General features: G+C 40.5%; 2 protein-coding genes, 1 non-coding gene and 1 pseudogene across 21 annotated transcripts; 3 read left to right on the top strand and 1 right to left on the bottom strand.

The window, feature by feature from the left end:
* The first annotated feature begins 8,311 nt into the window (after window positions 1-8,311).
* On the top strand, window positions 8,312-51,250 carry ZC3H11A (zinc finger CCCH-type containing 11A). Of its 19 annotated transcripts, none has more exons than XM_047703857.1 (20): window positions 8,318-8,465; window positions 8,954-9,015; window positions 9,110-9,261; window positions 14,275-15,766; window positions 23,991-24,189; window positions 25,311-25,430; window positions 32,361-32,484; window positions 33,569-33,772; window positions 33,894-34,010; window positions 34,476-34,556; window positions 35,359-35,469; window positions 36,286-36,348; window positions 37,693-37,791; window positions 39,425-39,493; window positions 44,212-44,715; window positions 45,057-45,136; window positions 46,693-47,023; window positions 48,245-48,411; window positions 48,784-48,851; window positions 49,259-51,250. In XM_047703857.1, the coding sequence occupies exons 5-20, from the start codon at window positions 24,136-24,138 to the stop codon at window positions 49,515-49,517; spliced, it is 2,451 nt and encodes an 816-aa protein (XP_047559813.1). In that variant the 5' UTR covers window positions 8,318-8,465; window positions 8,954-9,015; window positions 9,110-9,261; window positions 14,275-15,766; window positions 23,991-24,135; the 3' UTR covers window positions 49,518-51,250. The 19 variants fall into 19 exon arrangements, 17 of the variants coding, with proteins under 17 accessions (XP_047559819.1, XP_047559824.1, XP_047559812.1 ...); XM_047703869.1 differs by lacking the exon at window positions 9,110-9,261 and having other exon boundaries at window positions 14,275-14,328; window positions 15,707-15,766; XM_047703861.1 differs by having other exon boundaries at window positions 8,318-8,446.
* On the top strand, window positions 47,411-47,515 carry LOC125086519 (U6 spliceosomal RNA). The gene has a single exon (XR_007123242.1). It is a non-coding gene; the product is annotated as a U6 spliceosomal RNA (small nuclear RNA).
* Window positions 51,251-60,130: 8,880 nt separating the features above from the next.
* On the top strand, window positions 60,131-66,056 carry SNRPE (small nuclear ribonucleoprotein polypeptide E). Its single transcript, XM_047705449.1, has 5 exons — window positions 60,131-60,261; window positions 60,762-60,788; window positions 62,085-62,147; window positions 63,621-63,699; window positions 65,834-66,056. Exons 1-5 carry the CDS (start codon window positions 60,208-60,210, stop codon window positions 65,887-65,889), a joined length of 279 nt encoding a protein of 92 aa, XP_047561405.1. The 5' UTR covers window positions 60,131-60,207; the 3' UTR covers window positions 65,890-66,056.
* A 69,585-nt stretch (window positions 66,057-135,641) lies between these two features.
* On the bottom strand, window positions 135,642-136,111 carry LOC125086145 (40S ribosomal protein S23-like; annotated as a pseudogene).
* Between the last annotated feature and the right edge of the window lie 8,068 nt (window positions 136,112-144,179).

A 144,179-nucleotide genomic window follows, 5' to 3' on the forward strand; every position in this document is an offset into this window, starting at 1 on the left:
TCGAACTCTAGTTTCCTGACTTCTATAGGCCTTAATGTAGGCATCCCTACAGTTCCCCAGATGGTAAAACTTCAGTGTGGTGGGAAGGAACATGCTCCAACCCTACTAAACCCAGTCAGGGCCACACCACAGCAAAGGCTGCCCCGCTTTCCCAGAGGTGAGCTCACTCAGTTCACACACATACACTACTCTAGCGTTGCCTCCCACCACCTCCACCGGAACTCACCTCTGGTGCACACACGACACACCATTAAAGGGGCAGCCCTGTAGGACATTAAGTTGAGTCTGGGTCACTGGCCCCAGATCTATTTTCCCTCATAGGGATTTTTCTCTTGAGAAACTGCCCCTCCTTTCCTGAAGTCCAACTTCAGGGGGTCTTCCCCACCTATCAGTCATGTCTTTGCAGCCTTGAATCTCGGTGATGGGGTTGGGGGGGGCGGTCAGAGTTCCTGGTGCCTCTGTTTTGTGGGATGGGTTCGTTTCTGAATAAATTTGTGGCTGCAGAAAGATACAAGGGATTTCACCACGATTCACTGATGAAGGAAAACAAATCACCAAAGCAAGCAGATACACTGGAGGAAAGTCATTGTCAAACTCCTCTCCACAAGAAGACAAGGTCCGCCCGGGGCCAGTAAAGCATTAACATATACATGGTACAGATGTTCAAGAAATGATAGGCATTACTATTATTGCCTGTTTCTGCCCTACAAATGCATTCTTCTCCCCAACCCAGTTTCTCCTTGGGGTTTCCTGCCCATCCCAGGGCCACAACCCTAATCTCCACTCTCTTTTCTTCCCACCCAACTTGTGCCTAGCGCTTGACTACCTGATCTCTGTCCCTCCAGCATCTCTCTCCCCAAGTCCATTTTGTCCTACCCTTCCCTTAAACAAAAAACAACAGGTCCCTATTTGTAATCATCCAAACTCCTCTCCCTGGCCTTCCAACCCTGCTCCCTTATCTCTCCAATCTTAGCATGTCTTCCCCCAAATCCATCCAAACACACATCAAATGCCTTCAGGCACTGCGACTACAAAGATGAACAAGATGTTGCTGCTCTCAGTGAGCTCACTGTGTACAGAAGGAAGCAAATGAGCAATAAGCCAACTCCTAAGAAGTAAGAAAGCCTAGGCTGCTAGATCCCAGTCAATAGGTTGATTGAGGGGGGAGAAGAGGCATTTGAGGCAGAAGAAAGTAGATGTGCAAAAGCATGGGGGCCTGAGGAGAAGAACACACTGAGGTCACTCCAGGTCATTCAACATGACGGAGCAAAGAGCTAGAGGAGAATGGTCCGACAATTTGGGGGAATGAAGAAGTAGGCAGGAGTAAGATTTTGCATATTAGTAGATATCCACAGAAGCTTAGGATTGATCCTAAGGATAATGGGCCATAGCGGAAGGATTTTCAGTAGGGAAGTAAATTTTAATCCTACTATACAGGTTTGAAATTGCTCTGATTCATGGACAAGTCCAAATTAAGGGACATGTTTAAAATGTGTTTTGGGGGGGGCCTGGGTGGCTCCGTCATCAGTTAAGCATCTGCCTTTGGCTCAGGTCATGATACCCAGATCTTGGGATTGAGTACCAGGTGGGGCTCCCTGTCCAGACGGGAGTCTACTTTTCCTTTTCCCTCCGATGCTCCCTCTGCTTGTCCTTTCTCTCGCTCGCTCTCTCTTCCAAATAAGTAAATAAAACTTTTAAAAAACTAAAATAAAATTGTTTTAAGGATCTTACAATACAGAGAGATTGGTATTTGTGAACATGGAAGGAAAGCTAAGAGGAGTGACTAGTATAGTTTTGATTATACCGCATGAATCAGAGTCTGTCCTATAAAAACAGTAATTAGGCAGTCCATCAGGGAATGCAAAATTAGTCATAACTGGCATAATCGCCCTTCATTTTGCATAATACTGTGTATCTGCCAAGAATCAGTATTAATTCATTCATCACAGTGATAGGCAAGTTTGAAGAAGCAGCTTCCAATTAGTGTAGGACAATACAAGGGAACTCTGCCTCCTCTCATGGGATGGATTAGATTACCTATTCAAATTATATGCATTGAAAAAATGTGAGTAAATTAATACATAAACACTGTGTAAAACTCAAACACCAAAAGCCAGTGAAAAGTAAGCTTCTCCCCATGCCACCTAGCAGGTTCTTCGCCCCCTTGACCTTCCCCAGAGGCAACTACTCTTGTAAATTCTTCTGAAGATCATTCTATAATACACAAATGGTAAAAATTTATAATGGTCCTTTGCGTGTTTATACACATTAATACAGGTGCACAGCGCAAAGCGCATCCTTGCTCTTCATGACAGCATAGAACTTCATTGTGCAGCTGCACTACTTTGAATCTAGTCATTACCATATTTATTGGTTAAGTCACAGCCATGTACGTATGTCATTTCTGCTCGTGTGTGAGTACAAGTACAGGACAAACTTCTAGATGTAGAATTGCTGGGTCAAAGTATAGAGATGTCCATTTTTTTACTAGTTTTAATAACAAAAGTAACATATATAGTAAAACAAGATTCAAACCAGTACCAAAAAGTACAGTGAGAAGTTTCCTTTCTACCTCCCATACCCAACTCCACTTTCCTCCGTTCATCACTTTTAATAGATTCTCCAGAAAGTATTCCTTGCACAAGCGTGTGGGTGTGTGAGTGAGTGTGAGTGTGTGATGTTTAGATTATACCTGCATTTTATTTTTTATTTTTTGAATTTTATTTATTTGAAGAAATCGCTACACCCAGTGTGGGCCTTGAACTCAAGCCCAAGATCAAGAGTTGCGTGCTCTTCCAACCGAGCCCGCCAGGCGCCCTTGTACTTGCATTTTGAAAGAGAAATTCTGTGGTTTTGCAAGATGAGACAGGGCAAGGTGGAGAAGCAGCAAAACCAATGAAGAAGTATGGGAGCAATCCCGAAAAATGAGCAAAGAATTTTATCATTCTACAAGCAGAAGCAATGGGGATGGAAAAGAAAAATGCAGATTCAAGAGATATTTAGGAGGCCAAGTCCATAAGGTTCTTAAGCATTTGGACAGGGGAGGTGAGGAAAAGAGAGGCGTTCTTGTTCATTCCCAGATTTCTAACCTCAGTAACTGGGTGGATGGTGGGTGGTGCCCTCCACTAAGACAAAGACGTCAGGAAGAGGAGGAGATGTGGGAGACATGAGGTGATGATTTCGTTTTGGTAAGCTGAATTTAAAATGACTCTGAAACATGCAAATGAAGATTCCTGTAGGCAGCTGGACGGCGATCTGGGTCAGAGATACAGGTCTGAGTCACCACATAAAATTAATTCATAGTTGAAACCAAGGAAAGGGGTGGATAACCCAGAGACAGAATGCAGTGTGAGAAAAGATGAGGGCTGAGGACTGAATCCTGGAAAACACTAATGATTAAGTGAGAGACAGAGAAAGAGGAACATGCAAAAAGACTAGAGAACAGGCAGCCAGAGAATCTGGAAGGAAACCAAGGTCCCATTTTGTTCTTTAAAACTATGGGAGGGGGAGTTTAAAGAAAGAAAAAAGGGCGGTACCTGGGTGGCACAGTCCATTAAGCATCCGACTCCTGATTTTGGCTCAGGTCATGATCTCAGGGTCTTGAGATCATTTCCACTATCAGTGTGCTTGGGATTCTCTCCCTCTCTCTCCCTCTTCCCCTCCCCTGACCTCCTGGCATGCGCATGCATACACTCTCTCTCTGTCTAAAAAAAAAAAAGAAAGAAAAGAAAAATGCTGAATGAGTGTCAAATGATTGTATAATGATTTGGAGTTGGACAGACGTGGGTGTGAAGCCTGACTTTGCTATTCACTAGCAATGACCCTTGGAGTCATCGCTAGAACTTTGTGTTTGTAAAAGAAGGTTAAGGATAATTACTTATCTAATAGTAATAGATAATAGTAGTCATCTAACAGTAATTTTGAGGATTCAATTGAATGATGTATATAAAGAAACTGTGAGCATAGGGTCTGACACATGATAAACTGTCAGTATAAGCTGGTTACTAAGAAGAAGAAGAAAAATAGGCCCTGAGAAGGAGCCATTCAATATAAAACTTGACCCCACTGTAGTAATTTCAGAGAAGCCATGAGAATGTAAATCTAAATGAGATACACTGAATAGTGTATGTGGAGGTGAAAAAGTAGCCAAGGACGTTGGCAATTAAGATAAGATGAGGGGGGGCCTGGGTGGCTCAGTGGGTTGAGCCTCTGCCTTTGGCTCGGGTAGTGATCTCGGGGTCCTGGGATCGAGCTCTGCGTCGGGCTCTCTGCTCGGCGAGGAGCCTGCTTCCCCCCACCCCCTCTCTGCCTACCTCTTTGCCTACTTGTGATCTCTCTCTCTCTGTCAAATAAATAAATAAAATCTTTAAAAAAAAAGATATGATGAGAAATTAGGTGTGCCAGTGAAATATAAGGAATTGAGCATGAGACTTCCTCACCATCCAATTTCTCTTTTTATTTACTTATTTTTTAAACATTTTATTTATTCATTCATTTGACAGAGAGAGAGAGAGAGAAAGATCATAAGCAGGCAGAGAGCGAGGGGGAAGAAGGCTCACTGATGAGCAGAGAGCCCGATGTGGGGCTCGATCCCAGGACCCTGAGATCATGACCAGAACCAAAGGCAGAGGCTTAACCCACTGAGCCACCTAGGTGCCCCCAATTTTTCCTTTTAAATAGAAGGGGGAGTCTTGTATGTTTCTAGGCTTTGGGGAACAATTATAGAGAAACAAGTTTAAAATACAAGGGACTGAACATCACCACTATTTCAGTCTTCCTGAGACACAACTCTGCACACTTTTTTTTTTTTAAAGATTTTTTTATTTATTTGTCAGAGAGAGAGGAGAGCGAGCGAGCACAGGCAGACAGAATGGCAGGCAGAGGCAGAGGGAGAAGCAGGCTCCCCGCCAAGCAAGGAGCCCGATGTGGGACTCGATCCCAGGACGCTGGGATCATGACCTGAGCCGAAGGCAGCTGCTTAACCAACTGAGCCACCCAGGCGTCCCAGCACACTTTCTACCTTTCTACAAACTTTCTACCATTTTGTTCCTGTTCCAAACCTTTGAGGAACCCCTATTGTCTAAACAATATTATTCAAATGCCTTCCCAACATTCAAGGTCTTCCATATTCTTGCTCCCACCTACTTTTACAACGTTCTGTCTTTCTCTAACCTGGGGACTCCTCCAGTTGAATTTCTTTTTTTTTTAAGATTTTATTTATTTATTTGACAAACAGAGATCACAAGTAGGCAGAAAGGCAGGCAGAGAGAGAGGAAGGGGAGCAGGCTGCCTGTGGAGCAGAGAGCCTGATGCAGAGCTTGATCCCAGGACTCTGGGATCACGACCTGAGCCGAAGGCAGAGGCTTTAACCCACTGAGCCACCCAGGTGCCCCTCCAGTTGAATTTCTTTCCTCACTATTCAAGGGGTTTCCTTACATAGCTTCTTTCCTTGTCTTCACCTACCTCTCACTTCTGATCTATGTTCGGGCAACTCAAGACTTACTCCCTCCAGAAAGCATGTCCTGAAACACTGTACTTTTCCATGGCCACCTTCTCCTTTCTCAGACCAGCCCACAAAGTGATTTCTGTTGTTGCTGTTTTGTTTGGATTAGCTCTCAAGTTGAAGAATCAGAAATTTTCACATAAAAGTCTGAATTCCCAGTTTCTCTTTAAAAGTATGAAGATGTGGTGACAGTGAGTCTGCATCCCCCCCTGGCAAGAATGGGCTGTAGTTCATGGTAACAGCTGGCCCTTTGGCTAGGGCACAGACTCCAAGTTTTATCCTTGCAGCTGCTCACCATACCCATATACACATGTGCCTGGCTCGTCTAAGTATTTGAGTTTACAACACCAAATCTAAACCATGGCTGGACGCTTGGTGTGTGCTACTTGGTGGTTATTTAGCTTTATATTTATCACACCTTCCAGAAACTTCCAGATGGACATTTCCACACCTTAGGCCCATTCGGGATCCCCCACAAAGCCTACCACAGCAACCTAAACATAGGAGTATAGTTAGTGTAAGGAAATTGAGGATGATGAGGATGAATATTGGTCTGTCTTCTCTTAAATAACCCATCACCCAATAAAACCAGTTACCCCATTCCAAAATTAAACACCAAGGAAAAAAAGTTCCATATAAGTAAATAAAACCACCTAAGGACACACTGGGCGTGAAGAGGGGAAGGCAGTTCTAGGAAGGTTGATTTCGGTGAAACCAGTTCTGGTCTTGTAGCTAGAGCAAGATGCTGAAATGTATGTGTTTAAGGTTTCTTGCTAGAAGGCTCTGTTGGTCTCTATTTTCTCCCTCATGACAGACAGCCGAGCCCCAAAGGCAGGAAGGAAAAGAGGAGGAATGATGGATACTGGTAATCTACACTGAGTTGGAGACATGTAGGTGTAGAACTGGCTTTCAAGAATACTCCTATTATCCACTGTGTGGACTCATCTGGCATTATGACCCAAAGTCATAGGGCCAGAGGTCAGATCTTGATGTAAGGGCATATAGATTATGGAGGAGAGACAAGGTTTGAAATGTATGGAGGCAGAAGCTAGTCTGTGGAAAATTCTTTCAATCATCGCACTTATAAAATTGTCAGTGGAAGATTCAGTTATCACTAATACCCGCTATGGTAGCAAGCATCCAAGATAGGCCCCAGTGATCGCTGCCTCACATTATTCATACCCTGCTGAAACAAACTCAAAACAGCCTTACAGTGGAATGAGAACTGTTAAAAAGAATAAGGTAGGCCTCTAACCTCTGCTGACCACTAAAAGATATTCAAGATACACTGTACGGTGGGGGAAAAAGCAAACTGCAAAACAATATGGATAGTATGGATAGTTTAGCTTGTTCATATCTTAAAAATACTGTATTTCTTTCATTCTAAAACATGTAACCTTTCAACTTTTAACATCTCTGATTAATGAATGGCCCATCAGAGTTTAATTGGCTGGGGGTGTTGTTTGTTTTTGTTTTTGTTTGGTCTTAGAGTTCTATAAAATAAGATGTGTCTTACTGCTTTAGATTTGATGAAATATGATGAACTATATATAGTATGTCAATCAGAACAGAACTGCAGCTCCCAAAGCCGTGAGCTGAAAAACCCTTCAGCTGTTTGGCTAGCCTTCTGCTAAACTGAAAAACCCTAGGTGTTGTGGCACAGACAGAAACTGGTTATCAGAAACCTGTTTGTTAGGCCTGGTTGACATGGCAATCACAGAGTATTGTCCTGTAAGGCAGGGACTGGGGCTAGGATTCTAATGTTGTGTCCTCTCACTTTAAAAGGAGGTAAAAGCCCACGTGTGAGGACACCCCAGACTGCTCTGAGTGGTACTGGCTGAGGCTCCCACACCGAGCTGGTATCTGGCAGAACAAGCCTTGGGAGGAAATAAAAGGTGCCTGGAGTCCCATCTGCTTTACTGTCTAATGTATGCTTTCTTAGTGATAGAACTGTATCCTTTATCCAAGTTGGGTACGATGTTGTCACACAAGCAAGTTTTTTTGAGCCACTAACCCAGCAGGGATCTTAGGCTCCTACCCGATCAGAGTAGTAGATTTAGGCATATTTGCATACAAAAACGTTAGAAAGAATATATGCTAAATTAGTGAGAGATCATTTTGCAGGAATGAAATCAATGGAGAGTTAAATGTTCTATGGTTGCGTATTAAAAAATTTAAAAAACACTTATATGTATTACTTTTATAAGCAGAGGAAAAAAAGGTAAACACATTCAAATTGTAAAGTACAGAACAATGTTAATAATGAAGGAGCAGGCGACCACTGGTTTTTTCCCTCTTCCTACTCCAACACCCACGAACCTTGTAATGAGCATGAATTATTTTTTCAATACAAAAATTTGTTTTAAGAAATAAAAGAAATTCCCCCAAGCCCAATTTTGCCTCTTCAAATAAAAAATAAAGGCACAAATCCTTCAACATTGCATGGGAAAAGTAGTTTATCCCTAAATGAAAATTATACATGGTTCAGGTGATTTATTCATGAACCAAATTCTACAGGGGCCTACTGTCTGGTAGACACTGTTCCCGCGGCTTTCTTGCTTATCGCCTCATTTGATTAAAAAGCTTTTTAAATCAAAGACAGTTACAATAAACCCGTAAATTTCTAAAAACGTGTTCTCCCCAAAACGAAGACACCCGACGTCGTAACGCCTCCCCTCTCACGTGACCCTACGACCCAGGGAAGCCATCTTAAGCATCGCCTCATAGAGGAAACTACAACTCCCAGAATCCTCTCGCATTGCGTCGTGCTGGCACTTTTACTGGCCGGGTCTTAGAGCTGAGCCCGTAGCCAGGCGCCATCTTTGACGCTGGCAGTCTTGGATTTCTGCTGGTGTTGCTGCTGTGAGGACGGCGGGCGGCAGCGGCTAAGAAAGAAGAAAGACGTGGCAGCAAGCGGGAGTCGGGGACAGTGTCGGCGGTTCGGTAAAGTTTCTGTTCTCTGGTAACTAGACCCGTTTTTTGATTCCCGGTGGCTCGGGGCAAGGGAGGTGGGGGAGAGGGCGAGGGGAGTGGCCGCGGCCTCCCCTCGCCCCTGGGTTGCGGCCTAGCCCGGGAAGTCTGAGCGGGTCCTTAGGCCCAGCGGTAACGACCCTCCTCCCCCACCTCCCGCTCGCCGCCCTCGCCGGAGCGAGCTGGGAGCCCGGGGCTCCCGCTCCCAGTTCCATCCACCCCACCCCCACCCCCTGCACCCCACCCCTACGGCGCCTGCTCCTTTCCCAACAACCTTCTTCCCCTCCCCCACATCCGGTGTTGGCGAAACCGTAGGAGCCGGGAGCAGCCCCGGAAAGCCGACTTGTTCCCGGTCTCCCGGAGAGAGAACTGACACTAGATTGCTTTCTTCGCGACACTTTCCCTAGTTTAGCGGACCCCCACTGCCTAAATCAAACTGAGTGCCAGGAGCTGAATTTACCTACTCTCATTCCTCTCCAGGGTCCCACTACTTGGGAGATACTCTCAAACTCCACATACTGAAAGCCACCGACCTAAATCCGGTATCCTACACCCCTTCCCTACCTTAATTAACTCCCACCCCAGCCCTCCGCATCGGAGTCAAGAACAACAGGGACACTTCCGTTCTCCTTGTAGGATTGATGAAATCGTAATGAAGAACACCCCCTAAAGTCCCATAATCGGTGCGGATTCCTATGGGGAAGGCCCATGTTGTTGACATCTTGCAGGCCTTGGTTCTGGACCTTGAGAAGGAGGCTGTGGAACTAGTGATAGCGATGCTTTTTAGGGTAAATGTATGTAGGTATTGGGGGAAGGGGAGGGATCAACCGAAAAGGAATGAAAGTGATTTAAAGCTCACATTTCAGTTTTTGCTGTTCATATAGAGTTCAACTCCTGAGTTACTCATTTACAGGCAGTAAAGCTTCTCCAGTCTAAAAATGTCTGAAAACTAAATTTGGATTAACTCTTGATACAAACAGTAAATTGAAAACGCAGCTTGTGACCCAAATTTTTATTCTCAAAACACTTTTTTTAAAGCCATCTACATTTTTAAAAATTGTGCTATTTTTCTTTAGAGCTGAAAGGGCTCAACTAGCATTTGCTGTTAATGACCAGTATGTGGAGTCTGCTTTATATTCCCAGAATTGACTTTTTGGGTTGTATTGTCAAATCACAGTCCTAAATGATGAATGTTGAATGATGCACTATGTTTTTGTTTAAGTGAAATTTCCTGAGAATAATTTCAGAATTAAGGGAAATTGATGTCGCTACCATGATGCATCATTAAAATACATATTTTTAAAGCTGAAGGCATTTCAAGGAGATGTAGTTCTTGATGAAGCAGAAAGAACATGGGCCTGGGATTTGGAAGACCTGGCTTCTAGCTGCTACTAATTCTGACTCTGGGAAAGTGCACCTCAAGTTCTTGTTTTCTATAACATGAAGAGATTGGACTATTTGAAATCAGATTCAGAACTCAGAAGTTGGAAGGGATCATAAAGCCCTCTAAGAAAAGAGTTTGGGAATGTTCTCCATTGCTGTCACTTTTCCTCCAAAAATAACCTGGCTTGGAAGTCATTGTTCCAAGGGGAATTTGATTCCCCATAGAAATTGGAGACAAGGTAATGCAATTAGAGAGGAACAGCTGTATTTCTACTTGAGTAATAAACCCACTAACAGATTCTGGTACGAATTTTGGAGACACAAAGAGAATGAGTGTATGTACCTTAAGTGTACCAGTTTCCTCACTCTCTTCTGGAAGACGATGCAGCACATTTAGTGGTGCTGGGATTCTGGGATGTGTTCCTATTAATTCTAATACAGATGAAGAAGATGTGGTAGAGGGAAAGATGGTGGCAGAAGGAATGGATAAAGAGGCAAAATTGCCTGCTAAAAAGAAAAGAAAGAAGGGCTTACGGATTAAGGGGAAAAGGCGAAGAAAAAAACTGATCCTTGCGAAAAAGTTCAGTAAAGATTTAGGATCTGGGAGGCCTGTTGCAGATGCCCCTGCTTTATTAACTTCCAGTGCCCATGAGCAGGATGAAGAAAGTCTTTTTGAGAGCAATATAGAAAAACAGATTTATCTACCTAGTACCAGAGCCAAGACCTCCATCGTATGGCACTTCTTTCATGTCGACCCCCAGTATACCTGGAGGGCTATTTGTAACCTCTGTGAAAAAAGTGTTAGCAGGGGTAAACCAGGCAGCCATCTGGGGACATCTACGCTACAGCGACATTTGCAGGCAAGGCATTCACCTCACTGGACCAGGGCCAACAAATATGGAGTCACTAGTGGGGAAGAGGATTTTACTTTGGATGTGCCTTTATCTCCCTCTTCTGCTGGAAGCAATGGAAGCTTCGAATATATGTCTACTGATCCATTAGATGAAAAGAGAATGGGTAAGAAACGTGATAAATCAGTGTCTGATGCCCTGAGGGCAGAAAGAGGGAGATTTCTTATCAAAAGTAACATTGTCAAGCATGCCTTAATTCCTGGAACAAGAGCCAAGACATCTGCAGTTTGGAATTTTTTTTATACTGATCCTCAGCACATCTCAAGAGCTGTGTGTAATATATGTAAAAGAAGTGTGAGCCGGGGTAGGCCAGGTTCTCACTTAGGAACTTCAACACTTCAACGTCACCTGCAGGCCACACATCCCATCCATTGGGCTGTTGCCAACAAAGACAGTGGTGCGGTTGGAAATGGATTAGATGAGGGAGAGACTGAGAGAAATGATCTCTTAAGGGATCCCCTGCATGGAGAGAAGTCTACAGGCAGCCACGATTTAACAGCTGAGGACCTTAGTGACTCAGATTCAGATGAACCTCCTGTGTTAGAGGTTGAAAATAGTAGAAGATCTGAGAGTCCTATTCCTGTTGCAGAGCAAGATACTCTGACACATGCACAGGAGAGAGAAACAACATATTCTGAAAATTCAGTCTCAAGTCAAATAAGTCAGGCAATTATTCAGATGATCGTGGAGGATATGCATCCTTACAACTACTTCTCAACCCCAGCCTTTCAGAGGTTCATGCAGATTGTGGCCCCTGACTATAGGTTACCATCTGAGACTTACTTTTTCACAAAGGCTGTACCTCAATTATACGATTGGGTCAGAGAAAAAATTTTCTTAACTTTGGAGAATGTTCAAAGCCAAAAGATCCACCTGACTGTTGACATATGGACCCATGACCCATCCACTGACTATTTCATCGTGACTGTGCACTGGGTCTCTTTGGAAACTGCACCTTCCAGTAATGGCAGGATCCCTAATTTCAGAAAGTGGGCAGTACTTTGTGTAACAGGGTTGGCCAAAGACTGCTTGATAACCAACATTTTACAAGAACTAAATGACCAGATTGGTTTGTGGCTTTCTCCTAATTTCCTCATTCCTAGCTTTATTGTTTCCGATAATTCCTCTAACGTGGTACATGCAATCAAAGATGGAGGTTTTACCCATGTGCCATGCTTCCTGCATTGTTTAAATATAGTCATTCAGGACTTTTTTTGTGAGCACAAAAGCATTGAGAATATGTTAGTAGCTGCCAGGAAAACCTGTCATCATTTTAGTCATTCAGTCAAGGCCCGTCAGATTCTGCAGGAGTTTCAAAATGATCACCAGCTTCCGTGGAAGAATTTGAAGCAGGATGAAACTGGCCATTGGATTTCTACCTTTTATATGTTAAAATGGCTCTTGGAGCATTGCTACTCAGTTCACCATAGTCTGGGTAGAGCTAGTGGGGTTGTGCTCACCTCACTTCAGTGGACTTTAATGACTTATGTTTGTGATATCCTTAAGCCATTTGAGGAAGCCACCCAGAAAGTGAGTGTCAAGACCACAGGATTGAACCAGGTGCTCCCCCTAATCCATCATCTGCTCCTTTCTCTGCAGAAACTCAGAGAAGATTTTCAAATAAGAGGTATTACCCAGGCACTCAATCTGGTGGACAGTTTATCTCTGAAACTTGAAACTGATACCCTACTGAGTGCCATGCTTAAATCCAAGCCCTGTATCTTGGCTGCTTTGTTAGACCCTTGCTTTAAAAACAGTTTGGAAGACTTTTTCCCTCAAGGTGCTGATTTAGAAACTTATAAGCAGATCCTTGCAGAAGAAGTTTGCCATTACATGGAATCTTCAGAGGTGTGCCATATTGCAACGTCAGATGCTTCTGGTCCCCCAGCCATTGTAGGAGCTGATTCGTTTACCTCATCTATAAGAGAAGGCACCTCCAGTTCAGGGTCTTTTGATAGCTCAGCTGTAGATAATGTTGCCATTGGAAGCAAAAGCTTCATGTTTCCTTCTGCCATAGCAGTAGTGGATGAATACTTCAAAGAGAAGTATTCAGATATCTCAGGAGGTGGTGACCCTTTGATTTACTGGCAGAGGAAGGTGAGCATATGGCCAGCTTTGACCCAAGTTGCCATTCAGTATCTAAGCTGCCCCATGTGTAGTTGGCAGTCCGAATGTATCTTTACTGCAAATAGCCAGTTTCATCCAAAACAGATCATGAGCCTGGACTTTGACAATATAGAACAGCTGATGTTTTTGAAAATGAACTTGAAAAATGTTAACTATGATTATTCTACATTGGTTCTGAGCTGGGATCCTGGGAATGAAGTTATTCAAAGCAATGAAAAAGAAATATTACCTTAATTTCTTTTTCCTTTTTCCATTTGAAATGGGCAACTTGTTCCTATGTTACTGTATCTGAATCGCTATAGTTGTTATATATAGTTATACTAATTATTCTTCATACACAAATCTGGGGAAACCTGAAAACACAAAACGTGCTGAAAATTCCTCAGTGGTAATAGTAATGCTGACAAAGTGAAGATTAAAAATTCCACAGTAGTAACTCAATGTACCTGTCTTTTGAAATTTTGTTTATACCAATTAAGAGAGAAAAGATATTTTTTGACCTAAAAAATATAGTGCAGCATTGAAAGGCTTTAGGCTATTTCTGGCTGGTAGATTAAACTTGTAATTGGTTTTAAGTAAAAATTTCTCCCATCATGAGAAGTTTGATTGCTCTGAAACCAAGGAAATTGAGGGAAAAAAGTATCCTAAGCTGTTTATTCCTCCCCCTTGCTCCCATTTTTCTGTTTCTTTAAAATCCCTGATCCATACTTACAGCTTGGCAAAAACAAAGTGAAATTTGGAAATTTCTGATTGCCTCCTCATACTGGTCAGCTTTATCATTTCAACTTACTGAGTGTGATAGAGTTACCCTTTATATTTAGGATTGGATCTGTGCAAAAGGAAAACATAGAAAACAATAAAAAAATTATTTTTAGTTTTTGAATTGCCTTTTTTAACCTTTAGAAAATAGTGTAAAAACAACAAAAGATTGTATGGGAACTTTTTACAAATGTATGGGCAAATGACATTAAAAAGTTTACAAGAATTGAAATTGGAGTAAAAGCCCCAGGAGCATACTTTTGACAAATACTGTGTCCATTTCCCAAAGAATGTTTCTCTAATTTTAAGTGATTTTAAATGTCTTTAAATATATATGCTGAATGATCCATAATGCTGTATTCTTAACTGTGAGATTGTTTTTTGGCTTTTAATCTTAGCTAAACATAAGCACTCAATATTTTCAGATTTTAGGAATCATTACCTCACTGGTAAAATGAGAGAATTGATCTCCGTGATCTTTAAAGTCCCTTTCCACTCTTAAAGTATGTTTCTGTGGTTGAGTGGGAGGCCAGAAAATGATGACTTTTAGTAAAAGTCTATTACAAGTTTCAGACTGAATAACTAATGTGAGATCCCAATTTTTCCTTTTTTTCATTTTAGATTTGGGGATATTCCCTGCCCAAAAATTTCCTGGAAAATTGACTAGTATTAAGTGTGAGTAAAAGGTGTCCACTTTTTTTTAAGTTTCGATTTTAGTTTTGTCTTGGATAGTATTTGGCAAGATTTAGCCTAGAAATTATGTAGTATTTATTACATGAGAATCAAAATTGCTTTGTTACGGGGCTGGTTTCAAAATTTAGAACTCATTTCTATGTATCAAAATCGTTTTTTGTTTTTGTTTTTTTGGGTTTTTTGTTTTTTGGTTTTTTTTTTTTTTTTTTAATTCTTAAATGGTAAATGTACCATTGTGAAATGAAATTTCAACTCCAAAAGTTTACCCTTTTACTAACTGGAGTAATTGAATAATTACAAAGTCTTTAGTTGAGCTATCACTTGTGGGGGGAAAAAAAAAAAAAAGAAACTAGGCTGCGTAAGCAAGCCTTCGCAGGGCCGATATTGAATGTCATGCCAGTGACACTGGAAGAAAAAGTCTTCCCTTAGATAGAAGCTTTCTGTATTTTGACCGCACCAGTTCAGGATGGCTGTAATGCTGCTCTGCCTTCCACAGCTTGCTGTGCCGCTCTGTAGTTACTCGATAACTATACGTTTCTATCTTTTTTGGTTAAACACTCCCTGAAGATGATAAATATGATAATGATGTACGTACATCCGTATTATACACATTGATTCATGTGTAAGGCTTTCCCTTCATGTTTATTCTGTGGGCTGGGCAAAATTTAGTGTGACATACCGATACACGTCATGATACTTTGGTATAAGAGTAAGTTCACTATTTTTATAATGAACCCAAATCTGAAGGCTTTTGTAGTGTGTTTTAAAAGGGAAAACTTACCCAGATGTTTTATTTCTACACATTTGTGTATATGTGTGTGTGTGTGTATAAGCCAGTTAGTATATATGTATATGTATATTATATACATAAAACACTTTATATTTTTTCATACAAGTATGCTTTTATTATACAGATAATAAAGATGGGGGAAGGTTTCTGTTTTTTTCTTAATAGGTGAAGAAATCTTGAAGACCAGAAATTGGATCTTATTGAATTTTGGTGTTCTTTTTCTTTTTTCTTTTTCTTCTTTCTTTTTAAATTCTATTGTTCGGCTATGGAAGATGGATTTTTTTTTTTTTTCCCAATAATCCTTTGACTCTGAAGTTCATCTTTAAATGAACTCTGTTTTTGTTGGTTTTTATTTTTGTTTTTGTTTTTGAGGAGATAACTAAGCCTAGCTGTCTCCAGTCTGACAAAGGTTATTCGAATGGACTTAATCTCCCAGTAGTTGGGAGATGTTTTAAAAACACGTCCTGTGTTTGAATTGTGGCTGAGAGGTTTCCTTGGCAATGTGAGGAGGAAAATTCTTTCTGCCCCATTATTATTAATTCATGGATTGAGTGTTGGTTCGACCTACAGGCGTAATAGATTGGAACTCAGTGAAGACACAGAGGTTCCTGTTGAGAGCAACCAGCTAATGTAAGTGTGGGAATGGGTTTTTCTCATTAAAGGAGTGAATATTTTTGTAATTTTAAGGCATAATTTTCCTGAATCAAGGAAAGAAATCATTGTCAGGCTCTTTTTTTCTTGTAATTACTTACAAGCTTTTGGTTTAGGGATGGAAACATTTCCTTCCCCTCCCCCTTTTTTTTGATAGTACATGCACAAAAAAGGGAAAAGCAGTATACTAAGGTGGAATCTCCCTGTGGTTGCATTTCTTCCTAGGAAAGCACTGTCAGTGTCATGACATAGTTCCATATCCGTGCACAGAGTTGTGCCTCATTTGTTGTTTTTAACGACAAGATGTTACTGCTTTTTATGGAAGTGCTATAGTTTAATATATTTCTCATTGATAGACATTTGGGGTTTTGCCATTAAAAATAAAAATAGCACATATCCAGTAACAGCCCTCTGTGAGCTGTTTCCCTAGAACCAGTTCTCAGATGTAAATTTGTAGAATTACAGTTCTGTAAAGAGGTATACCAGTTTACTAATTGATGATGTCTTTTTTGATTTGTAAAAGTCCTCGATATATCCTTTTTAGTAAAAATATTAATATTTGGTCATGTTGCTAATCCTTTGCTATATAACTGTTTTTCATTTTATGTCAAAATCTATCATTTTTATTATGATTCTTAACTGGTTTCATGCTAGGAAAAGTTTTTTTTCAATCTGAGCTTATTAAAAAAAACCTATATAATGTTTTTTGCAGTACTTAGATGGTTATATTTTTTATATTAAAAATGCAGTCTAGCGTGATCCAGCATTCACGCTACTATCCAAAGAACACACAAATACTAATTCAAAGGGTTACGGGCACCCGATGTTCATTGCAGTATTCTCTACAATAGCTAAATTATGGAAGCAGCCCAAGTGTCCCATCAGTTGATGAATGGATTAAAGAAGATGTGGGATATATATACACACACACACACACACACACAAACAAACAGTATGCAATTACCTGTAAGAAAGAATTAAATCTTGCCATTTGCAATGACATGGATGGAGCTTGAGTATAATGCTAAGCAAAGAGTCAGAGAAAGATACCATATTATTTCACTCATAACGTGGAATTTAAGAAGCAGAACAAGCAAAGGGGATAACGAGAGAGAGAGAGAGAGAAGCAAACCAAGAAACAGACTCAACTATAGAGAACAAGCTGATGGTTACCAGAGGGGAGGTGGGTGGGATGATGAATGAAATAGGTGATGGGGATTAAGGAGTGTGGGAGTGCACTTGTGTTGATCACTGGGTGTGGTATGGAAGTGTGGAATCACTCTTGTACACCTGAAACTTAATACTAAACTGTTTGTTAACTAACTGGAATTTAAATAAAAAATTTTAAATGTAATCTAGGTATTGTAGTTATGGCATTGCCTCTCCTTCCCATGAGTATGGTCAATAAAGGTGTCAAATACTGCTTTCCTTTTTGCTGAGCACAGTTATTCAGAATCTTTTTTTTTTTTTTTTTTTTTTTTTTTTTTGGTGTGTGAGAAAGAGAGAGAGATTGAGAGAGAGAACATGAGTGGGGTGGAGGGGAGGGAGAAGTAGATTCTCCGCTGAGCAGGAAGCCCAGTGCAGGACTTGATTCTAGAACCCTGGGATCATGACCTGAGATGAAGGCAGACGCTTAACCAGCTGAGCCACCTTAAGCACTCCCAGAATCTTAGTATAGTGCTTTGGTTAGTGAGCTAAAAAAGCCTCTTTGCCATCTTTGCTTTTATTCCCTTGGAACCTCTTTGTATGAAGTAGAATTTTTTTTTTTTCAAATGGGAGGCCAGTTTTTTTGTTGTTAATTTCAAATGCTACTTTTTTCACAAATCACATTTGTGGGCTTGCTCAAATTCTGTGGCTCTTACACTCATTTGAAAATACTACACTTAAATGATATATTTCACATCCCTTATAATATCAAGGAGAGGGAGGTCCTTCTAAAATTTTTCTTTTTTTTTTTAAGATTTTGTTTGTTTATTTGACAGATCACAAATAGGCAGAAAGGCAGGTGGAGGGCCAGGAGAGGGGGAGGGAAGCAGGCTCCCTGCTGAGCAGAGAGCCCGATGTGGGGCTTGATCCCAGGACCCTGAGACCATGACCTGAGCTGAAGGCAGAGGCTTAACACACTGAGCCATCCAGGTGCCCCACTTCTAAAATTTTTCCTTGTCTCTCTTGGTTATTCAAGATGATTTTACAGTCCATCAGGTTCCAATAATAAACTGTTATCACCTGATGTGATTATTTGGAGAAGTAAACTGCTTTAAGCCTCTACTCCATTCATTCTTCATTATCCAGATCTTCAGTGCCTTAGTAGTGTCATAGTTTTTCAGTTTTTTTTAGTGTAGGTTTTGTATACTTCATTTTCTTCCTATATATTTTATAGCTTTATTGTGAATGGGACTTTGTTACCAAGCTAGCACATAGGAAATTTACCAATTTTTAAAAATACCTTATTTTATTTTATTTTAAGATTTTATTTATTTACTTGACAGACAGAGATCACAAGTAGGCAGAGAGGCAGGCAGAGAGAGAGAGAAGGAAGCAGGCTCCCGACGGAGCAGAGAGCCCCATGCGGAGCTCAAGCCCCGGGACCATGACCTGAGCCGAAGGCAGAGGTTTTTAACCCACGGAGCCACCCAGGCACCCCCAAAATACCTTATTTTAATTATGTTTTAGTTGATTGCTGGATTTGCTAGTTTGCAAGCATATAATCTGCAGGTACTAAATTTTTTTTTTTGCCGCCGCCTTTCTAGTCTTTATACATTTCCTTAACTCATGTACCAGACTCTGAATGTTGGATAATGGAGACAACAAGGGCTCCTTTTTCGTCCAGAGTGAGGTCACTTCCATTGTTTGCCATATTGCTTGTGCTCATGTTTTCTGATGACTGAGTGCATGTATGCCAAGGAGGTCACTTGTAATTTACTGAGTTTTTATCAGAACTATATGCTGCATTTTTACCTTTTTTAAATACTATTTTTAAATCCTTTTTTAAAACCATGTCTTCTCGGCTCCATAGCTCAGGGGTGAGAGCACTGGTCTTGTAAAACCATGTTTTCTTTTTTGGAACTTTAAGATTAATCTGGGGAATCTTGGTTGCTCAGTTGGTTAACATCTGCCTTCGACTTAGGTCATGATCTTGAGGTCCTGGGATGGAGCCCCATGTCACATTTAACATGGAGGCTGTTTTTCCCTCTCCCTATACCCCTCCCCCTGCTCATGCTTGCTGTCTCTGTCTCTATCACATAAATAAAATCTTAAAAAAAAAAAAGAAGAAATTTTAAGATACCAGAGTTTTTCTTTTTATCCCCCTTTACTCATTACATTTATGAATAATGAATTTTTTTAAATGTTAAGTCACTCTTACTCCTGGAATAAATGTTTTTTGATTATGTGATCTAATTTTTTTAATGTAGTGTGGTTTGATTTGCTTTATTTCGGATTTATCAGCTGTGTCCCAAATAAGATATCCAAAGCAGTTGTTTTAAAACTTTTTAAAAAACAGTGAAATAGTGGAAGTGAAGTTCTTTTTCTCAACCTAGAATACTCCCTTAAGTAATTTTTTCAATATGTGGAATATATAGATGATATACTTTTTGAGACTTTATGTCTAAAACTTTTTCCAAATCCTGAGATACTGAAATGTAATTTGAAAGGCCAAATCTAAGGGCATAATCTTCCCTTTAAATTCTGGTATGTAGCATTTTGTCTTTTGGCATGTAGAGAGTCAGGTGTGTTAGATGTCAAATCCGATTTTCTGTTATTAGTCTACTTTTTCCTAGAAATCTGTATGATTCTATCTTTATGCATTGGAATTCAAAATTCTCAGCATACCTCTGGTATAGTAAAGATGTCTTTATGATTTTTTTTTTTTTAAGCGATCTGTACACCCAACATGGGACTTGAACTGACAACCCTGAAATCACGAGTTGCATGTTCCACTGACTAAGCCAGCCAGGCACCCCAGTAGAGACGTCTTTCAAGAAATTTCCTGCCTGGCATTTAATGAACTCCTTTTTGTTTTTGTTTTTGTTTTGTTTTGTTTTGTTTTTTAAGATTTTATTTATTTGTCTGAGACAACAGGCAGAGGGAGAAAGAGGCTCCCTGCTGATCAAGGAGCCGGATGCAGGACTCAGTCCCAGGACTCTGAGATCATGACCCAAGTCGAAGGCAGGTGCTTAACCCACTGAGCCACCCAAGCGTCCCTGATGAACCCCCTTTTAATTTAATGACTAAAGTTTATTCAGTTTAGGGAAATTGTTATTTTATTATTAGCTCTATCAATTTCATCCCTTTTAGAATTTCCATTGTATAGAAATTAAGTCTCCTGGAATAATTTCCATCTTCTATACCTTTTCTCGTGTTGATATCTTTCAGCATTCTGAGAGAGATCCTGACAGTATCTTAAAATTCAGTTTTAGTGTTTTCCATCAGTTTATTGTGCTCTTACTTGTATTGAAATCTCTCTTGGGCGGCTTAGTCAGTTAAGCGACTGACTCTTGATTTCAGCTCGGGTCATAATCTCAGAACCCTGGGATCCAGCCTTGAGTTGGGCTTACCGCCCAGCAGGGCATCTGCTTTTCTCTCTCCCCATCTTCCTCTGTCCCTCCCACTGCACACACACGAATGCTCTTATCTCTCAAGTAATTTCTTAAAAAAAATCTCTTGGGGGAAGCAAGAAATTTGATTTTTCTTATTTTTTGAACTAACTTTTGTTTCCACTCTTTTTCGTAATGATATATTCCTTTGTATCACCCAGTGTGGTACCCAATATCGGGCTTGATCTCACAACCCTGAGATCCTGACCTGAACTGAAATCAAGTCATAGGCTTAACCAGCTGAACCACTCAGGATCCCCTCAAGCTGTATCCTTTAAAGCTTACTGAGAACGTGACAGTTTTAAAGGAATTTCTCCTTTTTCCTACATTAATTTAGGGGTAGGATTGGAGAGGGCCAGTCACTCATCTTGGCTTCCCTACTTTTGCTATTGAAAAGTATTCATATTTTCTTGGCATCATGAATACTTCTGTTTTAACTTTTAAAGCTTAAGAAATTTATCAGAATGGGGGCTCCTGGCTCAGTCAGTTAAGCAGCTAGCTGCCATTGGCTCAGACTGTGATCTTGGGGTCCTGGGATCAAGCTCTGCATTGGGCTCCCTGCTCAGCTGCGAGCCCGCTTCTCCCTCTTCTCCTCCCTCTCTCTCTGTCTCAAATAAAGCTCTTTAAAAAACATTTATCAGTATGCATCTAGGTTTTGAGTCTTTGCAAACTTAAGGTAGTAGTGATTACTGTCAACTTTTTTTTTTTTTTAATTTCTGGGGAAAGGTATTTTGGCCATTTTCTTGAATAGCAGTTATATTCTCTCCCCCACCCCAAAAGAAAGATAACAGAAGTTCAGTGTTTAAAACAGATACATGAAGTAACTTCTGTTGAAACATTAGTAAGGCCGCATCCATCTGCTCAGCATTCAGTCTTCATGCTCTACTTCGGAGGGATTTTTGCAGAGCCTAATTTTCTTTTTTAAGGCAAAACAACAACAAACCCTAATATGCAATTCATACTGTTTTATTACTGTTTCATAAGTAACATTTTGATTAGTAGGTTGGGGGTTCCTGAAACAGCACTGGTTTGATATTCTTTGGGATATTGTTTTCAAGATTGAAATTGATCAGGCCACCTGAGCGGCTCAATTGGTTATGCAACTGCCTTGGGCCCAGTCTTGATCCCGGGGTCCTGGGATCAAGCCCTACATGGGGCTCCCCGCTAGCAGGGGGCCTGCTTCTCCCTCTCCCTCTGCTGCTCCTGCTTGCTCTCTGGCAAACAAACAAACAAATAAATAAATAAATAAATAAAAGAAATTGATCTTTAACCTTTTTTTTTTTTTGTCTTTTCTAAAATATTTTTCTATTGTAAAACTTTTTCATTCTTCTCTCAATAATACCTTTACTTTTTGTGTATGTGTCATTGTAATTATTTGGATATCCTTTAGAGACTTGAGGCAGTTTTTATGTTTGAGGGGGCATTTTGGGTCCTTTTTTTTTTTTTTTTTTTTTTGAGGCAGTTTTTTTTTTTTTTTTTTTAAGATTTTATTTATTTATTTGTCATAGAGAGAGAAGCGAGAGTGAGCACAGGCAGACAGAGTGGCAGGCAGAGGCAGAGGGAGAAGCAGGCTCCCTGCCAAGCAAGGAGCCCGATGTGGGACTCGATCCCAGGACGCTGGGATCATGACCTGAGCCGAAGGCAGCTGCTTAACCAACTGAGCCACCCAGGCGTCCCTGAGGCAGTTTATTTAATTACCTTTTGGTGTACCCTCCATTACAGAACACATTCCTTGTGTTTGGGGTCAGAGAAATCCTATTAGTGGATCAGTGGGGTGCTATTAAAGGTCCAGTCCTTGTCCCACTCTGTAGTGGATCAGTGACTGGCAAGCCAGTTAAGGCAGACTTAAATTCTTTATTATATATATGTTGCCTTGTATTAGAAAATCAAATGCTTAGCTAAGCATAAAACAAAATAATAAATAGCCACCTACAATCCTACCAACCACTCAAGTAGTAACTGATGCTAACATTTTGGTCTTATTCTTCCAAACCCTCTTGCTTCATTTTTACGAGCATTTAGTGGTGCCAGTGGTCAGGATTTTGGCTATTCTAAAAGGAATTTGCGATTCCCTAATGACAGGATGTTGAGTGTCTTTTCATATGTTCATTTACCATCTGTGTGTCATCTTAGATGAGGTGTCTATGTATATCTTCTGCCTGTTCTTTGAGTTGTTTTCTTGTTGAGTTTTAAGTGTTCTTTGTATATTTTGGATACCAGTCCTTTATGAGTTATGTATTTTACAAAGATTTTCTCCCAGTCTGTGACTTGTCTTTTAATTCTCTTAATAATGCTTCCACAGAAACCTTACCAGAAGCTCCTTTAGTGTCAGATTTTCTGGTAATAGTTTCTTCTAGGCTTTTTCTGTTGAGTGCCTCAAAAGTCTTCAGCCTCTTACTGGTGACCTGATTTCAAAGCTGCTTCCACATTTTTAGATTTTTTTTTCAGCCACACCTCATTTCCTGGTACCAAAATTTGTAATACGCTGCATATTATCACATCGCTTGGGTGTACCATAATTTTTTAAAACAGACCCCAGTTTCTGAACATTTAGATGTCTAGATGTGCTTTCATTATTAGAAGCGAAGTGGTAATGAACTTTTTGTGTATTACTACCTTGCATATTGGTTGAGTATTTACCTCAAAATAAGTTCTAGAAATGAAATTGTAAGTCAGAGGGTATTGCAGATTTTAAAGGTTGTAGTATATGTTTAATGGCAGACTCTTAATTCCTAACCTAGGTTGCTGACTTCCAGGCTGGTTTTTATTGTGGCTGCCTTTTCTTGGATTCGGATTATTAATTCGTGGGAGATATGATTGACTTTGATTTAATTGATTTCAAGTTGTAGATCAGTGTTTCTGAAACCTGGTCTTCTGATGTATGAGTCTGCAGAAACCCTTTCCACATTCTGATATGTGCTCTTATCGTGTGTTTTTACTTTCGTAGAAGCTTTCTGGAACACTTCGGTGTGGGGCCTGGGTGTGGCAAGGGCTGAGGGTGGGGTCAGTTGGGTTTTTTGTAAGCACTGCCTTACTGGAAGAATCCAGTGACCACTTCTCCTTGTTGTGATTGGTGTGCAATTACATTCCTTGGCCATCTTCATTACATAGGCTGATTCTAGGGTAATTGTTTCAGTTATTCTAGTGAGGCAGTTTTTCCCACCTACTTATAATTACATACTTTTGGAATAAAAATGCTTGTGAAAATATTGGGACTTCTGTCAGATGAAAAATACCTAGTTTGTGAGGATTGTAGATTTAGCAAATATCCTTTGTAAAATAATGTTTAAGTCCCATTCATGACCTAAAATGTAGATCGTTTATGGAGTTAGGGCTTATTTAATCTTCTGCTGAAGTAATGTAACGAGTTCCATATAGAATACAAAAGAAGGGCATAGGTGTCCTTAACAAAAGTTTCACATTATAAAGGAGAATGTATAATGTTCACATAAGAATAAAATGTTAATCAGGGTTCATAAAGCTCTAAATAGGCAAGCATAATACAATTAAAATTTGGTTTTAACAATGTGCTCTAAGTTGAGATGATTTAGAGGAAGAAGCTGAAAGAATTTATCTGAAATACTTTAATTCGTGTCTCCTCATTTTAGGATTGCATTTTAAAGACGATTTCTCTGATTGAGTTGTCTTTTGGAAGACTAAACCCATTTCAAGAGGACTTGGAGCTAGCCCTCGCCTTGAGGAAGCAGTGGCTTGCTTTCAAGAAGCCATTTCTGATATAAGGATCTACTCAGCATGCCTAATCAAGGAGAAGACTGCTATTTTTTTTTCTATTCTACATGTACCAAAGTAAGAATTGGCACCTTTAAAATCAGTTCTTTCTGTAATTTCTCTAATAAGATCTGATAAGATTTTCCCAGTATACTAAATGTTCATGTTTTGTTTTGTTCAGCCATTTATTATCTGCTACAGTTTTCTTAGTAGAGAATAGTACTCTTAGGAGAATTCATTATTCATCTTTTTTTTCTCTTCATTTATGTTCTTCATGTTCTACAAAAGTGAGAAAGTCCACAGCATATAGTCATCATTCACTGTTCTCTTACTGGTAATAATCATCTGTTCATAATTAATAGTTACCTATTAATAATTACCCCTGTTCAGGGTGCATTTGATTTGAATTAGGAGTACTTTGGCCTGGCTTGTAAACTTTGGCTTTATTTACTTGTACTAAATGAATGGGTGGGTTGTATTGTACTTCTAGAAACTGTTGTGGGTTGAATTTGACTTTTTTCTTCAGATTTCCTGCTGAATAATGAAGCCATTCTTCTAAATATGCTTTTGTAGCATTTTTGCTTTTTCTGTCAAAACTTCCTGTTTTTCTGCTTGGTTCTTTTGCAGCTCCATTCAGATCTGTCCACTCTTCTGTACCTTTCTGACTAATTCTACAGGTGTATATATTGTTAGAAAAATTTCTGAAATATCTGTGGGCTCTGTTTAAAATGATCAGTTTTGAGCAAAGCTCTGAGCATATACAGCATTGTGTTTCAGATACTGCTTTGTAGAAGTACATAATGAAGCATGGAATTATACTTAAAGCCTCATCTCTTTGTGATTTTCCATCAAAAGCTAGTTACACAAGTCAAGATGCATGAAATGGTTTTGAAGTATAAATACATTTTTTTTAAAGAGTACCACTTAAAATACTCCCACTTATCTTTTTCAGCCCTGTTTCCGCTCATGTCACTTTATATTTTGAAATCAAATGAAGGAAACTGTCAAGGAGTAGGTCATAGGAAATTATAAATTTGTTGACCTCCGATTGTTCTTGTCTTCCATCTCTGTTTTCTACCTTGCCTGTCTTTCCTTACTCCTTTTTGTTTGTCTGGATTCCAGGACACTGTTACGGTGCACACTTTACCTAGGATCTGTTTTGGTACCACAGTTCTTTTCTGTATTCTTTTCATTTACAGGGTGACAGCTGTCCCTTCCGTCACTGTGAAGCTGCGCTAGGAAATGAAACTGTTTGCACATTATGGCAAGAGGGGCGCTGTTTTCGACAGGTGTGCAGGTTCCGGCACATGGAGATTGACGTAAGTTTTCAGTTTGTGTTATAATAAGCAGCCTGGTGTTGTGATGGGCCAATAAAAAATATAGGGAGAAAGGGGCACCTGGGTGGCTCAGTTGGTTAAGATCTGACTCTTGATTTTGGCTTAGGTCATGATCTCAGGGTTCTGAGATCAATCCCCATGTCGTGCTCTGCACTGGGCATGGAGCCTGCTTAAGAAATGACACCTCATATATAATGTACAGATTAAAATTTTTTTAATGATGTAATGAAATTTCTGTTATAATGCTCACTTAATATCTTGATATTTTGGAGTATGAGTTGGTATCATTCTGGGAGCCAGTTCGGTAATGTATCTGAAGTGTAGAAATGATATATGTGTCTTTGGGGAATATTTCTATTTCTCCATTTATTTTATTTTTTTTAAGATTTTATTTATTTATATGACAGAGATCACAAGTAGGCAGAGAGGCAGGCAGAGAGAGAGGGGGAAGCAGGCTTCCTGCTGAGCAGAGAGCCCGATGCAGGGCTTAATCCCAGGACCCTGGGATCATGACCTGAGCCAAAGGCAGAGGCTTTAACCCACTGAGCCACCCAGACACCCCTTTCTATTTATTTTAAACGGTCTCAAACTTAGAGAAAACCCGCAAGTACATTATAAAACATTTTTCTAAGCCACTTGAGAGTAAACTGACATTCCCTGTCACTCCCAAATATGTTCATGAATATTTCCTACAAGCAAGGACATTCTCCTGGATAACTGTAATACAACCATCAAAATTAGGAAGTTAACACGGATAGTTTACCTTCATGTAAACCTCAGAACCCGTTCAAGTTTTGCCACTGTACCAGTTACGTCCTTTATTGCAGATGGAGCAAGTCCGGAATGGAGTGTCGAATATAGTTGGCATTGCTCTCTCATTCTTAAACATTCTTAATTAATTCTTAATTCTTAAACAGTTGCTCAGTGTTTCTTTACTTTTCATTCGTCTTAACACTTCTGGTAGTTCTAGGCTAGTTATTTTGTAGGACATCCTTCAATTTGGGTTTCTCTGGTATTTCCTCATTACTAAGTTCAAGTTATGTACCACTGGAAGGAATATCATAATTCCTCTCAGTGCACACTATTAGGTTGCACAGACATACAATTTTCATTATCCCATTACTGGTAGTGGTAACTTGGATCACTTTTCTAAGGTGGTTTGTACCAAATTAGTTGACTGTAAAGATTTTTTCTTTGTAACTAATATGCATTTTGTGGAGAGGTACTTTGAGACCCTGCTCTCCCATTTCTCACCAAATTTTCAGTTTTTTCCCACTTATTTGTGTTTGTGAACTCATGGTTTCCTCTTTTATTCAGTGTGTTGTACTCCATTACTATCATTTTTAATCCTCAGATTGACCCACATTTGCCCAGTGACAGCTGTTCAAGCTGATTTTTTGTCCTTCTGATGTTTTCTTCATTTCTTGAACACCTTTGTGTGTTCTGGCCTGACAAGATTTTTCAGGCTCATCCTATATTTTTCCTCCTCCTGTCCTGGAATTAGTCATTTCTCTAAGGAGCCCTGGATCCTTTTAGTAAAGAATGATACATATAGAAATAAGATTTGGGCAGCTCCTGGAGTCTCACTGCTTCCAGGCCTGCGGTGGACAGAACAAGAATGTATAAATGGATTTACATACACATATTTCCATCATCATTTATTCTTTATGTCTGTGTGTTGGAAGTCATGAGTTCATATAGATGGCACTGCAGGTTTCAGTCTAAGCTTCTCTTTTTTCCATACTTGTAACTTTCTTCTCCAAAATTGAGAAACTTGTCCTTAAGAACACTGGTTTTATCAGACCCCTTTTTGGGTAAGCCAGTACCATTCCCAGCCTCTTCCTTCCCCTCAGGCTCTGACATCACACACAAGGCTGCTCTCCTACAGGGACATCTTTCTCACCTTGTTTTGGTTCCAGTGACCCTGTACCAGGCCTCTCTCCTTGCTCCACCATAAGCACCTCGTCCTCACCATGCGAGGACCAACATCCTACTCTTGACTCCTCTCCACATGAATGGCCCTTTTCACACCTTTGGACGCCGCTACTCTGTGTGTGGCAGCCCTCCCATGTGAGATGCTTACTTTTCTCACCCTGCTTATGTTCCAGCTCTGTGCCAGGTCCCCACTTGGGAAGACCCTGCCTGCCTTAACGCCGCTTAGTCATTGTTGTCCATTCTAGGCTCACCCTCCATAAATACACTCTCCTCATCCTACACGGGGATTTCTTCTGCACAGAAGCATTCCTTACCCTGCTCAGGCTCTAGCACGCTCCTACACAGATGCCCTGCCAGGCCCTCCTTAATTCTGATGCTCTAGGCCACTTCAACCTTGTCACATGGTGCCTTCCTCATTCAGTCAGGCTCTAACACTCTGGTCTGGGCCATGTGCCCTTCCCTCTCCCAGCAAGAGCCTACCTCTCATTCTCAGCCTCACCTAATGCCCTTGGACTAAATTGAGGGAGGCAGGGAAGGAAGGAAGAGACTGACTCTGCAGTTTTAGGCCTGGGCTCATAGAGCTACTCCATGTGGGCTCCAGATTTATGGCCTTTTAGCTGCATTCTGTGCTGCCTGTCTTCCAAAGAGCAGGGAATTCACTGAATAAATTCAGAGAAATACTATGCAGCTTTTGAAAATGCACACTGTTATATTGCTGGCAAAATCTAAACACAGCTCCCTAAAGGGTATGTCAGGGTCTTTGAGAACATCCACATTGAGAGATTCTTTGGAATCTCTTGGGACTCAGCATATAGTTACATTCATGGCTAAGCTTTATTACAGTGAGGGGCGCCTGGGTGGCACAGTTGGTTGAGCATCTGACTCTTAATTTTGGGTCATGTCGTGATCTCAGGGTCATAAGATTGAGCCCCATGTCTGGCTCAGTAGGGAGTCTGCTTAAGATTCTCTCTCCCTCTCCCACTTGTGCTCTCTCTCTCCCTCTCTCTAAAATAAATAAATCTTCAAAAATTTTATTACAGTGATGGGGAGATAACACTGATCATAAGAGAGAAAAAGACATAGAGTCTGAAGGAATCCATGTGTGCATTGCTTTTGTGATCTCCCTCCCACGAGGGTTCACACAGAGCACATACACTTCCCCCAGGGATGAAAATGCAGCACTATTTGTGAGATGTTTCTGCCTAAGGAAGCCCAGTAGAGACTCAGACATCCAAGGTTTTTAATGGGGCTTGTCACGTAAGCACCCTCTACCTACCACATACTGAAACTAGACTCGCAGAAGGATGGCAGGTGTTCAGCACAAGACATCTTCTTTTTTTTTTTTTTTTTTTTTTTTTAAGGATTTTATTTATTTATTTTGTCAGAGAGAGAGAGGGAGAGAGAGCAAGCACAGGCAGACAGAATGGCAGGCAGAGGCAGAGGGAGAAACAGGCTCCCTGATGAGCAAGGAGCCCGATGTGGGACTCGATCCCAGGATGCTGGGATCATGACCTGAGCTGAAGGCAGCTGCTTAACCAACTGAGCCACCCTGGCGTCCCACAAGACATCTTCTTTGCACAGTCTAGGCACTGTAATCAGCTGACTGACTAGGAACATCTTAAGGGTCAACTTTGCAAGCAAGATATCTAAGGGAGCAGTCTTAGGGCTGCTGGGTTCATTCTTTTTTTGCACAGACTTACTTGGCTACATTTTTCAAAATACTGTATGCTTTCCCTACCTTTGTCTCATCTCCGATCCTGTGTGCAGAAGGAGATATATACAGAATTACTCATTAGAACATAATTTGTAATAATAAAATATGCAAAATACGTTCATTTAAAACAAATTTACTACATTCATAAGGGAAGTGCTGGGCAGCTATTAAACATTTTTTAAATTTTTTTAAAGATTTTTTATTTATTTATTTGAAAGGCAGAGATCACAAGTAGGCAGAGAGGCAGTGAGAGGAGGAAGCAGGATCCCCGCCGAGCAGGGAACCCGATGCGGGGGCTCAATCCCAGGACCCTGGGACCATGACCCGAGCCGAAGGCAGAGGCTTTAACCCACTGAGCCACCCAGGCGCCCCTTATATTAAACATTTTTTAAAGGGAAACTTAATTGGTATGGAAAGATAAAGATATATTGTCAGTGAAAAAGTGAGGGGCAGAATAAGGTGCATAATATGCTGTCATTTGTGTAAAAAGGGAGAAGAATGTGTTTTTGATTCACATGTGTATTTTTAAATCTCTGGGAGCATAAAGGAGAAACTTGACAACAGTAGCTGTCAGGGAGTGGGGACAGGAATGGAAAAGAGCTTTTTTACTGTAACCTGTCCATATGCAGTTGATTTTCATTATTCATGAGTTCCATGTTTGCAAATTTGCCTACTTGCTAAAATTTACTTGTAAACCCCCAAATCAGTACTTGCTGTGCTTTCATGGGCCATCTGCAAACATGTACAGAGCACTGAGAAATTGGAGTCGCCTGACTTTCACACTGCTGGCTGAGATAGATAAATATTCTTTTAAGTGTACATGTAAACATTTAAATCAGTCTTCTTTCCTTCCTTCCTTCCTTCCTTCCTTCCTTTTTCTCTCTTTCTCTTTCAATAGTAAGCTCTATGCCCAATGTGAAGCTTGAACTCATGACCCCGAGATCAAGAGTCACATGCTCTGCCCGTCGAGCCAGCCAGGCGCACCTATAATTTCTTTTTTACGTCTGAGAATTCTATACTCAAGTGGTTCTCTTTGGGTAATAGCATGGCAGGCATTTACTAACTATTTTCCAAGTGGTTTTCATTATTTGTATGTTATTTTTCATTTAGAAACAAAATCCAGTAAGTACATTTTTAAAAGGGAAACTTTATGTATTTATTTATTTATTTTTAAGATTTTATTTATTTATTTGTCAGAGAGAGGGAGAGAGAGCGAGCACAGGCAGACAGAATGGCAGGCAGAGGCAGAGGGAGAAGCAGGCTCCCTGCCGAGCAAGGAGCCCGATGTGGGACTTGATCCCAGGACGCTGGGATCATGACCTGAGCCGAAGGCAGCTGCTTAACCAACTGAGCCACCCAGGCGTCCCAAAAGGGAAACTTTATTGATATGGAAGGATTAGGAGATTTTGTCAGCTGACATACAACAATGACAATAAATGTCAGGTGACTCCTGTATACAGAGGGTACATTACAGAAGTCCTTCAGTAATTGGAAAACTGCTTCCAGGAAAGAAAAACTTAAGCAAAGACAGACCCAGGAGCAAGAAAGATTGGCATTAGGTTCTGCCCTGAGGACGGAGTAATTGAGTAATTGTTATTTCTATTTAAAAAACAGTGGTAGCTGTTGTATTTAACTCTCTGGGTGTGTCAGGAGAATGATAAATCCTATCCAAATTTTTGAAAGGTAAAGGAATTTGCTGTACTTTTTAAAAATGGGCAATCCATACATGTGGCATTAACTTAGGACATAAATCTTATGAATACTTTTTTTTAACCAAACTGCATTTCAGAGATGTTGAGCTAATTTATGTTTGTATCAGCCAGTACCGTTGGACTGTGTGGTTCTGCATCCCCGCTGATGCGGTGTGCTGTCAAATTTTCAGTCTCTCCCTCTTCGCTGGTACATTTGAGGATCTTTTTGTGATGGTCATTATTTCTGTTTCTCTCGTTATATTCCTCTCTCTTCAGCTTCTGAAGTAATGCTGCTGTGCTTTCCTAGAGTTTTAAACTGTAGCTTGCTTATGATGAGAGCTCCATCATAATCCAACAGATCCAAATCTGTCTTCGTCCTTTGTCCCTTGTCACTAACCACTCCCTCTAAGCTTATCACTATCCTGAGTACTCTACCATAGAGAAATTTTGCCTGCTTTGATATCCCCATCAGTGGAACCACACAGTGTGCACTGTTGCGCCAGGCTTCTTCCTTCTGCACTGTTCTGTTAAGTGTAGGGATGGTCTATTCCTTCTCAGTACTGGATAGCATGCTATTGTGCGAATAAACTACAGTGTATTTATCTGTGCTGATAATAATGTACATTTGAGTTTCCATTTTGGAGCTATGATAAATAGTATTATTTTGAACCATTCTTTATACATATCTTTTTTTTTTTAAGATTATTCATTTATTTATTTATTTGACAGAGAGAGAGAGATCACAAGTAGGCAGAGAGGCAGCAGAGAGACGGGGAAGCAGACTCCCCACTGAGCAGAGAGCCTGATGTGGGGCTCGATCCCAGGACCCTGGGATCATGACCTGAGCCGAAGGCAGAGGCTTAACCCACTGAGCCACCCAGGCGCCCCCCTTTGTACACATCTATTGTATATCTGAGAACTAATGTATATATTTTGGCTGGACATACGCCCTGCGATCCAGCAGTTTATTCTAGGTATGAAGGTGCCTTTTTCCTCATTCCCCTTCATAAGAGTGAGGTAACTTAGGAAGGAAAAGTACCATCCTTAGTGTGTTATTTGTGCCTTACTTTGAGAAGTCACGAAAGTGAAAATTTTCCTCAAAGCTGTGAGCTCTCAGTTTTAAATAAACTCCAGTGTATTGAGTCCTTTCTGTGTACTAAGTGTTTCATATACGTTATTTCATTTTATCCTCATAAGTAGATAGCTCCTGTTTACTGCCATTTTTATGGCTGAGGAAACTAAGGCTGAGAGGCATTAAATTATTTGTCCAACATCACATGGCCAGTATGTAGCATAATGTTATCTTTGGTTCCATAATCTTAACTAATATATTGTCCCGCTTCTCTAAATTAAACGTAGGCACCTAGGGGTTCCACCAATAGGAGATGAGCTACTTTCCTACTCCCTTCATCTCTCCCACGAGCATGGAAGGCCCCTTTCAGCAACCCTTCTTCCTGCTCACAATCTGTTCACATGCCTCAGAGTTTTGAAGCCTGAAAGAACTTTATTCAGAAAACAAATGACCAAACACCTCATTTTTTATTTGAAAACAATGTATTTTTCTTCCTATAGAAAAAACGTAGTGAGATTCCTTGTTACTGGGAAAATCAGCCAATGGGATGTCAGAAACTAAACTGCGCTTTCCATCACAACAGAGGACGTTATGTTGATGGCCTTTTCCTACCTCCAAGCAAAAGTAAGATGTGTTTTTAATTTTTAAAAGAATAGTTACTATTTAATGAACACCTGCTGTGTACATTGGACAGAGTATTTTACAACATTGCCTTTTAGTCTTGGGAGAGAGCGGTTTTATTTCCACTTTACAGATGAAGGAACTGAACTTTTAATTGAGGTTAAATGACTTGTATATGGTCATAGTCATAAACTAAGTATCACAGTTAGGATTAAAACTTCATTACCAAAAGTCATGCTGCCTCCCAAATGTTTCTTGGCATGACAGTTTAGGTTACTATACCTTCATTTCCCATTTTCTTATAAGACCCAGTGAGTTTTCCAAAAGAAACCAGATTCTCCAGGCCGGGGTTTGGCAAATCTGGTCCTTCACCCGTTTTATAAAATAAAGGTTTATTAGAAGGAAGCCATGCCTGTTCATTCACATATTTTCTATGGCCAGATTTTGTGCTCCTTCTCCACAGAATTGAGACACAGAGGTCTACAAAGCCTAAAATACTTAATATCTAGCTCTTCACAGGAAAAGTTTACCAGCCCAACTCTAGGCTATAATCTAAAATAAAATTTATATTCCCCCCAAAACTAATTTTTATTTGCCATATCTCCTTTAACATTTCCTACTGGAATGATCAGACATTTAAAAGCCACATCTTACGTGATTAAAATTTGATGGCTACATGTTGTCCCCTCTATTTAAGAGAAAAAAGTGGGCTTGCTTTTCTCTGGTTTAGTTTAGAAATGTTACCTACCATGTCTTTTAACAGCTCCTTTTTTGCTGAGCAGAAAGCTTCGAATTTCAATATTAAAATTAAATGTCTAGAATTTGTAAAGTTTTACGCACCTGGTGTCCAGATTATTCTGTCTTTTGAACACATACTTTGAACGTTGTGTACAGTGAAGAGTTACTAGCTAAAAGCCATTTTTTCCCTCCCTGGGAGTTGAGAACCTAATTGTGAGAATGGAGAAATCAGGTAAAAAGACCTAAGTGGTGGAGGGAAAAGCACCAAACTTAGCATATGTGTTTGGAGATTTTTGATGAATTGGGACTTTATCTTCTATTTAATTTATGACTGATGTTGTATGTTCAGCTGTGTTGCCTACTGTGCCTGAGTCACCCGAAGAGGAAGTGAAGGCTAACCAGCTCACAGTTCAACAGAACAAATTGTCTGTCCAGTCTAATCCCTCCCCTCAGCTGCGAAGTGTTATGAAAGTAGAAAGTTCAGAAAACGTTCCTAGCCCCACCCATCCACCAGTTGTAATCAATGCTGCTGATGATGACGAAGATGATGATGGTAAGTGTTAGCTCTTTCTTTAAGGCAAATAACTGATCAGGGTCACTCAGTGAATTGAAATCAAGATTAAAACTTGAGGCCCTCTGTTAATTGTAAATTTGCCTCACATATCGATACATAGATCAGTTTTCTGAGGAAGGTGATGAAACCAAAACACCCATCCTGCAACCGCCTCCTGAAGCTCATAATGGATTACGGACAGCCTCTGCCCGGAAACCTGGAGTCAATTTGAAACAAGGTAAGAAGAGGCTGCATTGATCTGCTTCCTGCTCATAAATCTAAAAGCACTGTTGAATGTGCCCAAACTACTTTAAATACATTTGAAATTTAGATCACGGGGGCACCTGCCTGGCTTAGTCGGTTAAGCTGCTGCCTTCAGCTCAGGTCATGATCCCAGAGTTCTGGGATGGAGCCCTGCATAGGGCTCGCTCCTCGATGGAGGGCCTGCTTCTTCTCCTCCCTCTGCTGTTCTCCTGCTTGGGTGCTCTTTCTCTCTGTCAAATAAATAAATAAAATCTTAAAAAAAAAAAAAAATTTTAGATCATGATCACTACCACCTCTCTGTCCCTGACTCCACAATACACACACCCATACTGACACTTGCTTTCTCTTACTCATTCAGAAAACATTTGCTTGTGCACAAATAAAATGCAAAGGGCATGAGATGTTAGTTCCTCATGTGATTTCTGTTTGGGTTTCTCAGGTGAATGTTTGAATTTTGGAATAAAAACTCTTGAGGAGATTAAGTCAAAGAAAATGAAGGAAAAATCCAAGAAGCAAGGTGGTAAGTCATCAGTTATGACACAGACAGTTGAATTTTGCTGGAGAAGAGTAACAAGGAGACTTCTGATAACAAGGACACTGGCAGCAGCCAAAATGATCACATAGATTTTGACTTCTGTGGCTTGTTTGAAGTAAAACACAGACATTTAAATCAGGGCTGCTTTTTTTTTTTTTTTTAGTACTTGAAGGAACTGCTTTATCTTCAGAAATACAACTCCAAAGAACTACATATAAAAATCATATTGAGAGGAAAACCTTTATTTTGTAGTAGATGAATTCTTCTTAGGAGCTGCTAGAATTTACTAAGGTTGACTTAGCCTGGTCAGTCTATATTTCCAACCCTAAAAATTACAGATACAGTGTGAAATGTAGCAATTATAAAGGATCACATGGTTGGTTTTAAGTATTTGCTTGCCAAAGCTTGTTCTGTAGGAACCTTGGAGTTGTGTTTTGCAGGTGATTGAATATAGATTTTAAAAGGTTTAATTGGCTTGGTGGCGTTGTGCTCAGGTTAACCTTAGAATGTTAGCCTTTTCGGTAAATAAAAGTAGATTGAGGACCTAAGTCACTGAAAATTTTGTATTTTATTTTTACCTTGTGCCCAGAGTAGATAAGGGATAGGGACTATCTCCTCTCCCCCACCCTACCCCAACTCACTCTAGGCAAATAGGAGCAGAAAAACTGGCTTGTAGTCATCCAGTGGTCGGTATTGAACTTAACTGATCACAGAAGCAAAATTTCTTGGCTTATAATAGCTTTATTTTCCATAAATTATTTGCTCTTCTTTGACTTGCTTTATTCAGAAGGTTCTTCCGGAGTTCCCAGTCTTTTACTCCAACCTCAGCCCATTCCAGGTCCTGAAAAAGAGAATGTCCGGACTGTAGTGAGGACAGTAACTCTTTCCAGCAAACAAGGTGAGGTATAGGTAGGTCTAGGCTGAGAGTTGTCAGGCTGCCACTTTTTAATTGAGCGAGCAAAGTCCTTGAGTGTAGTGTGCCTTTGATAGGTTTGCAGGAAGACCTTAGTTGTGTTGGTCAGATAGAAGGATGAAAAGAAAAATCAGTGCATTTGACTCTTTAAAGGTTGAAATTCTTGCTCAAGCAGCTCTCACATTTAGGTATCTTTAATTTTAAATTTACTCTTTATCTGTATCCGTTCAGCAAATTTATTGACTGCCCATTATGGGTAAAGAACTGTAGTAAACTTTATAAGTTCTAGAAAAATGTAGGACTTTTCCCTTAATAGTTTTAAACCTGGTAAGAAATATGACACAAGTAATTGTAGTATACAGATATATTTAAATATGCTGTTCAAACAACAAAGAATTAGAGGAAAGAGAGCTCACTTTTTCCTGGTTATCAAAGTTCTACATTAGAGTTAGCGAGAGAGTAGTGTGATTTCATTTTAGCATATTGAAGTGCACAAGCAAAAGTATAGCTTGGGTTTTGTAAGCAATTGATTATAACACACCTGTTTTCATATACTTGGCTACTGTTAATAATTAGGACTGTATTACCGATTCCCTTTGGGCTGTGCATTTGGCTATTTAAATTACTATTTAATAGATTAAATCTTTTTTTACCCCATATGACAGTCTTAATACTGAGATCTGACTTTTAAGAGACTTTCTGGGTGGGCTTATGACATCAGAACATATTTTGTACCCATTATTATTACTGAATACAGAAAAATTGGCTAATTTAGAGAAACTCTGTTTTTTGCCATTTCAGGAGAAGAACCCTTGGTAAGATTGAGCCTCACCGAGAGACTGGGAAAACGAAAATTTTCAGTAGGTGAGATGAATTTTGTGCAGATCCTTTGTTTCCTTCTGTTCATGCATTAACATGATAATGTTCCCCCTAACTGCCTTTATACAATGTCCTGTCAATATTAATTTATTTGCTGGTCCCTCTGAATGCTTGGCTGAAAGAACTTAGAAAATTTCTTTGTTTTTCACATGTGCATTATACCTGTTACTGATTTACAGAAATTTAGAGTGTTAGAATTTAAGTAGATTATAACCAGCTTTTTAGAAGGTACTCTGTTGAAAAAACAGTAAAGAAGATACCTCTTTGTCTCTTTGGACAAATGGAAATTTGAGTTTTTTAGAGGGGAAAAAAGTGTCCGGTTAATATAATTTGGTCCCTGAGTTTATTGATGCTATTTTATGTTTAGGGAAGTGTTTTATCATATTATTGAATTGTTATGTATATACCCTGATGTATCTGTCTCAAAAGAATTTTGAAAATTTTGTCTGATTTCAGCTATTTCTTCATATTTTCCTTAGAGTATGGTTACAAATATGAAATATTACATATTTTGTGTTATCTTTGATACCATTTTCACTGCCTAAGAAGTTTTAGGTAAAAAATAACAGCTTTTTAAATTCCACATACATGTAAACTTTGTTATTTTTTGGTCTCACATTTAAATTATAAATAGAGAGAAAATCGTACCCTGTGTAGGGTCTTTCAAATTTTTAATGGGATACCGCAAAGATTATCTTTAGTTGAGCAATGCGAAAAATAATTTTTAACTTGTGACATTTAATCAACTCATATTGAACAGTATAATATAATAAACCATGAGTCAGGAAACTTGGTAAGGTCTTGGCTCTGTCACTAATTGGTGACTTGAGTAAGATAGAGTTTTTCATAACTTTATACGTCTTATCTATAATTGAAGAATGGGGGCTATTTGGTCTTCCCATTTTTCATGTCACGGAAAAATACAAAGATTCCTTTGCTGTCTACCAGGAACATCCCAGGTGCATTTAAGCACAGATACGTCTGGAATTGAGCCAAGTGGCCATTTAAGATGTTTTTTGTATGTGAAGTTTTTCTCGCATATTACTAATGCTGAATTTTGGCCTTAATCAGGGCTTATCATTCTCCATTTGTAGTTTTGGTCCATTATGTGATAGATGTTGATTTGTGCATTATACTCTTTGTCCCTTTCATCATTTCTTCTTTCTAGGACATTTTTATTCTCTAACATTTGAGTTCTCTGAGCACACTAGTGAATGAACACACCATATAAATGCAGAAAACTGACAGACTTATTCTGCATTGTCTATTTTGCTTGTATTTCTTGACCTTGTTGAAGATTGATTTGAACTAAGTTCTCTCCGTTTGTAGGGGGTGACAGCGATCCTCCGTTAAAGCGTAGCCTTGCGCAGAGGTTAGGGAAGAAAGTGGAAGCTACAGAAACGAACACTGACAAAGCACCAAAGAAAGGTACCTTTGTTCTAATACACTGTGTGTGTGTGATCATGACACTTGTCCCTTGTAATGTTAACAGGCATTGTTCATCATTCTTTTTTGTTCAGGTAAATTAGATTATCTTGTGTCTGCATTATTCTACAAATATTTGAGTATTTACTCTCCTGGATTCTAGGGAGATGCCACTGGATAGAATAAATACCATCACAGTCCTCAGGAACTTACAGTATAATGGCAGATAGGAATATTTATATATATGTTGTGATAAATTCCGTGATGGAAAAAGTACACAGTGTTATGGGAGCACACAGGAAGGGCACCTCTTACCATCTGTCAGGAAAGGGTCCCCAGGGCAAATTATATTGAAATCTAGACCAGAAACATGAGTTAGGAATAGGCAGGTAATGTTGAAGGACCAGAGGCTATGCCAAGGCAGAGAGAAAAATATATGCAAAGGCACAGAGCTAAGAAAGCAGGTTGTACTCAGGAGTGTGGTTGAAACATAGAATTGGGGTAAAGAGCATGTTGACTGGAGAGGAGGAAGGACGTAGATCATTTGGAGCCTTTTAAACCATAGTAGAGAGTTTGGGCTTAGTAGCAAACCATGGGGAGGTTATGAACAAAATCAGAAGCTCAGATCGACCTGCCTAAAATATGGAGAAAGGTTAGAAGGACAAAAGTGCTATCCAGGATATGAATTAGCAGCCTGTTATAAAATAATCTAGACAAGAGGAGTTAGTGGCATAGATTTAGTGTTCTTAAAAGTTGGTATGGAGAGATGTGGACTAAATTGAGAGATATTTGGGAGTTAGAATGATTACGTGGTTGAAGTTCTATTTATAGAAAGAAGTCAAGGTTGGAATTTGTTTTCCTTTTATGACTTGGCAGTGAAACATTGGTGTTAATTACTAAAAGAATAGGTGGTGTTTTTCCCTTTTATTGTGTTTAGTTTTAACTTCTCTTGAAGATGAGAAACTTTTTTCCACTGTTCCTGTAGCCCAAGAGGCTTTGATGAGTACGTTTTCATCTAGGGTCTTTCTTTGGATTCTCAGAGCAAACAACTTACTTTTTCTTTGCAGTCATAACCTTTTTCTCCTTGCCTATTGATTATACTAAAAATTTTCATAACCAAAAATTACATTTTAAATAGATTGGGGGAGCCTTTTGATGCCATTAAGAGTATAAAAGTTCGTATAGTAATAAAAAAATTATTTCCCTGCGGGGTGCCTGGGTGGCTCAGTCCTTAAGCATCTGCCTTCTGCTCAGGTCAGGCATTAGGCTTTCTGCTCAGCGGGGAGCCTGCTTCTCCTTCTCCCACTTCCCCTGCTTGTGTTCCCTCTCTCGCTGTGTCTGTCTCTGTCAAATAAATAAGTAAAATCTTTAAAAAAAAAAAATTATATTTCCCTGAATTCAATAGTTTTTGCTTTACAGATCTAAGAAAAAATTATATTTTTTTAAGCCTTCCCAAGTGCTCTAGGGAATCCATGATTCACAGAGGTCTTGTTCTGTGGAAAAGAAAAATTGTAAGACCTTAAGAGATTTTTTTTTTTTTTAAGTATTTGCATTAGAAGACAAACATAAACCCAATTTGTGAACTTTGAAAAAAAAGGTCTCTGTTCAACTTTTTTTTTTTTACATTTTTTTACAGTTCACGTTTCCAAGTCTCTGAAGGAGCGATTAGGCATCTCAGCTGCTCCCAACAGTGAGGAGGCAGTAGGTAAGTAAACCCTAAGACCAGCTTCTGATATTTTTTTCCTTCCTGTAACAATCTTTAATTTTTCTCCAATTTATTTTCTTGTTAGGTTAGGGCTTATGGTTTTTGTGGTTTTATATTTTTTTTTTAAGTAATTGACAACTCACTAGTATGAATTCTTTTTTTAAGATCTTATTTATTAGCGAGAGAGAGAGAGAGAGAGAGAGAGAATGAGTAGTGGTGAGGGGCAGGGGGTGGGGAGGGAGAGAGAGAGAGAAGCAGACTCCCTGCCGAGCAGGAAGTCTGCCCAGGGACTCAATCCCTGGATCTGGAAATCAGGACCTGCACCGAAGGCAGATGTTTGACTGAGCCACTGAGGTGCCCCATGAATCCTCTTCTTAAAAGATGGTGAAATGGAGCGCCTGGGTGGCTCAGTGGGTTAAAGCCTCTGCCTTCGGCTCGGGTCATGATCCCAGGGTCCTGGGATCAAGCCCCACGTCGGGCTCTCTGCTCAGCAGGGAGCCTGCTTCCCCCTCTCTCTGTGCCTGCCTCTCTGCCTACTTGTGATCTCTGTCTGTCAAATAAATAAATAAATCTTAAAAAAAAAAAAGATGGCGAAATGATGACTTCACCACAACATTAGTAGCTAGAAACTAGAAACCACCTAAACATCCAACAAAAATTCAGCTAAGGTGCTATGTACAAAAATAATTATTGTCACAAGTCATATTTTGAAGAATAATGACTTGAAAAACTTCTCACCTCGTATTGAATGAAGAAAGGTTACAAAAAAACACATACTGCTTTTGACCTTTGGATTTAGGGTAAGAATCTTATTTTGTGGGTTATGAAGCGTATTTTCTTATTGTAAAAACTCATTCTCAGAAATAACATCCTTATGTATGAGATGATTCCAGTTTTGTAAAGATAAAAATACATGCCTGGGGAAAACAATGCAAAAAATACACCAAAATAATTTTCTTCCTATGTTCTACACTTTTCCTGTACTCTGATTTTTAACGCTTTTAAATCGTAAGATCTAACCACTTAGTGTTTATATGTATATAGTTTAAAGAACAGTAAAATGAACCTATACCCCAGCCGTCCTGTTCTTTTGTACCTCACTCTTCTGATTGAGCCAGGCTGGCGCCCCTCAGTTTGCTGCTTTTTAATTTTTATGTCTATGTTTATGAATGGTGCTAGCCTATGTTTTTGTTTTTTCATCCTGTCCTTATCTGGTTTGTATATTAAGATTTTTACCAGCATCATAAAAGGAGAGTCTGATGTCAGACATTCCTACCCTTTTGTAAAGAACCTGGGTTTATTCTTCAGAAACTTTTAGAATTTCCTCTTTATTCCTCCCTGCTGTGTTGGCATTTTAGTACAGTAGGTGTAAACGTGGCACTTCCGGTTTATTCAGCCCAGTGTTCAGTGGGCCCTTCAAATCTGAGGACTTAGTTCTAGAAAACATTGCTCTCATTTCTGAGTATGTCTTCCCACACTTCCTTTGGTTTCTCTGTGCATTCTTACCAGACAGAAGCTGAAATGGCAGGACCTAGGCTTCACGTCTCTTTTAACCTTGCCGCCCTGCTCTCCACTCCTTGGCTTTTTGTTTGTCTCTTTGTTTGGTTTTGATTTCTGCCTCACTTTCTCTGTTCTTTGCTTGGCTTTATTATTTAGGTCAGGAATTGACAGACTTTTTCTATGGAAGGTCAGATAGCAGATGTTTTCGGTTTTGGCGCTGCAGTCTCCTCACAGCTACTGCACTGTGCCGTCATCATGCAGAAGCAGTCCTGTGCAGTGCGTCTGTCCATCCGTGTGTCTGCGCGGCTGCGTCCTAATCAAGCTATATTTACACAATAGAGGCTGTGGCCCATCTGCTATTGTCTGCCAGGCCTCTTCTAGATGGCTGATTTTTGACCAGCCTTGTCTCTTTGATCCTTTTCAGTTCCTTTGGTAGGGTTTATTTGTGCATCTGTGTCTTGTTTGTTTTTGAAGACTTATTTATTTGACAGACAGCGAGAGGAAACACAAGCAGGGGGAGTGAGAGAGGGAGGAGCAGGCTCCCTACTGAGCAGGGAGCCCGATGCCAGTATTGATCCCAGGACCCTGGGATCATGACCTGAGCCAAAGGCAGACGCTTAACCACCGAACCACCCAGGTACCGCAAGTGCACCTGTGCGTTTATCTTCCAAAGAGCTTTTTTTTTCTTGTCTCTGTTTTCTCCCGGTTTTATAGCCTGATTTCAGGCTCCCCTAGAGTTTCTACTTGGAATCATTTAAAAAGAGGAAAAAAAAGTGTGTGTTTTATTTTGTCATCTTCATCACTTGTTTGTTTTGATCCACTTTCAATGTTGTTTCATAGCACTTGGGTTTCCTCTGGCGATTCTAAAGGTCTTACTCCCAAGTGGTCCTCTCTCCTGACTGGGAGGCACAAGTGAGGACTGCCTGCGTTGGGGAGGGCATGCTAAAAGGCAGCTTGCGGGGGCACCTGGGTGGCTCATTCGGTTAAGTGTCTGCCCTCGGCTCAGGTCATGATCCCAGAGTTCTGGGATCGAGGCCCGCATCAGGCTCTCTGCTCAGTGGGGAGTCTGCTTCTGCCTCTCCCTCTGCCTGCCTCTCTGCCTATTTGTGCTATGTCTGTCAAATAAATAAAATCTTAAAAAAAATAAAAATAAATAAAAGGCAGCTTGTGTGGGTTGCAGGCTAGAAGTCTGGGGGCCCATACCATTGCCACAGTAAGAAAGATTCTTTCCTTCCCTTGCTTTCCTTTTTCCTCTTCTTCCCTGTTGTTTTTCTGCTTGGCATTTGTTCATCTTCTCCCTTCAGCCCCAACCTCCTCTAACTCGCTCTGCTTCCCAGCAGATTCTCCTCTTTTCGGGGAGCAGTTCCCAGGAGGTGGTCATGACTGGTCCACCTATGCTATATGGCATCCTTATATTTCTACCCACGGTTGCTTTTCTTACTAGTTAGGCAGTTTTCTTTGGCTGCTGGGAAGAACAGATCTCAATCCTGCAGTTTCATTTGTTCTTTTTCTCTTTTTCTGTACATTCATATAGCTGCTGTGTTCTCTCAGAAATCCCTCAAGATTTATGCTCTGTCAATGGCAGCTTATTTTCCACTGCTATTGTGGATTTATTCTACTTTTAATGTCTTCTCTATTGTTTTGATAAAATTTTGGTAGAGTGGGGAAATAAGATCTTCAACCATTCACACAGTTTCTTGGGGTGGTAATTTTGAGATCAATCCACCATCTTTAAGTGGAAAAAAAATTTTTTTAAAGCCTAAGGAAGTAATTCAGTATCTGTTTAAGGGTTTCCTATGGATCGTTCTATACTGAAATATTTCCGATAATTACATTTAGTCAGTTTTCATGAAGTATCTAGTATGGCTGGAAATGCAGGACGTTGCACTTCCTTGGGAGCAGTGCTGTGATCAGAGGAATAAACTAGATTGGTGGGTGTCGGGTTCTAAATCGAACTTAGTTAAAACTAGACAGCAAAAGAATGAGACCAATAGGGCACATTCTCTGTAGAAGGCACAGCATGTTCAAAAGATCAGAAGGGGAAACCAAACATGATGTGTTTAAGGTTGGTAAAGGATATTTTTTGTTTTGGATCTTTCATTAAAAGCTGTTAATCAGGGGCGCCTGGGTGGCTCAGTTGGTTAAGTCTGCCTTTCAGCTCAGGTCACGATCTCATGGTCCTGGGATCAAGCCCTGGGGCAGGCTCCCTGCTAAGTAGGGAGTTTGCTTCTCCCTCTCCCTCTGCCCCTTTCCCCTCCTCAGTGCTCTCTCCCTCTCTCTCTTTCAAAAATAAAAAAAAAATAAAATCTTAAAAAAAAAAGCTGTCCTTGAGTTAACAAATGCGTGTGTACAATCTCCATATTTTTCTGGTTTTTCCCACATCACTTCATTATTTCTTTTAGCCCTCAGTAAAGATGAGCATATCTGTCAAGTGTGAAAGTTGCTCTTTAAACAGATGTAGAATGACTAACATATCATTAAAAATAGCTCTTCAGTAGCATGCCAGTCTCTGGGCCTTCCCCATTTTTCTTCTGTCTTGTTACCTGTTTTACTTCTATTCATCCTTCAAATGTCACTTAAACATTACTTCCTCTGAAAAGATTGCCTCAACCAATTCTTAGACAAAGGCTGGGGTTCTTGCTCCTTTATAGTATTCTACTTCCTGTATGAAAGTTGTCATTATTGGGGTTCCTGGCCGGCTCAGGCCGTAGGGCATGCAGTGCAGGTCTTGATGTCAGGATCATGAGTTCAAGCCCCATTGGGCTTAGAGCTTACTTTAAAAAAAAACCCCACAAAGTTACTATTATCCTGTTGTAAACTACATGTGGTCAGAGACTACGTCTTATCATCATATTTCTAGCACAGTGTCCAGCACATTTTTAATGAATGGAAGAATTAATTTATTGCCATTTTGTTAAGATTTACAATGACAGCCGTCTCCAGCTAATAAATGGCTTTGAGATCTTCAGGGATAAGCTTTTGACTAGAACCCCAACAAATTTTTGCCACCTAAGAGTTTTCTTTGAGGTCCACTAACCTGAAACGTGCAGTATTTTAAAACTGAAATTGAAACTAATATGCTTTGATCATTTTAATTACCTGTCTACAAGATAGCGCTCTATTAGGACTCTGCCCTGATCTAAGAATAGACAGAGCATAAGTTGGTAAGCGGTGAGCTCTAAATACAGTGACTTGTTTCTCCCTCCCCGTGAAAACAGAGCGAGGCGCTAAAGTTGGTGAAATCCATGTGAAGACATTAGAAGAAATTCTTCTTGAAAAAGCTAGTCAGAAACGTGGAGAATTGCAACCTAAACTGAAGACCGAAGGACCTTCCAAAGTTGATGATGCTACTTTAGGAACAAGAAGCCCCTCCACCATCAGAATCAAAACCTTCTCTGAGGTCCTGGCTGAAAAGAAACATCGGCAGCAGGAAGCAGAGAGACAAAAAAACAAAAAGGATGTAACTTGCATCAAGCTAAAGACAGATAGTGAAATTAAAAAAACAGTGGTTTTGCCACCTGTAGTTACCAGCAAAGGACAATCAGAGGAGCCCACAGGTAGAGCAAAGTCTATGCAGGAGGTGCACATCAAGACGCTGGAGGAAATCAAACAGGAGAAGGCACTGCGGGTACAGCAGAGCTCTGAGAGCAGCACCAGCTCCCAGCCTCAGCCTGAGGCCACCCCAGGGGCAAGGCGGCTTCTCCGAATCACAAAAAAAACAGGTAACACCACAGTTGGTCTGTAGTACCATTTCCCCAGATCATATTTCAAAGGGCAGTGTTGCTCAGGATTTTCCTAGGAGTTCTGTGAGAACTTTACTCAGATAACTTTGAAGACCACTGGGTCAAATGCAATTAAGCTCTTTCTTTGCAGCAGCGCTATTATATAGACCTTTGATATTTTAAGGTGTGTTTTGAAACTTTATGAGGATGAATGGGCTTCATCTACAATTTTATTTGTCCTATCTTACCTTTATTTTCATTAAGAAAAGTTTTTGCTTTCATCTGTTCCTGAAGTTGCAGCTTAAATGAAATAATTAATGGTGGGTTTAATGTGAATATAGGTATAAAAGAAGAGAAGAAACTACAAGAAGGGAGTGAAGTTGCTTCCCAGAGCGGGGTTAATAGAACAGAAGCTAAAGAGGTGAGTTTATTTAAGATCATTTCATGGTTTTGTTCGTGGCGGGCAAAGGCCAGATGAATGATAAAATGTGCCTTTTAGTTTTAGCTAATAAATTTTTTTTAATGCTTTAATAATAAATTAGGTAAACAGTTATGCTTATACTTTTTTTAATATAAATTTCATCTTTTTTTTTAAGATTTTATTTATTTGACAGAGAGAGAGCACGCACAAGTAGGGGGAACAGCAGGCAGAGGGAGAGGGAGAAACAGGCTCCCTGCTGAGCAGGGAGCCCAGTGTGGGCTCCATCCCAGGACCGTAGGATCATGACCTGGGCCAAAGGCAGATGCCCAATGATTGAGCCACCCAGGCACCCTATGCTTATACTTTTCTATGAGAATTTTTTGTACTTGTGTTTTTATTTGTTCTCTGCCCCTTAAAGTTGTTGTTGTTGTTTTTAACTAAGCATAATGGCACTCACTGTACAAAAGTTGGGGACATTTATCTTTTAAAAGAATTAAAACCAGGACGCCTGGGTGGCTCAGTTGGTTATGCAGCTGCCTTCAGCTCAGGTCGTGATCCCAGCGTCCTGGGATTGAGTCCCACATCGGGCTCCTTGCTTGGCAGGGAACCTGCTTCTCCCTCTGCCTCTGCCTGCCTCTCTGTCTGCCTGTGCTCGCTCACTCTCTCTCCCTCTGTCTCTGACAAATAAATAAATAAAATATTTAAAAATAAATAAATAGAAGAATTAAAACCCTATAATTCTGCAACCCAGGTACAACAACAATTAGCTTTTTTTTTTTTTCATGTGTTTTTCTCAAGTCTTTCATTTATGTACATATGTATGTGAACTTATTCATTATCTGACTCATGTTTAGAAAGTAATTGATACCTCCATAGTGTAACACTTAGCAGCCTGCTTTGTTTTTGCTGTATTCATAATTCTTTGGGATGTTCATTTTTACTGACCACATAATGTTCTATTATGTCAGTATAGTCTGCTTCTGGACATTTAGATTTTGCTTTACACAAAGTAATATGAACATCATTGTATATAAATCTTGGTGCAAGTGTCTGATTATTTAGGAGGCATTTTTATCTGACTTAGGGTCATGATTATCTATGCCTACAAAATCAGGGTTTTCATTGTTCCATACATCTTTAACTTTCATCTTTAGCTAGGTATTTTCTATTTAATATCAAAGAGCAAAAGCTCTTGTGTTTTAGATCATGTTAAACTTTGCTTGACATGGATGTCAGCCCAGTAAATTATAAACAAGATTTTCTTAATTGAGATAAAATTGACATATTTATTTTTCTTTTAAACAATTTTTTTTGTTTTGTTTTGTTTTGTTTTTAAGATTTTATTTTTTAAGTAACCTCTACACCCAGCATGGCGCTCGAACTCACAGCCTCGAGATCAAGAGTCACTTGCTCTACCGAGTCAGCCAGGGACCCCAAGTTTTTTTTCGGTTGTTGTTTTAATCGAGCTATAAAGCCTGGTAACTTACAAATAATAATTATCATACAGATTGTTAGAGGTATCGAATTTTAAATCTTTCATTTAAATTTACGCTCAGGTTTCAGAAGAGACCACAGGAGTTGGCATTACTAAAATTCAAGTCAAGAGATGTGAGACCATGAGAGAGAAGCACATGCAGAAACAGCTGGAGAGGGGACCCTCACAGAAGGAGAAATCAGTTCTGACACCTCTCCGGGGAGACGTAGACTCTTGCAATACTCAGATAGGAGAGAAGCCTGTGCTCACTCCTGTGCCGGGCCTCACACGGCACCTGGCAAAGCGGCCTTCCACAAAGTCGTCCCCAAAGGCAGAGGTGGAAACCTCAGGCAGTGGGGACTCGATATTGAATGTGAAGTGTGCAGCACAGAGCTTAGAAAAACGGAGTAAAGGTAAGTCGTTTTTCTAGTGTGTCTTGCTTTAGGATTTGAAAATTACCAAGTTTCTAGTAACTCGCTAGCAACAAGTTAAATTCCATTTGTGTTGTATACTTGTCACATAGGTGAAAAGTAGTATTTCTGATAATTGTACTTAAAAGGACAAATCTTCTTTCTCAGAATTTAAAATTGCTGTTTAAAAAGCTTTGTCTAAGGGCACCTGGGTGGCTTAGTCAGTTAAGCCTTGGGCTCATGTCATGATCCCAAGGTCCGGGGATTGAGTCCCGCATCGGGCTCTGTGCTTAGTGGGGAGTCTGTGCCTTCCCCCTCCCCCCTCTTCCCCTGCTCGCCCACTCTCTAAAAATAAAATCTTTAAAAACATAAATAAAAGCTTTGTTTAAAGCTCACTTTGGCAGCACATATACTAAAATTGGAATGTCCCAGAGAAGGTTAGGACGGCCCCTCTGCAAGAATGATACACAAATTCATGAAGCATTCCATATATATATATATTTTTTTAAAGATTTTATTTATTTATTTGACAGAGATCACAAGCAGGCAGAGAGGCAGGCAGAGAGAGAGGAGGAAGCAGGCTCCCTGCTGAGCAGAGAGCCCGATGCGGGGCTCGATCCCAGGACCCTGAGATCATGACCTGAGCCGAAGGCAGCGGCTTAACCCACTGAGCCACCCAGGCGCCCCAGCATTCCATATTTTTAAGTAAATCATGGGGACGTAACATAGCATGGTGACTATAGTTAACAATACTGTATTGCATATTCAAAAGTTGCTAGGAGAGTAGATCTTAAAAGTGCTCACACAAAAAAATTGTAACTGTATGGTAATGGATTAACTAGACACTGTGGCAATCATGTAGTCAGGATATATACAAATATGAAATCATTATGTTGTATACCCAAAACTAATACCATGTTATATGTCAATTATACCTCAGTGGGGGGATAAAAACTCTCTGAGATGCATCTTTCCTCTGGTTTTGAAGAAGAAAAACACCAGGGAACGGAAGAACAGTAGCGAAGTCAAGAGCCAGTGAAAAGAATTATTTGAGTATACACTTTATGGCCACATTGTAGTGCACGTTGTTTATAAGTTATTTTCAGTTTAGGGGTGTGTATGGTATTTCTAGTATTGCGAAGGAATTTAGATATTCTGAAGTTATTCTCCGTGTAAAAGAGAACTTATTCTAGCTATTAATCAGATATTTTCTCTCCCTTGCAGCTAAACCCAAAGTCAATGTGAAGCCATCTGTGGTTAAAGTTGTCTCATCCCCCAAATTGGCCCCCAAACGCAAGGCAGTGGAGGTGCACCCTGCTGTCATTGCAGCTGTGAAGCCGCTCAGCTCCGGCAGCGCCCTGCAGGAAAGCCCCACCAAAAAAGCAGCTGTGGTAAGTAGTAGCTCTGGCTGGGTGGCGTTTCACACAGTGTGGTAGGAAAGCAGGGAGCAGTCGCTCTGCTAGTGCTCTGCCCGTGTGCTACTTCTGCCATTTCCAAAGCATCTTAGTTATTTAGGTTGCTACTGTATTTTACATTCACAGACATTTGTGGAGTGGCAGAAGGGAATTTTTTTTTTTAACTAATTCTTATGGGGGGGGCAAGATACTTGGCTTATTTCTATACTCAACCTTTAGATGACTTATTCTTGGATTTCCGAGCTTACGGAATGACAACCGTGATTCTAAGAAAGTGGCAAAGTAAATGGGTATGCTCAAATAAAAAAAGCCTGACTGCCACTGAATTACCTTCCTTTTACTTTTTAGGCAGTTGTCCCACTCCTTTCGGAGGACAAATCAGTCACTGTGCCTGAAATGGAAAAACCTAGAGACAGGTAATACCTTGCAGTTCTTCTTAACCAAACTTTAGGCCACTATTGATGCGCTCTAGAGAATGACAGTGCTTAAATAAAATCTTCAAACATGTCCAGTTTAGCCACTCACACCAGCTTAATAGCCAACTTAAATAAATCTGCTAAACTTCCAATTAATTACAAGAAAACATGCACGCAGGGTTGCTGTTCTCCCTCGGTGCCGCTGTTTATATATTGACTGCATTATTTTTACAATGTTTTAAATATCTGTTTGAATCGTTCTTTAAAAGGTTGAAAATGCCTTATCTCACATCAGTATCTGTATTTTATTATCAGAGATGACTCTTTGCTAACTGTGCAGGACCATTCAGTCAAACCATCAACAAAGGGCAGGTTTCTAATAATCTTTTGGGTTTTTTCCCTTGCAGTCTTGTGTTGCCTCCAACCCAGTCCTCTTCAGATTCCTCCCCACCAGAAGTATCTGGCCCTTCTTCTTCTCAGATGGCTACGAAAACTCGCCGACTCAGTTCCACCTCGACAGGAAAGCCCCCGCTTTCTGTGGAGGATGATTTTGAGAAACTAATATGGGAGATTTCAGGAGGGAAATTAGAAGCTGAGATCGACTTGGATCCTGGGAAAGATGAAGACGACCTTCTGCTTGAGCTGTCAGAGATGATTGATAGCTGAAGGCGGTAGAACATTTAAAAAAAAAAAAAAACTGGACTTAGTTTCATCTATTACAACATTTACCCAAGATGATCATTTCTTTAGTCTAGCATTTGCCCCAAATCAGAAGTATACCTCTGAATTACCTGTATGTGTCCTGGATTCCTTGGGGTCGGATTTTTAAAGTCCCTCGATAACCATTTTGTCCATTCGATGCCATGGTTTAGCATCTGTGAGAAAAATGTTCTGTCTTACACCTCTCCACAAAAAACTGAGAGGGAGATCCAAGTCGCAGGGTGCAAGAGAACTTAGTGACTCCTTGAGGTGTCTGTCAGTTTGGGCTCCCCCCCCCACCTTTTGCTGTAGTATTTCTTTTATGTCTTGTCTTAATGTACTTATTAATGTAACCTGAGCTCGAAAAGGATGAAGACCAGCTGCTGCCAGTAAGGACCAAATTTCACTCAGTCACTAAACAAAAGATCCACTCCGTCTGCGTTAAATTGTGTGTCATTTTAAAAGTATTTGGAGATTCAACTAAGCTTTAGAGAAGGCTGAGCAACTCTGGAAGCTTATAATCTGGACATAACTTTTTCGACCCGATTTCCATGCTTCTGCTGCTCTGTAAGCCTCTGAAGAGCAATAGCTAATTTATTATTACTGTAATTTTTTTAAGGCTTTAAAGTGCCTCAGGGGTCCTCTGAAACTAATTTTCTATTTCTGGGATTCCCTGGATCCTTAATAAGAGATGGTGACATAATGATTAGAGGAATTCTTTTTTTTTTAGCATGAAAGTTGTCCCTTCTCTTCTTCAATACTTGCCTCCTACTGGTATTGAATTATCACAGGGATTAAAATCGGTTAATTTTTTATTCTAACTCTCCCAGCAAACTCCTCTTGCCCAGTATTTATTTGGTGCCCGTTAACCACCAGAGGGAAAAAAACATGAACTCCTCCAAGCCGCCAGTATTTGTCTCTGGACTGTAGCAGTGCACTGAATTGTACTGTCGCAGGGCTGATTGAGATGCTCTGGGGGTGTATTGTATACCTTCCAGTTTTCTTCATTTCTGAATTGAATTTTCTTTTCTTGATGTCAGTCTCCTTCATACCACCTCAAGGTTTAGACTTGTGAAGGAACAAGTATGATGGGGATAAGAGTCTTGAAAGGAGACATATTGTACATAATCAGAAGGAAGAGGAAAGAAGGACTTGTCCGATTTGCAATTTTGCTGTAGGTGGCCAGTTCTGTTTCTCATAGGGAAATCTGGTCCACCTGTCGCGTTGGCTCCTAAGGAACTGCTGTTGTAAGCAGCTCATCAAGAGTTGCACCTCACGTAGCCTTGTTGGGAACATGGAAACGGAAGAAAGCCACAGGACTGCCCGTTCAGTCTTGGGAAGATCTGGATGATTCTGCACAAGCAAAAATGACTTGAAATTTATGTATAGACACCTCTCCACCAATCCATCTTCAGCTGACTGAATGTTGTATAATAGCCCTTCTCCAAAGCAGGGGTGGAATGTTCTGGTTTCACCACAGATTTTCTACTCATTTCATTTTTGGAATCCACTTAAAGATTCCAGGTCCCTTTTGTATATAACCTTTATCCTTTTGCTTTTTTAAAAATAATTTTGTTTCATATTTAAAGTCCTTGTATTAGTCAATGATTCATGTTCAGCATTATTTGAACCATTTGCCATTACAAGAAAGAGAAATACTTATTTGTGTTTTAAATAAAACTGGTGTAGGAAAGTCTGGACGTTGTGAGTTAAATGGTCATACATCCCTTCAGCCTAGGATCTGCCCCGATGGGGGTCCAGTCAGAATGTTGTTGGTCTCTTGCATAAATGCTCAAATTTCACAGATAACTGTGTGGCTTTAGAAACATCTCACAAGGACGTATTGCCAAACTTACGAATGTGCTATTTTAGCTGCATATACTTCAGGAAAGAATATTATTACATGGGATGATTTTTTTTACCCAGCACTAATACAGAATCAGTATCCTTGTAGCTCAGGTAATGCCATTGATTTTTTTAAAAGATTTATGGGACACCTGGGTGGCTCAGTCGTTAAGCGTCTGCCTTCGGGTCAGGTCATGATCCCAGGGTCCTGGTGGATCGAGCCCTGAGTTGGGCTGCTCCCCAGGAAGCCTGTTCTCCCTCTGCCACGCCCCTGCTTGTGTTCCCTCTCTTGCTGTATCTCTCTGTCAAATAAATAAAATCTTAAAAAAAAAAAAAGATTTTAGAACAAGGGTGTGTGCACGCCAGCAGGGAGTTAGGCAGAGGGAGAGAGAGAATCCCAAGCAGACCCTGATGCAGGGTTTCATCTCACAACCCTGAGATGAAGACCTGTGCCAAAATCAAGAATTGGACATTTAATGATTGAGCCACCCGAGGACCCCAATGCCATTAATTTTTTTTTTTAAAGGAGAGAGGATTTAGAAGTGATCTAAGATGGATTCAATTAAGAGCTTTGAAGCATGAAGTTATATTTTAAAATATTTCAGAAAAGTCCCAAGTGTTAAATAGTGTGCCAATTTTTTAAGGAAATACAATTTTTTTAACTACCAAGGAACACAGATTTTTTTTTAATAGTCTGAACAAGTACAACTTTTAACAAAAGCAAACAGACTGTGGTTCCTGGGCGGCCGGCTCCCCCATTAGCAGGGAATCTTTGAGATTCTTTCCCTCTGACCCTAAGCCCTAGCTTCATGCACAGCCTCTCTAAAATAATCTTTTTGAAAAAATGTATTTTTTTAAGGTTTTTTTTTTTTTAATTTACATGACACAGAGTACAAGTAGGCAGAGCAGCAGGCAGAGGAAGAGGGAGAAGCAGGCTCGCCACTGAGCAGGGAGACTGAACCCTGGGATCCCAGAACCCTGGGATCATGACCTGAGCTGAAGGCAGATGTTTAACCAACTGAGCCACCCAGGTGCCCCAGTATATTGGGTATTAAATGATGGTTTTCAGTTTTAACAGAAGAGGGCCCAAATGGGGGGATGCCTGGGTGGCTCAGTTGGTTAAGCATCTGCCTTCAGCTCAGGTCATGATCCCAGATTCCTGGGATCAAGTCCTACATCCGGCTCCTTGTTCAACAGGAAGCCTGCTTCTCCCTCTCCGGTTTCTCTCTTGCTCTCTGAAAAATAAATAATCTTTAAAAAAAAAAAAAAAAAAGAGAGAAAAGGCCAAATGTTGCAGTCTGGCCCCAGCCAAAAGCCTCAAGATAGTTTGTGACGCATATATTTGTCTTAAGATAAAATGATCCCTGAAGTTCTGACCTTAACTTCAAATTCTGACAGGTCCTCTCAGAACAGAGTTTATTTTCACCTTTCCAATCTTTGAAACCACCACAGAGCTAATAATACAATTTCAGAGATAAAGTTTGAGGGGCACATGGGTGGCTCAGTCACTAAGCGTCTGCCTTTGGCTCAGGTCATGATCCCAGGGTCCTGGGATGGAGCCCCACATGGGGCTCCCTGCTCAATGGGGAGTCTACTTCTCCCTCTCCCTCAGTTGCTGCCCTTGCTTGTGCTCGCTCTCTCTGTCAAATGAAATCTTTAAAAACAAAAAAAAAAAACTTTGATCTATGTTTATCAAAGTACAGTGTTACTTTTTTAGAACTGTGGCCTCGTTTTGCCGGGATATTTCTGCAATTCTTTAAAACGGATTGCTTTTGATCTGTTAGTTTAGCAATAGGAAATGGGGGGTCTCCAGTTGCTACTATTTAAAACTTAACATTTATTGAGTATTTCTCACGCACCTCTTAATTCACATGCCATTGTGATACAACATGCTCTGCGGCCCTGGAAGACCGCTGCTTTGTTTCCCACCATAGTGTCCGTGTGGTCAGGTTTCACGATAGGAAGGTATATTCCTATGTGCAATTGGGTTTGATTCACTGACTTTCAAGAGCTCTTTATCTCTTAGATCTGATTTTAGGAAGCTGCTTGATAAATCTTTGCAAGTTCCCACAACCCATTAATATCTTTATTCTCCAAACTGTGCATCAACTTATTTGAATTTGCAAAATGACGTTAAGGGCGTGAGCATAAAGAAAACACTTGATCCTGACCATTTTCTTAACATTGTACAATAAAATGAGCAAAGAATCAGCAAAAGTTAATTAAGGAGTCACAAGATTTCCTGGGAGCCTAAGGAGAAAGTACTTAGGTTGTATTTAGGTGTTACAGAGGCTGAATCTATGGTGATGAGTAAGAAGTCATGGAGTCAAACTTGGCATTGTCTCTTCCTGGGTTTTCCGGTCCTTGACTCCGTGACTGGTTTGTCTTCAGGAGTAAGACACCAGTCTGTAGAGTTAAGAGTAAGGGTAAGCAGAGCCAGTCAGACTCTGAAAAAAGAGAAGAAAAGATATTCAAACAGCCTCTTGTCTGTTGAATAAATAAGTGAAATAGGCAATTGGCTGGATCAACAACACTCGAAACAAATTTCAAGGGAAGGGTGAAGCAGAATGGAAGGAATTCCTCTACCTGACAGGTGCATATGGTGAAGGAGGTCCCTTCTTTGGGACAGGATCTCAAGGAGGGTGGCCGCGCTTAGGAAAACTGAGGAAATTTGAATTTAATACATCAGCAGAACTCCCGCAGAGTATTTTGGACTCCCATCCCTTGAAGAGGCTCAAAATAGAAGCTAACTTCTAACCATCACTTAGCACTACTGCCGCCAGGGAGAGCAGGAGAATGCGAACCCCTGCCCAAGAAATACTGGCCAAGGAAGTGCAAAAGTATGTCAAAAGGCATCAGGAATGAAGCAGGTGCAAGTGTAAGTAGACGATGCTACAGAGGGAATGACAAGTCAGTCTGAAACTGGTAAGGGAAGGCTTCCTTGAGGTGTTAGAGCCGGAGTTCTGCGTGGCTTGCTCAGCAAAGGAGATGGTGTGAGCTGCTAAGAAGGCCAACACAGCAGGCAAGGTTTGTTTTCACGGACCTCTGACTATCCCATTGGTACTTTCTCAGACTCTGTCTTATTCTGGCTGTTTGCTGTCAACCATTCCTGGCTTTAGTGTAAACTTAACAAAGATTATTTTAACTGAAAATCTGAGTCACTGCTTTGAAAAGTCTTCCAATCCTTCCCTCTCCCTCCACAATTACAGTCCCTCAGCATGGCTGGTACCTCCTGCCTCACCCATGATGCTCTCCACTCCAGCAAAACTACAAGCTTTCCATTTCCCTGGAACCCTGATCTTTCTCCAGCCTTTTGCCTTTGTTAGTGCTGTCTTTCTCCCTAAAAGTCTCTTCTTTTGGCTAACTCTACACATCCTACAGCCTCTAGGCTACTGTCCCAACACCTTGTTCTCCCTCTCCCCAAACTGGGGTTTGGTGCCATCCACCAGGCATACACTGTTTACCTCCACTGTTTTAAAATTGTTTACCTGTCCATCCTCCTCAGCAGACTTGGGACAGATTCTTACTAACCTTTATATTCTCAGTACCTAGTATCATAACAAAATACCACAGACTGGATGGTTTCAACAACAGAAATTTATTTCCTCACAGTTCTGGAGACTAGAAGTCCAAGATCAAGGTGTTTGAAATTTTTTTTTTCTGAGGCTTCTCTCTCTGGTTTGCAGGTGCCACCTTCTCACTAGGTCTCCACATAGTCTTTCCTCTACATGCACTTGTCTATGTTTTAATGAGTCTATAAGGACACCAGTCATCTTGGATTAGGGCCCACCCATATGACTTCATTTAACCTTAATTACCTCTTTAAGGGCCAGTCTCCAACTACAGTCACATTCTGACGTGCTAGGGGGTTAGAGCTTCAACATACACGTTTCAGGGAGCAAGCTTCAGCCCATAACAAAAGGCATTCAATAAACTTTTGCTGAATGAAATGAAAAAGCTCTTGACCCACGTACCCATGTCAGGGGCTGCTGATCTTTGCTCGACTGCCCCTGTCTTTGCAACCCCATTCTTTGGGGTTGCATCCATCACAGCCATTCAGCAAGCTGTGAGATGGACCAGTGATTCTTAGCCTATTTTGCAGACACCTAGTGAATATCATGAAAATCTCAAATTTTGCAAGAACTTTATGATCAGTTGTAATATTTTTAAAAGATTTTATTTATTTATTTGCTAGAGATTACAAGTAGAGAGGCAAGCAGGGAGAGAGGAGGAAGCGGCTCCACGCTGAGCAGAGAGCCCAATGCGGGGGTCAATCCCAGGACACTGAGACCATGACCTGAGCAGAAAGCAGAGGCTTTAACCCACTGAGCCACCCAGCCGCCCCTGATTAGTTGTAATTTAAAAGGGAAACTGGTTTTGTAGTACCTTCCACTACCTAATGAATTTATGGAAATGATGGTACATTTGAACCTTGAATAACACTGGTTTGAACTACACAGATCCACTCATATATGGACTTTTTTTTTTTTTTAAGAATTGACAGCAAAATCCACAAGGCATTTATTTACCAATCCCCGCCCCAGTCTTCATGGGACCCAACAGAAGGCAACTGATGGAGGCGTCAAGGCTGCCGCCCTCTGAGTTTCCTCGGGAGGCCTCTTAGGCCATCAGCAGCCCCTGGAAGCCCCAGGACCGGGCAGAGCAGTAGGTTGCCCCGTGTGCCTATGGGGTGGTCAAGTTGAGTGCAGAGGGCTGGCAAGCAAGAGGGTGGGCTGAGGCAAAAGCGCAAAGGGCAGAGATGGCACTGCCTAGGGAGCCTTGATCCCTGAGTCCTCTGTGCCTTTTCTCCCCAAAAGTTCCCAGAGGTCAGTGAACTCATATGTGGCTGAAGCTGCCGATAGCCACGGGCCTGTGGTACCCCTCCAGGCCACTGGCGCGGATGTACTGGGCATCCTGGCCCTTGTCACAACCCACAGGCCAACCTGGGGGCTGCCCTGCTAAAACAAGGCCTCCACCACTATACCCGGGCCAGGCCTGCCACAACCCTGTCCACTCCTGGCCTGGCCAGCCTATACTCAAGTTTTTTTCAATGAATATATGTACAATACACTGTAAATTTTATTTTCTCTTATGATTTTCTAAGATTTTATTTATTTAAGAGAGAGAGAGAACATGAGCAGGGGGGCGGGACAGAGGGAGAAGCAGACTCCCCGCTGAGCAGGGAGCACAGGACTTTGGGATCATGACCTGAGCCAAAGGCAGAGGCTTAACGACTGAGCCACCCAGGTGCCCCTGTATTTCCTTTTCTATAAACTGAATGTTCACCTCTATTGCCAATTTTTGTTTTGGATCTTTGTGTCAGTTTGTTGCTGCAAATGCTTTCATATTTAACAGGGATGGGCTCTATTTTTCCAGCCCTTGAATCTGGCTTGAGGTATGAACTGTTTAATAGTTCCAAGCCTGGCCTTTAAAAGGTACTGTTGGCTTCAGCATTGGGTTTTGGAGGCCTGGGCCACCATTTAAGAAAGTATTCTAGGGGGGCGCCTGGGTGGCTCAGTGGGTTAAAGCCTCTGCCTTCGGCTCAGGTCATGATCCCAGGTCCTGGGATCGAGCCCCGCATCAGGCTCTCTGCTCAGCAGGGAGCCTGCTTCCCTCTCTCTCTGCCTGCCTCTCTGCCTATCTCTGTGAAATAAATAAATAGAATCTTAAAAAAAAAAAAAAAAAGAAAGCATTCTAGGGGCACCTGGGTGGCTCAGTTGGTTAATCATTCAACTCTTGATCTCTACTCAGGTCATGATCTCAAGGTCATGAGATTGAGGCTCCATGCTGGGTGTGAAGCCTGCTTAAGATTCTCTCTCCCTTTCCCTCTGGCCCTCCCACAACAGGCATGTGCTCATGCTCTCTCTTAAAACGAAAAAAGAAACCAGGGTGCCTGGCTGGCTCAGTGGGTTGAAGCCTCTGCCTTCAGCTCAGGTCATGATCCTGGGGTCCTGGGATCGAGCCCTACATCGGGCTCTCTGCTCATCGGGGAGCCTGCTTCCTCCTCTCTCTCTGCCTGCCTCTCTGCCTGCTTGTGATGTCTGTCAAATAAATAAATAAAATCTTTAAAAACAAAAACAAAAAAAGAAACCATCCCACTCTGCAAGAGAGAGGAGGTGTGAGGCCCTAGGGCTGCACAGACATGGAGATGGACCCCAGTGAGGCCAGCTTTCCATACACACGCCCCAAACCCTTAAATAGGCCTTCTGGAGAAAAAAAAAAAAAAATGCCCATCTAAGCGCTGCCCAAATTCTTGATTCACAAAATCATAAATTATAACAAAGTTATTGTTTTAAGCTACCAAGTTTTGAATTATTTCTTTCACAGCAATAGAGAACCAGAAAAGCGTTTTTAAAAAAGCTCTTTATATACTAGTAAAATTACCCATTTGTCTTTGATGTGGTACAAACATACTTCTCCCTGATCTTCTGACTTTGCTTACTGTGGTGGTGTTTTAGTCACCCAAAACTTTATGTGATTTTTACGTAATTGAATTTGTCACCTTTTCTTCTAAAAACCAGCGAGAGCATGCAACTGAGAAAAAGATAACTAAGAAGAAGAAAGAGGCAATATCTATGATTAAACTAGATAAGCTTGCAAGAGGAAGCTGAAAACTAAAGAAAACTGAAAAATTCCCAAAGATTCAAAGGAAAATTTGAACAAATAGACATCAGGTAGTTAGTTTAAAAAAACTGATTCTAGGGGCGCCTGGGTGGCTCAGTGGGTTAAAGCCTCTGCCTTCGGCTCAGGTCATGATCCCAGGGTCCTGGGATCGAGCCCCACGTCGGGCTCTCTGCTCTGCAGGGAGCCTGCTTCCTCCTCTCTCTCTCTCTCTGCCTGCCTCTCTGCCTACTTGTGATCTCTGTCTGTCAAATAAATAAATAAATAAATCTTTAAAAAAAAAAAAAACTGATTCTAAGTCGTTCTCAAGTTTAATGTAATCACGGTAAAAATACCAAAAGGAGTCTTTTAATTAGATAAGATAATTTTAAAGTTTGTAAGAAAAATAAATAAGAACAGCTAAGAAAGTTCTATCGACTTCTAGTCCTGCCAAATAAGGAAATATTATACAGTACTTGTAACAGTGACACTGGTCCATACACACAAAGATCAATTGAGCAAAATAGAAACTATACATATTTACATACACTTGGTATATTATAAATGTGGCATTTTAAATTAAATAGGGGAACAACAGATTTTTTGTAATGGTAAAAGAAAAACTGGGTAGCCATCTAGATATTATAAAGTTGTATCAGTTCTTGGATATACTGGGATAACATTTTAGATGGATCAAAGATTTAAATGTAAGAAAGCAAAATCACTTCGAAAAAATAGGGGCGCCTCTGTGGCTCAGCCAGTTAAGCATCCCACTCTTGATTTCTGCTCAGGTCATGTTCTCAGCCCAGGTCATGATCTCAGGGTCATGAGACAGACCCCTGCATCAGGCTCTGCGCTCAGCCGGGAGTCTGCTTGAGATTCTCTCTCTCCCTCCTCCTCCTCCTCTCTCTTTCTAAAATAAATAAATCTTTAAAAAATAAAGGATAAAACAAATCTCATGAGTTGTATAATCAGATGACTGGTTTATAGGGATCAATCCCCAAAAGTTTAGGAATCGTGACTTCAGAGACAGGAAAGTGCAAGAGTAGCTAAGCATCTCTGCATCTGAGATGAGAAAAGTCTGAGAGTTTCTTCCAGCCATACCACCTTTGAATTCAACCAATGCCCTGTTTACTCTCTGGACAACACAAACCTCTATTGGGATTGGGGGAGCGGGGGGAGGGCTTTTTTTTTTTTTAAACCAATAATTATCCCATGCGTTTTCTAGCTCAGCCTTAGTATCATCCTCAACAGAAGACCTCAGTTAAGCAACTTAGGATTCTGCCACTTGCCTAAGTGGGGTCCCCTTGGAGAAATCCCTTCAACTCTGATTGTCACTTTCTCCATCTGTAAAATGGGTTTTCCGGTCAAATACCATTTCTGCCAGGCCACAAGTCACTGACAAAACCTAACAGATTTCGGGTCCTCCCCTTCCAGCTGTGTTACCCTGGAAACGATGTGCTCCCACACGGAGGCCCTGCTGAGTCCACACACATGCTACTCCACCGACTCTCCAGCTCCGCGACGAAAGACAGGGTCCTCTCCATCTTGGTGACAACGAAGCCGACACACAGCAAGGATGAGGAACTTACCCTTTGGTCACACACTGTCAGCGATCTTGATCTTGATCTTGATCGGGCCCAGCCATCAGACTTCAGGGCTTCCCCGCTAGCCTTGCCCTGTCGCCACCTTACAGTAACGCCCCACAAAGGAGACGAGAGGGGAATTGATTACACTGCGAACCACAGCGCCTGGCTTTTGAATTAGGATTGTTTGTGGCTGCGAGGACCAGATGTGGAGGCCCCCGGAGCTGGGGCTTCTCGCCGCCATACCCTCTAGACCGCAATGCGGCCCGTTGTGCCTAAATTCCAGGGAAACAGGCCTTGGGAAAAGCACTGGACCAACCCATCTCATCTCACACAAGGAAGTACAACTCTTAATTAAGGCCAACACGGGAAACGGAGCCGCGGGAGCCTCCTCCCGGCTCCCTCCAGGTGGCGCTGTAGGACTGACTCACGTTCCAAAGTGCACAGCCCCCTTCTGGCTTGCCCCAGGGGATATAGAGCACCGAGAAAAGCAACACCCAAGCCTAGAGAGGCATTTCCCAGGAACCGCCCAAGGTCGCCTCGCTGGCGCCATGCACTTCCGCTTCCGTTTCTTTATTCCGGAAGTTGCTTTCTGAGGTAGCGTGCGGTCTTTGTCTGCTTCCACCATGGCGTACCGTGGCCAGGGCCAAAAAGTACAGAAGGTGATGGTTCAGCCCATCGTATCCTACGCAGCATATCAGGACTAGCAGGTTCGGGCCAGAAAGCGGGGGCGAAGGAGCAGCCCGAGAGCGGGCCTGGGGGAGCGGAGTGCGGCCCACATCCCATGAGCCCCCGGGGCGACCGTGACCGGGAGAAAGCGCGGGTAGTTGAAGACCGGGTGGGAGGTGGGCTTGGGCCGACCCCTCTGGTGGGAAGTGCAGGAGTGGCGCGGACGAGCTAAAGGAAGGCAGCTTTAATTAGGAACTGAGTGAAGTGGGAGTCAGCGGTCTCGGAAACGAGGAAGATGCGGGCGCCAAGAAATGGCTGGGGAGTAAGAGAGTGGGCGGGAATTCCTTCAGAGCCTTTCGGGAACCCGTGACCAGTGCCCGGCTGGACGCTGTTCATTTCATGCGCACCAGATCTCGTGTTCAGAAAACAGGCGAGATGAGGGTAGGCTCGACCAGTATCGGGGAGCACCATCTGCTCTGTGCGTGTGTTTTTTCCTTAACCACTGGTGCAGAACCTCATCTTCAGATACTTGCAGAATGTACGTAAGTTATATGTTCTTTGTTGTTTTGTAATTACCTCTTTAAAAGGTGCATTTATTTGGCTGTGTGTGTCATCCTGTCTGCTCAGTGTGTTCTCGAGTTAAAAATCGGTGAAACTGGGGAGCGTGGCTGGCTCAGTCGGTAGAGCACGCGCGACGCGTGATCTTGGGAGTCGTGAGTTCAAGCCCCACGTTGAGTGTAGAGATTACTCTAAAAAATCAGTATCAAGTGAAACTTGAGATTGGAGGGGTGCTTGAGGGGAAGGGGCTCAGGGAAAGCTCTAAATGTGATGAAATGCCAGCCCAAGCGTTGAAAGAATAGTGTCATGGTTACTTTGCAAGACCAAAATCGCTAATTTCAAAAAGTAGTTACTGGCAAACATGACTGGTGTTTGGGTACTGTTGTTGGTAGTCATTATGGCTAGAACACTGGAACCTCTCCCCTTTCTTTCCCCTGGGATGGAACATTGGAAGAAGATTCCTGTGGACTTTAAACCACATAGAAAGGTTGGGGGGTGGTGTAGTATACTTAAATATAGAAAAGACGCCAAAAAAGGAAGAGAGGAGGGATAGGCTTGGAGGATATCGTGACAGCTTCCTTTCCTTGGGGCGAAATTCTAGCATCCCAAACTGCGAGGTGGTAGGGCAAAGTATTGAAATTATTTTGGAAACAAGATGTAATTTCTGTTACTCTTGATAAATTTTAGTATGTGATAACATAGTTGGAAACAGATTAATTTCAAGCTCTTGTATTTTTCAAGTAATCTCTACACCCAACATGGGGCTCCGACCCACAACCCCAAGATCAGGAGTCACGGGCTTCACCAACCAAGCCAGCCAGTTGCCCCAGGCCATTATGTTTAATCACACCAGATCTGAGGGCCCTTCCCCAGGTTGTTAAATGTGAGGGAAGCTAGGAACCTAGAGAAAGCGGTTTTGAAACTGGATTTTGCTAAAGCAGAGAAGAAAGCCCTTGATCGTTGGAAATTACCGCGTTGTGCTACACTGTCAATTTGCACTCTAAATGCATTGAGATGAGAAGCAGTAAGAAATATGACTGAGTCCCAAGATGACAGGAAAATTATTAACTTAGTCCTACTATAGCATTTATTGAGAATGTTTTTTGGCAAGTAATTAGTCTTGGTTATCAGTTCTTGGATATGAATCAAGTAGTTAAAATTCTTGACTTTTACTTTTTAAGGTTTTCTTTAGGAGGCGTATTTCTCTGTTGTTCTACTGGAGTGATTGGGTTTTATGTACTTGTTTTTTTTAACGTACCTATTTTTATTTTTTCAGAGATCTCGAATTCAGGTGTGGCTTTATGAGCAAGTGAACATGCGGATAGAGGGCTGTATCATTGTGAGTACCCAGGGTGTTTTCTCTCAGGGCAGTTTGTTCACAGAAAATGATTTCACAAAAAATGCCCAGCCAGAGCAGGGTACAAAACGTCAAAGATGCAACCCAAGCAGAGTTCTTCAGGGCCACTATTCTTGTCTCATTGTTCTGTTTGATTGCTGTTGAGTTATTCATAAAAGAGGGAAAATTAATTTTTTAAAATTATTTAAATAACGATGTTAGTATTTGAAGGAGGGAACAAAAGAAATAAAATTAGAGTTGGGTGAAAACTAATGGTATATTAGTTCTATATTAGGTGATACCTGAATAGAGCTGGGTGGGGTTAGTTAAATAAGAGTTTCAGGATTACAGAATATCCTAAATAATGTGGGGGGTGATTTATTTTAGAGAGAGAGGTGGGGAGGGGCAGAGGGAGAGGTACAGAGAATCTCAAGCAGTCTTCCTGCTGAGTGCAGAGCCAGACTCTGGGCCTGATCCCCAGACCATGAGATCATGACCAGAGCCGAAACCAAGAATCAGTTGCCAACCAACTGCACCTCCCACAATCCCATCCCTAAATAATGTTTTTTGTTTTTGGGGGGTTTTTTTGTTTTTGTTTTTTAAGATTCTGTATACTACTTTGAGAGAGCCACAGAACACGAGTGCGCAGGTGGGAGGAGGCGCAGAGGGAGAGGAAGAGGTAGACTCTCCTCAGAGCAGGGAGCCTGAAATAGGACTTGATCCCAGGACACCGAGATCATGACCTGAGCCAAAGGCAGACACTTAGCTGACTGAGCCACCTGGGTGCCCCTAAATAATGTTTTAAAGAAAAATAAAATATGTCTGAAAAGTTTTAGGATACTTTGATACCTTTAGATATTGTAGGTTCTATCAGTGATCTCCCCATTTATGGGGAAAAAAACATGGGTAATAGCAAGAGTGTTTTGTAAGGAGTATGGGAAGACTGGTGGCAGTGGAAGTTAATCCGCATGTATACACACATACTCTGTATTAGATAAGTTATGAAAGATAGGGACAGTGGGTCTTAGGCATAGCTAATCAGATCTTAAATCCAAAAGGCTCCAGAGGTAATTTTGGAGTACATTTGGCTTTCTTGTTATTTAAAAGGGCTTTAGGAGGGAGATGGTATTTTAGCTAAAAGATTGGTGGAAGATGAGTTTCTTTTTTTTTTTCCCCAAGATTTTATTTATTTATTTGACAGACAGAAATCACAAGTAGGCAGAGAGGCAGGCGGTGGGGGGGGGAGTCAGGCTCCCCGCTGAGCAGAGAGCCCGAAGCAGGGCTCAATCCCAGGACCCTAAGATCATGACCTGAGCCGAAGGCAGAGGCTTTAACCCACTGAGCCACCCAGGCGCCCCTGGAAGATGAGTTTCTGAAGTTAGTTGGCATTTCTGTATCTAGGTTGGTGTATTCATCTGGAGTGGTTTGGGTAGGATTTTACTTGAAAAATGACATTTAGTTGGCTTATTTTTCTAGGGTTTCGATGAGTACATGAACCTCGTATTAGATGATGCCGAAGAGATTCATTCTAAAACAAAATCAAGAAAACAACTGGGTAAGAGTATAGATGGCCTTTGGGAACTGTGGAAAGTTTTATTCAGTTGCAGAATTGAATGAGTTGCAACTCAGACCATGTTTAAATTTAGTTTGCATTTGGAAATTTACTGTGTGGGAGAGTAGTTCACTCTTGAAATTCTCTGCCACTTACTGCTAACCCCACTCCCATTTCTGCTTTTGTTTTTGCACTCAGCTCTCACCAAGGTCACCGAAGACAAATGATGTTAAATCTACTAACGGTCAATATTAGTCTTCCTCAAACTCTGAACAGCATTTGGCACTGTTGGCCACTCCTACCTTAAAACACTTTGTTCCTTTGCTTCTGTGGTACTGTACTCAAATTTTCACTTTTCATTTCTGTTTATTCCTTTTCAGACTTCTGTATATTTGTTCTCTGGGACCCAGCCATTAAATGTTTGGAGTTGCTCAAGACTTAGTTGTAGGTCCTCTTGTCATTCCGTGTTACTTACCCAAGACTATATTTTCAATTACCATCTATATATTGACCTCAGATTTACCTCTGTAGCCCTAGACCTTTCTGAGCCTATTCAACATTTCTGCCTGAATGTTTCAAAGACTCCTCAAAGTTAGCGTGTCAGATTTCAAACTCACTTCCCTCCCCTTAACACACTCTTGGAGCTATTTTAGTGTTCCCTGTCTTTCTGAATGGTACCAGCCGCCATTCACTTCACTGATTGATTTTTTTATAACTACCTCATCCCCCTCCAGTTCGCTCTTCAAGCTGCAGTTATCTTTTAAAAGCACCAGTCTGACCTGGTCGTCCTTTTACTTGAAATCCTTCAGTGACTTCCTGTTGCTAGAAGGATAAGAAAATCTTTAATGTGTTCTGCAAGGTTCTTCATGATCTGGCCTTTTGCCCCCTGCTCGTTTTGTATCACTCCGCTTCATTTTTCTGAGTTTCATCCAGCTTGTGTTCTTTCAGTTCTCTGAATGTGCACATTTGCCCCACTGTAAATCTTTGTGCTGTTGCCTCTGTCTTTAGATGTTAAATGTCAAATACCAAGAGTTTGGTTTTGTTTAACTGGGGTAGGGATGGGGGAGGCAAGGTGTGTTGTGCTCTCTGAATTTGTAGTAGAACACTCATTAGTCGGGTTATTTTATTAATGTCTCTGTCACTGGGCCAGATGTTCTATAAGTCCTATCTTTTTTGATCCCTAATAAGACTACTGCCTGATTCAGTGCCTGCCATGTAGTAGAAACTCAGAAATATTTAAATAATGAAAGCAGTTTCTTAACCCAGTTAACAAAAGATCTTTAGGATTCATGACTTAAAGACAAACTGAGTCCTTTCTTTTAAAAATCCTATTCATTTGGAGTTTATTTGGATACTTTGTTTTTAATTGTTTAATGCCCCAGTTCACAGCTCACTAGTCCTTTATATCTGTGGTAGGTTTCAGGTGCCTCTTTTTCCCAAACCCTGAGGGTTCTCTTGATCCTAAAGTAGATATGAGGAAAGTAGAATCTTGAGAAGTGGCATGGTGTTTTGCTATGCTTCTTTCTCCTTGGGCTATTTTTGTGAAAGCCTGGATTTTCACAATTAAATTTGTCTTGCCACGAAGGGCAAACTAGCCTTATTGACATCCTATTCTTTATAAATTAATTGGAGAGTTGAATTCCCATGGTAGTATTTATCCTGCAGAATATATTAGTATTACCTGTTACAGAAGTTTTGGAAAGTGAAACCATTTAATCTTGGGGATTGATGAGCATTTTTCAGACTGATTTTACTTAACACCAATGTTCCCTGAAAATTTTTATAGACATTCTTAGGAAAAAACTATTCTTTGGTCAAGTAAGATTAAGAAATGGTGAGTAAAGCTCAAGCAGGTTTATTAATTGCAGGAATATACTAAGAACTCTAAAAATGGTGCTACTTTTCATAAAATAACATTTCTCTACCTTCATTAGGTTATTGCTAGAGAAGTTCATAGGCTGTAATATCCACAGCCTTTCCATATATGGATATTTGAAATTTTTCACATACCTGCTCAAGAGAGAAAGCATTTTCAAAATTGTTTAAATACGATCCAAAATTCTGAGGCTAAATGATGGTGGTTACATGCTTGCTGAGTCACTAGTAATAGCTTTTTTTTTTAAATTTTGTGTTGCAGGTCGGATCATGCTAAAAGGAGATAATATTACCCTGCTCCAAAGTGTCTCCAACTAGAAATGATCAATGAAGTGAGAAATGTTTGAGAAGGCCATGTAGTTTTGGGTTTTTTGAGATGTTCTTTGTTGGGGTGTATTTCTAAAACATTGTTTGTATTGTTTTGATTATCTTTTATGTTATTACCAGAGGACAATAAATGCTGTGGTATTGTTTTTATTTAAAAATTTACATTGTTTTCTTCTGTCCAGTGATAGAGACTTTTCACTCAGTGGGAGCTAAGTTTTCTGGAGGGTGGCCGTTGCCCTGGGCATTTGTTTTTTTCCAGAGCTTGGATGTATAGATTCTTAAGGCAGAGAGTGGGAGTTCTACCTGACAGGTAAGCTCCTGTCACTGGGTGGTGGGGAAGAGGAGGTTACTGCGCTAATGTTTATCTTCATCACATCACAGTCCTCATTCCGGCTGCTGGAACACAAGAGCTCCTGACCACAGTAGGCTGGGCATGCTGGAACAGCTTCCGTATCTGCGTAGCACGCTCATGGTCACTCTGTGAGGTCTCTGTGTCTTCTTGTACCACTAAGATCACAATGTGAGAAGTGTTTGGGTATAAGAAAAGAATAAAGTGCCCTAAAAGTCCATGTAAAATGAGTCTGTTAACAGTTACCAGGACAGAGACTTGGCGAGATCAGTAACCTGAAAAAGACCACAAGCCGTGCTGCTGAGTTGTGAGGCAGAATGATGGTGTGTTAGTTGGAGCAACACCTGCCTCTTACTCTTCTCTCTAAAGATGTTGGTGCCTCCCCCTGGTAATTGCTTATGTCCAAAGTGAATTATGTGGACAAATCTTTTACTCCCCCAGTATCTTAGGATGGTTCAAGTTTGGGGCGCCTGGCTGGCTCAGTCAGTAGAACGTGTGGCTCTTGATCGTGGGGTCATGAGTTTGAGCCCCATGTTGGGTGTAGGGATTACTTAAATAAACTTAAAGATCTCAGGGGATTTCTAGTTGAATTCTGATAAGTGATTATGAAGCTTCTGCTGTTACACAGGTACCAAATCTAATGCAGTGAAACAGACTGCCGAACAAATAGCTTCAGTTCCGTGTGCTAAGTGCTATTTAAATTAGAACTTGGAAGGTGAATAAGCCCTGCCTTAGATTTTGGTGATGGGCATTTTTTTTTTTTTTTTAAGATTTTATTTATTTATTTATTTGTCAGAGAGCGAGCACAGGCAGGCAGAGTGGCAGCAGAGGCAGAGGGAGAAGCAGGCTCCCTGCCGAGCAAGGAGCCTGATGTGGGACTCGATCCCAGGACGCTGGGATCATGACCTGAGCCGAAGGCAGCGGCTTAACCAACTGAGCCACTCAGGCGTCCCAGTGATGGGCATTCTTAAGGGTGGGTGAAGAGGGAACAAGAAGTCTGTTCCTGCTTTTCCAAGAGCCTGTGAAGGAGATGGAGAACTTCCATTTAAACTAAGTAAAAGAAACCCTTCAAGAGCTAGAGCAGGTTTGTAGGTAAGTGTAGAAATTCATGCAGCTCAGAAGTTGGCATTCTAGCGGTTCCTCTACTATTTGAACCTGTGCCGTTTTGGGCGCATTTTGAAATAAAGGGCTACTTTAGCTCTTTTAACATAGTTGAGTTTGAAATGCATTGAACCTGCGACAGCATGCAAAGAAAACCTTGGGCAGCAGAGGGAGTTGCAGCCCTGGGACTGCTTTAGTCTTTCTAGTAAAAGATTTTTCAGAGCCCAGACCTCCCTGCAGTTTTCTTGGCACCAAAATAGCTGGGAAGAAGGATAAAAGCCGGAGCAGTATAATCCCTAAGAAAACCTGCTGGCTGCTTTTCCATTTCCCTGTGTGGCCTTTCTGACCTGGTTGCCCTGTGTAAGCAAAGCTGTGCCTGCTGTGGCTTATTCTGAATGGATCAAGACATGGAAGGTTCTATTTTTGACAGAGCAAACGATGATAGAAATAAGGTACCACTGAACTCTTACAATTGAGCTCTGTATTTAGAAATCTCTGCTTGCTTTCCTGCCTTACTGGAGCCTGTGGTGTTTGCTTTTTAAGTTGTACTTTTCCACAATCTGTAGATCTTTTTTCCAACCAGAATTTGTATTATAGGAGGCGTTGCTCTCTGCTTCATTAAGGTTATTAAAACATGCTGCTGGGAAGCTGCTCTTGTTGGCAGCCCTTGGTATGTGAGCAATTATTTTTCTGGAATGGCTGTTGGTTTCTGAGGGGGTCTTGCTAACCACCCACTAACTCTTGTAACATTCTTGAAGTGGGGGTGGAAGGAGGATAAGGCTCTGAAAAAGTTAAGTACTGTTGCAGGCCTTGTGTTTTATTAGTAGTAGGTAGGGGAGAAGAGGGTAAAAATAGTTTGAAAACCCTGGGATTTTTGTATTTGCAGGCACTAGCTATTGTCATTGTATCAGGTTTGTCAGTTCCAGGATTAGAGAGTGGATCTTTGTCTAATTTGGATTTAGGCATTATTGGCTAGTAAGTATCATGGGCAGTTCCTGGGGTAAGCCTAATGGCAGCATCTTCTGTTAACTGCATGACACCAGGAGTTTCTCCTTAATTAATTACTCTTGGAACTAATCGTAACCTACTCCTGGTGTGCTTTCGTGAGGAGATATGGGTGGTAACTTTTTTTTGAAGTGGCAATAGGGGGCGCCTGGGTGGCTCAGTGGGTTAAGCTGCTGCCTTCGGCTCAGGTCATGATCTCAGGGTCCTGGGATCGAGTCCCACATCGGGCTCTCTGCTCAGCAAGAAGCCTGCTTCCCTCTCTCTCTCTCTCTCTCTCTGCCTTCCTCTCCGTCTACTTGTGATCTCTCTCTGTCAAAAAAAGAAAAAAAAAAATCTTTAAAGTGGCAATAGGACTTAAGTCTATTGTACCTAGAGTTTAATTTAAATTTGATCCACTAAATTTTTTAAAAATTGACTTAAAAAAATCCTAGCTTGGTGTATGCTTTCTTTCCCTTTTCTTTTTTTTTTTTTTTTTTTAAGATTTATTTGAGAGAAAGAATAAAAATGGGAAGAGAGGGGAGGGAGAGAGAATCTCAAACAGACTCCCCACTGAGTGTGGAACCAACCCGTGAGATCCTGACCTGAGCCAAAATCTTGAGTCAGACGCCTTAACTGACTGAGCCACCCAGGCGCCCCCACTTAGAGCATATCTATAATTAAAATGCTAGTAGTACAGAAAGATACGAAGTAAAAAGTCTTTCCCTTTCCCATTAGTATTCTCCATACATAACTACTATTAGGAGTTAGGTGGTTATTTCTAAGCTCTTTACAGGTACATATAATTTGGTTTGTTTATCAATTTGATATTTTTATTTAAAATTTTTAAAATTTCATTTTTTGGTAAAATCGTGCAGCTCAGTAATGTTAAGTACATTCACATTGTTGTGTAAACATTCGTGTTATTGTGCTAGTGTCTCTTGCACTTTTTTATCTTGCAAAATTGAAACTACCCATTCAACAACTTCCATCCCTGCCCCTCCCCAACCCTTTGCAAACATACTCTGTTTTCTGTTCCTGTGAATTGGACTGATCTAGATAGCTCCTAGAAATGGAGTCGGTAGTATTTGTCTTTGTGATGGGCTGTTTTCACTTCGCATAATGTTCTTGTGGTCCATCCATGTAGTAGACTGTGTTATAATTTCCTTCCTCTCTTTTTAAGGCCGAATAATATTTTATTATATGTTTATACCCACATTTTGTTTTAGCATTGAACTGTTAGTAAATATTTGGGTTACTTTCACCTTTTGGCTGTCATGAGTAATGCTACACTTGAAGAGCCTGTTGGCGGTTCTTTTGAGTATATCCCCAAATGGTTTTTGTTTTGTTTTGTTTTGTTTTTAAGAGGTCGGGAACGTGTAGAGGGAGAAAGAGAGAGAATCTGAAGCAGGTTCTAGGCCCAGTGCGGAGCCAGACATGGTGCTTAGTCTCACACCCCTGAGACCACGACCTGAGCAGAAATAACTCAGACGCTTAACTGGAGCCAACAGGCACCAGACCCAAAACGGTTTTTCTTGAGGAACGGTCTTAGCATTACTATTAACCCGACTTTTTTTTTTTTTTGAGAGCCTATACCCGAAGTCTTTTTGAAGAACCATCATAGAGTTTGCACAGCAGCTACACCATTTTACATTCTCATCAGTAGTGCGCAAGGCTTCCAGTTTCTCTATGTCTTTGGCAAAACTTACTTTCTACTTTTGATAGCAGCTATCTCAGTGGTTGTGAGGTGATCCCTCATTGTGGTTTTAATTTGCATTTCCATAATGATTGGTGGTGCTAGCCTCTCGGTGTTTATTGGTCATTTATCTTCTTTGAAGAAATGTCTTTTGTAAGTCCTTTGCCCATTTTTAAACAGGTTACTTTTTGGTTGTTGAGCTGAAGGAGTTCTTTACATAGACTGGATATTAACCCCTTATCAGATAAACAATTCATAAATATCTTCTCCCATTCTGTAGGTTGTTTTTTTTGCTCTGTTGATTGTTTTGATGGACATCCGTTTTTAATTTTGATGTAACCTAGCTTATCTGTTTTTACTTTTGTTGCCTGTGCTTTTGGTGTCATAGGTAAGTTTTACTTATTTTTGTATGTATACTCCCTGAAGCTTGACTCTTACCAACAAAACTTGGACATATTTCTGTGTTAAACAGCTGTGATGTATTCCATTGATGGGCCTCTCAATTTAAGTAATCACCTGTATTAGTGGATATTTTAGGCTGTTCCCAGATTTTTGCTGTTAATAAGAATTTTGTAAGAACATCTTCCTACCTGGTTTTGTCCACTCGTATATTTCTATGAGTTGAATTCTTAGAAGTGTAAGTACAGGATCAAAAGATAACGCACATTAAAAATAATTCTAGGGTGCCTGGGTGGCTCAGTGGGTTAAGCCGCTGCCTTCGGCTCAGGTCATGATCTCAGGGTCCTGGGATCGAGTCCCGCATCGGGCTCTCTGCTCAGCAGGGAGCCTGCTTCCCTCTCTCTCTCTCTCTGCCTGCCTCTCCATCTACTTGTGATCTCTCTCTGTCAAATAAATAAATAAAATCTTTAAAAAAAATAATAATAATTCTATAGGAGGGCACCTGGGTGGCTCAGTGGGTTAAAGCCTCTGCCTTCGGCTCGGGTCGTGATCCCAGAGTCCTGGGATCGAGCCCCGAATGGGGCTCTCTGCTCAGCAGGGAGCCTGCTTCCTCCTCTCTCTCTCTGCCTGCCTCCCTGCCTACTTGTGATTTCTGTCTGTCAAATAAATAAATAAAATCTTTAAAAAATAATAATAATAATTCTATAGGAAAAAAGTAATTCTATACGTACTTCTAAAGTGCCCTCCATAGTAACATATGAGAAAATTGTTTTCCTCATGCCAGCCAACCATCAAGCAGCAGTCTGAATGAAACTCACCAGCTTACTATGAGACTACTATGAAGTCATAACTGCCAGCATCCTAAGGATGTCAAGAGTAGGAAAATGGAAAAAAATTGGTCTTTGATGATTTTTGAGCCACTGAATTAATCACCTGGAACTTGCCTAGTACCAAACTTGTTATGTGAGAGAATAAATTTCCTAGTTGGTTTTCTGTTCATTAAAACAAACAAAAAAAAAACCATTATAAATGAGAAGAATGTCAGAACAGGGCCACCTGTTTTTGGAAGGGGATCAGTTGTTCCAGTGAAGAATTATTAAATGCCATGGTTGAGAAAATTGGCAACTGAAGTGATGATCTTGGACTACATAGGGGAATACAAATGAAGTGATGTGACTGGTTTTATTCTATAAAGCAGTAATCTTTACCTCCCTAGTTATGAAAATAATTCCTGAGAAAGATGATCTTGGATCATCATTCCATGTCCATAGAAACTGCTGTCCCTTGAGCATTAACAGATTAGCCACATCCCCAGGGCCACCCTGAGTTAGCGATGTTTTGCTGGGCTAGGAAATTGCAAAGGAGACTTGGGGAAAATAAATGCATGCCTCTTCCTGTGGACTATGTTGCTTAATCAGAGAGAAGGTAGATGGTGTGAATAGAGAGGGGGAGGGAGTATTTTGCCCAAAAAAGCAGCCTTTAGATCCTGCCTGATAAGATACTCTGTGTTTCTTACCTTCCAAAAGTGTCTGCGTTTATTGAATGTTATATGCTGGGGCGCCTGGGTGGCTCAGTGGGTTAAGCCGCTGCCTTCGGCTCAGGTCATGATCTCAGGGTCCTGGGATCAAGTCCCGCATCAGGCTCTCTGCTCAGCAGGGAGCCTGCTTCCCTCTCTCTCTCTCTGCCTGCCTCTCCGTCTACTTGTGATCTGTCTCTGTCAAATAAATAAAATCTTAAAAAAAAAAAATACTCTATTGAATGTTATATGCTAAACAGTGAAGAATGTAAAATTTAGTCCTTGTCTTTGGAGATTTGGGGAGGCAGTGAAGTATAGAAGGAAAGATGATCTTGAGAGTCCACATACCTGGGTTTAAATCCCAACTTTAGAATTAACCAAACCTCTCAACCTCAGTTTCATAGTGTTGTTGGAGTGATTTAATGAGATAATACATAAAAAGTGCTGTTTCAGGCCTCAGGAATGCACAAGAAGTATTACTTGTCTAGTTCCAAATGAGAATAATTTATAGTTTAAAAGATCTGTTTAGGAATATGTGTGGAGAGATGCCTGGGTGGCCCAGTTAGTTAATCATCTGCATTCGGCTCACATGATGATCCTGGAGTCCTGGGATTGAGTCTGGCATCAGGCTCCCTGCTGCTCATGATGTCTCTCTCATGCTGTCTCACTTGTACTCTCTCTCAAATAAATAAAATCCTTTTTTAATAAAAGGAATATGTGGAGAAGTAAACTCGTTTGACATTAAGCAAAACATTACAAATTTGGGGAATCTCTTTTGCGCTTTTCTAGTCAAGCTTATTGAGGTATAATTTACGGGTATTAAAATTCACACTTTACACCTCTATACTTAGATGACATCCGACAAATATATACAGTCATATAGCCACTAACATAAACTCAATCCACATTTCCATCACAGGTTCTTTCATAGTCAATCCACTTCACTAACCCTAGCTCCTGGCAAGTGCTGATCTGATTTCTGACCTTATAGTTAAGCCTTTTTCAGAATGTCCTGTAAATGGAATCTTACAATATGTACTTACTTGTGCCTGACTTTTTTCATGTAATATGATGCTTTGGGGGCACCTGGGTGGCTCAGTTGGCTAAGCATCTAGCTTTCGAATGATGGTGGTGAGATGGAGCCCTGTGTCGGACGCTGAGTCTACCTAAGATTCTCTTTCTCCCTTCCCCCTGCTGTCTGTCTTGCTCTCTCTTAAAGAAAAAAAAAAAGTGAGATTCATGTTCCATGTTTCAGTATTTTGTTCTTTTTTATTACTGAGTAGTATTCTATTGTATGGATATACCACAGTTTATCTGTGAACTAGTTAATGGACTTTTGGGTTATTTCCAGTTTTTGTCACTTAGGCACTAATATAAAGCTCATGTGCAGGCCCATTTTAAAAATTGGGATTGTCGGGGCACCTGAGTGGCTCAGTTGATTGAGTATCTGCCTTTGGCTCAGGTCATGATCTCAGGGTCCTAGGATCGAGCCTTACATCAGGCTGTCTGCTCAGCAAAGAGTTTGCCTTGCCCTCTCTGTGCTCTCCCTCTTCCTCTCAAATAAATAAAATCTATTTTAAAAAATTGAGTTGTCATTTTTCTTTTTCTTTTTTTTTGGGAGAACTCGTATTCTGCATTTTTAAAAAATCCTTATTAGGGGTTTTGTGAATATTTTCTACCACTCTATGCCTTCTCTACATTGGTTTTTTCACTTCTCTACATTGGTTTTTGGTGGGTTTTTTTTTTTTTTTTGGTTTTTGGGTTTTTTTGCTTTGCAAAAATCTTATATTCTTGGTTTTTTGGTTTTCTTTTTTTTAAAGATTTTATTTATTTGACAGATCACAGGCAGGCAGAGAGAGGAAGGGAAGCAGGCTCCCCGCTGAGCAGAGAGCCCAACTCGGGGCTTGATCCCAGGACCCTGGGATCATGACCTGAGCCGAAGGCAGAGGCTTTAACCCACTGAGCCACCCAGGCGCCCCAATCTTGTATTCTTGTGACATGCTATGTGGGGCCAGATGTTGAGCAAAAATTTAAGTTCCTGGGGGGCGCCTGGGTGGCTCAGTGGGTTAAAGCCTCTGCCTTCGGCTCAGGTCATGATCCCAGGGTCCTGGGATCGAGCCCCACATTGGGTTCTCTGCTCAGCAGGGAGCCTGCTTCCCTCTCTCTCTCTCTACCTGCCTCTCTGCCTACTTGTGATCTCTGTCAAATAAATAAATAAAATCTTAAAAAAAAAAAAAAATTTAAGTTCCTGCCAGTAAAGAACTTAAATTTTCCAGTCAAAAAGATGCTGAAGTAGGAGAAGGGGATTAAGAGGTACAAACTTCCAGTTAAAAATAAGTCATGGGGATGTAATCTCTACGGGTTTTTAAACAAAAATTTCATTTTTTCAAGTTTTTTTTAATTTTTCAAAAAGACTTTATTTAAATTAGGGAGAGAGAGAGTGAGCACACTTGAGTGGCAGAGGTGCAGAAGGGGAGAGGGACAAACTTACTCCGTACTGAGCTCCAAGCCCTGGAGGCTAGCTCCCACAACCCTGAGAACATGACCTGAACCAAAATCGAGAGTTGGATGCCCAACCGACTGCACCACCCAGACGCCCCTCAAAGTTCTCATTTATCACATTTTTCTTTGATGACTCATGCTTTTTGTGTCTTAAGAATTCTTTGTCAAACCAAAGATCACAAAGCTTTTTTTCTGATGCCTCTAGAATTCATAGATAATTACATCCAGAGTTAATTTTATGTATGATGTAAGATACAGATTTTGAGGGGGGGTTTTGTTATTGCTGAGGGATGACCAGTATTTCCAGATAGTTTGAGCACTTGACCATCTGTGTGGGTTGCTTTTTCTGGGATCCTACTTTATTCCATTGTTCATTAGGTCTATCATTTCACTAGTACCACATTGTCTCCGTTACTGTAGCTTTATAGTAAGCTTTGAAATAAGCTGTATTCTTCCTTTTCAAACTAGTTTATATATTTTAGGGCCTTTGTTTTTTCATATAGATTGTATTTTTTTTCCTAAGATTTTTATTTATTTATTTATTTTAAGGTTTTATTTATTTATTTATTTATTTATTTATTTGACAGAGAGAGATCACAAGTAGGCAGAGCAGCAGGCAGAGAGGGGGGAAGCAGGCTCCCCACTGAGCAGAGAGCCTGATACAGGGCTCGATCCCAGGACCCTGAGATCTTGACCTGAGCCGAAGGCAGAGGCCCAACCCACTGAGCCACCCAGGTGCCCTGTATTTATTTATTTTCATACAGATTTTAGGATCAGCTTGTCAACTTCTGCCAAAAAGACGCTGGGGTTTTGGTTGAACTTGCTTGACTCTTGTTTATTGTATGAAGAACTGACATCTCTGTCTTCAATTGATGAACATGGGATACCTATTCATCAGTTATTAGTTTTCCTTTTACTTCTCTCATCAGTGTTTTCAGTTTTTCTTAGCATATAATTTCTAACACATTTTGTTAGATTTATCCCTGAGTGTGTCATTTTTTTTTGATGCTATTGCAAATGATACTGTTTTTTTTCTAATTTGATTTCCAGTTGTTTATATTTAGTATATAGAAATACAGCAGAGTTTTATAAATTGACCCTCTGTCATGTGACCTTGCTAATAAACTCAATTATTCTTGTAGTGTGTTTTGTGGATTGCGTGGAATCTTTTATATAGCTGATCATTTTGTCTGAAAAAAATGAGGAAGCAAGAAATTTTTAAAATGCAAATGAAAGTAGTTTGATTTCTTCCTTTCCAGACTAAGCCTTTTATTTCTTTTTCTTGCCTTATTTTAGTGGGTAAGAACACTCTAGTATGAGTTTTGGGAGACAGTCTGTTGTTCCTGATATTGGGGGATCTTAGGGAGAAAACATACTATTAAGTATGATATAGATATAACGTTTTTGTACATATATCTTTACTGGACTAAGTTCCCTTCAAGTCTAATTTGCTTTGAGTTTTTATCTTGAGTGTATGTTGAACTTTGTTACCCCTTTTTCTCTATTGAGATGATCATACAATTTTTCTGTTCAAGTCTGATAAGATAAATTGCATTAACTGCTTCCACTAAACTGACATTGCATTTCTGAAATAAACACTTTAGTCATAGTTTATTATCTGTTGTATATATTGCTAAATTCACTTGTTTAATGTATTCATTAGGGATGTTGGTCTAGTTTTCTTGCAGTGTTTTTGTCTGGTTTTAATATCAGTGTAGTAGTTTCCTAAGAGTTGAGAAGTCTTCCCACATCTTTTATTTTCTAGAAGAGTTTTATAGGATTGATGTAGTTCCCTCCTTAAATGTTTAGTATGTTTCACCTGTGAAGCCATCTGATCTGGAAGGTTCCTATACTTTCCCCCCCTAGTTTGGAAATCTTTTTCATATGACCCACCTTAAGGAATCTACAGACTTGCTTAGGGCACTGTGTTACAAATAAATACAACAGAGAAAATAATACAGGCATATATAAATACTAATGAATAAGTGTTATAAAAAAATGCAGAGGGTGTGGGGCACTTGGCTGCCTCAGTCAGTAGAACATGCAACTCTTGATCTCAGGTCATGAGTTTGAGCCCCATGTTGGGAGTAGTTTACTTAAAAAATGCAGCAATGCCAGGGTGTCTCAGTCGAGCATCTGACTCTTGATGTCAACCCAGATCTTAGTCTCAGGGTCATAAGTTTGGACCCCACATTGGGCACCATGCTGGGCATGGAGTCTACCTTTAAAAAAATGCAGGGGGGTGACTGGAGCACAATGTGAAAAAGACATTGTATGATAGAAGTTGATGACTTCAGCATTTCAGTGTTTTTTTTAGATCAGACTTTACCTCCCAGGATTCCCTCCTAAGAATACTTCTCTGTATTCAAAACAGTTAGCTCTCCATCCCTTACATCCAACTACCTCTCTATAGCTTGTTTGTGTGGCAGAATGTTTTTATTCCTAACTCCTAATTCAATTACTGAAACAGATCAAGGACTATTCAGGTTAACTACACTTACTGACCTTTGGGAGTTCTGGGTTTTTTTTAAGGAATTTTTCCATTTCATCTAAGCTATCAAATTTGTTGACATAAAGTTGTACATATTTCCTTTTTTTCTAATGCCTATAGGATCCAAGAGATGCCTTCTCTCTCATTCTTAATATTAGTAATTCGCATCTTCTCTATTTTTTCCTTGATCAGTCTGATTAGAAATATATTTATTGAACTTCTCAAAGAACCAGCCTTTTATTTCATTAATCTCTCGTTTTACTATTTTCAATTTCATCAATTTCTGCTTTATTATTTTCTTCTGTCTGCTTGCTTTGAGTTTAGTTTGATCTCTTCATAGTTTTTTAGGGTAGAAGCTTAGATTATTGGTACAAAACATTTATTTGTTAATGTAAGCATCTTACCATGTCTCACAAATTTCAGTAATGTATTTTCATTTAGCTCAAACTATTTTCAGTTTCTTTTTAATTTCTCTTTCATATATGAATTATTTAGAAGTGTGTTAATTTCCAAATATTTCAGGATTGTTCACCTGTCCTCCTGTTACTGCTTTCTGGTATAATTCTGTTGTGTTTAGATAATTTACTGTACCTTATTTCAATTACCCTAAAGTTGTTAGGTTTCTTTGGTAACCCACAACATGATCTATCTTGGTGACTATTCCACATACACTTAAAAAGAATGTGTATTGCTGGGGTGCTTGGCTGGCACAGTCAGTAGGGTGTGCCACTCTTGATCTCAGGGTTGTGAGTTCAAGCCCCATATTAGGCATAGAGCTCACTTAAAAAAAAAACACAAAACTATGTGTACTGCTGTTGGGGAAAATGAAAATATTCTATAAATATTAGGCCATATTGGTTAATAGTATTGTTCACGTCCTCAGTGTCATTATTAATTATCTGTCTAGTCATTCCCTCCATTACTGAGCAAAGCAGGTTTATTATAGATATCATACAGTTGAGGTCAAATCTGACAGTCTCTGCTCTTTAATTTGGGTGTTTAAATCATTTACCTTTATAATAATTATTCATATGGTTGGTTGAAATCTGCCATCGGATGAGAGACAGTTCTTCATAAGTGTCTTGCGTTTCTATATGTGATTCAAGCAGGGTACCGACTATCCTTTGTTTCTATCTTGACACGGATGTTTATTTAGCAAACTGCCTTGGAAGACAGATCATATCTCCCTCCAGAGTAAGGAACAGGCGTGCTTATTGCCCACATTAAAAAGAATTATTTCCCCAGATACCAGGATTTTCTGCAGTAACACAGCGCACTACATGTGTCAGTATCATATGGCCCTAGCTGCATTGCTCTTTGGGAATTGCAGTTTGGGGAATTGGTGCAAAATGCTGGCATTCTGGATACTGCTGTTGCTGTGAGTGCTCACCTGCCCTCTGTGATTCCAATGTCTTTTGTGTCCTACCAAAATCCATGATGTTGTGTCAGTCTAACTTGTTAGCTTGCAAATAGGGTGACATTTCAGATACTTCACAATTCTTAAATCTATCTTGTTTGTTTTCTGTTTGTCCTATCTCTTTTCTCTTTGTCTATGTTTCTATCTTTTGGATTATTTTTATGATTCCATTTTATTTCTACTTTTGGCATATTGGCCATACCCCGTTAAAAAATTTTACATAGGGGTACCTGGGTGGTGCAGTGTAAGTGTCCATCTCCTCGTTTCAGCTCAGATTGTGATCTCAGGGTTGTGAGATTGAACCCACCATCTGGCTTCACACTCAGCGCAGAGTCTGCTTGGGATTCTCTCACCCTTTTCCTCTGCCCCTCCCACTTGAGCATGCATGTGCGCGCACTCTCTTTTTCTCTCTCGCTATAAAAAATAAATCTCCCTTTTTAAAAAAAATTTTATTTATTTATTTATTTCACAGAGAGACCGGAAGAGCAGGAACAGAAGCAGGAGAAGTGGGAGAGAGAGAAGCAGGCTTCCCGCTGAGTAGGGAGCCTGATGTGGGGCTCCATCCCAGGACCATGAGATCATGACCTGAGCTGAAGGCAGATGCTTAATGACTTGAGCTACCCAGGCACCCCCCCTCTATAAAATAAATCTTAAAACATTTTTTTACATTATTTCCTAGGGATTGCAATATACATCTTTAACTTACTATAGTTTATCATCAGTAGTCTTTTATTGTTTCACATATGATGTAAAAACCTTACACCTCCAATTCCTCCCTCTTTGCACTTTTTTCATACTTTTAGATGTGTTATAAATACTGAGAACATTGTTGTTTTTGTTTTTAAAGATTTTATTTATTTTTGTGAGAGAGAGCAGGAGAAGAGGGAGGGCAGAGGGAGAGGAAGAAGCTGATCCTCCACTGAGCAGGGAGCCCATCGAGGAACTCTATTAGGACCTGAGCCCAAGGTAGACGCTTAACCAACTGAGCCACTCAGGCGTCCCCCTGTAGTACATTGTCATTGTCACTTATCAGGGCTCACGTTGTATGACTGTTAGGAAGTTCCATCTTATCTCTCTCAGGAATTTTTAAAAATTTAATGTAAACTATTGGGTTAAAAATAATTTTGGGGGTTATTCTTTTTGAAAGAGGTGTGAGTTTTTTTACTGAATAGAGCCTTTCCTGACTTTTACTTAATATAATTCCATACATAACCTTCCTATGTCCTCTTAGAGGAAACCCGAGTGCTGATTCCATTTCTGTAATAGACTGCCTTTTAAATTGTTGGCTAGGGTTCAATGTCAGGGAATTAGCAGGAAAGGCTGGAGGGAAGGTCAATAAGGGCATTTCCTTTTCTCCTCTTATTGTTAATTTCCTTCAGACAGCTAAAGAAGAAAAAATACTTTTCTGCTGTGGTCTTTATACCTTGATTCAATTCTAGGGTGTTCCTTTTTTCCAGATTCTATTTTAAAAACCATTTATTATGACATTTGGAGGTTTTAAAATATCACCCATAATCTTGCTTCCTATAGTAGCCATTTCTTGCTGTCCTATAGGCTTTGTACATAATATTCCATTGACTTAATAAATATAATTTATGAAATATTTCCTTATATAATTTCAACTTTTTTACTATTATAAGTTATGCCACAGTGAACACCTTTCTTTATCTCTTCTGTCTCTCATAAAGATATATTTCTGGGTGGGCTTCTATGGATTAAAACTATTAGCATTTTTATAGTTCTCATTGTATATTGTAAAAGAAAGAGTAGGAATATATTTGTAAGAGAGTAAAGTAGGTAAGTAAAGTAAGTAAGAGAGGAATATATTTGGAACATACTATTCTTAGGGGAAGAACTTACAACTTCACCTAAGGAAAAGTTGAGTCAATTTGATTATGGACTTGTTGAGAGACCAGCTAATTGAGAGAGAGTGAAAGCGCATGCGCAAGCTCAAGGGTGGGGAATGAGGGTCAGAGGAAGAGGGAGAGGTTTGTTGTTTTTTTTTTAAGATTTTTAAGTATTTGAGAGAGAGTGCGTGAGAGCACAAGCAGGGGTGTGGCAAGAGAGGAAGCAGGCTCCCGCTAAGCTGGGAGCCCTATGCAGGGCTCAATCTCAGAACCCTGGTATCATGAACTGAACCAAAGGCAAACACTTAACCAGCGGAGCCACCCTGGTGCCCCAGAGAGAGAATATTAAGCAGGCTCTGTGCCCAGCATGGAGCCCTGCATGGAACTGCATTTAACGACCCCGAGATCAAGACCTGAGCCAAAATCAAGAGTCGCACACCCAACCAAACTGAGCCACCCAGGTGCCCCCATATTAACCATTTCTAAGTGAGTGGTTTGATGATGTTAAATGCATCCACGATGTACAATCATCCTAATCATATATAACTCTTCATCATATTAAAGTAAAACTATATCCATTAAGCAATAACACCCACAATCCTCTTCCCACGCCCACCCCCACCTCTGGCAGTTCTGCTTTTTGTCTGTATGATTTTGACTAGTTTAAGTACCTCATATAAGTGGTATTCTACAACAGTTGTCTTCTGACTGGCTTATTTCACTTAGCAGAACATCTTCAAGGTTGGTCCATGTTCTCCTGTGTTAAAATTTAATTCCTTTTTGTGGCTGAATATATTGTATGTATATACCACATTTTGCTTATTCAGAAGAGACACTTGGGTGTTTTAGCTGATTTTGAATAATATTCTGAACATGGTTGTACAAATATGTCTTCAAGACCCTAGATTCATGGGGTGCCTGGGTGGCTCAGTGGGTTGGGCTGCTGCCTTCGGCTCAGGTCATGATCCCAGGTCCTGGGTTCGAGCCCCACATCGGGCTTTCTGCTCAGCAGGGAGCCTGCTTCCTCCTCTCTCTCTGCCTGCCTCTCTGCCTACTTGTGATTTCTCTGTCAAATAAATAAATAAAATCTTAAAAAAAAAAAAAAAGACCCTAGATTCAGTTCTTATGAATATATACCCAGAGGTGGAATTGCTGGATCATATGTAATTCTATTTTTGATTTTTTAAGTGGTTTTTTTTTTTTTTTTTTTTTGTACTCTCCATACCCAATGCAGTGCTCAAACTCCTGATGCTAAGATCAAGAGTCACACATCACTTCTTGGCCTTTTGGCTAAAATCAAGTGTAGATCAAGAGTCACATGCTCTTCCAACTGAGCCAGCCAAGTGTCCCTCTATTTTTAATTTTTTGAGGAACCACCATACTGTTTTCCACAGCAGCTGTACCATTTTACATTCTTATAAACAGTGTACAAAGGTTTCACTTTTTCCATGTCCTCACCAATATCTATTATTTTGGTTTTTTGGTAGTAGCCATCCTAATTGGTGTGAGGTAGTATCTCCTTATAGTTTTGATTTGCATTTCCCAGCATCATTTCATGTGCTTGTTGGTCATTTGTGTATCTTCAGAGAAATGTCTGTTCAGGTCCTTTGCCCATTTTTTAATCAAGTTGTTTGGTTTTTATTGTTGACTTCTAGGAGTTCTATGTATATTCTGGATATTATTCCCTTACCAGATACATAATTTGCAAATATTTTCTCCCATTCTGTGAAATAGTGTCTTTCAATGCCTAAAATTTTAAAATTTTCATCAAGTCAGGTTTATCTATTAGTTTCTTTTCTTGCCTATGCCTTTGGTGTCATACCCAAGATAATTTTGCCAAATGCAATGGTACGCAGCTTTTGTCCCATGTTTTCTTTTAGGAGTTTTATAGTTTGGGGTACCTGGGTGGCTCAGTGGGTTAAGCGTCTGCCATCAGCTCAGGCATGGTCCCAGGGTCCTGAGATTGACCCTAGCATCAGGCTCCCTACTCAGTGGAGAGCCTGCTTCTCCCTCTCCTTCTGCCTGCTGTTCCCCCTACTTGTGCTCTCTCTCTGTGTCAAATAAATAAACAAAATCTTTAAAAATAAATAAAAGAGGGACACCTGGGTGGCTCAGTCAGTTAAGCAGCTGCCTTTAGCCCAGGTCATGATCCCAGGGTCCTGGGATCAAGTCCCGAATCGGGCTCCTTCCTCAGCGGGGAGCCTGCTTCTCCCTCTGCTCTGCTTGCTACTCCCCCTGCTTGTGCATCCTCTCTCTCTCTCTCTCTGACAAATAAATAAAATATATAAATAAATAAGTAAATAAATAAGAATTTTATAGTTTTAGGGTCACCTGGGTGGCTCACAGGTTAAGTGTCTCCCTTTGGCTCAGGAATTAAATTGAGTCTTCAAGTTTTGTTTTTCTTTTCAGTACTCTTAGGCCATTCAGAGTCCTTTAAGATTCCATATGAACTTTAGGATAGGTTTTTTTCTATTTCTGTAAAAAAAATCAGGTTATTGCAGGAATTACATTGAATCTGTAGATGACTTTGCATAGTTTTTTTTTTAAGATGTTATTTATTTGACAATGAGCGAGAGAGAGCACAAGCAGGGAGAGTGGCAGAGGGAGAGGGAGAAACAGGCTCCCTGTTGAGCAAGGATCCTGATGTGGAGCTCCATCCCAGCACCCTGGAATCATGACCTGAGCCAGAGGCAGACGCTTAACCAACTGAGCCACCCAGGTACCCTGATCACTTTGCATAGTATTGACACCATAACAATATTGTCTTCCAATCAATGAACATGGGATATGTTTCCATTCATTTAATGTCTTCTTTAATTTCTTTTTTTTTAAAGATTTTATTTATTAATTTGACAGAGAGAGAGAGAGAGTTCACAAGTAGGCAGAGAGGCAGGCAGGGGGGAGGGGGAAGCAGGCTCCCCGCTGAGCAGAGAGCCCAATGTGGGGCTCAATCCTGGACCCTGAGATCATGACCTGGGCCAAAGGCAGAGGCTTAACCCACTGAGCCACCCAGGTGCCCCTTTTTAATTTCTTTAATCAATGATTTGTAGTTTTCTTTTTCTTTTCTTTTCTTTTCTTTTTTTTTTTTTTTAGAGATTTTATTTATTTATTTGACAGACAGAGATCACAAGTAGGCAGAGAGGCAGGCAGAGAGAGAGAGAGGAGGAAGCAGGCTCCCTGCCCAGCAGAGAGCCCGACACAGGGCTCGATCCCAGAACCCTGAGATCATGACCTGAGCTGAAGGCAGAGGCTTAACCCACTGAGCCACCCAGGCGCCCCTGTAGTTTTCATTGTACATAAGTGTTTCACCTCCTTGGCTAGATTGATTTCTAAGTATTTTATACATTTTTTTTAGTATTTTATACTTTTCGATTCTGTTGTAAATGCAATTTTTCTTAAAATTTTCTTCCCCACATTATTATTAGTATATGGAAATACAACTGATTTTTGTGTGTTTACTGTGTATCCTGCTACTTTGCTGAATTAAAGTATTTGTAAAAAAAATTTTGTAGATTCTTTAGGGTTTTCTACATGATATATCTGTAAAGATACATCTCTAAAGTGAGATAATTTTACTTCTTTCCAATTTGGATACCTTTTATACCTTTCTTGCCTAATTTCTCTAATTAGAACTGCCCACTGGGAGTCTGAGTGGCTCAGTTGTTTAAGTGTCTGACTCTTGGGGCACTTGTGTGGCCTAGTGGGTTAAGCCTCTGCCTTCAGCTCAGGCCATGATCTCAGGGTCCTGGGATCAAACCCCTGCTCAGTAGGGAGTCTGCTTCCCCCCGCCCCTTTCTCTCTGCCTCTCTGCCTACTTGTGATCTCTCTCTCTGTTAAATAAATAAATTTTTAAAAAACTCTTTGGGGCGCCTGGGTGGCTCAGTGGGTTAATAAGCCTCTGCCTTCGGCTCAGGTCATGGTCTCAGGGTCCTAGGATTGAGTCCCGCATCGGGCTCTCTGCTTGGCAGGGAGCCTGCTTTCTTCTCTCTCTCTCTCTGTCTGCCCCTCTGCCTACTTGTGATCTCTCTCTGTCAAATAAATAAATAAAATATAAAAAAAAATCTTTAAGTGTCTGATTCTTGATTTTGGCATAGGTAGGATTTCAAGGTTATTAAATCAAGCCCCCCATCAGCTCCATGCTGGGTGTAGAGGCTTCTTTTTTTTTTTTTTCTTTAATATTTATTTATTTGACAGAGAGACACAGCAAGAGAGGAAACACAAGCAGGGGGAGTGAGAGAGGGAGAAGCAGGCTTCCCACCAAGCTGGGAACCCGATGCGGGGCTCGATCCCAGAACCCCGGGATCATGACCTGAGCCGAAGGCAGATGCTTAACGACTGAGCCACCCAGGTGCCCCGCTGTAGAGCCTTCTTAAGATTCTTTCTCTCTCTGCCCCTCCTCACCCCGCAAAAAGAACAGCCTGATACTATGTAGAATAAAAGCGAAGAAGGTGGATGTCATTGCCTTGTACCTGACATTAGACAAAAAATTTTCAGTCTTTCACTGTTGAATATGATGTTCGCTGTGGGTTTTTTTAAAAAAATACGGCTTTTATTGCATTGAGGTTGTTTTCTTCTATTCCTGATTGAGTGTTATAAGGAAAGGGTGTTGTATTTTGTCAAATGCTTATTCTGTATGAATTGAAATGATCATGTGGATGGGGGTTTTTCACTTCATTTTGTTAATGTGATGTATTACGTTGATTAGTTTTTGTATATTGAACCATCCTTGCTTTCCAGGACTAAATCCCACTTGGTGTTAGTGAGTAATGCTTTTAATATGTTGCTGAATTTGGTTTGCTGGTATTTGTTTAGGATTTTTGCATTGGTGTTCATATGGGATTTGGTCTGTAGTCTTTTTCTAGTGTCTTTGTCAGGCTTTGGTATCAGGATAATGCTGGTCTCATAGAATGATATAAGAGATATTATTTATATATATATTATATAATATATTATATGTATATAATATTTTAATTTTTGCTTGGAGGGGGAATGTTTAATTTTTGCTGGAGGGGAATGTTTGCTGGAGGGAAAAGGATTGGTATTAGTTTTCTAAATATCTTATAGAATTTACCAATGAAACCATCAGTTCCAGGAGTTTTCTTTGTTGGGGAGTTTTGATTATTGATTCAATCTCTTTACCAGTTATAGTTCTGTTCAGATTTTCTATTTCTTTATGATTTAGTCTTAGTAGGTTTTGTGTTTCTAAGAGTGTGTCCATTTCATCTGGGTTATCTAATTTGTTGTCATATAGTGATTCATAGTACTCTATTATAATTCTTTTCATTTCTGTTAAATCAGTAGTAATGTCTCCATTTCTCTTTTTAGTAATTTGAGTCTTTTCTTTTTTTCCTAGTCCATCTAACTAAAGGTTTATCAATTTTGTTGATATTTTTTCAAGGAAACAGCTTTCAGTTTTTATTGATTTTTTTCTCTGTTTTTCTGTTCTCTTTTCATTCATCTCTTCTCTAATCTTTATTATTTTCTTCCTTCTGCTAACTCTGGGTTTAGTTTCTTCTTTTCTTGTTCCTTAATTATACAGTTAAGTTGCTGATTGGAGATTTTTTTTTATTGTAAGCCTTTATACCTGTAAATTTCCCTCTTTTTTTTTTTTTAAGATACTTTATTTCTTTACTTGAGGCAGAGGTGGGAGAGCATGAGCCAGGGGGAGAGGGAGACATAGATTCCTCGCTGAGCGAGGAGCCTGATGCAGGGCTCAATCCCAGGACCTCGAGATCATGACCCAAGCCAAAAGCAGATGCTTAACCAACTGAGGCACCCAGGTGCCCCTATAAATTTCCCTCTTAGTACTGCTTTCACTTCATCCTATAGGTTTTATCATGCTTTTGTTTTTTTTTCCATTCATCTCTAAGTATTATCTATTTCCCTTGTCCTTTTGTCTTTCATCCCTTGTTGTTTAGGATTTTGTTGTTTAATTTCTACAGGTTTGTGGATTTTCCAGTTTAACTTCTGTGTTGATTTCTGACTTTATCTTGTGGTGGGAGAAAATACGTTGTGTACCTAAGTAGAATATGTATGCTCTGCTCTTGTTGGGTAGCATGTTCTGTATGTCTGTTAGATTTACTTGGTTTATTGTGTTAAGTCCTGTGTTTTCTTAGTTATCTGCCATCTGGTTGTTCTGTCCATTATTGAGAGTATTAAAGTCTCCAACTAATATTGTAGAGCTCTCTGCTTTTCCCTTCACTTCAGTCTGGTTTTGCTTCATATGTTTTGCTAGTATATTATTAGGTGCCTATATATTTCTAATTGTTATATCTTGCTGTGTAGTACTTTTTATTAATATGTATAATACCCTTTATTGGGACGCCTGGGTGGCTCAGTTGGTTAAGTGACTGCCATTGGCTCAGGTCATGATCCTGGAGTCCCGGGATCGAGTCCCACATCGGGCTCCCAGCTCCACAGGGAGTTTGCTTCTCCCTCTGACCTTCTCCTCACTCATGCTCTCTCTCACTGTCTCTCTCTCAAATAAATAAATAAATAAAATATTAAAAAAAAATAATACCCTTTATTGTCTCTTGTAACCTTTTTGATTTAATGTTTGTCTGATAGTAGTATATCTACCCCTTCTCTTTTTTAATTATTACTTGCATAAGAATATCTTAAATCCTTTTATATTCAGTCTGTTTGTGTTTTGGGATCTAAAGTGAGTCTCTGGTAGACACATATTTTGGGTCATGTGTTTTTATCTGTTCTGCCAATCTTTGTTTTTTAATCTTTTTTTTAAAAGATTTTATTTATTTATTTGACATAGAGAGAGATCACAAGTAGGCGGAGAGGCAGGCAGAGAGAGAGAGAGGAGGAAGCAGGCTCCCCAATGAGCAGAGAGCCCGATATGGGGCTCAATCCCAGGACCCTGGGATCATGACCCCGAGCTGAAGGCAGAGGCTTTAACCCACTGAGCCACCCAGGTGCCCCTCTTTGTTTTTTAAATTGGAGATTTTAATCTGTTTACATTTAATTACTGATAAGAAGGGACTTCTGTCATTTTACTGTTAGTTTTCTGTAGGCATTATAGCTTTTTTGTCCTGCATTGCCCTCATTACTGCCATTTATATTTTGTTGAATTTTTTTGGTAGTGAAATGTTTAAACTCGTTTCTCATTTTCTTTTTTTTTTTTTTTTTAAGATTTTATTTATTTATTTGACAGAGAGAAATCACAAGTAGGCAGAGAGGCAGGCAGAGAGAGAGGAGGAAGCAGGCTCCCTGCTGAGCAGAAAGCCCGAGCGGGGCTTGAACCCAGGACCTGGGATCATGACCTGAGCCGAAGGCAGCGGCCCAACCCACTGAGCCACCCAGGCGCCCCTCGTTTCTCATTTTCTCCTGTATGTTTTGTGTTGGGTTTTCTGTGGTTACTTGGAGATTAAATTGAACATCCTGTTGCAACATTCTAATTTGAATTTATACTAGCTTAATTTCTGTAGCCTACAAAAACTCTGCTCCTTTACAACTTTGTCCCCACCCATTTCAATTGTTAATATCACAAAATTGAATCTTTATACATTGTGTGCCCCCAAATGCAAACTAATAATTATTTTATTTATTTATTTATTTATTTTAAAGATTTTATTTATTTCACAGAGAGAAAGAGATCACCAGTAGGCTGAGAGGCAGGCAGAGAGAGAGGGGGGAGGGGAAGCAGGCTCCCCGCTGAGCAGAGAGCCCAATGTGGGGCTCTATCCTAGGACCCTGAGATCATGACCTGAGCCGAAGGCAGAGGCTTAACCCACTGAGCCACCCAGGCGCCCCCTAATAATTATTTTAAATGTATTAGTCTCTTTAATGTAGAAAACAACATGTGGATTTATAAGCCAAAGTTACAATAGTAGTAGTGTTTAGACTAATAATTTTTAAAATATATTAGTCTCAGATCATGTAGAAAACAAAAAGTGGAGTTACAAACTTGTCAGGATAATACTTGTTTTTTGGTTTTGGTTTTGTTTTTTTAGATTTCTTTATCTATGGGGCATCTTGGGTGGCTCAGGCAGTAAGCTTCTGCCTTTGGCTCAGGTCATGATCCCAGGGGTCCTCAGATCAAGCCCCATGTCAGACTCCCTGCTCAGTGGGGCACCTGCTTCTCCCTCTTCCACTCCTCCTACTTGTGTTCCCTCTCTCACTGTCTCTTGCTCTCTGTCAGATAAATAAAAATTTAAAAAAGATTTATTTACCTGAGAGAGAGTGTGCATGGTGGGGAGGAGTAGGGGGAAGACTCCCTGCTGATCACAGAGACCCAAAGTGGGGTTTAATCTCACTACCCTGAGATCATGACCTGAGCCAAAACCAAGAGTCAAACATTTAGGGGTACCTGGGTGACTCTGTCTTTTAAGCATCTGCCTTTGACTCAGATCATGATCTTGGGGTCCTGGGATCAAGTCCTATGTGGGGCTCCCTGCTCAGTGGGGAGTCTACTTCCCCATCTCCCAATACCCCTACTCCCCACATTCATGCTCTCTCTCTCTCTCTCAAATAAGTAAAATCTTTAAAGAAAAAAAAAGGGGGCACCTAGGTGGCTCAGTCATTAAGCATCTGCCTTCTGCTCAGGTCCTGGTCCCAGAGTCCTGGGATTGAGCCCCATATCGGGCTCCCTTGCTCAGTGGGAAGCCTGCTTCTCCTTCTCCCACTCCCCCTGCTCGTGTTCCCTCTCTCGCTGTGTCTCTCTCTGTCAAATAAAAAAATAAAATCTTAAAAAAAAAAAGTGTCTGACATTTAACCAACTGAGCCACCCAGGCACCCCAATCCTAGCTTTCATAGTTTTCCATGCATTAATTTTTGTCGAGATCTTTATTTCTTCATATGGATTTCAGTTACTGCCTAGTATCCTTTCATATGAACCTTGAGCATATCTTTCAGAGCAAACCTAGTGATAAGAACTCTCTCAGCTTCTTTTCTTTTTTTTTTTTTTTTTTCAGCTTTCCTTTATATTGGAGTGTCTGAATTTCTCCCACACTCTTGAAGGATAGTTTTGTTAGACACAGGAATTTTCATTGATAGTTTTTTCTTCTTTGAACACTGAATATGCCAGCCCACTACCTTCTGACTTCCAAAGTTCCTTAGAAATCTGCTCCTTTCTTATTTCTATATGACAAGTCAATTTCTTCTTGTTCCTTTCAAGATTCTCTTTTTATCTTTGGCTTTCAAACATTTGATTATAATGCATCTCAGGGTTGATCTCTATAAGTTCAACTTTATTGGAGATTGTTGAGTTTCTTAGATGTTTATTTTCATTTCTTTCATCAAATTCGGTGAGCTTTCAGCCATTGTTTTTTTTTTCTTAAAGAATTTTATTTATTTATTTATTTTTCTTAAAGAATGTATATATTTATTTGCCAGAAAGACAGAGTGAGCACAAGCAGTGGGACAAGTGAGCACAAGCCAGAGAGACGGAGAAGCAGGGTCGCTGAGCAGGGAGGCCAACTCGGTGCTTGATCCCTAGGACCCCAGGATCATGACCTGAGCTGAAGGCAGATACTTAAATGACTGAGCCACACGCAGGTGTCCTAACCATCATTTCTTCAGATATTATCTCTGCCCCTTTCTCTCATCTCCTCCCACAGTTTATATGTTGGTTCCCTTGGTACATCCCACGGGTCCATCTGGCTCTGCTTTTATTCATTCTTTTTTCTTGCTATTCCTCAGTAATTTCCATTGTCCTGTCCTCAAATTAGCTAGGTTTTTTTTTTTGTTTGTTTGTTTGTTTTTGTTTTCTGCTGACTCAAATCTGCCTTTGAATCCCTCTGGCAAATTTTTCCTTTCAAGTATACCTTTTAGCTCCATAAGTTCTTTTTTTTTTTTTTTATTTCTTTTTAGGTTTCCTGTTGCTTTGTTCATACTTCATCATTTTCTTGACTTTGTTAAATCTCCCTTTGGTTCTTTGAGCATTAAGAACACTGTTCTAACATCTGGCTAGTAGATCTGTTGTTAGGTCTTTTTCTAGGACTATTTCTATTGACTTATTTTTTTCCTTTGAGTGGGCGATACTTTCTTGTTTCTTTGTGTGCCTCATGATTTTTTGTTGTTTTTGAAAATGACATTTAAATCTAATAATGTTATCTTGAGAAATCAAGTTCTCTCCTTCCCCAGGGTTTGCTGTCTTTAGAAATTATTTGAGTGGTTTGGGAGTTTTTTGGTTGGTTTGGTTTTCATTGTTACGGGCTGTCTCTGTGTCAAGGATCAGCCTGAGGTATAAACTTGAAGTCTACTCAAGTCAAGAAAAAATGACTGAAAATTCCCAAATTTGATAACAACTATAAGCCCACAGATCCAAGAATCTCAATGTGTGCCAAAAACAAAAAACCTGAAGGGCACTAAACCAAAGCACATTTATTCAATTTCCTCAAGCCAGAGATTAAGAGAAAATACTGAAAGTAGTCAATGAAAAGATATATTATTAAAAAAAAAGAAAAAGAAAAAAAGATATATTACATATAGAGAAACAACTATAAGGGTGACAGCATATTTCTCGTCAGATACAATGGAAGTATGAGGACTGTGGAATACATCTTAAAGGGGTGAAAGAGGGGCACCTGGGTGGCTTGTTCTGTTAAGCATCTGACTTGAGCTCAGATCCTGGGATCAAGCCCCACATCCGGCTGCACACTCAGTGGTGATTCAGCTTCTCCCTATCCCTCTGCTTCTCACCACACTTGTGCTCACTGACTCTCTGTCTCTCATGTAAATAGTCTTTTAAAAATAAATAAAGTGCCAAAAGGAAAAAAACAAAGCTCGAATTCTGTATGCAGCAAAAATATCGTTCAAAAACAATGGTGAAACAAAGACTATTTCAGACATGGAAAAGTTCAAAGTATTCCTCACCAGTAGACTCGTGTTATAAGAAGCGTTAAAGAAGGCCCTTCAGGGATAAAGGGAAAGACAGCAAATGGAATTATTCTGGAGCGATACAAAGGAATGAAGAGTAAAAGTTTTCTTTATAAGATAGTTACTGCTTAAAGGAAAAACTAATAAAATTAAGCACTAGGTTTTTAATATATGTAGAATTAAAAACAACAATAGGACAAAGGCCAGGAAGGGAGGTAAAGGGAGTCTTACTAGTGTAAGATTCTCACTCTCTATATATTAGTTGAATATAGAATGTAGTAATTTAAAGATTGGTGTATATGAAAGGCCTAAAGCAGTTACAAAAATTTAAAAACTGCTAAGACAACAGAGAAGGTATAATAGAATCATGAAACATTCTGAGTCTAAAAGAAGAGGAAGAAGGTAACAGAGGAGCTGAGACAAACTGAAGACATAGCAAGATGGTACATTCAAAGCCAATCATATCAATAATTAACACTTCATGAAAATTGTACAAACAGCCCAATTAATGTCAGAGTGGATAAAAAAGCAAGATCCAGCTACATGCTGCTTACAAGAAAACGACTTTAATAAAAGCCACATGGGTTAAGTGTAAAAGGATGAAAAAAGAAGCCCTGTTACCTCTATTATAAAGAAGGCTGGAGAGGCTGTATAAATAAGGTTGATTTTAGAACAAAGCCATTACCAGGGAAAAGATGATCATTCCATGAAGATAACAGGGTCAATTTTTTAAAAATTTTAATATTTAAAACATGGGACTTGATCTCACAACCCTGAAGCCATGACCTAAAATCTAGAGTCAGATGCTTAACCAACTGAGCCACCTAGGCACCCCCAGAGGGTAAATTCTATAAGAGGTCATAACAGGGCACCTGGGGACCTCAGTTGGTTAAGCGACTGCCTTTGGCTCAGGTCATGATCCTGGAGTCCTAGGATCAAGTCCTGCATTGGGCTCCCTGCTCAGTAGGGAGTTTGCTTCTCCCTCTGACCCTCCGACTTCTCATGCTCACTCTCTCTCTCACTCTCTCTCAAGTAAATAAAAATCTTAAGAAAGAAAGAGGTCATAACACTCTTATATGTTTAACAGAGGTTCAAAATATATAAAGCAAAAACTGACAAAACTGAGGAGAAACTGGTAATTTTCACAATTGTAGTTGAAATATCAGTACCTCTCAATAATTGATAAAATGTAGAAAACTGGGCACCTGGGTGGCTCAGTGGGTTAAGCCGCTGCCTTCGGCTCAGGTCATGGTCCCAGAGTCCTGGGATCGAGTCCCGCATCGGGCTCGCTGCTCAGCAGGAAGCCTGCTTCCCTTCCTCTCTCTCTGCCTGCCTCTCTGCCTACTTGTGATCTCTCTCTGTCAAATAAATAAATAAAATCTTAAAAAAAAAATGTAGAAAACTAATACACCTGAAACTAATATGTTATATTTCAATTACATCTCAGCTTATTTTAAAAGGCAATAAAAATTTTGAGCTACACTATCAACCAATTTAATGTAATTGATATTTATATAGTACTTGACAGCAGCAGAAAATATTTTTTCAAGTGCACAAGGGACCTTTATCAAGATAGGTCATATTTTGGTCAATAAGGCAAGTATCAATACATTTAAAAGGATTCAAAATCATACAAAGTATGTTCTTTGACAACAAATTAAATTAGGAATTGTTAACAGGGGTGCCTAGGTGGCTCAGTGGGGTAAGCCTCTTGTTCAGCTCAGGTCATGATCTCAGGGTCCTGGGATTGAGCCCCACATCAGGCTCTCTGCTCACCAGGAAGCCTACTCCCCCTCCCCTCTGCCTGCCTCTCTGCCTACTTGGGATCTCTGTCAAATAAATAAACAAAATCTTAAAAAAAAAAAAAAAAAGGAATTGTTAACAGTTTCTGGGAAATCTCCAAATAATGGGAACTAAATAACACATTTCTACATAGCTAATCAACAAAGAAACCAAAAGGGAAATTAGGACTTATTTTTAAAATGAAAAGTGAAAACAATATATCTGAATTTGGAGGATATACAGCTAAAAGAAACAATTTGTAGTGTAAATGCCTGTATTTGAAAAAAAGAAAGCTCTCAGGCCAATGACCTGAACTTCTACCTTTAACTAGAAAATAAAGAATAAATGAAACTTAAACAGAAAAAAAGGAAATATAGAGAAGCATGGACGTGAATGAAATTGGCAAACCTCTAGCTGGACTGATAGGAAAAAAATAGAGTTGGCAAAATTAATACCAGAGGGGTACCTGGGTGGCTCAGTGGGTTAAAGCCCCTGCCTTCGGCTCAGGTCATGATCCCAGGGTCCTGGGATCGAGCCCCGCATTGATCCCTTCCTCTCTCTCTGGCTGCCTCTCTGCCTACTTGTGATCTCTGTCTGTCAAATAAATAAATAAAATCTTAAAAAAAAATCAATACCAGAAATGACAGGTGATACAACTACAGATATATATATTAAAAAGATACTATTATGAATAAATTTAATAATTTAGATGAAATGGACAAATACCTTTATAGAGAAACCTGCCAAACTCACTCAAGAAGAAATAGGATGGGTTACTTGTTACAGTAATTATTTCCCAGTATATACAAATATCAAATCATGTCGTACTCCTATATCAATTATATCTCAATTTATTGATAAAAAGAGGAAAAAATAGGTAACTTCATTATCTCTATAACTGTTAAAGAGTTTGGAGTTGTAATTAGATAACCCACAAAGAAAATACCAGGCCCAGATGGCATTTCTAGTGCTTTCTACCATATATTTAAGAAAGGAAAAAATTCCAATTCCTTACAAAGTCCTGCAGAAAACCAGAGATTGAAACACTCCCTTACTCTAGGAAGCCAATTAGTATAATTCTCCACATTAACAGACTATAAAAGAAAAAGCATTATCTTCTCAGTATTTGCACACACACACACAAATGACAAAATTGTAATGTCCATTCCTGAATAACTCTCAATGAATTAGCAAACGTCGTTTATGAAAAGCCTACACCAAACATGTTTAATGTTGAAGGACAGCACTTGCCCTGTACCATCAGGAAGAAGGCCATATTCTCAACTCTGTTCTCACCTAAGTTCAACATTATACTGAATGTTCTTCCAGTAGTACAGTGAGGCAAGAAAAAGAAATAACCAGCCAAGACAGAGTAATAGGAAATGGATTTTCCCTCCTACCTGTAACTGAAAAACAAGACTAAATATTTAAAACAATGGTTTTCAAGACATTGGACATCAGACAACTAAGTATAGCAATGCTTGGTTCAGAGGAAACACAAATACAGCCCTACAGTTGGCCTTGCTCACTGCCTGAATATGATTGCCAGGGTGTAGGAAGGTGGAACCCAGGTGTGATCTAGACATCTCCCTGTATTAAAGAGAGGAAGTTGGGGACACCTGGTGACTCAGTCAGTTAAGCATCTGCCTTCGGCTCAGGTCATGATCCCAGGGTCCTGGGATTGAGGCCCACATCAGGCTCTCTGCTCAGCGGGGAGCCTGCTTCTCCTTCTGCCTACTGCTCCCCCTGCTTGGGCACTTGATCTCTCTCTCTCTCTCCCTGGCAAATAAATGAAAGTTTTTTAAAAAAATAGAAAAAGGGGAAATTGGGTTACTGGCAGGCCAAGGCAACTGGATTTCTCAGGGTAAAGTATCCTATAGGAGAAAGATGCATAGAGAGTCCTCAAGTTGGCAGTTTTCCTCAGCCAAGCATATGCATCTAAAGAAAAGAAAAGAAAAAAACTTCTAAGACTTGGAAATAAGCAAAAGAAAGTACAGCTTGTCTTTTTAGTGTCTTCCTGGAGCAGTGTTTTAACAGGCCCATCCAAGGTTTAGAACTTCTTTAGGATTACTGTTCCTGTGTCTAATTTACCATCTGTAGAGTCCAAACTCTGTGAAGTTACACGTTAACTTGTAGATTTCTGTTCAGTAGAAAAAGGTTATAGTTTTATTGTCCTGAAACTCATTTACCAGTTTTGTATCTAGCATTCTTTAAAAAAAAAAAAAATATATATATATATATAAATGCAGAGTTCCTCCAATACTTTTGGAACCAGCTTTATTACCTTTGTATCTTTGGTTCCATCATTAACGAGTTAATATGTTTCTGACATGGCTTTATTCTTTTTTTCTCCCAAAGATTTTATTTGTTAGAGAGAGAGGGAGCAGGAGAGAAGCATAGGCAGAGGGACAAGCAGACTCCATGCTGAGGGTAGAGCCAAACATGGAACTCAGTCTTACAACCCTGAGATCACCCCCGAGCCAAAATCAAGAGTCAGAAGCTTAATGGACAGGGCCACCCAGGTGTCCCGACATGGCTTTATTCTAACATTTGTATGAAAGCCGTATTTTCAACTTTTTGAATATTTTACTATGGTATGATTCCACTGAGATGTCCAAGTGAACACTTCTACCAGAGCCAACTGAAGACTGCTAGAAGTGTACCTTGTGGAATATTTAAGTCCATACATACCTTTTTTCCCCCCCTTTCTTTCCCTTTTTCCTTTTTCATGTGTATATGTGTGTGTCTGTGTGTGTCTATGTGTGTGCCCACAGATGCCCTTGGAGTGAATCCCAAGAGGAAATAAAACTTTATTTTTTGATCTCTGTTTTTATTCCTGGCCTGTATTTTTACTTTTGTTTCTGGTTCTTGGCCAAAGTTGGTTCTAGTTCTGATTTACACATAGTTGATAAATTATTCTCAGTTGGTGATAGCAACCAATGGGGATCTGACTTTTTGGCCTGAACTTTTAGTTACCAATATCAGCTTGATGACGGTTTATACTCTTGTTAGCCAATAGATGACAAAATATGATTTGTCACTCTTTTTGTCTTTTTGAATGTGTTCCTATTAATGAGTTCAAATCAATGAAGAAGATGTTTAGTGTACATTGGAAGATACCTCTTTGAGAACAGGATTGCTGATATTTTGTGTTCTGTGTTTACTTTACCCATAGCTGCAGTTGTAGAACTGAAGCTTCCTGTGTGTCTGTGTGTCTGTATGAGAAAATTCATTGCCTCTCATAATATAAATATGTAACATTATCTTATCTCTGACTACTTTAATAAATTATACTCTTCATTGATACAGTACAAAGCCACCACACCTAATTCCTTTTTATCCTGTCATCTCTTCATTGTTGTTAAAAAGGTTATGTGTGTAGATGGGTGTATGTCTGTATATGAATATATTTGTGTGCATACAGCACTTGGGGGTCGTTTTTAGTGGAAGAGATTGGGGTTGCCAAATAAAGGGCAGCACATTAATTTTGATTTCAGATAAACAATTTTTTTTTCAGTATAAATATATCTGAAATTTAAATTTAACCAAGCATCTTGTTTCTCTGTTTGCTGAATCTGGCAACCCTGGGGGCGTGGGGGAGGGGGTGTCAATCCAAATAATCTAGACTACCGGTACTAGAAACAAACATGATTTCTTTTTTTCAAATTCTCAATCTTTGGCTAGAAATTTCAAAGACATTTAAATAATTACTTTTTAAAAAGATTTTAATTATTATTTATTATTTGACAGATCACAAGTAGGCAGAGAGGCAGGCAGAGAGAGAGGGGGAAGCAGGCTCCCTGCTGAGCAGAGAGCCCGATGCGGGGCTCGATCCCAGGACTCTGAGACCATGACCTGAGCCAAAGGCAGAGGCTTTAACCCACTGAGCCTGCCCTGTGCATTTCTTCTCTTGGCTGATTTTTGATTTGAATCTTTACTCTGTATAGTAACAAACTGTAACTGTGAGTATGAAAGCTTTCAGGGACTTCTCTGAGTCCTTTTGGGAAATTACCAAGCCAGAAGATGGTTTTCCGAACCCCCAAATTTGCAGTTAGTGTGATTAGTGACGTTAGTCTTGTGGGCAGTGTTCCCTCAAACTACAGTTTGATTACACTGGGTAGGAAATAGCTATACTGTTAATGAGAATATTGTTGAATTTTATTATACTGCCTTTTCAAACCTTTATTGAAAAGATTAGTAAGTTTACATTATTTGGAGTGGTTTTGTTTTGTTTTGTTTTTTAATTAAACTCTATGCTCAATGTGGGGCTCAAACTCATGACCTGAGATCGAGAATCAACTGAGCCAGTCTGGTACACCTAGAGTTTTGGAGTTTTTTGTTTTGCTTTGTTTTTTTTTTTAAGATTTATTTATTTATTTGATAGAGAGAGAGTGCAAGTGGAAGCAAGGGCAGAGGGAGAGAATCTTCAAGCAGACTCCCCACCGGGTGGGAAGCCTGATAGCAGGGCTGGATCTCACAACCCATGAGATCATGAGCTGAGCCAAAACTAAGAGTCAGGTGCTTAACTGATTGAACCCCCAGGTGCCCCAACTTTTAAAATTTTTTAAAAATTTTATTTATTTATTTTTTTGTAAAGATTTCATTTCTCTGAGAGAGTGAAAGAGAGAGAGTGAGCACAATCCGGGGAGGAGTAGAGACAGAGGGAGAAGCAGACTCCCCACTGAGCAGGGAAATGGACATGGGACTCATCCCAGGACTCAGGGATAATTACATAAGCTGAAGGCAGACACTTAACCAACTAAGTCACCCAGGTGCCCCCAAACTTCTTTTTAAGTACAGAATTATAAACAGAAATGAGTATTTAGTCTGAGAAAAGAAATCCTTTTTTTCTCTTAAAGATTTTATTTATTTGTCAGGGAGAGAGCCCAAGCAGGGAGAGCAGCAGGCAGAGGGAGAAAGAGGCTCCCTTCTGAGCAAGGATCCCGGTGTGGGACTCAATCCCAGGACCTTGGGATCATGACTTGAGCTAAAGGGAGACACCTAACTGACTGAAATACCAAGGCGTCCCAAGAAAAGAAATCCTAATAAATTACAAATTGTTTCACTTGATGACAGAAAATTATAAAATCCATAAAACAACATAGTATTTTTATTTATAAATGACCTAAATCACTTCTATAATGCTTTTTTTCCTGTAACTTTTTTTAAAAATATTTTATTTGTTTATTTGACAGACAGAGATCACAAGTAGGCAGAGAGGCGGGCAGAGAGAGAGGAGGAAGCAGGCTCCTCTTGGAGCAGAGAGCCCGATGCGGGGCTCGGTCCCAGGACCCACTGAGCCACCCAGGCACCCCTTTCTGTAACTTTTTGATTACTTCTTAATATAACAAGATTTTGTAATAGTTTCTCTCTTTTTTTAAAGATATTATTTATTAATTAGAGAGAGTGTGAGAAGTGGAGGAGGAAGAGGGAGAAGCAGACTCCCTAGCAGGGAGCCTGATGTGGGACTCAGTCCCAGGACCCTGAGATTATGACCTGAGCCAAAGACAGATGCTTAACTGACTGAGCCACCCAGTCACCCCTATAATATTTTCTATTAAATAAAGAGAGAGATAAATCAAAAACCTCTTTCATGATTGTTTACAACTTAATTTTGATTGTTTAGAAAAGTTTTGGGGCGCCTGGGTGGCTCAGTCGTTAAGCATCTGCTTTCAGCTCAGGTTAGGTTCCTGGGATAGAGCAGTACATCAGGCTCCTTGCTCAGCTGGAAACCTGCTTCTCCCTCTGCCTGCCACTGCCCCTGCTTGTGTACACTCTCTCTCTCTGACAAATAAATAAATAAAATCTTTTTAAAAAGGATTTATTTATTTGAGAGGGAGACAGGGAGAGCACAAACTGTTGGGAGGGGGACAGAGAGAGAGGGAAAATCAGGTTCTCTGCTCAGTGGGGAGCCCGACATGGGGCTCCATCCCAGGACCCTGGGATCATGACCTGAGCCAAAGGCAGATGCTTAACCGGCTGAGCCATTCAGGTGCCCCTATAATTCACTTTTTAATTAAAAAAATATAATTTTGCTGATTTCATAGCTCTTCTCTATTGCTTTGGTTTCCTAATCTGAATTTTCCTTCGGTTCTTTAATAAATATAAATATGACAAAATTCATTTTCATACAAATCCAAATTAGGAGGCTAACATTTCTCACTTTATTAAAACATTCAAAAATATCTTCTCAAGGGGTGCCTGGGTGGCTCAGTTGTTTGAGTGACTACCTTTGGCTCAGGTCATGATCCTGGAGTCCCATGTCGGGTTCCCAGCTCAGCGGGGAATCTGCTTCTCCCTCTGACTCTCCCCTATCTCATGCTCTCTCTCTCTCTCATTCTCTCACTCTCAAATAAATAAAATCTTTAAAAATATATATATATATCCTCAAGTTGCAGTGGAAATAGTGTATTAAACTTTATACCACAAGCCATTCCCATCAGAAAAGAGGGGGGAAAATGCATGATACATTTAAAATGTGTATGTTACATTACCAATATGTTTCTGACAGGAATATCTTTGGTTTTAATTAGATCTTTATGAAACTGGAATTCTCTATTTACAATTTTACATGACCTTTAACTTGTACCTCTTGTGCCTATACCAGGTACATCGGCTTAATAAATGTTTGAAGTGTTCCTGGATTGGGGTGCCTCAGTGATTCGGTTGATTAAGTGTCCAACTCTTGATCTCAGCTCCGGTCCTTATCAGGTCATGAGTTGAAGCCTGGTGTTGGGGTCCATGGTGGGTTTGGAGCCTACTTAAAAAAAAAAAAAAAAAAAAAAAAAAAGTGTTCCTGGATGCCGGTCCCTCACTGCAGGGGGCTTGGGGGGGTTAGGGCCATAATTTGTGCATAGAGTAACTGAACTGCATAAAATATTCCACCTAACTAGAATTAAATATATCTCCAGCTCAGTTTCTTAGCCAGAATTAAAAAATACCTGTGGCCACTGTCACATTCCCTAATTCAAGGGGAAATGTGATAAAGGAGAAATCTAAGTGGAAAGAGACAATAGTCTTCATCTATTACGGTTAAAATACCTTGATTTTGCAAATTAAAAATATATTTGATCATGTAAAGATTGCTAGGGTCCCTCCTAGGGCCTTGCAAAGGTCTATATGAGTGAGAAGGCATGAAACTTAAGCTTTATCTTCATGGGTTTTTTTAAGTGTTAATTTTTTTTTTTTTTTAAAGTAGTCTCCATGCCCAATATGGGGCTTGAACACACAATCCCAAGATCAAGAGTCACATGCTAGATCAACTGAGCCAGCTGGACACCCCTTTAAATATTTTAAGAATTCACGTGAATTTTGCTTATATTATATTCCTTTTATTTTCATCAATATTTAACATATAAACAATGTTTTTAAAAACTTAATTTACCGGGGCTCCTGGGTGGCTCAGTGGGTTAAAGCCTCTGCCTTCGGCTTAGGTCATGGTCTCAGGGTCTCTGCTCAGCAGGGAGCCTGCTTCCTCCTCTCTCTCTGCCTACTTGTGACCTCTGTCTGTCAAATAAATAAACAAAATCTTTTTTTTTTAATTTTATTTTTTATAAACATAACAAAATCTTTAAAAAAAAAAAAGAAAGAAAGAAAAACTTAACTTACCTTCCACACTCTCCGTTTGAAGGAGAAGGAAACAGAGTAAAGCCAATGCTTCAGTTGTGCTGTGATGTCACATGCTTCATAACTTATTCCATCTTTTCTCCTTGGGTTTATCATTGAGAATTATATTATCTGGAAACTTGCAAATAACACAAAAGCCAGGTAGCAGTAGCTTAAATATAAATTTATTTAGCTCACAATAAGAAATCTGGAATAAGGGGGCACCTGGGTAGCTCAGTTGTTAAGCGTCTGCTTTCAGCTCAGGACATGATCCCAGGATCCTGGGATTGAGCCCCGCATCAGGCTCCATGCTTGGCAGGAGGCCTGCTTCTCCCTCTCTCACTCCCCCTGCTTGTGTTCCCTCTCTCACTGTGTGTGTCTCTCTCTGTCAAATAAATAAATAAAATATTTTTTAAAAAAGTAAAAGGAGGGACACCTGGGTGGCTCAGTTGGTTAAGCAGCTGCCTTCGGCTCAGGACATGATCCCAGGATCCTGGGATTGAGCCCCGCATCAGGCTCCATGCTTGGCAGGAGGCCTGCTTCTCCCTCTCTCACTCCCCCTGCTTGTGTTCCCTCTCTCACTGTGTGTGTCTCTCTCTGTCAAATAAATAAATAAAATATTTTTTAAAAAAGTAAAAGGAGGGACACCTGGGTGGCTCAGTTGGTTAAGCAGCTGCCTTCGGCTCAGGTCATGATCCCAGCGTCCTGGGATCGAGTCCCACATCGGGCTCCTTGCTCGTCGGGGAGCCTGCTTCTCCCTCTGCCTCTGCCTGCCATTCTGTCTGCCTGTGCTTGCTCTCTCTCCCTCTCTCTCTCTGACAAATAAATAAAATAAAATCTTTAAAAAAAAAAAAAAGTAAAAGGAATCTAAAATAAGCAATCTAGTTGTTAGACATTGTATGTAGAGCACTTAACCAGTATTGTATGGTAATCTGATGATGCCATCAGATACCCAGGCTACTTTCATCTTTCCCTGCTGCTTTCTTTGTCACATAGGGCATTATCCTTATGACTGTGATCAAAAGAAAAGAAATGCTGCCTCACTAGGAAAATGGAGGAAGCCTAAAGGAGCATGCTTTCTGGGTCTGCACATTCTATTTTTTTTTTTTTTAAAGATTTCAATATTTATTTGAGAGAGAGCACGAGTGAGCACAAGTGGGAGTAGGTAGGGGCAGAGGGAGAGAATCTCAGGCAGATTCCATGCTGAGTGCAGAGCCTGATGTGGGGCTCAATCTCACAACCCTGAGATCATGACCCAAGCAAGAACCGTGAGTCAGATATTCAACAGACTGAGCCAACCAGGTGCCCCTAAGGGTCTGCCTTTTTTAAAAAAGCAGTTTCAGAGTTCATACCAAATGATTTCTTTATATATTGTTAACCATAACCGCATGTTATTGTTCACCCCTAGATACAAGGATGTCTGAGAAAGTAAGAGTATTCATCTGGCCTGCAGTTCCAGAGGCTAGACATCCCAGATCAAGGTGCTAACAGCTTCTAATTCTGGTACTAGTCTCTTCCTGGCTTGTAGGAGGCTGCCTTCTTAGGGCCTCACATGCTCTTTTTTCTGTGTACAAGGAAAGAGAAACGTCTGGTGTCTCATCCTTTTTTTATAAGGTTCAGTTCTGTTGGATTAGAGCCTCATCCTTATGATCCCACCCTACCTCCTTAAAGGCCCTATCTTGTTTTTCTTAATTTCCTACAGTATTGTTATATTTTCATGTGGCAGTGTTTGTTTGGATTAACCTATGTATTTGCCATTTTGTTCTTCCATTATTTTCTTTCTTTCATCTTAGACCATCTGTGATCGCTTTCTGCCTAACGGATGCACTCTAGAATTTCCTTTAATGAAGACCTGTGGTGGCAAACTCTGTCTGAAAAGTGTCTTTATTTAGCCTTTGTTTTTAAAGATATTTCCACAGGGCATAGAATTTCAGTAACAGTTGCTTTTTTCAGTGCATTAAACACGTCAGAAATAATACTTCATTAACTTCTAGCTTCCATTGTTACTGTTGATAAGTCATCTGTCATTCTCATTGTGACACAGGAAGCTGATCTTTTTTTTTTTTTTAAGATTTTATTTATTTATTTGACAGACAAAGATCACAAGCAGGCAGAGAGGCAGGCAGAGAGAGGAGGAAGCAGGCTCCCTGCTGAGCAGAGGACCCTGGGATCATGACCTGAGCCAAAGGCAGAGGCCTTAACCCACTGAGCCACCCAGGCACCCCAGGAAGCTGATGTTTTTTAATGGCTGCCTCAAACATAGTTTTGTTTATTTGATTTTGCTTTTTACTTTTATTCTGCAGTTTCCTTGTTGTAGTTCTAGGTGTAACTTTCTTTTTTACTTGGAATTCATTGGATTTCTTGCATCTGTTAATTGAATTCTTTTTTTAGTTCTAAAACATTGTTAGCCACTATTTCTTCAGTTGTTTTCTGCACCCCATTTTATTAATTCCCTCCTTGAGGAATTTTGAATAGTCATTTGTTAGATCCTTGTGCTATGTCCTTCATTATCTTCTTCATATTTATCATCAGTTTTCCTTTGTTCTGTACAGTTTTTTTCAGATCTGTCTTCTAGTCTGCTATTTTTGGCTATGTTTAAAGAGCTATTAAACCCATTCAGAAAATTTTAAATTTTAATTATTACTTTTTTTAGTTCTTTTTGGTTTCTTTTCAGATATGTTGGCTTTTCATCATGTTTTCAACCCTCTCTTATTTTTAGAAATGTATTAAATATACTTTCTCCCCCTACTTGGTGCCTGGTAATTCCAACATCTGATGTCTTTGCAGTTCTGATTTTGCTGTCATTTCTGCTGGCTCTTGCTCATGGTGCTTTGTTTCCTGATGTTTTGTGATTTGTTTTTGTTTCATGATGTTGTTGTTTTACTGTGAACTGATTTAAATTTTTTTTTTTCCTTTGGGAAATATTTAAGGCCTAGGATGAAGATGAGTTCCTTCAAGGGGATTTGCTTTTGCTTCTTTTGGGCACCTGAGGGCATCATTGTACTAAGACTACTTTAAACCTAATTCTTGCCTTAAGACTTTTTCAAGTATCTAGGTTGAGTGTGTTTGGTCTGTAAACCTGTATTGGAGTAGTTTGTGGTTACAGATTCTTGGGGGAGAGAATCTCCTCCTCTTCCTGCCTCAGTACCAAGTTTTGAGATGAGCAGTTTTTGTTGTAGACCCCTGGTGGTGATAGTTGTGGTGACAAAATAGCTGAATTCTGATTCGCTTCACACTGACAGTTTAACCCTTTGGGGACTCACTCCCACTCAAGGTGGGAGGAGAATCTCCTTTTAGATTCCCAATTTTGGTGGCCCTGGGCTTTTGTTTTTAACTCACATGCTACATAAATGTCAGAATTGAACCTTAAGATTTCCAGTTTTTGTAGATTTCTTCCATATCTCTATACCTATTTTAATTTATTTTGTTAACCAAAATTCATATTCCCCCCCCCTCACACTTTAACATCTCTGAAATCAGTAAAGATCTTAAACTGATAGCACCCTGGATTGACTGTAAACCAAGGTCAGACACAACATAGATGTATATTTTTATGTGCATATGTGTATCAAAATTGAAGCATCAAAACTTGGAGAATGAACATCAGTGGCTTGGATGAAAATCTTGAGGCTGATAATGGAGCATTCTTTTAACCCCTAGGAGTCAAGTGTCTATGGAAAGGAGCTGTTCTTATACTGAATCAGACATATGCAGATTCCTGAAATATGGGTCAAAAATTGGTTGGTACTACATAATTGCAAAGTCAAGCCTAAGAGCCCAGTGCCAATTATTTTTCATTTATTTAAGGATTATTTTATGAAATAATAAATCACCAATGTTTTTGATGGCACAGCACATTGTATGGAAGACTAAGGTCAAATATGAGGATTAAAAAAAATAATAAAAGGGGCGCCTGGGTGTCTCAGTTGTTAAGTGTCTGCCTTCGGCTCAGGTCATGATCCTGGGGTTCTGGGATAGAGTCCTGCATCAGGCTCCTTGCTCAGTGGTGAGCCTGCTTCTCCCACTCCTACTTGCCCTGCTTCTGTTCTCTCTCTCTCTGTGTCAAATAAATAAAATCTTTAAAATAATAATAATAATAACAACAACAACAACAAAGGTTAAATATGAGGAAGTTTTAAGCATACCTTAAATGATTTTTTCAGTTTTATTTTATTATTTACATATACCGAAGAGAAGTGATACTAAAAATAGATGACTAAGTCTAAAATATTTCCTTTAATAAGTACAAAATAAAAGTTCTAAATTATAAGCAAGCATTATGTTATAGTTTGGCAACATTTTTTCCCTTTTTTAGTAGTGAATAAAATAGTGGTATCTCTTTCAACCAAAATGCCTTAGAATATATATAACATCATTAAATAATCTTTAGTTTCTTGACAGCTTCTGTGGACATTTGAGACTTTTTAAAAAAAATCCAGTAATTTTACAGATGGTGGCTATACTTGTGCTTAGCATAGCATAATATATGGGCTTGTTAAATCACTATGTTGTATACCAGAAGCTAATGTAACATTGTGTGTCAACTATACTTCAATTTTTTTTTAAGTCCACTAATTTTAGTTGATTTTAGCAGGTGGTACAGTCCTCTTGTGCCTAGTCTGCTACAGTAACAGAAATGTAAGTCTCATTTTACTTTTTACCATCAGAAAACATACATTAGGGGCACCTGGGTGGCTCAGTGGGTTAAAGCCTCTGCCTTCAGCTCAGGTCATGGTCCCAGGGTCCTGGGATCAAGCCCCGAGTCAGCTCTCTGCTGGGTGGGGAGTCTGCTTCCTCCTCTCTGCCTGCCTCTCTGCCTACTTGTGATCTCTGTCTGTCAAATAAATAAATAAAGATCTTAAAAAAAAAAAAAAAGAAAACATACATTATTTCCAAAATATCATTGGATTTGAGAGGGTCTTTCAAATGTAGAGAGAGAACTGTAGTAAAAGAAAAGGTTTTTTCTTTCTTTAAAAGATGTTATTTCTTTATTTGACAGAGAGAGAGACACAGCCAGAGAGTGAACACAAGGTGGGGAGGGGGAGAGGGAGAAGAAGACCTCCTGCAGAGCCTGGAGCCCGATGTGGGGCTCTATCCCAGGACCCTGGGATCATGATCCAAGCCAAAGGCAGACCCTTAACAACTGAGCCACCCAGGTGCACTAAAAGAAAGGTTTTTACTTTAGGATTGGGAAATTTTAGCTTTTCCACATATTATTTACCTCTTTGTTTCTAATAATTTGTGTCTATTTTTGTTCTTGATTAGATTTGCTAGAGACTTGTCTATTTTATAATGTTTACAAAATCAAATTGTTTTTATTTCTAATTAATTTTGTTCTGGTCTTGATTGGTCCCATTCTTCTATTTACTTTTGGGGATTTTGTTGTTGCTTTTATATATAATATTTTTGTTCTCTTAAAAAAATAATATATTTCAGGGATGCCTGGATGGCCCCGTGGGTTAAGCCTCTGCCTTCAGCTCAGGTCCTGATCTCAGGGTCTTGGGATCGAGCCCTGCATCGGGTTCTCTGCTCGGAGGGGAGCCTGCTTCCTCCTCTCTCTCTGCCTGTTTCTCTGCCTACTCGTGATCTCTCTCTTTGTCAAATAAATTTAAAAAATCTTAACAGATAATAATGATATATTTCAAATTTTACATTTTCCTCCAAATCCTGCTTTGACTTTACCACAAAGATTTAGATAGGTTGATATTTTCAGTATTATTTTTTTTTAAAGATTTAATTTATTTATTTGACAGAGAGAGATCACAAGTAGAGAGGCAGGCAGAGAGAGAGAGAGGGAAGCAGGCTCCCTGCTGAGCAGAGAGAGCCCGATGCGGGACTCGATCCCAGGACCCCGAGATCATGACCCAAGCCGAAGGCAGCGGCTTAACCCACTGAGCCACCCAGGCGCCCCTCAGTATTATTTTTAAAGTAAATAACTAATCATAATTGCTAACATTTGCCATATACATTTATAGCCTGCAAAGCCCTCTCTTTACATTTTCTCTTGCTTTTTGTCCAAATTCTTATTTGTGGAAACTTTATTTTACAGATGATTGGGGACTCTTTATAAGAAAACATTTATGTAGTTAATGTTTAATTGCTGATAAAAAAAATATAGCCCATGAGATGTTTTCCGTTATTGTTTTTAATGAGATTTTTCTCTCTAAACTGATATGTTCAATTTCTACATATGTAGAAAATGTATAGAATAAAAAAGTCTGCAATAATGTTCTTCATTATGAATTATGATGTTTAGATCCTTTACAACTTTATATATTGCATGCTTAATCTGTCATCAATATTAAAGAATTAAAATCTTCCATTATAATTGTGTTTTTATCATTTTCTCGTTACAAGGTTATTAATCGACATGATGTATTTAGCTGCCATGTTGGTCCATATAAATTCTGTATTATTATATTTTCGCTCTTCACTACCTTTTATCATATTCAGTAATCACCTGCCTTCAGTGCTTTTTTGCCCTAAATTCTGTTGCATCAGATATTAATATTGTTGCTTTCCTTCTTATCAGTTGTTTATTTTTGCCCATTCCCTGTGGTTTGGCTTTCTAGGCCTCCTGGCTTCTAAGTATCTGTATTAATAACATTATCTAATTTTAAAAGAATTTATGCTTTTTTGCCTTCTGATAGCAGGACTTTGACTCTTTAGAATGATTTTAATTGTTATTCTTTTTTTTAAAGATTTATTTACTTATTTGAGAGAGTGAGCAAGAGAGAGAGCATGGAAGGGGGTGGGAGAGGAACAGAGGGAGAGAGAGAAGCAGACTCCCCGCTGAGCAGGAAGCCTGATGTGGGACTCGATTCCAGGACCCTGGGATCATGACCTGAGCGGAAGGCAGAGGCTTGGCCAATTGAGCCACCAGGTGCCCTTAATTGTTATTCCTGCTTTACTTTACTTTCTATTTATGTTTCCTTTCTTTTATTCTTGCTTCTTCAGTTCTACCCTTTCTATGAGTTTTACTTTGTTTCCTTTTACCTTTTTTTTTTTTTTTTAAGATTTACTTATTTATTTTAGAGAGAGAGTGAGGGCGCACAAAAGAGGGGGGAGGGGCTGAGGGAGAGAGAGAAGGAGAGAAACAGACTCCCCCACTGAAGGCCGACTCTGATGCGGGGCTCCATCCCACCACCCTAAGATCATGACCTGAGCCAAAATCAAGGAGTCCAAGACAACTGACTGAGCCACCCAGGCCCCCCTCCTTTTACCTTTCAAATCAGTCTGAAAAGGAAACTTAGTAGCTTAAACAAACATTTATTATCTAACTCAGTTTCCAGAAGTTGGGAATCCAGGAGTGGGTTTTGCCGGGCAGTTCTGATAGCGGATGTGCTTAAGATTACAGTCACAAGGGGCACCTGCGTGGTCCAGTCCGTTAATCTGCCTTCGTCTCCGGTCCTGAGACTGAGCCCTGCATCGGGTTCCCTACTCAACGGGGAGTCTGCTGCTCCCTCTCCTCTCCTTCTGCCGTTCTCCCACCACACCCCCACTTCTGCACTTCCGCTCTCCCTCTCTCAAATAAATAAATAAAAATCTTTTTTTTTAATGGAAACAATAAAGCTTTTTGCAGGAAAAAAAAATCTTAAAAAAAAAAAAAGTGGGGCACCTGCATGACTCAGGTCATGATTCTGGGATCCTGCCCCACATGGCGCTTTTCCCTCTGCCTGCCGCTTCCCTGCTTGTGCTCTCTCTGTCTGTCGAATAAAATAAATAAATAAATAAATAAATAAACAAACAAACAAATAAAAATATGCCTCTTACTTTGCCAAACTAATGTTGCTTTCTTGATCCATTTGTTTATTAATGAAACTTAACATTTGAATTAAAAGTCTTTTTTCATGATTCCTTTGGTTTTGTTTTAATGGGAAAATATAAAGCTGGGTGGCATAGTCAGTTAAGCATCTGACTCTTGATTTCAGCTCTGGTCATGATCTCAGGGTTGGAAGATGGAGCCCCACATAGGTCTCCCTGGTGCATGGAGCCTGCTTAAGAGTCTCTCTCTCCTCCGCCCTCTGCCCCTCCCACCGCACTTGTGTGTATGTGTGCACACCTGAGCACACTCTCTCTCTATATATAAATTTTTGATTTGCATATAGCCTGCTTTTTCTCAAGTTGGAAAAAAATTACTTCATTTTTACCAGTAATTTAATTTTTTTTTCCCCAAAGCCATGGTCTTGGACTCAGCCAGTTAATTTTGATTTCCTCTCTGAGCTCTCTTTGTGTCCAATCTCAGTTTTTTATTCAGGTAAAAAAATATTCTTTTAAACTTTATTGACCACATATATGCCCATTTTTCTGTATTCTTTGAGACTAATATTTTTAAAAGATTTTATTTATTTATTTGACAGAGAGAGAGAGAGATCACAAGTAGGCAGGGCAGCGGGCAATGCAGGGCTCGATCCCAGGACCCTGAGATCATGACCTGAGCCGAAGGCAGAGGCTTAACCCACTGAGCCACCCAGGCGCCCTGAGACTTCTATTTTTTAAAGATTGGTTCTGCCTTTCCTCTTTCATGTTCTTTTAAAATATGTTTTTTATTTCCTAATATATTTCTCTAAATTACTTTTCATTTCACTGATTCTGCTTTATCCTGCTGGGTCCATTTTGCTTTTCAGTGTTTTACACAATGATCTTACTTGATAATGGGATAATCCTGACCAGGTGTTGCTTAGTAAATACATATAAACATTCTCTACACTAGATGTTCTCTTGCATTTATCATCTTTAGGAATTAATTTTCAGCTCCACTCTCATATATTTTTGTGTTTCTTATGGTCCATCCATTTGAGTGGTTAACTCTGAACGAATACGGTTTCGGTATTTCTATAGGCCCTGTATTACTTGCCTTGAGTTTGATTCCTTGAATCTTACTGTTGATACTGAAGTTTCTCTTTATTTCAATTATTTGTTTTTTAGAAATTTGGAGAGCAGGGAAAGCTTGAAGTCTGGGGCACAGTTATTCTTTTTTTTTTTTTAAGATCTTATTTATTTATTTGATTCAGAGATAGAGAGCACAAGTAGGCAGAGCAGCAGGCAGAGGGAGAGGGAGAAGCAGACTCCCCACAGAGCAGGGAGCACAATGAGGGGCTCGATCCCAGGACCCTGGGACCATGACCTGAGCCAAAGGCAGCAGCTTAACTGACTGAGCCACCCAGATGCGCCCCCCACCCTTTTTTTTTTTTTAATTTAAAAAATATTTGGCTTCATTCTCTTTTACTGAGATTCCAACCACATGTTTGAGACTGCTTGATAAAGTTCCACAGCTTTTGGACGATCTGTCCTCTTTTGGGGGGGTCAGGGAGGCTCTAAGATTTCTTTATTTATTTGAGAAAGAGAAAGCACATGCATGCACAAGAGTGAGAGGGGCAGAGGGAGAGAATCCTTAAGTAGACTTCCGAGAGAGTGAAGCCTGATGTGGGGCTGGTTCCCAGGACCCTGAGATCATGACCTGACCCGAAATCAAGAGCCGGATGCTTAATCAACTAAGCCACCCAGGTGCCCGGTCCTTTTTATATTCTTTTCTCTTCATGTTTCATTTTGGGTAATTTATATTGACCTATCTTCAAGGTCACTGATCCTTGGCTCGGATGTGTTGAGTCCGCTGATGCACTTGGAAGCATTCTTCATCTCTGTTATGGTGTGCGTGCTTGACCTTTGAGATTTACTGTTGCTATGGTTATGCTTAGGGCACCCTTGCTTCACATTGTTCTATCATTAGCTTGTGTTTAGGGTGGAGCTGGTTTGCCAGAGAATGTTTCTTTTTTTTTTTTTAAAGATTTTATTTATTTATTTGACAGAGAGAGATCACAAGTAGACAGAGAGGCAGGCAGAGAGAGAGAGAGAGAGAGGGAAGCAGGCTCCCCGCTGAGCAGAGAGCCCGATGCGGGACTCAATCCCAGGACCCTGAGATCACGACCTGAGCCGAAGGCAGCGGCTTAACCCACTGAGCCACCCAGGCGCCCCGCCAGAGAATGTTTCTTAAGGTATGCTTCACCTTTAGGTCTTTCTGCCATATTCTGTTCAATAGAAGAGTCATTAAATCCAGTCTTACCTAAAAGGAGAGGGGAATAAGGGTACATCTTTTGGACAGAAGGGGTATTGACTGATCAATTAATAGATTTTGAGGGTCAAGAGAGGGTACTTCTTTTTTTTTTTTTTTTAGTTTTAATTCAATTAGTTAACATAATGTTCTATTGGTTTCAGAGGTACCAGACTGTGATTTGTCAGTCTTATATAACACCCAGTGCTCATTATATCACAAGCCCTCCTTAACGTCCATCACCCAGTTACCCTGTCTCTCCATCCATCTCCAGCAACCCTCAGTTTGTTTCCTATGATTAAGAGTCTCTTATAGTTTATCTTCCTTTCTGGTTTTGTGTTGTTTTATTTTTCCTCTCTCTCCTATGATCCTCTGTTTTGTTTCTTAAATTCCACATATCAGTGAGATCATATGATAATTGTTGTTCTCTAATTAACTTATTTCGCTTAGCATAATACCCTCTAGTTCCATCCATGTCATTTCAAATTGCAAGATTTTTTTTTGATGGCTGCAAAATATTCCATTCTGTATGTATATATGTATATATGCCACATCTTCTTTATCCATTCATCTGTGGATGGACATCTGGACTTTTTCCATAGTTTGGCTATCATGGACACTGCAGCTATAAACATTGGGGTACAAGTGGGGCACAGTTATTGTTTGCCATCTTTCAGGAGATCCTGCGGTGTGTACTTTTTAATTCACCTTGCTTGTTTACTTTTGTTTGTTTTGGTTTGTTTTTGTTAATATTATGACAGTGTTTGGAATATCTGGTCAAGAATCAGAATAATTCTGGGACTCCTGGGTGGCCCAGTTGTTAAGTGTCTGCCTTTTGCTCAGGTCATGATCCCAGGGTCCTGGGATCGAGCCCCATGTCAGACTCCCTGCTCAGTGGGGCACTTGCTTCTCCCTCTGCCACTCCCTCTGCTTGTGTTCCCACTCTCACTGTCTCTCTCTGTCAAATAAATAAATGAAATCTTAAGAAAAAAAAGAATCAGAAGAATTCTATTTCAGTTCCAACTATTTTCCTAAATGCCCTATGTAACTGGCTAATTCCTTCATTGTTACGGGCTTTAATCTCCCCGTTGACAAAATGTGGGAAAGAAAACTGTCCTTACCTTTTAGGAATGCCAAGGAGAGTGTAAAAGTTTATTAGAACCAGAAAATTCAGGCCTTTTAGCAAAATATAGCATGAGGACTGGGCAATGAGAGAGGAATGGAAGGGTAGGAACTTAGAAATATGTGAAGGAAACAGGGGCACTGGCAGACTCCATGGTTAGAGTAGTGATCCTTCATCTGTCTTGATCTTGGGGTTTTAAGTTCAAGCCCCAAGTTGGGTATAGAGGTTACTTAAAAATAAAATCCTTTAAAAAATTTTATTTATTTATTTATTTATTCATTCATTCATTTATTTAACAGAGGGAGAGAGACAGTGAGAGAGGGAACACAGCAAGGGGAGTGGGAGAGGGAAAAGCAGGCTTCCCACCAAGCAGAGAGCTTGCTGTGGGGCTCAATCCCAGGACCCTGGGATCATGACCTGAGCCAAACACAGACACTTAACAACTGCTACCCATGTGCCCTTAAAATTAAAACCTTAAAGGGGCACCTTGGTGGCTCAATCAGTTAGGAGTTTGCTGTAGGCTCAGGTCATGATCCCAGGGTCCTGGGATCAAGTCCCACATCAGGCTCCTTGCTCAGCAGGGAGTCTGCTTCTCCCTCTGCCTGCTGCTCCTCCTGCTTGCGCTCTCTCTCTCTCTGTCAAATAAATAAATAAAATCTTTTAAAAGATAAAATGAAATCTTAAAAAAGGAAGAAGTGAAGGATATTATTCATTTTGCATTTGCTTATCATGTGCTTATATGACTGGCATATTTAGTTATTTTACATGAGCTGTTACTGGTAATCTTCATAATCACTTTGTGAGCTGGGTTTACTTTTTCTTATTTTACAGTAAAGAAATCAACTCAGTACTAATTCACATCCTAGCTCTGTATTTTTTGAATTGTGTAACTTCAGCAAATTCACACAACTCAAAGGGACCAAGTTAGGATCAGAACTCAAATCTTTGAAAACTAGGACATTTTCTTCACTCTACCACATTGCTTGACTGTGAAGAAGGAACAGCAGGAAAATTATGTTATTGAGTAGGAAATGGGGCACAGATATTGGAATTGCTTCCTCTCCCTCCTTCTTGTCCTCCTTCCTCCTTCCCTCCCTTCCTTCCACTTAAATTACAAACTATTTCAGGCAAATAAGAAAAGTATAGTGACTAATTTAAAAACAATGTATCGGGGTGCCTGGGTGGCTCAGTGGGTTAGGCCGCTGCCTTCGGCTCAGGTCATGATCCCAGGTCCTGGGTTCGAGCCCCACATCGGGCTTTCTGCTCAGGGGGGAGCCTGCTTCCTCCTCTCTCTCTGCCTGCCTCTCTGCCTGCTTGTGGTTTCTCTCTGTCAAATAAATAAATAAAATCTAAAAAAAATAAAAAATAAAAAAAATAAAAACAATGTATCCATAACATAGCTTGTCACATTTTAACATGGCCATATTTGCTTCAGATTTTTTTTTTAAAATTGAACATTATAGGGGCGCCTGATTAGCTCAGTGGGTTAGGCCTCTGACTTCGGCTCAGGTCATGGTCTCAGGGTCCTGGGATTGAGGCCCACATCGGGCTCTCTGCTCAGTGGGGAGCCTGCTTCCCCCTGCCTCTCTGCCTGCCTCTCTGCCTACTTGTGACCTCCCTCTCTCTCTCAAATAAATAAATAAAATCTTTTTTAAAAATTAAAAAAAAATAAATCCTTTATTCTATTATCACTCATCAAGGTCTGCTTCCTTGATCAACTTAATTGATATAACTCGTGTTTTCTTAAAGGTTCGAGAGCAAACACTGGAAAAATAGATTGAAGAAAATGATTACTTGTATATGGCCTCAGAAGGAATGAGAGAATATCTAAGAGAATTCAGGGACAGGACATTGTCCTTTAATGAAATGCATAAACACTGATGTTGTGGCAACTGTAATGGCTAGTGTCCATGGAAAAGAGGCTGAGACATGCTTCCCTAGTGCTGCGCAGATCCAAAGTCTGGGAATGCAGGATTTATTCCTAATTAACTTTGTTTTTTATTGTTGGTGATTTATTTTAGAAACTCTTTAGTGTAATGCTTAACATAGTATGAACTCAACAGATGTTTGTGGACTGAATTGAAATTAGACTGTCTATTCTTGAGCATGTTATAAGACTCACTTCTGCTGAAATAGTTATTAATTAGGCCAAAGTGAAATGTCATTGCCCTGTCTCAGAGACACAAAATGGGTAAAGAGATAGCACAATATTGTCTCTTTTTTGTGGGGAAGTATGAACTGGGTGATAGGACCCTTGAATTTTGGAAATGGAACCCTCTCATTTTCCAAATAAGTTCAAGAGAATTTTGTTAACTTGACAAAATCAGTCGCAAAGTTTGTTTCAGAATCACATTCGTAGGAATCTCAGTCCATTGCTCTTTTTACTAAACCACAATCTCTTCCCTGCGAAACAGTTGAGTAAATTTATTTATTGTGGATTCAAAAGTTAAACCCAAGTACTGATAAGATCAGTTTCAGCTTGGAGAGAAATCAGAGAAGTTCCCCGCCCTTATCTCATTCTACATTTTCTTCAACGTCTTAGATAAAGACCCATGAAAAATACTTCTGAAATTTTCAGGTGTCATAAGCTGTAGTACCTATAACATACCCCACTGACCTAGAGAGTTAGGATTCCAAATTCTAAACAATAGGCTAAAAAACAAAAATTTATAGGAATTATCAGAAAGTCCAGTATATACATTAAAATATATAGTAAGTACATGAAGGGAAAAATCTGGTTTTGTAGAAGTTCATGAGAAAAAGCCCTGTGATTTTATAGAAGTCACTGAATGTTCAAAGGAGCTTTAAAAACATGTTTCTATAATTTTGGATTCAAGAAGATAGAGGAAGCAGGCCGGACTGTGGATGAAGACACTAGGACAATTTGGAGAAAGTCCTAAGACAAAACTTTAAGCTGTGGTGTCTGCATCTTTTCCTAGAAATCAGGAGAAGCCAGTGCATGGCCTGTGGGTTTCCCTCATGAGCTGGTCTTTACTCACTCTCTTGGCTATTCTACTTCTCCATCACATACCTGTAGTGCTCTGCTTTTACCTGTGTAAAGCATCTGCAGGCCACTTTTCCCCTCTACTCACCTTAAATCTGTCTTTCATTCAGAGGTGCCTGACTGGCTCCAACAGTGGAGCATGTGACTCTTGGTCTCCGGTTTGTGGGTTCAAGCCCCACGTTGGGTGTAGAGGTCACTTAAACAAAAAATTTTTAAAAACCAACACCCATTTCTCAACACGGTGCGTGATGAGCTTTGGCCTTCTCTGAAATTCTCTTTTAGTTTGTTACTTTTCCTTAATGATGATTATAGGGGCAATCAATACTGACGGCAGTGGTGAAAATAACATTGGTGATATGTAAGAATTATCTCAGTATAATAAAACTTTGAGGGGAGGTGACTCATTTCTTTTTTCTTTTTCTTTCTTTCTTTTTTTTTTTGGTTAAGATTTTATTTATTTGAGAGAGAGAGAGAGAGCACGAGCAGGGTGAGGGACCGAGAGTTCAGGGAGTCCCATGCGGAACTCCATCCCAGGACTGCATAGCAGATGTTTAACTGACTGAGCCACCCAGGTGCCCCAGGTGACTCATTTTTTCTTTTTTTCAAGATTTTATTTATTTATTCATGAGAAACACAGAGAGAGAGAGAGAGAGAGAGGCTGAGGCAGAGGGAGACACAGTCTCCCCACTGAGCGGGGAGTCAGATGTGGGACTCAGTCTGAGCACCCTGGGATCATGACCTGAACCAAAGGCAGATGCTTAACCGACTGAGCCACCCAGGCATCCCTCAGGTGACTCATTTCTAAGTAGACATAAATACTAACTGTAAAAGCTAAAGAATGATGCAGTTTGGTAAAATAGCTATTCTGTTGTTGCTTTGAAATTTGGCTTTTTAAAAAAGTTGTAAGATTATTTTAGAGCAAAGAGGGGCAACATATAAACTGAGTCCCCAGGTGTTAAGTGACTTGGCTCAAGGTCAGTAAAGGAGATTCCCAGTGTCCTGGGGCCTACACTGTGTCTATCAGAGAAGGTTCTTAGGAGTTTACGTTATAAGAAAACTCTGGCTGATTTAAGCAGGCATGGAATTTGTTTGGTAGACGCATCTACTTAATATATTTATCGAATGCTCAGTATATGCTAAACGCTCTTGTAAACCCTGGGGAGGATGTTAGGGGGTAGTAGGGAAGAGAGACAATAAACAAGCGCATTATATTTCAGGTGCTAAAGAAGAAAAATAAGGAATGAGTCGATGTTAGAAAAGAAAAAGGAAGAAGAGAGGAGTGCTTAAACAGGATGAGGTCAGTGTAGCCCATCTCATAAAGTAACATTTAAGCAGAGACCTGACTGGAGTGGGGAAGCGAGTTGCATAGGCACCTTGGGGAAGAGCCTACCAGGCAGTGGAACAGCAGGTCGGCATGGGGAGTGTGCTCAGTATTCGGAGCGGGGAGGCTAGTGCGGCCAGAGCAGAGAGCAAATGAGGAAGTGATCGGAAATGTGATTAGAAAAGTAGCAAGCAAGGGGCCAGTCCTGTAGATCTCCGTGAGTATTTTGGATTTTGAGTACAATGAAAATCTATGGGATGGTTTTAAGCAGAGGAGTGACAGGATCTGATATGATTTTTTTTTTAGATTTTATTTATTTATTTGACAGACAGAGATCACAAGTAGGCAGAGAGACAGGCAGAGAGAGTGAGGGGGAAGCAGGCTCCGCACTGAGCAGAGAGCCTGATACAGGATTTGATCCCAGAACCCTGAGATCATGACCTGAGCCAAAGGCAAAGGCTTTAACCCACTGAGCCACCCAGGCACCCCGACATGATTTTTAAAGATCCTGACTTTTAAAGATCCTGACTACTCCGTAGAGACAGGAAGGACCGTATGGGGACAAAGGTGAGAGCAGGGAGACCAGTTACGAGGCTATTGCAGTAATCCAGTGGGAGTCATGGTGGCTTGCATCAGGGGGGACTAGCAGACAAAATGGGACGCTTCCAGAATTTCCCCATTCATAGACTGGATATAGGGTTACAAAAAAGACTCAGAAGGTCTCCAAGGCTTGGGCCTGAGCAACCAGAAAAAGGAGCTGGAGATCCATAGGACTTCCTGGAGACGGAAGCTCTGGAAGTGGGCGTGACCAAAGAGGAGGGAGGGAGGGAGCAGTAACTACCATCACTATCCCACCACGAAGCCAGACTGATGAAACCTTTCTCACTACCAGCGCAGGATACGGCATGCTGCCCCCGACATGGAAAGCAGAAATTGCTGTTGCTGGAATAAATTCTGCTTCCCTGCCTCATTCTCTGCATTACCATCTCCTGAGTCCAGACTCCGGGTGGGCATGGTCAGCTGACTAAGGTCGGGTTACGTGACTACTCCGTAATGGCAAGAGGTACAGGGAAGGCAAGTGTATGCTCCTTGGACTTTTAAAGTGGGGTACCGGCCCTGCCTTTTACTAAAGCTCCAATGGTAGGGGATGCCTTAAACCCAGGGAGAGAGTTCAGGTGGTTGGGCAGCGCAAAACCAAGGAGCACACGTCTCCTTGGAGTCTGTCAGAGCAGTCACTGTGGAAATGTGTTCAGCTACTGAGGCAAGAAGCTACTGAAACGCATTTAAAAGCTCACTGTTTTAAGGGAATTTTAAAAAACCAATCTGAGAACATTTCATTCATATCTGGGAAAGCACTTCAAAGTGTTCAACAGGAAGATGAACGTTGCGTTATCACTCCATGGCGCGGAGGATCAGTAACAGACTTCCTCCCGCTCTGCCCACTTCTCCCACCCCTGCCCTGTGAGGCCGGGCTGCTCACAGAAGTGAGGCTTGGTTTCAAGGCAAGGCGCCCAGGCCCTATCTGCAAACTACTTACTGTCTTAATCATTGCGGCATCAGGGGAAAGTGAGGCCTAACCTTTGAGGGCTGCTGGGGGAACCAAATGTACTCCAAACCAAAGGGCAGTACCAAGGTCAGGCATTACTGAGCAGTGGTGTGAAAAGTTTTTTGACCTGCTGTACAAATGTCCACTAAAATCCCATGAACATTTCCATGAAATTGTTGAGGGCCTTGAAAAACAAAGTTTGAAAACCACTGAGCAACGCACGGGATACCAGATGGGGCATCTAAAGACCAGAGTGTGTCCCTGGGGTTAACTACTTCTCTATAAGCTTCGCTTTCTGGAAGCCGTAGTTTCCTCTTCTATAAAATGGGGGGTGGGAGGGAAAGCCATCTCATGGAGTTATTATGAGGATTAAATTAGAGGAGCTATGTAATACCTTGCTGAATGGTAAAATGCTCTATGAAGTTACTTGTCACGGGCACACCGGGCCAAGAATATTAAACCTGGGACACTTAGGTCCTGTATCTGTATTACCTGGGAAATTTTGCCATCCTGGGATAGAGAGGCCCAAACTCAAACTGCAAATCATGCCTTGCCTCAATAATGTTAACACAGGGGACGCCTGGGTGGCTCAGTCCGTTAAGGGGCTGCCTTTGGCTCAAGTCATGATCCCAGGGTCCTGGGATCGAGTCCCCGCCTCAGGCTCCTTCCTCCGCTGGAAGCCTGCTTCTCCCTCTGCCTCTGCCTGCCACTCTGCCTTGCCTGTGCTCTCTCTCTCTCTCACTCTAACAAATAAATAAATAAATCTTTAAAAAAAAAAAATGTTAAAACAGTACTGATAACAGAACCAGATTCCTGGCATCTCCTGTCCCTATCATTTTAAACCCATCATCTGAGCTCTGGCTTGACTTACTGCCTTGATTTGTTATTGTGTGTGTGACCCAATAGCCACCAGTGTTCAGGTGTTAATTTATGCATCCCGCTGCTGTGGGCAGTGTGTCCCAGCTCACTTCAGGGATGGCTTGCTTTTGCTTTCTGCATCTGGCTAACCTAGGTGCTGTGTTCCATTTTCCCCTAGTTGGTCCCAAAGCGTCCTCCTCAAAGACTTTTTCCCAGAGCCCTGGGGAAAGGCTAATTGGCAAGAAGATTCCCACTTCACGCCAGCCACGGTCTCTTCCGGCAAGGGAGCCATTCCATGGGTTGTGATTGCGATCCACTGGGAGACACTCCTCTGGGTGGCTGCCTTTGTTTGAGATGCAGGAACTTAAGCCCACAAATTGCTCTGAAGGCTTTTCCAAACTTCTCTTCTGCAGGCTGGGTAGGAACATTTTCCAAGGCTACCAAAGGTACTTCTACTTCCTGGAAATAGTCTCCTAGATCTGGCCACAGCTAGAAGGATGGAACCAACAGAGCATCGGAGCTGTTATAGAACTGGGGGAAAGAGGGACACCTGGGTGGCTCATTGGGTTAAGCCTCTGCCTTTGGCTCAGGTCATGATCCGAGGGTCCTGGGATGGAGCCTCATATCAGGCTCCCTGCTCTCCTTCTGCCTGCTGCTCCCCCTGCTTGTGCTCTGTGTGTGTGTGTGTGTGTGTGTGTCAAATAAATGGATAAAATCTTAAAAAAAAAAAAAAAGAACTGGGGTAAAGTAAGAGTTAAGGGGCTTTAGGCATTGCTTTGTTCATGAGGCAAGTAGGGAGGACAAGAACATGCTTAATGTATGAGGCAGGGAATAAGGCTGCGGGGTACAAGGTCTGTATTTTGGCATTGAATGTGAAAAACGTTTTTAGGCTAAAATATATAATAAATATAAATATATGTGAAATGACTTCTTATTCGTAAACCGTTTGTTTAGAACCCTTGTGCTTGGGGCGCCTGGGTGGCTCAGTGGGTGAAGCCTCTGCCTTCGGCTCAGGTCATGATCTCAGGGTCCTGGGATCGAGCCCCGCATCGGGCTCTCTGCTCAGCACTGAGCCTGCTTCCTCCTCTCTCTGCCTGCCTCTCTGCCTACTTGTGATCTCTCTCTCTCTCTCTCTGTCAAATAAATAAACTCTTAAAAAAAAAAAAAAAAAAAAAGAACCCTTGTGCTTCTGAGCATGTTGCAAGAGGGAAAAGAGATTAAGGCAGGTCTTTTGCCTTATTGCATTTTAAAAACATATACCCAGGGGCGCCTGAGTGGCTCAGTCAGTTGAGCATCTGACTTTTGATTTCAACTCAGGTCATTATCTTGGGGTCATGAGATTGAGCCCCATGTGGGGCTCCGTGCTCAGTGCACAGACTGCTTGTCCTCTCCCTCTTCTCCTCTCCCACTCATGGGCTTTCTTTCTCTCTCAAATAAATAAGTATATGATAAAGATAATAAAAATAATAACGTATAGAAAACCTTTTGGAAGGGAATGAGTGACTTTCAGTCCCTAAACTTGGTGGCTCACAGAATTCCCTTATACTTCTTTACATACAGGAAGGGACTTGCTAGAGGAGGAGCCTGGGAGCTGTGAATATTTTACATTAGACCTTGTTCTTCCATCTATGTAATACGTTTTTTATTTAAAAAAATCATGTGCTGGGGTGTATGGCTGGCTAGCTCAGCTGGAAGAGCATATGGCTCTTGATCTCAGAGCTGTGAGTTCCAGAAATTACTTTAAAAGAAGAATAATAAAATCAATCATAATAAAAAATAATAGTGATAATTTTAAAATTATTATTATTATCATATTTTTTAAAGCCATGTGTTGCTAGGTTCCACCGTATGGGACCAGAGCCAGCGCCTGTCTTCTGTGGCATTAAACTTTGAGATAGGAGTACTCACGAAGATCCAACCTACAACAGCATAAAACTAAAACCAAAACTATAGTAAAATAGGAAGATGTTTTCATGAAAAACTAGCAGAATTTAGAGTTGAGGTTGAAGGAAAACTTGACCCAAAAAAGCTGAGAGTTTAGTGTCTAGGACAAATGTTCAGGTAGGAGATATGCTAAAGCCAGGGACTAGCAGGAGCTATTTGAATAGAGTTAATTCTTCACACTCTCTGGCCTCTGCTTGTGGGAAAGAGACCCTTTGGATGGGGACAAGTCTCAGGCTTTTACAATCCTGGCAGGGTGACTAAAGACAGTTACTTAAACAATTTTCTTCCACTTTGGCAAATCATAGAGATACCGGATTTGTGGGGTTCTAGTGGGCTCCCAAGATGCTAACTTTCCGGAGGTGGTTGTTGCCATGTGCCCCATACCTGGGATCAGGCTACTTTGAAGGTTAATTGTCATGTCACCAATCTACAGCTCAGAGGGCCCTTGCAGATCTGGGAAAAGAGATACGATCAGCAATGGTTTCTGCAGAACACTGAGCCCCGCAGTCAAGCAGGAGAGGAAGGCAAGCAGAGGGGGCTCCTGCAGGAAGCTGGGAGAGTATGCTTTTATACCCTTCAGAACCTACATCTTGGTGTAAAACAAGGAGCAGAGGGGCGCCTGGATGGCTCAGTGGATTAAAGCCGCTGCCTTCGGCTCAGGTCATGATCCCAGGGTCCTGGGATTGAGCCCCGCATCAGGCTCTCTGCTCAGCAGGGAGCCTGCCTCCTCCCCTCTCTCTCTCTCTCTCTCTCTGCCTGCCTCTCTGCCTACTTGCGATCTGTCAAATAAATAAATATTTTAAAAAAACAGGGAGCATAAGATTGATACCAGTTACTCAAACTGCAAACCATGCTGTAGACAAAAGCAGGACCTCAATTGTTCTGGATCAGCCCTTTACAAGGTGACACCCCCCCACCCCCCCCCTACCCCCCCACCCCCCGCCGCCAAGTCTTTGTCCATAACAAGGGAAAGTCCTTGGGATCTGACCGGCTGTGGAACTAATAAGAACTTCCGGTCCCTCCCTTTTGGCTTGCATGCCTTTCTACGCCTTTGAACAATTTATTTTATATTATGAATCATATGTAATAAACAAGAATACACAAAAAGTATTTACGAAACATCCCCAGCAATATGTAAATATTATACTAGGCCTTGTAGGAGATGCAAAGAAAATTATGAAATGGGTACTTTAACAAATCTTAATACTTTCCAAAGTGCTTTCAGATCCTCACAGGGTCTCACCCTTATAACCTCTGCTTAGCCTTCCCAGGACACTTTCTCCCACTAACTTTACTTTGCTATATTTATTCTAATAGCTGTGTGTATCAGTTGTTGAAGTAACGTGCATCTTTCCTTGTCAATCTTTTATTTACAGGTAGTCGTGTGCACCTGACATTTGCCTGTTTCTTAGAGCGGGTACCTTCATTTTACCAGTTGCACTAAAATTTCCCCGAGGGTTGGAACGCTGTTTCATCCGAGAGATGGTAGAGACAGAACTTTTTTTAAAAAATTATTTGCTTTTTAAAATTTACATATAATAAAACTCACTTTTGTAGGTGCCTATGAGTTTTGACACATGCATAGCTATGTCAACAGCACCACAATTACGATATGGAACTTTATCCTCCCCTTCCCACAAATCCCTTCCTGCTGCCCTTTCGTAGTCAGTCTGCCCTCTCCCCACCCTCTCCCCCAGCCCCAGACAACCGCTGATCTGCCTTGTATCCCTATCATTTTGTCTGGTGAGTGGAATCATACATATGTAGGCTTGCACACATGACTTCCCTCACTTACCATAACGCCTTTGGGCCGCATCCGTATTGTTGCTCGTATCCACAGCTTTTATCGCTTGGTGGTATCTCATTCCGCAGAGGTACCATAGTCTGTTTATGCTTCTACCCCACTCAAGGATTCAGGCTGTTTCCAATTTTTTGTCATTATGAATAAAACCACCATAAACATCTATGTAAAAGTGTTTTTGGTTTTGTTTTTAAGATTTTATTTATTGGGGTGCCTGGGTGGCTCAGTGGGTTAAAGCCTCTGCCTTCGGCTCAGGTCATGGTCTCAGGGTTCTGGGATTGAGCCCCGCATTGGGCTCTCTGCTCAGTGGGGAGCCTGCTTCCTCCTCTCTCTCTTGCCTGCCTCTCTGACTACTTTTGATCTGTCTGTCAAATAAATAAATAAAAATCTTTAAAAAAAAAGATTTTATTTATTCACAGAAAGTGAGAGCATAAGCAAGGGGAGTGGCTGGCAGAGGGAGACATGGGCTCCCTGCTGAGCAGGAAGACAGATGTGAGGCTGGATCCCTGGACCCTTGATCCTGACCTGAGTCAAAGGCAGATGCCTGACCAGCTGAGCCACTCAGGTGCCTCTATCTGCAAGTTTTGTGTGAATATAAATTTTCATCTCTCTTGGATAAATACCTAAGAGTGGGATTGCTGGAACATATGGTAACTATGTTTAACTTTAAAAGAAGCTGTCTGTGAACCTAAAACGTCTCCAAAAATATAGTCTTTAGTAAGAAAAAAAAAAACCTGTCAAACTGTTCTCCAAAGTGGCTGTTCCGGTTTGGATTCCTGCCAGCATTGTGTGAAAATTCTAGTTGCTCTGCATCTTCGTCAACACTTGGTATTGTTAGTTTTTTAATTTTAGCCATTCTAATAGGTGTGTAATAGATTTTCACTGTGGTTTGAATTTGCTCCTGATAACTAATGGCGTTGATAATCTTTTCTTGTGCTTATTTGTCATCTGTATATTTTCCCTTGTGAAGTGTCTCTTCAAGTCTTTTGCCCATTTTCTTAATTGGGTTATTAATTATTCTATTGTTGAGCTGATTATATATTATGCATACAGGTCTTTTGTTGGATATGTGTTTTTTGAGACAAAGGAAAAACCTCAAAACAGGCTGAAATGATAAAAAAATGATAAAAAAAAATACAACATAATTGTAAGATGCAGAGGTATAATGCACAGTCTTTGAGACTGGTGGAATTCGGTTTCTCACTGTCTTCCCATATCTCCACCCTACATCCTGCTGTGCTAGCTGTATCTCGGACACAGCTTTTCCCCTAGCATCAGCATTGCTGCAGTAATTCCAAACCTCACCCATAAACCATATTGTCCAGAAAAAGAGATGGCTATCTTGCAATACACCTTTAAAATGAGACGTCTTCTCTTACAACAACCGTTGGAAATCTCCCCAACATCTTATTGGTGTGAAATGGGCCAGGGGCCTATTGTAAAGCAATCTCAATGACCAGGGGAATGCCGCAGGGATGACCGGGTTAAGCCATGATGTGGAGACTATACTTTGAGGTTTCCAGCATCTTTTGATCACACTTCCCTTGTGGGTTTTTTTTTCCTCCTCTGATATTATGAGTCCTACCTTACTAAAGCAGAAGCCACCTCCTCACTGTCTCAGTGACTCTTATAACTAAGGCACAGGCATGAAAGCAGACTCACCAATTAGATGCTCCTGTGTGAGATTTTGATTAGGAAAGGAACAGGATGAAGAAGCAAGGGACAAGCGGAATCACTTTCTTACCAGAGTGGCAACAGAGGTCCAATCATTTATTTGCTAAGTTAAGTTTGGGCCCTATTGAAGTCATCCCGTGTAAAATTAAGTCAGTGTGGTACTTTTTTTTTTTTTTTAAAGATTTTATTTATTTATTTGATGGACAGAGATCACAAGTAGGCAGAGAGGCAGGCATGGGTGGGGAGGAGGGGAAAGCAGGCTCCCCGCCAAGCAGAGATCCCAGAGCAGAGATCCCAATACAGGGCTCCATCCCAGGACTCTGAGATCATGACCTGAGCTGAAAGCAGAGGCTTAACCCACTGAGCCACCCAGGCATCCCGAAGTCAGTGTGGTCCTTGACACATATTACTACAAAACTATGACCTCTCTGGTTTTTTCCTGGCTTTATGCCATTTGTTCAAACTCCTAGATTTGTAAGGATTATCTCTTAAAGCTGTATCTGGTATAAACGGAGAGCAGGGAAGTCAGGGGAGCCTGTGGGCGTAGGGACTTCCACAGCTTTCCATTTTGAGTATGTTACATAGGAGTTACGGATTTACACAGGAGAGTTGTGTGCAAAAATGTGTACAGTAGAGGAACACTAGGGGAAAGGGAGATGTTACCTCATTGATTTTAGGTAAACCATGTGGCTGGAGGTAGAGAATGGAGGCAGCAGTAGTGTACAGGCAGACACCAGGACATGTCACATTTTATAATGCACAGACCACATCCAAGTCTGAGTCTTGGGCTCCAAATGTGAGTAGTGATGCCATTTACTGTGATGAGGAGCCCTGAAGGCAAAGTTTGAGAGGAAAGACGATGATGATTTTGAGGTGTCTTTGAGATATCCTGTCAGGCAGTTGGATCTATGAATGTAGGTGCTCAGGAGATACAGAGTCACAGGCAACTTGTGTACATGAAAAGGTGCGTGCTGAGAGTTTCTGGGCCCCTTTCTTGGCTTGCTTCATATATACCTTATAGGAGTGCATAATGAGTTTTATTTTAGTTATTTATTTTCAGATAGGCTCCACAGCCGATGTGTGGCTTGAACTGAGGACTCTGGCATCGAGAGTCACGTGCTGTACCGACAGTCAGCCAGGCAGGCCTCTTGGTTGCAAGAGACAGAAACCCTACTTAACTAGCTTGGACAAAACCAAGAATTTATTGGTATAATTCTCTTGGTCAAGGAAGAATTGATGAACGAAACTTTATAAGAAATGCAAAAATGGGGGCACCTGGGTGGCTCGGTTGGTTGAACAGCTGCCTTGGGCTCAGGTCATGATCCCTGAGTCCCGGGATCAAGCCCCACATCAGGCTCCCTGCTCAGAGGGGAGCCTGCTTGTCCCTCTGCCCCACCCCCTGCTTATGCTGGCTTTCTCTCTCTCTCTCTGTCGAATAAATAAAGATTTTTAAAATTTTTTTTAAGATTATATTTATTTGACAGAGAGAAACACAGCGAGAGAGGGAACACAAGCAGAGGGAATGGGAAAAGGAGAAGCAGGCCTCCCACCAAGCAGGCTGCCCAATGCGGGGCTCAAACTCAGGACCCCGGGATCATGACCTGAGCCAAAGGCAGATGCCTAACGACTGAGCCACCCAGGCGCCCCCATAAATAAAGATCTTAAAAAAAAAAAAAAAGGGAAGGGCAAAAATGCAGTTGGGCTGCAGGAACAACCGAAAAGACAGAATTTCTATAGCACTCATCCTTTCTTCCCTCTTCCGTGTTCTTAGTGCATAGTGACTTCTTTCCTATGGAAGTACTGAAACACAATTGTAAAGAGACACGATTGCCAGGGGATCCCATGCTTTACAGCTTAAAGTGCAGGTAACCATGGAAACTGACTCTACAGTCCCAGTTCAGAGATCATGGGCGAGGAGTTATTGGTCTGGCCTGTGTCAGGCCTACCCTGGGTCAGTTGACTCCGGTGGTGGTGGTCTTGTATGCCCATGACAGAATAAAACTTCAACATTCTGTATCACTTCCCCCTCCCTGGCTTGGGTAGGATCTCAGGGTCCTTGATGGAGCCCTGAGTCAGGCTTTCTGCTCAGCAGGAAGCCTGCTTCCCTCTCTTCCTCTGCCTGCCTCTTTACCTACTTGTGATCTCTCCCTCTCTCTCTGTCAAATAAATAAATTTAAAAATTTTAAAAAATAAAATAAAATATTAGAAAAACTGTAGCTGCCCCTCTGAGCTCAGATCCTTACTACTTAAAGACTTTTCTGATGAGATCAGTGGTAATGTAAATGAAAGAGATTTTTTAAAATATTGATTAATAATATATGTTAACATTCGGAAGACAGGCATAACTCAGTAGACCAATAATTTCCAAATGACCAAATGCATGATGTTGCAAAATTATGCCTGGGTAAAAAATTCATTTCATGTGAAAGATAGATCAATAGATTCTAATTTAAAAGAGTATGAATGTTCATTGATATGGTTTTAGATTCCACATTGAAATTAATCTTTAGGAAACTACTATTTGCTGACTTCTGGTACAGTATTAAAGAACAACATCCAAAATTATCTGAAAAGATTATTAAAATACTCTCCCTCCTCAAAATACTCTTCCCTTTTCCAATTACACATTGGTGTGAGGCCGGATTTTCTTCCTATATTCTAACTAAAACAACATATTACAACAGATTGGGTGCAGAAATGTATGAGCTTCTATTAAGATAGATATTAAACAAATTTGCAAAACAGTAGTTTATAACCAACCAAACGAATGTTCCTGAGTGAAGACAAATGTATTCTTAGATATGTAAGGACTCAGTAAATAGACCTACCTGCCCTTCTTAAAATAAATTACTTGGTTGGTTTTTTTTGTGTTTTTTTTTAAGATTTTATTTATGTATTTATGTATTTATTTGAGACTGTCATCATGCTGCAGGTGGGGGCTGGTGGCACCTGAGCAGAAGCAGATTCTAGTTAGAATCCCACAGTGACTCCTTCGGAGTGCAGAGTCCATTTGGGGCTAGATCCCAGGACCCTGAGATCATGACCTGCACTGAAACCAGGAGTCGGACGCTCAAATGAGTCACCCAGGAGCCCCTTAAAAATCACTTGAGGATTTATTTCTGCCATTAAATATGTGAATAGTTATGACCACAAGAATGGAGAAGTTGGGTGATAAAGAGATTACTTTCTGAATTATATATAATTGCCTCCAAATTATATGTACTATGGTTGGAAAGGAGCAGTTCCTCAGAGGAGGGAAGATCCCCTTTGGGTAGTCAAACCAAAAACTAGGAATCAGTGCATCACCTTATCGAAGCCCCTCTCTTTAGAATGTCTTCCTCCTTCTATGCTCATCCAGTTCCCATTATATTTCAATATAAAGCTCAGACCCCACGTAGAATTGTAGAAGGTCAGTATTGGAAAGGAGCAGGATAGAGGAAAATCATTTATACTGAGATCTATTATTATGTACTGATCTGGATGTTCAAAATTCATTCACATTTGGTGTGCCTGGGTGGCTCAGTGGGTTAAAGCCTCTGCCTTCGGCTTGGGTCATGATCCCAGGGTCCTGGGATTGAGCCCTGCATTGGGTTCTCTGCTCAGCAGGGAGCCGCTTCCTCCTCTCTCCCCACCTGCCTCTCTGCCTATTTGTGATCTCTCTCTGTCAAATAAATAAATAAAATCTTTTAAAAAAATTCATTCACATTTAATCCTTATAGAAAATCAGAAGACTAGGTTTTGCTATCCCCATTTTATAGACAAAGAAATTGAGGTTCAGAGAGAGTAAACCACTTTCCCATGGTCATCCTACCAGCTAGAGGTGGAATTTGGATGCAAACCCAGATCTTTTTACTTTCACGACCTTTGCATTTCAGTATACTATCTTAAGGTTCATCTAATCTAAATAAGCCCTGCCCAATCTGGTGTTTAAATCCTCATCAAGACATCCCCATGAATGGTTAACAGCCCAATCCCCTCCAATAGCAAAGAATTCCACACATTCTAATGCCGTCCATTATATCCATTGACGGCACTAAAAAGTTTCTTCTCAATATTAAGCTGACATAGTTCTTCTGAAGCCCTTACCCATAAATCTTAATAATACCCTTTGGGGTTATGCATGATGAGCTAGTGGGAGAGACCATTAGTGGGATATTGATTCTCTTCTTCTTTTAAATGTTTTATTTCTTTATTATTATTTTTTAAAGTAGGCCCCACACCCATTGTGGGCCTTGACCTCACCACCCTGAGACCAAGAGTCACATGCTCTACCCACTGAGCTAGTCAGGTGCCCCTCTTCTTTTACATAGGAATAGAATGTTTTGCCTCAGCGCAGAAGCAGATGTACCATGAAGCTAACGAAACGGAAACTTTAGAGTCCCTTACCTGCCAGGGCCCTGGCAGTTGCTGGGAGTTGTGGAGTGTTCTAGATGGAGAGGGGAACAGACTGAAATTAGGAAACACTTCTGATAAATTGGCTGAAGAGATCGTAAAAGAAAGGCACCTGAAACTCCAATTATTTGTTGTAATTTCTTTCCTCATACTTAAATATTTTTGTACTTAATTTTATTATTTATTGTAATTTATTATAACTTCTTTCCTCATACTTAACAAATATTTTTGTACTTAATTTTATACTGGAAATCTTGTATTGTTCTCCTTAAAGAGGATTCCAAAACTTGTATCCAGTCTCACAAAATCTGGAGTGGACCCTTGTTTTGATCCATAGCAGTATTTTCTTTTTTAAGATTTTATGTATTTATTTGACAGAGAGAGAGAGATCACAAGTAGGCAGAGAGGCAGGCAGAGAGAGGAGGGAAGCAGGCTCCCCGCTGAGCAGAGAGCCAGACATGGGGCTCGATCCTAGGACCCTGGGATCATGACCCGAGCCTAAAGCAGAGGCTTTAACCCACTGAGCCACCCAGGTGCCCTCAGTTCTCCTAATATTTTATTTTTTTTTTAAGATTTTATTTATTTATTTGACAGAGAGAGAGAGAGATCACATGTAGGCGGGCGGGGGGGGGGGGGGGGAGCGGAAGCAGGCTCCCGGCCGAGCAGAAATCCTGATGCGGGGCTTGATCCCAGGACCCTAAGATCATGACCTGAGCCAAAGGCAGAGACCCAATCCACCGAGCCACCCAGGCGCCCCTCTAATATTTTAATTTTCACTTGAAATCTCGGATTTTGGGGGGCACTGGGTGGCTCAGTCATTAAGCATCCTCCTTCAGATCAGGTCGTGGTCCTGGGGTCCTGGGATCGAGCCCTGTGTTGGGGTCTCTGTTGGGGGGGGGGGGACTGCTTCTCCCTCTCCCACTCCCCCTGCTTGTGTTCCCTCTCTCACTGTGTCTCTCTCTGTCAAATAAATAAACAAAATCTTGAAAGAAAGAAAGAAAGAAAGAAAGAAAGAAAGAAAGAAAGAAAGAGAAACGTCATATTTTTTAATGGCAAAATATAGTCAATTGTTTTCCTTGAAGTGATAAACTCATTTTGTTCATTTTCAAGAAAATGTCTGCCAGTACCTAATTCTCAATAGCAATGGTTTGTCTGTCAGCCCTTCTTCCAAGTAGCGATGGTAGAACGCGGAAAGGCAGCTGGTTCAGCTTGTGACTGAGATGCACAAATGCTTTTCCTCAAGACGACCCTCAGACTTCACCAAACAGCAACAGTGCCTCATGTGTACTTCCTCTGTGCTGCACAGAATATTTAAAAATGTGTATTTAAGATTCAAAAGAGGGACGCCTGGGTGGCTCAGTTGGTTGGACAACTGCCTTCGGCTCAGGTCATGATCCTGGAGTCCTGGGATCGAGTCCCACATCGGGCTCCCAGCTCCATGGGGAGTCTGCTTCTCCCTCTGACCTTCTCCTCGCTCATGCTCTCTCTCACTGTCTCTCTCGCAAATAAATAAATAAATAAATATATTTTTAAAAAAAAGATTCAAAAGATTTAGAGGCACCTAGGTGGCTCGGTGGGTTAAAGTCTCTGCCTTCAGCTGGGGTCATGATCTCAGGGTCCTGGGATCGAGCCCTGCATTGGGCTCTCTGCTCAGCGGGGAGCCTGCTTCCTCCTTTCTCTCTGCCTGCCTCTCTGCCTACTTGTGATCTCTGTCTGTCAAATAAATAAATAAATATTTTTTTTAAAAAGACCACTTAAAAAAAGATTAAAAAGATTTAGTAAAATTAATATTTTTTATTGTTTCATCAAGGACACATGGGAGGATGGGGCAGTGAAGGATGCTGTTACTAGCACACTTGGTGCCATGACATTGATTTGTGCCAAGCTGCCTGCAATTTTACCCACTATTGTTTTTGCATTGACAGTGCAAATATTAACAAAATAGAAAGCCAAATAATGTCTTAGTATTATTACAAAAATAGCTTTGACCTTGTAGATACCCTGAAAAGATTTCTAAGACCCCAAGGAGTCGGGGCATCTGAGTAGCTTTGTCCATTAAACATCTGCCTTCGGCTCAGGTCATGATCCCAGGGTCTTAGGATCCAGCCCCGTGAGCAGGGAGCCAGCTACTCCCTCTCCTCTCCATTTGTGCTCTCTCTCACTATCTCTGTCTCTCTCTCTCAAATAAATAAATATTAAAAAAAAAAAAAAAAAAAAAGACCCCAAGGAGTCCATGGACCACACTTTAAAAATGTCTGGTTTTGTACATGTATTTTGCAGACTTACGGCTATGTCAGATAATTTTCCCCTAAAAATTCTGTTTCTGTTGTTCCACTGTATTTAGTATTCCAGAAAAAATTAAAATCAAACATAATTTTTTTCTTTATACCTAAACTATTTATTCTTTTTAGGTTGTAGCATTTTTTTTTTTTGTAATTAAAAAATTTTTGCCAGAGTATGTCTATGTAGGTCTGTTTGTTCATTTTTATTCAACATGGTGATCCCCTTTAGTCTTGTACTTAGAGTTTTTTCTAGCTCCTAGAACTTTCAATTTTTGACTTCTTTTTCCTTTTTCCTCCCTTAGGGCCAGCAGTAATTCTTTTCTTTTCTTTTTTAAATTTTATTTTAAGTAATCTCTATACCCAGTGTGGGGCTCGAACTCATGCCCCCTGAGAGCAAGAATCACATGCTCCACCAACTGAGCCAGTCAGGCACCCCAGAACAGCAGTAATCCTTGACTTAAATCTGTTCTTTGTTAGGTTGCCTGGCTGGCTCAGTCTGTACAGCATGTGACTCTTGACCTCAGGGTCATGAGTTTGAGCCCCATGTTGGGTGTAGAGATTACTTAAATAAATAAAACTTTTTTTTTTAATCAGTCTGTTCTTTGTCCTCTATTGCTATCATCTTTTCTCTTACTATTTCGTCCTTTCTCCTTTTCCTCCACATTTTAAGGGACTTTCTCATATTTGTCCTTTACATCATTTATTGCATTGTCTATAATGTGAGTTCTTTGCCTCTTTTTGTTGTATATTAATGCATAGACTTCCTGTAGCTCTCTCATATCTTACACAACTCCCTTTTCATCTCTCTTGTGGCTTTGTATTTCATGTTCTGTCCTTTCATCTCCTTTGTTTCCTCTTTATGACCTTTTGCTCCCTTTCTGTAAAGAACATGACTTCTTATATTCTAATAAAGACCCAGCTATTTTGGGACAGTAGGAAGCGTGGAATTTCCTTGCCTCCGTTACTGCTTGCTTCTAGATTTTCTGAGCACCTTGTCAGAGCTCTAGCTTTTTGGCAAGTCAGGTGCATAAGTCCTGACTCCCTTCCCTGGGTCTGGTACACATTCTCCTAGAGGAATTTTGTCCTGCTAAGATGAAATTGACTCCTCGCTTCTAATGCATGGTTTTTTGTTTTTTTTTTAAGATTTTATTTTTTATTTATTTGACAGACAGAGATCACGAGTAGGCAGAGAGGCAGGCAGAGAGAGAGGAAGGGAAGCAGGCTCTCTGCTGAGCAGAGAGCCCGATGAGGGGCTCGATCCCAGAACCCTGGGAACATGACCTGAGCTGAAGGCAGAGGCTTAACAACTGAGCCACCCAGGCGCCCCTAATACATGGTTTTCTGATACTTTGAACCAATTGGTTTGGGGAGAGTACTTTTCTCCATCACTTGGTGTTCCTTCGCTGTGAGGAGAGGTTCACTAGGATAATTTTCCTGGCCTCTCTCTTCTCCTTCACTCTTAGCTTCCGTGGAAGGAGGAGCAGGGGGGTACCTAAGTGATAAGTTTGGGGAAATAGACATAGATATCCCTTCATCTAGGAAGCTGCCTTGCTGGGAAAGAGTAGAATCTTCTGATTTTTATTGTGTTCCATGCTATAAGAGATGCAGGGGCAGGCCTTGCCTCTGGAATAAACAGACCAACATTACTTCAAAGACCCCAACATCTGAAATGTTGGGTGTGAACATCGGGAAATAAATAGGGATTTAATTTCTGGGTGACAAAATTTCTACAAAAGAGACATTTGTGAAGTGGAGTAAGTATCTTTGAGCTTTATTTTTTTTTTTAAAGATTTTATTTATTTATTTGACAGAGAGAGAGATCACAAGTAGGCAGAGAGGCAGGCAGAGAGAGAGAGAGGGAAGCAGGCTCTCTGCTCAGCAGGGAGCCCGATGCGGGGCTCGATCCCAGGACCCTGAGATCATGACCTGAGCCGAAGGCAGTGGCTTAACCCACTGAGCCACCCAGGCGCCCATCTTTGAGCTTTAGACTGTAGAGTGTACTTAGTAGGTTTTGACTGGGACAATTTAAGAGGTGATGTTAAAGCCGGGTGAGTTCTGAGTTGTGCAGATAAAACTTTTAACTTCTGCAAGAGCCTTGAAGTCATAAGGCGCCTCCTGTTCTGGTCTTGGCAGGTGACTACAGCCTATATCAGGATATTACAGCTTATACTTCTATAGAGCAAGGCTGCACACGTGGGACCTTAAGCAAAGATGTGGTCCCTAGCAAGACCCCTCGGCAAAGCTGCTGCAGTGGCCTCAGTGGCCTCAGAGTGTAGGCGACTGCCGCATCCCCAGACTTCCACTATGGCCCTGGTCTCAGTCCACATGCACAGACCTCCTGGAAACCTCCGTGCACACTGGTGGATCTAGAGAACGCAGTTAGCAGGCATAGCCGAGGCCAGAATGTGAATTTAAGGGGCCAACAAACATTTCAGTTCGTAGCTCTTTTAGGACTTGGTGGGGACAGGAAAATGTGTGTGCTTTTAAAATACAAGCCAGGGGCACCTGGGTGGCTCAGTGGGTTAAAGCCTCTGCTTTTGGCTCAGGTCATGATCCCAGAGTCCTGGGATCGATCCCCGCATGGGGTTCTCTGCTCTGCAGGGAGCCTGCTTCCCTTCCTCTCTCTCTGCTTGCCTCTCTACGTACTTGTGATCTCTGTCTGTGGAATAAATAAATAAAATCTTAAAAAAAAAAATACAAGCCAGTTGAATCCACGTGGACTGAAAGAACTTTTGAGGGTTAAGTTTTAAATAATTACTACCACAGGAGGCTTCTGTTTTATAGGAATGCTCCCTATTTTGATCTGGGTGATGGCTACTTGGATGTGTTCGCTTTGTGAAAAAACTATATTGAGATATATACTTGATCTGTGCACTTTTCTTTATATAATGTTTTACTAAAAAAAAAAAAAAAAAAAAAGTTGGGGCGCCCGGGTGGCTCAGATGGTTGAGCATCTGCCTTCAGCTCAGGTCATGATCTCAGGGTTCTGGGATCAAGCCCCGAATCGGGCTCTCTGCTCAGCGGGGAGCCTGCTTCTTCCTCTCCCTCTGCCTCTCCACCTGTTCATGCCCTCTTTGTCTCTCTCTCTCTCAAATAAATGAATAAAATCTTAAAAAAAAATAAAGTAAAAAAAAAGTTGTATGGAAAATAATTAGTTCCAAACCTACATGAAAGCATTTGTCTGTCTGCCCAGATCCGTCTATATTTTAATTAAATGTCTTATTGCTCAAAAAACTATCAAACAGGTATTCTCTTACATGAGGCCAAGTATATTCTATTACGCTCCATTTCGCTTAAGTTTACTGATTTATTGACATAAAGTTCTTAATAGTTTCTATAATGTTTAAAGACTTCAAGAGAATTATGTTCCCCTTTCCATTCCTGGTATTATTCATATGTAATCTTTTTTTTTAAGATTTTATTTATTTATTTGACAGAGAGAGAGATCACAAGTAGGCAGAGAGACAGGCAGAGAGAGAGGAGGAAGCAGGCTCCCTGCTGAGCAGAGAGCCCGATGTGGGGCTCGATCCCAGGACCCTGGGACCATGACCTGAGCTGAAGGCAGAGGCTTTAACCCACTGAGCCACCCAGGCACCCCTAATCTTTTTTTTTTTAACAACTGATAATGAATTTATTAAAAGGTTGATTGAAGCATCTACAATGGTGACTTCAGCCTCAACTCCTGACTCAATACTGATGGAAGTCATCTGCTTAACAATCTCAGAAGGGGGGCACCTGTGTGGCTCAGTCCTTAAGCATTCACCAGGTCATGATCTCAGGGTCCTGGGATCAAGCCCCACATCGGGCTCCATGCTCTGCAGGAGGTCTGCTTCTCCCTCTCCCACTCCCCCTGCTTGTGTTCCCCCCCCCCTCTCTCTCTCTCTGTCAAATAAATAAATAAAAATCTCTAAACACACACACACACACAAACCATCTCAGAAGGACTGTGCAAATCAATGAGTCGCTTATGGATCCTCATCTGAAAACGATCCTGAATCTTAGAACATTCACCACAGGAGTTTTTCTTATAGTGATTCTCAGAGTCTTGGTAAGCATCCAAACTGGTCCTTTCGCTTTGAGATTCTTTTCCTCTGAGCCTCTGATCAAGTCAGCACATACCTTTTCCAAAGATTTTACATTGCAGCTGCTTAGGGTAATTCTAATTCGGTGAATCACCATCTCTGAATCCACAGGTGCCTTTCCAATGTCTTTCTTTCTTTGTTTCTTTTTTGAAGATTTTACTTATTTATTTAATAGAGAGGTAGAGAGAGTGCACAAGTAGGCAGAGCGGCAGGCAAAGGAAGAAACAGACTCTTTGCTGAGCAGGGAGCCGATGCGGGGATCTATCCCAAGACCCTGGGATCACGCAGCAAGTGGATAGCAGATGCTTAACCAACTGAGCCACCCAAGCATCCCTTACTCTGCTTTTTAATATCATTTCTTGTTCTTTTCTGATTTGCAGTTAAATTGTAATATGTTTCTGTTAAATTTCATTTTATTTATTCCTTTGAGATTTCTTTGGGTTTTCTGGCTCTAAGGATTAATCTCTCTCAACAACCCTGAAAAATTCCTAGTCATTTTATCTTCAAATATCTTTTCATCCCCAATCTCTCCATTATCTCTTCTGGAACGCCACTGAGCTATATGTTTGACTTTTTCATTCTGTCCTCCATTTCTCTTAACCCTTCATTCATATTTTCTATCTTTGAATCCATGGATAGCATTCTGGATAAATTCTTTCGATCTATTTTTTTATTGCCTTGGTCCTCTTTTCAACTGTGCCTAATCTACTACTTAATAGGTATTTGACTATTTAATCATATCATGTATTTTTTATTTATAGAAGTTCTACTCTGTTCTTTAAAAAAAATCTACTTGGTTGTTCATTATGGTTTCTTTTCCTGCTCATAGTTTCTTTTTCCTGCTTTTATTTCTTGAAGCATATTAAACATAATCATTTTAGAGTATTTCATTGATAAAAATTCAGTATATGGAGTCTTTGCATGTCTACTTCTGCTGCTTATTGGTTTTCTGGCTCTCACTCATGATGTCTTTTGCTTGTAGGTGTTTTGTGATTCTCAATGTGAACTATTACTTACCTTGAAATTTACCCTCATAAATCCTTTGAGACCTGGGTTAAAAATAAAAATAATCTCTTCCTTTCTTTCTTTTTTCTTTTTTTTTTTTTGGTTTATGAAAATTTATTATTGTCATGATTTCACCATCAATACTTATGATCTTGGTCTTTCCGTCTTGCCCTTGTATACTGCCAAAAGAGAGACATTGGCTACTTTGACAGCCTTAAAGCAAATTCCAGGAATGTCACCAACAGCATGACCTTTATGACCAAACCTAGCAATCAGAACTTCATCATTTTCCTCAATAAAATTCAAACAACCATCACTGGGTACAAAAACTGTGATTTTTTTTTTTTTTTTTTTTTTTTTTTTTTTGCCATTCTTGATCAGCTGGACCATGACACACTTCCTGATGGCAGAATTTGGCTGCTTGGCTTCAACCCCTACTTTTTTCAGCATAATTCCTTTTGCCTGGGAAATGCCTCCAAAAGGGTTGGCCTTCAGGACTGTGCCCAAATGGGCTTTCTTATACTGTTCATCACGTGCTTCTGATCTCATCAGTGGCTGCAGAACTTCCTGGCAGTATGGACACCATGACACTTGCCCATCCTGCCAGCACTACGGGCCTGAGCTAAAGAGAGAAGCAGGGCAGCAGAAGTACGCTCTTCCTAAGAAAGTATTTACTTCTGCCAGTTGTCAAATTTCTACTTAAAACTTTTCTAACCACACAGGCAAGAGAAATTCAGCCAAAACCTTTGTGAGAACTGGTGTATTAGTTATTGCATAACAAATTACTAACTTAACAGCCGAACGCAATAAATATTTATTATCTTTAAGTAGTCTCTGTAGAATCTGGGAGTAGCTTAGGTGAGTGGTTATAGCTTAGGGTCTCACTTGGGGCTGCATTTAAAATGTTAGCAAGGACTGCAGTCATCTAAAGCCTTCACCGGAAATCAAAGATGAAACATGTGAAATGGTATTCAGTGATGTTTCCATCCTACTGCCGATCCCACCTACATGGTTTATACACTCCCCCAATACAAGTGCCCAGTGTTAAATTTTGGAGGTATATTTCCAAATAATTTTTATATATACCTGCAAATATATACACACGAATGTAATATATGATTACATAAGTGGTAATCATATATTAAACAATACTCAGTATCTTGAATTATTAATTCCAGCTACGTACCTTGTTCTTTCCACAGAAGTCTGTAGAGATGTGTTTTAAGTTCTCCAAGTGTGTGCATTTAAAACTTATGTTTTTGGGGCACCCAGGTGGCTTAGTCAGGCTTGGGTGGTGATCCGGGGTTCTGGGATTGAGCCCTGCATCAGGCTCTCTGCTCAGTGGGGAGCCTGCTTCTCCCTCTTCCTCTGCCAACCACTCTGCCTACCCATGCTCCCTATCTCTCTGTTGGGTAAATAAATAAAATATTTTTTAAAATAATAATTACAAGGGGCGCCTGAGTGGCTCAGTGGGTTAAGCCTCTGCCTTCAGCTCAGGTCATGATCTCAGGGTTCTGGGATCGAACCCTGCATTGGGCTCTCTGTTCAGGAGGGAGCCTGCTTCCCCCCGCCCCCTGCCTGCATCTCTGCCTACTTGTGATCTCTCTCTGTGTGTCAAATAAATGAATAAAATCTTTTAAAAAATAATAAAATGTCTAAAAAATATTTATTTATTTGAGAGAGAGAGAGAGAGGTGCAGGGGGAGGGGACAGATAGAGAAGGAAAGAGAACCTCAAGGAGACTCCCCACTGAGCACAGAGCCCAGTGCAGGGCTCAATCCCATGACCCTTAGATCATGACCTGAGCCAAAATCAAGAGTCAGGTGCTTAACCAACTGAGCCACCCAGGCACCCCTAAAAGTTATGTTTTTATTATTGATTTCTAATTGTATCTCATTATGATCAGAAAATGTGGCCAACACAATAGTAAGGTTTTTTTGGTATTTGTTGAGTCTTGCTTCCTAGCTTGGTATGTGCAAGGATGTTGATATCTAAAATATCCCCCATTCAAGTACCCCATTTAGCTTGTGATCCTGGAGAATGACTGTGGGTCATAAGATGTATCAGATAGTGATTTCAAACAGCTATTGTTCTAGAAATGGTATATTGTCTGGTATATATGCATGTATTGATCTTGCAAAAGATTTTTAAAAAATCAGTATCAGTTTGTAAGTATCATCAGAGGCTTTTGCTTTGACCTAGAAGGGCCTATAATATACCTTCACAGATTTGCTCATTTACTAGCTTTACAGTCTAATATAATCCAAAGAAATTTTGCTGGTGCTGACATCTCAAGATCATCACACTAATCACACATTAATGCTATATTACTATTTACACCTGTTCAAATGGAAGGACAAAGTACTTAAGCACTTTTAGGGAGACTTCCACTTCTAAACATGGAAACAGCAGGGACCAGATTAAATGACTAAAAACACAGACAAGGGGCATGTGACTGGCTCAGTCAGTAGAGCGCACAACTTTTGATATTGGGATTGTAAGTTCAAGTCCTACCATTGTGTGTAGAGATTAGTTAAAATCTTTAAAAATTTTTTAAAAATGAAAAACATCCATAAATACAGAAAACAAACTGGACATTGCCAGAGAGGAGACCCATAAACACAGAGAACAAAGTGGTGGATGTTAGAGGGGATGGGCAAAATGGGTGAAGGTGAGTAGGAAGCAAAAATTTTCAGTTATGGAGCACCTGGGTGGCTCCGTCAGTTAGATGTCTGACTCCTGATTTTGATTCAGGTCATGATCACAGTGTTGTGAGATCAGGCCCCAGGCTGATCTTCATGCTGAACGTGGACACTGCTTAAGATTTTCTCTCTCCCTCCGCTCCTCCCTCCATGTTCACATGCACTCTCTCTCTAAAAAGAAAAAAAATTCCAGTTATGGAATGTGTAAGTTATGGGGATAAGAGGTACAACATAGAAATATAATTAATGATATCATAATAGTGTTGTATGTGACAGATGGTAGCTAAACCTAAGGTGAGCATAGCATAACATATAGACTTCCTGAGTCATTATGTTGTACATCTGAAACCAATTAACATTATGTGTCAATAATACTTCAATTAGGAAAAAAAAAAAGAAAGAAAGAAAGGATTTCCTAAACTGGACAAGAGACAATGCAGAAGAGTGGTCCCAGGGAGAAGAGGACAAGAAAATGAATCATCTATCCACATAGGTGGAGATAGCTTCTAGATTTCAGCATAGTGAAGAGAAACACAGCCCAGGGTCTCCTTGAGTTGAGTGTGGATGAGAATTTGGACAGATCAAGGCATCTATAATGTACAGGGTAAAGTGTTAGAGAGGAAAGAGCTGCAGAGATATACAGGGGATTTCCCTTCAGTCTTCAGTTGAATACTCATCAACACATGGTATGAGAAAACTGCCATAGACCAGTGAAAGAACCACTGGGTAGAAGATGCAGAGTAACTCCCAGAAAATATACAAGGTTGAAAATAGTTCATATTCCCAACAATCAGAATGGAACAACCTTGTAATACACAGGGTTTTTGTAGAATTCTGAGAAGGATTGCCTCAGTAGTAAGGCCAATACAACTCACAGCTCTGATTTTATCTAACAAGGCTGAAAAGCAACACATGAAAGGACCAAACTGTTTCCAAGTGATTTAATAGCAGCCCAGAATAAACACAATGTTTACATATTTAGACTACCAAAAAAAAAAAAAAAAATCAGCTAAAAATGTAAGATTCACAATGTCTGTTGTCCAATAAAAAATTATTAAGCAGCAAGTACACAGGAAAATACAATCCATAATGAAGAGAAAAATCAAATAATAGGAATAGATTCAGAGGGGCACCTGGGTGGCTCAGTTGGTTAAGTGTCTGCCTTCAGCTCAGTCATGAAATCACGGTCCTGGGATTGAGTCCCACATTGGGCTCCATGCTCAATGGAGAGACTGCTTCTCCTTCTGGCACTCCCCCTGTGCATAAGCGTGGGTGCTCTCTTGTGCACTCTCTCTCTGACAAATAAATAAATAAAATCTTAAGGAAAGAAAGAAAAAGAAAGAAATAGATTCAGAAATGACACAAGGGGCGCCTGTGTGGCTCAGTCAGTTAAGTGGCTGCTTCGGCTCAGGTCATGATCTCAGGGTCCTGGGATAGAGCCCTGCTTCAGGCCCCCTGCTCAGTGGAGAGCCTACTTCTTCTCCCTCTGCCTGCCACTTTGCCTATTTGTGCTATCTCTCTGTCAAAGAAATAAATAAAATATTTTTTTAAAAAAGAAATGACATGAATGAGGGGTTCCTGGTGGCTCAGTTGGTTGGGTGTCTGCCTTCAGCTTGGTTCACAATCACAGGGTCCTTGGATCCAGCCCTACATTGGTCTCTCTGCTCAGCAGGGAGCCTGCTTCTCCTTCTCCCTCTACCTGCCTCTCCCTCTGCCTGTCACTCTCTCAGCCTTCTGCTCCCCCTGCTTGTGTAAAATAAAGAAAAGTCTTTAAAAAAAAAAGAAATGACACAAATGATATGCATATATTCCATAATTTCAAAATAGTACAAGAAATTATGAGACTGTTGAAAGACATGGAAGATATTTTTTAAAATTCACATATAATTGGGGCACCTGGGGGGCTCAGTCAGTTAAGCATCCACCTCTTGATTTTGACTCAGGTCATGATCTCAGGATCATGAGATCAAGCCCTGTGTGGAGCTCTGTGCTCAGCACAGACTCTACTTGTCCCTTGTCCCTCTTCCTGCCCCTCCCCAAGCTTGCACACTCTCTCTCTCAAATAAATTTTTTAGAAGTCTTTAAAATCCATATAAAATTCACATATAACTTTTTTTATTTTTTAAAAAAGTTTCTTATTTTATTATTCTTATCATTATTATTATTTTAAGTAAGCTTTACACCCAACGTGGGGCTTGAATTCATGACTGTGAGATTAAGGGTCTCATGCTTTACTGACTGAGCCAGATGCCCCCACATAGAACTTTTAGAGATGAAATATACACTGGATGGTATTTGTATTGATGTGTTAGGGCCTCCACAACAGAACCATAAGCTGGATGGCTTAATCAACAGAAGTTTATTTTCTCAAAGTTCTGAAGGCTAATGCTTAAGATCAAGTTTCCATCAGAGTCCTAACAAGGACTCTTCCTTTGGCTAACAGATGCCTACCTTCTTGCTCTGTCCTCACATGGGCTTTTCTCTGTAGGCAAACACTTCAAACTTCCCTTCCTCTTACAAGGATATCAGTCCTATAAGATTAGGGCCCCACTCTTATGGCCTCGTTTTACCTTAATTACTTCTGTAAAGGCTCTATCACCAAATGAAGTAATACTGGGGGTTAGGGTTTCAACATATGAACTTTGAGGGGGACACAATTCAACTGATAACAGGATTAATAACATATTAGACACAACAGAAAAATGATTAGAGAACTTGAAGATGTTGCAATGGAAACTGTATAAAATGAAACAAACAAAAGGAAAAAGAACACCAAAAAATATAAGCAAAACATGGTGAGATGTGGGACAACTTCAAGTGGCCCAACATACATAGTCCCTGAAAGTTAAGGAAGAGTTAGGCAGAAGAAGTATTTTAAAGCTTAATGGATAAAAACTTTTCCAACTTGATGAAAATTATAAATCCACAGATATGGGGCGGCGCATGGTTGGCTCATTTGGTAGAGCATGCGACTCTTGATCTCTGGGTAATGAGTTCAAGCTCCACACTGGGCGTGGAGCCTACTTAAAAAGAAAAAAATAATGTTTAACTTAAATCCTCAGATCCACAAATATCAGCAAACCTGAAACCCAAGATACAAGAACAAAAGTATATCACAATCAAATTGCTTAGAACTAATGATGAAGAGAAAATCTGAAATCTTAAAAACAGATTTAAAATTTAAAAAGACAACTTATTTACAGACTATAAAGATAATGCAGCAGATTTCTCTGTCAAATAAATAAAACCAAAATAAAAAATAAAAAATAAATAAATAAATAAAAACTAACTAAATAAATAAAAACACGAGCAAACAAAAAACCAATGGCCAAATAAAGAAGTTTTCAGCATTCAAAATCTGAAGAAATTCATACAAGCACACCTGAACTACAAGAATGTTAAAGGAGGGGCGCCGGGTGGCTCAGTGGGTTGGGCCACTGCCTTTGGCTGGGGTCATGATCCCAGGGTCCTGGGATTGAGCTCCCCATCGGGCTCTCTGCTCGGTGGGGAGCCTGCTTCCCCCTCTCTCTGCCTGCTGATCTGCCTACTTGTGATCTCTCTCTCACTCTAGTCAAATAAATAAATTAAAATATTTAAAAAAAAAAGAATGTTAAAGGAAGCCTCCAGGAAGAGGAAAATATTATCAAATGGAAATCTGAATCTACACCAAAAAATGAGGAGCTCTAGAAATGACAAATATGTGGGTGAATGTACAAGACATTTAAAGTTATTTAAATTTATGGAGTGCCTGGATGGCTCAGTCAGTTAAGTATCTGCCTTTAGCTCAGGTCATGATCCCAGGATCCTGGGATCAAGCCCTGAATTGGATCCTTGCTCAGCAGGAGCCCGCTTCTCCTTCTCCCTCTACCTGCCGATCCCCTTGCTTGTGCTCATGCTCTCGCCCTCTCTCAAATAAATAATAAAATCTTTTTTAAAAATAAATAAAATTATTTAAATTTAAATTTCTTTAATAGAAAACTGACAGGGCACATGGCTGGTTCAGTTGGTAGAGCACATGACTCTTGATCTTGGGGTTATGAGTTTGACCCCTGCATTAGATGTAGAGATTACTTGATAATAAAATCTTAAAAAAAAAAAATGAAAACCGACTATTAGAGCAAACATAACAGCTGTGCCTGGGTGACTCATTCAGTTAAACATGTAACTCCTGATCTCAACTCAGGTCTTGATCTCAAGGTTGTGAGATCAAGCCCCACATGGAGCCTACTTTGAAAGGAAAGAGTGGGGGAGAGAAAGAAAGAAAGAAAGAAAGAAAGAAAGAAAGAAAGAAAGAAAGAAAGAAAGAAAGAAAGAAGAAGGAAGGAAGAAAGAAAGAAAGGTGAGATTTATTACATATATAGAAATAAATTATATGTAGCAATAGGACAAAGACCAGAAGTGGAGAAATGAAAGTATGTTGTTGTGGGCTCTGACACTATTTGTGAAGCAGTATAATGTTACTTCAAAGTAGACAATGATAAGTTAAAGATGTATACTATAGGGGTGACTGGGTGGCTCAGTCAGTTAAGCATCTGCCTTCGGCTCCAGTCATGATCCCAGGTCCTGGGATCAAGCTCAGTGTCGGGCTTTCTGTTCAGTGGGGAGCCTGCTTCTTCCTCTCCCTCTGCTGCTGCTTGCCCTGCTTGTACTTTTTCTTTCTCTGTCAAATAAATAAATAAAATCTTAAAAAAAAAATGTATACTATAGACTATAAAGCAACTACTCAAAGCAAAACAAAATCCAACGCCCTTGAGCTAAAAGGCAATGAAAAAGATAAAATAGAATCATAAAAAATCCTCAGTCCAAAAGAGTTTTTTACTTTTTTTTTTTTTTTAAGATTGTATATACTTATTTGAGAGAGAGATGAGCAGGGGAAGGGAAGATCGGTAAGCAGACTCCCCACTGACTGGGGCGCTCAACACGGGGCTCTATCCCAGGACCCTGAGATCATGACCAGAGCCAAAGTGAAATGTTTAACTGACTGAGTCACCCAGGTGCCTCGAAAATAATTTTCTTAAAAGAGAGACAAAGAGAGAACAATGAGCAGATGGGAAAAACAGAAAGAAATTAGCAAATAGATAACTTTAAATTCAACGTTATTAAGCAATTTTAAGTCTTCTTAACATCCCAATTGAAAAAGGAATTTTCAAAAGGGGCTACCTGCGTGGCTCCGTCAGTTAGGCAGCTGACTCTTGACTTCGGCTCAGGTCATGGTCTCAGTTTCCTGGGATCAAGCCCCATGTCAAGCTCCATGCTCAGTGGGGAGTCTGCTTTAGAATTCTCTCTCCCTCTGCCCTTCCCCCCACTCTCTTTCTCTCTCCTCTCTAAAATAAATAAATGAAACTTTTAAAAAATAAAAATTAAAAAATTTTAAAAGCAGTATCCAACAAATACAACTATCAGGAAACTCATTTTTTAAATTTATTTGTTTATTTATATTTTGAGATTTTTTTTAAAGTTTTTATTTATTTATTTGACAGATACAGATCACAAGCAGGCAGAGAGGCAGGCAGAGAGAGGAGGAAGCAGGCTCCCCGCTGAGCAGAGAGCCTGATGCGGGGCTTGATCCCAGGACCCTGGGACCATGACCCGAGCCAAAGGCAGAGGCTTTAACCCACTGAGCCATGCAGGCACCCCGAGATTTTTATTTTTAAGTAATCGCTACACCTAATGTAGAGCTCAAAGTCACAACCCAGAGATTAAGAGTCACATGTGCCACCGACAGATCCAACCAGCACCACAAGAAACTAATTTTATTTATTTATTTATTTTTAAAGATTTTATTTATTTATTTATTTGAGAGAGAGAGGGAGAGAGAGAATGAGAGGGGAGAAGGTCAGAGGGAGAAGCAGAATCCCCATGCAGCTGGGAGCCCGATATGGGACTCCATCCTAGGACTCCAGGATCATGACCTGAGCTGAAGGCAGTTGCTTAACCAACTGAGCCACCCAGGTGGCCCAAGAAACTCATTTTAAAATAAA

This window comes from Lutra lutra, chromosome 15, assembly GCF_902655055.1.
Source record: "Lutra lutra chromosome 15, mLutLut1.2, whole genome shotgun sequence".
Classification (NCBI taxonomy): domain Eukaryota; kingdom Metazoa; phylum Chordata; class Mammalia; order Carnivora; family Mustelidae; genus Lutra; species Lutra lutra.

What these genes read in the sequence shown, in the direction of transcription:
- ZC3H11A (XM_047703856.1), top strand. Translation starts at nt 24,136, where the DNA reads ATGCCTAATCAAGGAGAAGACTGCTATTTTTTTTTCTATTCTACATGT. An exon ending in CCGAATCACAAAAAAAACAG is followed by an intron (nt 44,716 to 45,056) that starts GTAACACCACAG and finishes ATGTGAATATAG; the next exon opens with GTATAAAAGAAGAGAAGAAA. An exon ending in CTTAGAAAAACGGAGTAAAG is followed by an intron (nt 47,024 to 48,244) that starts GTAAGTCGTTTT and finishes TCTCCCTTGCAG; the next exon opens with CTAAACCCAAAGTCAATGTG.
- SNRPE (XM_047705449.1), top strand. Translation starts at nt 60,208, where the DNA reads ATGGCGTACCGTGGCCAGGGCCAAAAAGTACAGAAGGTGATGGTTCAG. An exon ending in AGGTGATGGTTCAGCCCATC is followed by an intron (nt 60,262 to 60,761) that starts GTATCCTACGCA and finishes CCACTGGTGCAG; the next exon opens with AACCTCATCTTCAGATACTT. An exon ending in AAAATCAAGAAAACAACTGG is followed by an intron (nt 63,700 to 65,833) that starts GTAAGAGTATAG and finishes TTTGTGTTGCAG; the next exon opens with GTCGGATCATGCTAAAAGGA.